The sequence below is a fragment of the Telmatherina bonti genome (assembly GCF_933228915.1).
Source record: "Telmatherina bonti genome assembly, chromosome: 3".
Classification (NCBI taxonomy): Eukaryota; Metazoa; Chordata; class Actinopteri; order Atheriniformes; family Telmatherinidae; genus Telmatherina; species Telmatherina bonti.
The window spans coordinates 35,148,220-35,292,398 of NC_136621.1; the positions used below are offsets into that span (position 1 = coordinate 35,148,220).

Here is a 144,179-nt window from a genome sequence, read left to right on the forward strand (position 1 = left end):
GCAGAGCGGCCGCGGGAGCAGAAGACCGTAGTCTACACACACAGAGACACACACATACACTCATACACAGAGAGAGGGAGAGACGGAGAGAGAGAAAGAGAGAGGGAAAGAGAGGGAGGTCAGAAATGACAAACCAATTTAGAGCCGCGGTGAATGCTCGGTTGATCAGAGCGCAGCCCGGCGTTACGTCGCGGGCGGGCGGGGTTAGGAGGCTGTGGGGGTGGAGGGATGGAGAGAGAGACTGCGAGAGAGAAAAGGGGGGATGATTCCTGTCTGGGGGGGATGTAGGATGAGAAAGAGGGAGAGATGAAGTGGGGTGTTTGGTGGAAAACAAGGAACTGGACCTCACTCCTGGATATCTGGACCTAGGGCTCCACCTGCCGTGTGGAAACACAGAGGTTGCCAAACTTCTTAAGGTGGAACACTGTTCCACTTCACACGACCTGATATGAGAGTGACTCATGACTTGATTCACGACAGCATATCTGCAATAGTTGGAGAATTAGCCCAAATAAAACAATTCTGTTCATTTTCACAGACAGGAAAAGAAAATTGGTCCAAACATGGCAACCCACTAGTACAGTTTTCTCGGCACCACATTTGGCCCTGATTGGCTGTAGACTCAGAGTGTGTGCGGGTGGTTAAACTCATCCACACATTCACTAGACATGACCAAAATCAGGATTTTCTTTGCGCCTCTGGGACACGTCTGACCTTCAGAACATTTGCTGTTAAAGACTGCGCGTGACATTTAGTCCACATCTGGCCCTGATAACGCAGCCCAGTGGCTTATTGAGCCACGCGAGTCAAAAGTAGCCAAGATAAGACCAAAATTTACCCTTTCTTGGTTAAATTCCAACCTTCCATGAAATTGACTGCAGTCTGGAAAGCATTAAATGACTCCATATTAAATTAACATCTGCTGGCCAAAAGGGGGGAAAGTGGAATAAATAAGTCACATCTAAGCCTGTTAGTGGCCAAATCCACGAGGGAAAATACAAATGTGTGGAAGCAATAAGACACAAATGTTAAATGAATAAAAGATAATGACGATCATTTCTAAAAATGAAAATTTATTTAGAAAGTAATTTTGTACTGATTGAATAAGTATAATGTGTTTAAAAAGGGCGCATGCGCAAAGTTTACATCAAGAAGTAGACTTATAATAAAAACAAATTAAATTAATTAAAACGCTTTCAAAACACACTGGCTACGAAGTTAATGTCTTTATATTAGAAAATGGTACATTGGATTACAAAAAGAAAACCTTAATGTGATATTAAACGTTTGCAGGGACAAAAGCACTTTGTTTATTAGTAAACTTCAGCATCCAAATGGGATTCATGAGCATTATTTACTGAGACGTGTTTATTTACATAGATTACTGTGAGACAGCTCCTCTTCATCAGCCCAAAGGGATGAGCTCTTTGTGTTGGGAGCTCAGAGGGGGGCATGCGCAGTGCACGGTGCGCTGGGAAAATAAAGTACTCATGTCCCTTCTTGGTATCCTACCGGCTCTTCCTTAGCTGGCATGACTTGTCCCGTCTGGAGAGTATTATTCTCTCCATTTGGTAAAAAGTAACTTCATCCTGCGCACTGGAAGAACCGGTTTCTGGTCTGCGTTTGGATCTCTGGGACCTGTTGATCGTCTGCTGGCGCTGCAATGGAGGTGAGACGCAGCTCTGCGCACCTTCTGCTGTCCGTCTGGTCGTCATAGTAATGGACTTGATGCGAGTGAGAATGAAGGGAGAAAAAAAAATACAATGCCAGAATGGCTCTTAGATCGCATGTTTCATGGTTAGATATTCGTAAATGTAACTGTAAAGTGTCAGTAGTCCATTTTTTTTTTTTTTTTTTTTTTTTTTTGTATTTGGAAGCTGCCAGCATTGCTCTAAAATGAACTTATAGATTTCATTAAGCTGCCGTGAAGGGCATATATCCCTGGTGCCCATCAATGGTTCCTAATTAGATTTCAGATGAGATGTTGTCATTTCCAGGCCATCGTTTTTTTGCAAATCAAATCATGTCACTTGTATCATGCTTTGAAGCTCTACAGGCTTCCCCCTTTAGTCAGAATGGTCAGCAGGCCGTGTGTCGCAGTTAATTACCATCAGTGACTGATAAAGCCTTTTGGAGAAGACTTAAATCCTGTTAAAGAGCATTAGGTGACAAGCAAAGCGCTTGCAAACAAGCATGGCACAGGCCCCTGGAGGAGAAAACTGGGGGGGTAAAATGATACATGCTCCTGAGCAGATGTAAAATAATGACTTGTGTATTAGTTTTTATGTTGGGGGGGGGGGGGGGGGGGGGGGTAATAGAAGGTTTGCTTTCTTTGTGACACAATATACTTTAAAAAAAAAAAAAAAAAAAAAAACATATTTTGCCAATATATTGTTGGCAGTTCATCTCTTTCCATCATCTTCATGTTGCAGGAGTTAAACAAAGAAATATAACTCTTAACTGAGGCATCGGGAAGACAAAAATATATTTGAGGATCGTGTCAGGCAGTGATGGAGATCATGGGTAAGTGCCTTCACTGTCTTCAAGATGCAGAAGCAAAACATTCCAGTAACCTCAGTAACACGCTGCCCTCCACCAGCATCCGAGGTTTAGCGTTCAGGTGTCAAACGTGCTTGCTCCACCAGGACAAGATGGTGTAGTTACATGTGCAGGTGGCGACGGACTCACACTCTTGTCAAAACTTTGTGGTGAGGAGTTTAGAGGGGTTTAGCCTTCTGCCACATGCAATTACTGCAGTTGTGGCTTGGGCTCATTAGCCGCTACTCTGCTAAATGAGTGAGGACAACAGCACCAGATGCCGCTTTTGCACTGTAGTTTATAACAGAAAACAGAAATGTTTCTTCAGTTGCTCTAATTGGGTCAAATGTTAGACAAAATGCTAAAGAAATTAAAAATAATAACACAGATCTATTTAAATAAAAAATAATTTACATTGGAGCAACTTTGGTTTACTTGTCTTTAGCTTGCCAGGCAATTAAAAGCGTACTGCTTGTAGCATGGTCATGTTTAATACTTACTAGTTTAACTTTCCCACTTCTAAAGTGTTGACATTGCATAGCTTAGCATCAAGGTTCTGGCTTCGTGTCAGGGTCACCCCAGCAGCAGCAGCAACTTGTGAAAATGAATGCAAAGCCAAAGCGGAGAGAATCCGGCTGCTGAATGTCACAGATCACATACAATTTCTCTGCAGATGCACAGTGTGCTTTGGAGGCTGTGGAGAGGCTTCAAGCCAAACTGAAGGAGAGGGGGGAGGCCCCCACTCAGGAGAAACTAACCCTGCTAAAGACTGTCCTGCAGAGCCCCCTGTTCCTTCATATACTCAGCTTGCAGCAAACCCAGCGGAAGCCCTCGGCGAAGGTATAGCACAAGCGTTGGTGTGTGGGTGTTTGCAAGATATTGACTGATGGTGAAGGAGCTGGAATCATTCCTAAAATACTGAATGTAGGAACCAAACTGGATGAGTAATCAGCTTACCTAAGCTTACCACTAAAGCTCTATGATAGAGTGGGAGTGACTGGGGGGGGTTGCTTTATACCACGATAAGGAGTCAGCAAAAATCATCAGTTGTATTGTCACAAGTTATGATCCGATGTGCAGTTTAAGTGCAGCATGTGCTTCTTTTTAGAGCCCTGACGCAAAGATCAGCCATAATGTTTCAAACTCCTGTCCATCACTGTGTTGGACGCCATCGCGCCACCACAGACCATGAAGCAAGGACCTGTGATGGTGGATTGTTGATCCTTTTTTGTCCTTTAGGTTACATAGTGGGGACTTAATGGATCAGCTTTGGTCTGATGATTCCCAAAGATTGGGGGGGGGTGGGGATTATTGGGAGGCTTTTAGCACTCAAAGTTTCAACCTAATCACAATACGCACAACCACGATACCAACAACTCCCAACTAGGGAGTGTAAAAGTCACCTGAAGAGGTTGTGGTGCATTTTATCTACCTTCTGACATCATATGAAACCCTGACTATACTGAACATTTTGTAATTTAACTATAAAAGTAAAAACAAATCAGTTAATAAACTTTTTTCCTTACTATGTTCCCAGTCCAGCTACAGTTTTTGTTCCAACATCCCAGTACATAAAGATCATAGATGTTCCCATACAATGTCAACTTGTGAGGACTTTCTTTACCAGAGAAAGGAAGGGATATTGTGATGTGCTCATTTGAAGATATTTACGATGCTGGGAGCACATTTGTTAAAGAGATTAGTGGTAATTTTTTTTGCTGTCCTGGACCTCAAATATGGTCAGCACTGCTTCAGTTCAAGTCTCTTCATTTATACGGGACCGGTTTACAATAAATCAAGTCAAGTTCATTACTATAGCACCTATCAATACAATCAAGTTGCTCAAAGTGCTTAAAACCTAATAAAAAATGACAAAAAGCAATGATTGAAATTAATAACATAGTAAATATCAAATCAAGGAAAATAGCAACTATAAGTAATAACGATGAACAATGAAACAAATTCTGCAATTTAGTCATACTCCACCTGAAATCAGAGACAAAGAGAAAAGGTGAAACTTCACAAGTGGAATTGTAAAACAGATGTGGAGCAGCAATAGAAAAAGCTCAATCGCCGCTCAGTTCTCATCTAGATCTGCAAACGTTTAGGAGAAGTTGGATGGTTGACCACAGTGATCTTGCAGGGGTGTGAATGTTCAGATCTGTTAAACAAGGTGGAGCTTATCCGTGTAGAACTTTATAAGTCAGCAACCCTAAAATCAGTAAACAAATGAACAAGAAGCAATCGAATGGATGGCGAGACAGAGTCATGTGTTCTTGCTTTTTTTTATTCCACTTAAAAAGACGAGCTGTAGAGATCCAAACATTCTGGCCCACCTGAAACAAACTGTCCAAACCAGTTTACAAGGACGAGATGTCAAAGTCATTGAGATGGAGGTATGGCTGCACTTTGACAATCACCCTAACCTGCATAAAAGTGGCTTTTGCAACTGCAATGCCAGTTTAGGTGGCTTAATGGTTATAAAGATCTACAGCTTACATGTTTATTATCGTCACATTTCCCATCATGTCATGTGAACACTGCCTGACAATATGCCACCAACTCACAATTTATTGCCATAGCAACCAAGGATTGTAATAACCCTCCTATTGTGTACAAAGGGGCAAACATGCATATGGCATGTTTTTTGGTGAGACTTAGCAGAAGGCTTTTCTGTGATGAGGGTGCATTATCCAGGCCTGAAGAACTGGTACTGACACAAGTCCTTGGTCTGCAGCCATTTGGATATGAAGGGGGTGGGGGGGTGGGGGGGTGTTCATGCTAAACCAATGATCCACATATTAAAGCTGGGGTAGGCAATGTTGGGGAGCTAGCAAGATGTGAAAGTGGTGCCCTGTCTTGGCTCCTCCCCCTCTGGTTTTGCTCCTTGAGTGATCCGAAGTTTTTTTCTTACCTCCGCCAATGAGGTTATGTTTTTACGCCGTTTAACTGTTTGTGTTCAAGATAACTCAAAAAGTTATGAACAGATTTTCATTAAATTTTCAGGAGTTGTTGGAAATGTGAAAAGGAAGAACTGATTTAATGTTGGTAGTGATCCGGATCACCGTTTGGATCCAGGATGTTTTTAAAGGCCGTTTCAGAGGTTTTTGCTCTCTGAGTGCTTTTCTAGTTTTCAGATTTTTCCACCAACGATTTTCTCTTTCCCAGCTGTGTAGTGGGAGGAGACGAATAAATGGAGCCAACTCAGGGAAATCCTTCCTGCATTTTCTCAGCCATGAAGAAGCTTACGAAATATCAGAAATAAGCAACTTCAATTCGGCCCGAACGTTCAATTGGTCAGAATTTTTACAGATTTATAGTAAACTGAGGGGTCTAACTATATTTCTTATTTTCATTATTACAAAATTTGTAGACTGTTATCAGGACAAGGAACCAGTTCACACAGAGTAAAGAAAAATGTCTCTGAACAACATTGCCTACCTCAGCTTTAAGTCACAAGATCTTTAACGTTATTAACTTCACCTGTGTGTGTGGTTTTAGGTGGTTTTAATTCTTTACTTGATCATTAGGTCATTCCATTAAAAAATATACACTATACACACATATCAACATCCTACACAGAGCTACAGCAAGAGGTAGAACCATCAGGATCTCTCTATTTGTGTTTGTGATTGTTGACAGTGTTGTGTTGCAAAACTGTAACGCAGCAGAACGTCTGACAATGACTGTTGCTTTTATAAGTTCATAAATTCATTCATTCAAAGGTTCACAGTCTGCACTTTGAATAGTTTTACAGAATGAAAAGCTACTGTAGTTACCCATTTTGCTCAGTGAAGTCATTATCAGTTTTTTCTATAATTATCAACGATCCCAACTTGTTTTATGAGAAATCTGTGCAGAAATACTAATAACTGCAAAGGGTTTGAAAACACGTTTGTTCAGCTGCATGTGTGGGACATTTATGGAACCATTTAGTATTTTAATGCACCTGTTAGTGTTAAGTATCATATCTTGGTAACTGCCCTATGTAGTGCACAGCAATAAGATAACCCACAGCCTCCACACTCAAGCATTATTAGATTAGCAATGTTGCATGAGCCTGCAGCCATTAAGCATCTTTGCATTCCTGTAAACATGGCGCTGGACAATGCCTAAGGGTCTGGATTTTTCAAAACACTTTGACATAGGTTTTATTTATTAGAAATTTGGTTTCATTTTAAAGTACCACATTGTCTTGATTTATAAAGCACATTAAAAACAACAACTACGCTGCTGTACAATAAAATTTAGATCAAGTAGAATAGAGTAACAAAAAAGAATAAATTAAAGCTGTAGACCAAAATTAAAACCAAATTTATAAAAGGGAAACTGACATGGGCTTGTTTTATTTTTATTTTCACAACATGGATGATGTAAAGGCAAATCAAACTCATGTGAGGTTGCTTGTTAGATTTCCGGGAAGCAACATTTATGCAGTTCTGCTGATTGTGCAGAAGAAGTCTCAGACTTCTCCATGTTCTCCATCTTTTACATTTCTCTCAATTACTCCATCACCTTCGCCCCATTCACAACAGACTGCACGTCTCCATTTTTCACTTCTCATTTGGTCTCTTTCCTCGTCTCTTCATCTCCTCCTCCCACGTCCTTTCAACCTGTTTCTCTTCTCTTGTATCCATCAACCCCTCCCCCCATCTGTGTCTGTCCTTCTCACCCTGTCCAGCTCCCTGCAACACTCCATTTTTATTATCTTCTTCCAGTTTCCCAGTGCATTCAATTTATTATTTATTCTGCTCCCTTTATCTGAGCAGGGGAAGGGCATTTCCAAGTCTCTATCCATGAACTGCGGCCCATGCCAGGACTTGCCTCTTGGTGTGAAGATGCTGAGCCATAGTGACTCGTATACATGGGCCATGGAGAACCGAAGACCCAGCAAGACCATCCAGAGGGATGGCAGCATCACCTCTCTAAGCTCACAGGAGCTGTCCCTCACAGACTTCTACCCAGACCAGCCCACTCACATTGAGTCTCAAGTATGTGAAAAAGAAAGTTATGTACTTTTGACAGCTTTTGTCTTGAACCCACTAAATATTTTGTCTTTAAGTCATGTAATGGTGCCCATTAACAATTGAAATGTCACAATTCCCATGCATGTTTAATGCAGTTAAAATCAAGCCTGGCTGGCTATTATCGAAGAAGTTCTTCATTAGAGTTTATCAAGCTGGCATTCTACATGTGATTTGATGATTTATTTGTTGTAGTACTGCACCCCTCCTCGAATCTCCCGCACCATGTCTATGGGGAGAAACCTTTCTGCTATTGCACATGAGGTACAGTAAACTTACCATCTCATGGATTAATTAATAAAAGTGTTTTTATGGATAGAATTTGGATCTAACTTCAGGATTTGTTCTCTTTTGTCTCAAACTATTTTGATATTCTATCTCCTGCCTTTTTTCCGTTTCCCTTCCATTTGCCACGTTAGAAGCGTCATGTGGAGATAATAGAGCTGATCAATGATGGGAAAGGACTTGGCTTTGGTATCGTTGGAGGAAGGAGTACAGGCGTCATGGTCAAGACCATTCTTCCTGGAGGAGCAGCCGGCAGGGTAATTCTGGGAATTAGTCAGAGGCAACCACCTTCTAAAAAGTATCAAGAAATGTTGGATGTCTTAGAACATGCCATTGGCACAAATGGCTAGGATTAAGTAATACATCTTGAATTATGCTGTCAAAATGGCTTTTCACAGGATAATCGCCTATGCAGCGGAGATCAGATCCTGCGCATTGGAGACACAGATTTAGCAGGCATGAACAGCGAACAGGTGGCTCAGGTGAGACATCACTTTTACAACAAAAGTAGAGGAGGAGATATCAGTCCATCCATCCATCCTTCCGTCCTTCCATCCATCCATCCATCCATCCTTCCATCCATCCATCCATCCATCCATCCATCCATTCATCCAATCATCCATCCATCCTTCCGTCCTTCCATCCATCCATCCATCCATCCTTCCATCCATCCATCCATCCATCCATCCATTCATCCAATCATCCATCCATCCATCCATCCATCCATCCATCCATCCATTCATTTATTCATTCACTCATTCATCATCCATCCATCCATTCTTTATACCTGCTTATGTCAATCCAGGGTTACAGGAGCAACTGGAGCATTTCCCAGCATTTACTAAGCCGATATTTCTCCATCCAAGTCTCTGAGACCCCACATACTTAAATTTTTTTAGATGTTTCTGTACGTTAACACACCTGACAGACATTAGCAGGCTTGCAAACAACTAGAAGACGTAATATGAATCAGGTGTGCTGGAGTTGGAAAGATCTCAAACACCCAGGACAGGGTATTCCCGAGGACCAGGATTGAGAAAAACGGTATTAAGCGAGAAGGTGGAGGACATGTAAACTAGGCTAATGCTTTTTTTTTCTCCACTAGTCTCTGTGATGAATTATGCGTTAAGAAACTCGTGAATAAACAACAGCTTACTCTCACATAAAGTAGTTGTCATTTCCCGTCTCTGTGTAACTACATCTCAATAGAACTTGTGAAGAATACTTCAATGATTGTAACTTTCCTGTGTTTCAACCAAAACAAAAGAACAAAAGGACAACTTGAGTTTTTTTTTTTTTTTACCTTTTTAGTGTAGTTACTTCAAATTAAATACTGAAGGCTATGTTCAGAACTCTTCTTCCTAATCTTTAGGAAAACAGACTCTTAAAACTGTGCTGCTAACAAGCTAGGCTAATCTTGTCTTGCCTAGCTTAGCTGTGGAACTTAGGTTAGATTTGGATACTTAAATTTCTATAACAACAAAACAAATTTTAGGCAAACTCTGTAAAGCATAAAGACAGAGTTATGTGGCATTATCCTGCTCTAAATAGAAGAATTTTGTTGCGGAAGGTTTCCTGACATTCCTTAGGGAGGGATTCAACTGTTTATTCACAGAGTAGAATACAACACAGCTCATGTCTTTTCTGGAAAGGTGGCTACCAACAGGTTTTAAATGCATCTACACTCCCACACAAATGTGTTTCATCTGTTCTGACCACCTGGCCCAGGTGCTGCGAAATGCTGGTACCAAGGTGAAGTTGCTAATTGCAAGGGATGTTACCAAGGAAAATCACTTTTCCTCTCCTGTCCTCAACCAGTACAGCTCGGATGGCAAGGTCTGTGCATTTGTGTGTGTGCATTCATTCTATAAATCATATCAAATGTGTATTAGAACATTCTCTGATTCCTAAGATATATATATATATTTTCCCCCCGTCCAGCTCAACGACTCAAACAATGACTATGAGTTCAGTATGCAGTTTACCAAAAACAGCCGAGGTTTGGGATTTACCATCTCTAGCTATGTGGGAGACCTAAACTCAGGTATGCAACTGACTAGTTCCAGTTTGTTGAAAATAAACTATCAGAAGATATTTTTAACGATGGGGCCACGTTGGGTTTTGTTGGACTCTGCTCAGTCTACAGTGCTGGTGTGATGGTAAAAAGCATAGTGGACGGCAGCACTGTTAGTCAAGATGGACGCATGCACGTCGGCGACATAATCCTGTCTGTAAGTCATGCTGAAAGCACAACAAATTGCTTTTTTATTTCATTATGCTTGCCAAAAATTTTGTATCTTAAAATCTCAAAAAAAAAGTATTAACTAAATTATTTTTATTTCAATTTTACCACCAATAGACTTATTATCTCTTGTTTTTGTTTATACTTTCCTTCCTGATCGGTATTTACAACTTATCTTTTTTTTCTTGCGTATTGTAAGGAACATGAATCTCCATGAAACACTCCACACACCGCCTCCACCCTTCTCTGACATTTGCCTCTTCCCACAGGTAGATGGAGTGAGTCTTCAGGGCTGCAGTGAACAGCGTGCCTTGGAAGTGCTCAGGAGGACAGGTCCCCTGGTCAGACTGAGGCTGCTGAGAAAAGCTGTTTGTCTGAGTCACATCCTGCCTGCGGTTCCTCCTCTGCAGCCCCTACGACACTCCCACAGTTTCCACGCAGGAAATCCATACAAAGTTGGCCTCACCAAGATTCAAGAGACAGGTGCTTTACATTTAAAGGCAAAAGAAGTTTGAAAAAAAAAAAAGCTAAACGAATAGGAAGCATGTTGGTGGTTTGAAGTGCTGCATCCTTCATCCTTCATTCTTCGTGATAAGTCTGGACAGATGAAATTTTCTGGTATCAGTTCATAAAAGTAAAACAGATTTATTTTTTTTCTGCTTGTTTGTTTCTTTGAACCAGTTATGAACTTTTCTACTTCTTGCATGCTGACTTTTCCCCAGTTCTTGCTGGGAAAAATATTTTCTTTTGTCGAATAGTGTGTATGTGCGTACATCCATGTGGATCCGTGCATGTGTGTTCAAACGTGTTCTTCCGTCTCCCAGGAATTTGTTCTCTGCGTGAAATCTCCCGGCGAGCGGCATATGCCAGCAGACGACCCCGACACGATTCCAGAGACGGTAAGCTCCTCTTCCCATGGTGCACAGCAGTGTAGAACTGGATCATGGGCCTTAGTCTGATATGCTGATTGGGATCACGGAACAGCGATGTGCCAGTGAACCATGCTCTTTGATGGGACTCTATTTATAGTTTTGTGCAATCATGTGTTTATGCAACTCATTCAGCTCATTCCAGATGATTTGTCTCTAACCCTGCCTGCATATATGGCTTTATTTAGACAAGAATTTCTGGGTGTGATTAGAGAGCACAGCCAAATAAGCCCTGATTGCTGTGAGGCTTTAATAGATGAATGAGAAAACATCACTTTGCCAAGAAATCACAAGATGTTGGAAGTGAATTTGCAAGCCTGTTTACTTGTGGTGTGTGTGTGCATGGGTGTTTATGCCTGCTAAGTGGTTGTGTTTTGATGCTCTGCTTTGCCACAAGGAAAAATGTTGTGATTTTCTATATAATAAAATCAAGGGATTTTTCTGTTTTTTCATCCTTTCCTTGTTTTATTCTTTATTACGGGATTTCTGTCTGTGCTTATTTTAACATCTGGGGATTCAAACAATTTGAATTGCAATGCATGTGTCTGTTTCTATAATTGCATACATGTTGTGTGAGGATAATTTTCTACATGTTTTTTTTAAATTTTTTTTTATTTTAAAAGGTGTAAAACTGAATGCAGCTGAGGAGGAAAACCTGAGGAAGAGGTGGCAGCTTGCAGTTGGACCCAGATATGAAGTGACTGTATGTGTCTGTAATGAAGATAGATGCTCAGTTTAGCACAGAATTAATGAATTTACTTTTAATTCTGTGTAATATTGCATGTGATTTTTAGGAAAAGTACTTATTTTAGAGACTAATGCCTTCCTAGTATGAATCTTGTACCAGTTAAACTTCCTTCTTTTCCTCATTTCCTAAGATTTGCTTCATTCTGCTTCATCTGTATTAAGGTGTGTCAGCTGGAGCGATTCAGTGAGACAAGCGGTCTGGGCATCAGCCTGGAGGCTCGGGCAGGACATCATTATCTGTGTTCCATCTTACCCGAGGGGCCCGTTGGCCAAAGCGGCAAGATCTTTATCGGAGATCAGATATTAGAGGTAAATCCTGATACTTTCCCCTCTTGTAGCCAATGGATCTATTCCATAATAGATTAAAAAAGATGAGTTAAACCTCTTGAAGGTGGGAAATTTCAATATAATTTGCATGAAAAATGCCCCATATTATATATGATTCAAAAGTTTAAACATTTAATCCAATCCCAAACTAAACTAGCTTTGTTTAAAAGCACTTTACAACAATCACACTAGATAAAAATGCTGCGAGAAATTTCAAATGAAAGCTACAATTAAGTCAAAACAGTTAAATTTAACACTGTAATTCAACAGAAAAACATTCATGACCTTAGTTCAGTGAGTTAAAAGATCATACTGCATCATGTTTACGTTGGTTCAGAAGAAATACATGGAACATACATTTATTCATTCATTTATTTTATTCATTTATTCATTATTCATCTATTTATTCAATTATTTCATTTATGGTTGGCAAAGGACAGTCAAGAAAACTGTCAATGCAACTTTTTGAAAAGTTCTCTGAGAAGTAATAAGAAAAGAAAAGTAAAAACTTGGTAAAATGATTACCAGAAAAAATAAAAACCGAGGCTTGGATTTATTTATTTATTTTTTATTATTATTAATTAGGATAAAATGAATGAATTAGAAAATATATATAAATATGAAACAGTATGTGAATATTGAGAATTACAAATATGCATGATAGCTTTGATTTATGTTGTTTCTCAGTCTGTCGTTTGTCCATTTCATATTAAATTCAATATAAAAAAATAAGTAAATAAAAAAATAGATAATCAACTTGTCTTTCATTATTCATTTAGAAATCTGAAACTCTAAACTTTAGTTTTTTTCAGATTTAAAAAAAGAATTACAAACAAGCTGATTTTTTCGTTCATAAATTCACATTTTGAATTAGATATCCAAGTAACAAATAATACATGGGCTTGTTTCTTTCTCTTTTCTCCTTTTTCAAGTGCATAAAATTGTGAATAAGTAAATAAATAGTCTTTTTATGTCTGTATATTAATACTCACCAAGGCAGTTTTACATAAAATGTGTGGGTTTCGGTTAACCATAACATCTTGTGAACTACGTTCTTTATCAAAAAGTTTCCTAACCTTTGTTATGACCCTTTTCTGTGGGTGGAGATGCATAGTTGTTAAAGTTTTGAAATTAAACTGAATTGTCTCCAAAATGTTTTTATTTATTATCTTAATTTAACCAAGTACCTCAATGAGATCAAGGATGTTTTCTACATCCTTGCTAAGCTAGCCGCAGCGGATGTTTGACAAGAACATAAACACAATTCAGGAAACTTTATTTAAGGATTCAAGGAACTTTATTGTCATATCAGCTCACATTCACATGTCAGAGATACGAAACTGGAACGGAGTAGCTGAGAGAAGGAAATACAAATATATACTAAAAACTATATAAAAGTATAAATAGAAATAGTAGATAAATAAGTAGAAATATTAGCTAAATAAAAATAGAAATATAAAATAAACACAATTAAAAATGTACACTGAATACAAATGTAGGCTACATGTGCATGAGGTAGTATACATATATAACTAAGAAATATATGAAAAACCTTAATAAAAGATAAAATTACAAAATTAAAATCTCAAGTTACATGCATACTGTACATAGGTTAGATAATAAGGGAAAAAATCATTTAATGTCTGTTTTATAAGTACAGTAGATATGCAGAATGATGTGTCATGTATGCCCTCGGCAGGTGAACGGGGTCCCCCTTATTGGAGTGACTCATAAGGAGGTGGTCAGCATCCTGAAGGGGCTCCCGCTGTGTGTGTGCCTTGTGTGCTCTCGCATCGTGCCCCCGTCGGTTCTTGACAGTGATGAGGAAGATGATGACGGTGTCCATCTCAGCATGAAAGAGCTGCTGGCTGAATTCAATGACAAGGTGAAAACATAACCTGAAAGACAGATGAACGGGGGAGGGGGGGCTGAAGCATTAGTTCATAACTCTTTTACACTTAATCAGCATTTTAAGTGACATTAAAAATTGCACTGATGTGCTCTTTTGTCTGCTTCCTCCTATCTCATCTGTCTGCTTGTCCCAGCTGGACCAGGGCTGCGTTATCCCCTGTCCTACGGCTGAGGACATAACCAAGCGTGGCGTGCCCCCCATGTCACCTCCTCTGGCCATGTGGGAGAAGGAGGCTCAAGTGGTGGAGCTGGAGAAAGGCGAGTCGGGACTGGGCTTCAGCATCCTGGATTACCAGGTCAGAGACTACAAACAGAACAGATTGGTAAAGGGTGCAGCCTCAGTAGACAAAGTAAAAATAAGGAAAATTGAGAATGTGTTTTGCAGGAAGAACGATTGAATTCGAGTATATTTTTGCACAAAACTGCTGACAATAGAAAATGTCAATGTATGCTCAATAATTCAAATTCAATCACCTTTTTGTCTGTTTTGGAACAAAAATCAGCATTAATGATTTTCATCTACAGCATAATAATTGCAGGGGGTTTCCCTTTTAGGAAACAGACCCATCTTATTTCTATGTGTTTGTAATCCTTTATATTGTCTTGTTTACCATCCATGTAAAGTTTAAGCAACCCATTCTCTGTAACATTATTTTAGGATCCAGAAGATGCATCTAAAACAGTCCTGATAATCAGGTCCTTGGTACCCGGGGGTGTGGCAGATCAAGATGGTCGCCTGTTACCTGGCGACCGACTGATGTTTGTTAATGAAACTGACCTAGAAGGCTCCAGCCTGGATTACGCTGTGCATGTACTAAAATCCACTGGCTACGGTCTTGTCCGCATTGGTGTTGCCAAACCGCTTCCAGTAAGTAAGAAGAAACAGATGCAAAGTTTTAAAATGTAATCATTGTATTAGCTCTGTGTTTAGCAAAAAGATTAAGTTTATCATCTTTTGGGATTCCCTTAACTGCCTATCAAGCTTAAACTTCATTGGCACAAATGGATATTTATAAAGAGTTCCGGCTCTTTCCATTTGAAGGATTTACTATATCAGGAAATAGTAATAATGGAATCACCTCATAAGTTTTGTGCACACAACTCCAGATAAACACAACATGCTGTATCCTTATTTGATGAAAATGAAACCCAAATATAAGTCTAGTGTGTGATAAACTGAACACATCCCATGACTGTAAAGCTTGTAGAACCACAGCATTAAAATCATTGAACAGTTTTCTGCATGTTTAATCTCACAGAGCTGTGGGAATTTTTTTTCATTCTGGTGTTTTGATGGTTCCACCGCATCATCACACTCACTTAGAAGACCTTGATTCTTTTACTTTTTCATTACTTTGTTGCAGATTTGCTGCTCTGCTTGGGATTATTGTTCAGTTATATTATTATATCACAACATTTGTATCTGACTACAAGTTTCCCATTTTCTGTGGCTGCAAAAGAAGCCCAAACCATGACCCCTACCTCCACTGTGCTTAACACCTGAGGTGTTTGTGCGGATGTTTCCCTCTTGGTTTTTAGCAAACATGCTGTGTATTATGGCCAAACATCTCTTTTTATTTTCATTTGTCCAAATGACATTATTCTAGAAATCTTGTGGTTATTTTCAGTGCAACCTTGCAAACCCTAGCCATGCTGCCATGTTGTTTATACGGTTGGCGACTCTTCCACATAAGACAAAACTTGCTTGATGTTTTGTTTTTCTGATCGTACTGTCAGATATACTTACAAATACTGAAGATCAATGAAGTGAATTTGTTCATCAGCACCTGGCGACTTTTTTCCCTTTTTAATTTGCATAGCAGCAGTAACAGTTTGTCACACATCACTTCTACGTTTTGGTTTAGTTGTTGCATTATCAACAAGAAACATAATTATATTCCCAAATGATGTGCTATATAATTACTTAAATATATATTTTCCCTGAGAAAGTATTGTATTTCTCCTCCTTTTTGTTGTGGATTGTGGCTTAGTAACAAGGAACAGACTCCAGTTACAGGCCTTCTGCATTTTTAATGCAGCTGAGAGATGAACACAATCCTGGACCACACTACAGATGGAGAGAGGACAGAGGAGTGCAGGGTGTCTAATTTACAGTCACCTTCTGTAGCCAGTTTGCTTCAGTACGAATTTTACTCACGTTTGAAGTTTTGCTCTTTTAAAGTTTTTCCTGTTTTTTTTTTTGGTTATTTTTTTTGTGTGTTTTTATGTCCAACACTCTTCAACTTTGGAATATTGTAATCCTCAGCTAGAACTGTGCGGCGGCTTGACGCCCATCTCAGAGAGGAGCACCCGGGCTTCATGCGATGACACTGACAGCCACACTCAGATTAGCCTGCTAGCTGAACCAGCGGAGGCTAATATCAACACAACTTGGAACTCTGAAGATAAGAGCGTCAACCCGCTGTGTTACATGGTACGTCATAGAATTAGCACAAATATTTACACAGTTGGAAATATCGTATTTTCACCTCACTAGTTTCCTTATTTTGGATTGAAATTCACATAATCCTGGCTCAAAGTAGAGTACTCTTTGTTAATACATATACATATCTACATACATACATACACACACACACACACACACACACACACACACATATATATATATGTATACACACACACATACATGTACATATATATATATATATATATATATATATATATATATATATATATATATACATGTATGTGTGTGCATACATATACATATGTGTGTGTGTGTGTGTGTGTGTGTGTATGTATATGTATGTAACAAAGAGTACTCTACTTTGAGCCTCTAAGCTTTACTGAGCTCTACTTTTTTCTGCTTCTGCATTTATTTTATTTTATTTTATTTTATTTCTTTTAGACAGCTTCTCCAGAGGATATATCAGGAAGGAATTAAATTGTCCTAATTTACATGTATAAAGGGTTCTTGAAATGTAGAAGAATCTCTACTTTATTTTGCTCAATCATCATTGAAAATTGTTATTACTTTTATTTGCATTGTTTTTGTCTCAGCGGGAGATGTCTGTTCTGTAACAGTTGCACTAACACTGCAGTAGTCTGGACCGTGCTGCCTGTCACGGAGGAAGCTTTCCTCATTATCATGCAAACCTGAGATTCTCTGGGTAGCCATTTTAGCTGCTCCAAAGAAGATTACTGTGTCAAGGCCTGTTCATGTTCTATAGTGGACACTTAAGAGCTGGTTGTATCACTATCACACGGTCAGGTATAGCGAAAGTGCTTGGTGTCAAAGACTGGCGTGGTTGCTTTAACTCACTCCTATCGCGGCAACCTTGTGAACTTGCTTTTAATAATTTGCCAGTGATTTCCTAGCAGTGGAAATAGCTGCTGCTTGGACATATAAAACACTCAATTTCTCATAAATTCTTCTCATCAAAGACATACTTGTTGCAAAGAAAGCTTCAGAACATCAGTCCTTTTTTATTTCCAGGAAAAGTTGAAAGATCTCGTTTTTGCCCTTTTTCTTTGTAAAGTGCCTGAGGGGATATAGGAAGTCTACTTTTGTCCATGTTTTACATTTTAGTGTTATTCCAAAGGCTTTCACCGTAGTAGTGTTTCTCAACCTTAAGGGAGGGCCCTCCTTGGGGGACATAAAGCCACAGATGACCAGGCGAAAAATGTGAAGAGACCTTTTATTGGATTCTGAAAGGTGGCATCCCAGACAAAGGTTTGAGAGCAAATATCCTAGAGAATTTCTAGTTTTCTCATCTTATTTGTAGCCACACAAGAATAATTTCTGCAATGACAGCTTTGGGAACTGCCAGACTGTCTCAAAGCTGCATTGTGCTGATAAGTATTTTTATTTTCTCTTTTTCACAGTTACACGTTTTTTGTTTTTTTTTATTTGTTGTGTCTCTTGATTGCTGAGATCGCCTCTTTGATACAGTGTGAATCATCAGCAATAGTTATATCATGTGCTGATTGAATAGCCTTTATCATTTCTACAGTTCTCGTAGGATGATTTATTTTAGATATTTATTTTAGTAACTTGTTAATTTTACACACGCTTCAGCTTGGCAGCGGCTCAGGGTGATATTTTATTATTTTAAAACTGTTGCTTAGATTTCCATGAAAGTTGTTGCAAGTTTGTCCATAGAAGATACATTATCACATTTTCGATGATAGTCATAATATTCCTACAGCAACTCTTGCATCAGCTTCAACTGTACCTTGAAGTTAATCTGCAGTTTGTTATCGTGGAAACTTAATATGATGAACAGTGTGAAACATTTTCCAAAACAAAGAATGAAATGCTAACGTGACTCTCAAAAATTTGCTTAAACTTTAGATTCGAAAGAAGTACAAATAAAAAATATTAAACATCAAAACAAGTTATTTTTTCAAAAAGTGTGCTTTTTTGGTTTACATTAAAGCTGCCATACAAATAAAGTCAGCCTTAATTGTATAGCTCCAAATCAATTCAAGTCAATGTGTTTTGGTTCTTTTTAAAATTATGCAGACAACAGCTGTAAAAAACATCACTGAAGACACATGTTGTATCACGTCTTGTTTTAACAGCTTCCTTTACAAGTTGAGGAGACTTTTAGTTTTGTTTGTTTGGGCTGAAATTTAGTCTGCATCAGTTTCCTTTGTTTTATGTTGTTTCTTAATGTAATGTCAGTGAGTGGCAGGACATTTTTCACCCAGTCGTTTGCCTTTCTGAGGCGTGCTGCATGCTGTAATTTTAGGAGAATGTGGTTTGGCATCATATTGCTGAGTTTATAAGTTCCTCTGAAAAACATCCTTTAAATTGCAGCATATTGCTTTCAAATCTATATTTAATGTCCAGAATTAATGGCGCCTTCACATATGTCACTGTTATGTGTCATATTTGCACTAATATGTCCTCACATGTCAACTTTTGAACCATGCTCTGATAACAAGATGAACGGTCCTTTTCATGTTTAGCCCTGAAGACATAGTGTCCACGAATTTTAAAAAAATGACAAGTCATTTTTGATTTGATCAGACGGTTTTCTGCTAATCTTCAGTTCAGTTTTGAATTGTTTCTAAAGCAGCGTTGCAAAAGGACCATAAGGCTACTGCTTTTCGGTATTGATTTGCAACTTTTTTGCTCTCTAAATTCTAAAATAATTGTTAGAGTCATATAAAAGTTGTGCTTATTTTGTATGTTTTTGTACATAACATTATAAAGGAACCATATTTTGTTGTAATAAGTAATGTGCTATTTATCCTGCTATGGAAAATTTTGCTAGGTTTTGTATAGTTTTAATAATATTTTTGCCTTTATATGTTATAGTTAAATTGACTATTTTAGGCTCCTATTAACGTCCTGCATTCGGACCATGAAGAGAGAGTGCGCTGCGGAGTGCACATGTTCAGTGGTTTTGTAAATGGAGCAGGACGAGGAGCTACAGTTTTTCTGACCGTAAAAAGAACAAAATAATTTTGATATCTTTTTTTGTTAAAGTAGTTGCTGTAGTTTTGTGGACGCAACACATACGTTTTTGTTTTTGTTTTGTTTTTTTATTATTGCTTGTTTAACAAACAGAGATCATTTTTGTATCAGTTTGCTTTGTTTTGTCAAGAGTCAGAAACTTCACGTCCTTCAAGAGTGGCCAGAACAGGTTCTATTATGTTTAAGTTACGTTGCCACGACAACAATATTCACCTGAAGATGTCGAACTGTTTCCCCAGTCATGCTGCTGTCATGTTGCTGGTAAACAGCTGTATAAACCTATATCTTGTCAGTAAATTTAGTATAATTGCAAGTTTTAAACAAGTTGAAATTTGACTTTCATTACCTTTTTTTTTCTTTAATAAATTAGACACTGATTTTGGGACAAGAGCATGGTCCTGCTCAACGCACTAATGTGCTACACACCATCACTCTAACTGTCTCATGCATTGTTGTCTCATTCTCAGGAAAACCAGCTGCGTCATCGCTTTGTCATCATGGAGGATGACAGTAAGCAGCAAGCCCCACCCCTGCCCCCTCGCACAAGCTTTGAGAGGACAATCACTGTTGTCCGGGGCAACCGTAGCCTTGGTATGTTCTCCGTCTTTCTCATGGCGATGGTGTCTTGGTGTGTGTACGTTGCAGGCATGGCGATAATAACACTAATAGGAGGCGGTGATGACGACTGCCCTGAAGAGGAGTGGTGACATGATGTGTTCCTCATACCTGAGGAAGGAGATTATCACAGTGTGAATGTGCATGCGTGCATGTGCACTGTATGTGTCTGTTTTCTGGATGAGAAACTAATGAATGCACGAGTGGTTAAAGTTATATAAAAGTATATCTGTAAGTCAGATTTAAACCCAAGGGTATATTATATGTTAAGTTTTATGTTGATTCATTTATTTATTTATTTTTTGTACTCCAGTGATGAGACTGCTTTGTCTTAACTGCAAGTCAAATGTTTGGCTGCTGAAACATGGCAGGATAACAACAGGGTGCCGGGAGATCCTGCACTTTTATCTGAAGGCACTATGCAAAGCATAAAGAAACAAACTCATTTGTATGCTGGAAACAGGCTATAAGGCAGCACACCACTTGCGTGCGTGTGTGTGTGTGTCTGTGAGAAAGACAGCGAAGGACCGAAAGAGAGTTTGAAATTATGTAAATGTTTGTGGTAGAGAAAATCAAGGTCACAGTATCACTGCATTCTTTGCGTCTTATCTGTTTGAAACTGTTTCTGTCCCCTTGCTGTGGTGTAAAATGAAGCAAGGTCTTCTGGAAATTTCTGTGTGGAGGATGTGCAGATTTGGATTGTTTCTGATTTCTTTTTCAAGTTTTAAGATATTAGGCGTGCAAAAGTTTGGGCACCCTAGATAAAAAAAAAATTGTCACTTTGACTAACACTTCAGTAAATCATTTGTTTGCTTGACAATTTTTTGGAAGAGAATAACAGAAGCGTATTGCATTCACTTGAAAAAAAAAAAAGCTCTGTTTTTTCTGAATTAAGGACAAAGGCCGAAATTCTTTTTAAAAAATAGTGATTTTTTTTCTGAATTAACGCTGTTGTAGCTATTTTCGAAGCCCATTCAACATGCCCCATATTGTTTAGTTTAATTCACTTTTACTTTGTTTTGGGATTGAGACATTTGGGAATCACTTTAAAAATTGTATGTTGATAGGATCATTGTTAGTTTGTCCGCTTTGCGAAAACACCTGTGGACTTTGCGCTTGTTCAGATGTAAAACCCCTTCTGATATTCTGGACATGGCCACATATCATCAATATCAGTCAGTTAGATCCAGAATGCTCCATGGATATAAGCTGATGCATATGAAATTACGTACATTAATTCAGAAAAACAAAGCTTCTTCTTTTTTTTTTTTTTTTTTAAATGAATGCAATAGGCTTCCGTAGAGAATTTTATCAAATTGAGCTAAAAAAAAAAAAAAAAAAAAAAACCTAAACAATGAACAGCAGCTAATAATCTTTTAAGTCTTGGGTGATTTTTATTCAGCTCTTTCTGTGGAAACATCTGGTTTTGTGAGGTTTTCCAGCAGTCATGAATACCTTGCCCTTTTGAGTATCCACAGATTTTCAATGAAGTTAATGTTGAGGGACTAAAGAAGCTGCAGCAGAAGCTCCAGCTTTCGCCTGTGGACTCTGAAGGATCTGTATCTTAAACCTCACATTTTATCTTTAGCTTTTAAACAGATGCTTGTGTTCAGAATTCCCCTAGTTTGCCTGAATCTCTTCTTCCCACGAGTGGGAAAATGTTCCCTATGACATGTAATATACCAAGTCTTCAGCTTGATCTACGTATATGCAGCCCTTCATTTAGTCATTCCATGCATTTAGTTGCAATCTGTTGTTTATACCACTAGGTGTCAGTATATATCTTATTTTGTCGGAGCTGTCACTAGGCGCACAAATATTTTTAAAGTGCACCTCTAATTTTTTTTACAGTTTGATAATAATAATGCATTTTAGTTACATAGCTCTTTCGTAGTGCTCCTTTACACAATAAAAGACAAGTTAAAATCAGGCTAAAAATACAGCCAGAACATAGAGAAAAACAGAGAAAAAAAAGAAATAATTATAAGAATATTGTTGGTCCTGAGGATGAGCATTAAAGGAGCAGATGACACATGAATAGATGTAGGGGTGCCGCATGTCTTTTCAGTATAGGAGGGAGGCTGGATGCTTTATCTGTTGAAGAAACCTTTTTCTATAACTTTCAGCCCCTTCGAAGAACAGCTCTTTTAAATATTCATAGTGACAGAAATTTTGAATTGGATGCCCAAACTTTTGTTAATCATTCTAGCAGAATCCCACTGTGTATACATAGTGCTTAAATAACAACAAAGTAGACTTCCATTTCTGATAAAGTTCCCTATGTAACAAGCTATTAACATTAGTGTACGTTTCTGCTCAGTTTTGTCAATGGGACACGTTTACTGTTGGTTTGTACAAGAGACTGTGGACGACTTCAGAGTAGCTTCATGGAAAAAGGACTGAAGGATAAATATATGGTATTTTTTTCTTGCCTTGCTCATCTAAAACATGACAGCAATAAGCCTACATTGTCCTGATTTATTCTTGAATTGTGTTGTCATTTTCTTATTCAAAAACTGAAATATTATTTTTAGCAGAATTTGTAATAGTATCTGAATTTGACTAAGTGTTGTAGTTCTTCAGCACCTTCTGGATTTTGAACAAAAAAATCTGCGTATTTTTTTCAAAGTGTTGTCTTTGAAATGTGTCTCCTGTTAGTCCTGTAAGTGGCAGTGGTTTTGTCTCCAGCTGATTGTATTCCAGGCACTATGATTGTATTGTAATTTGAATGTTAAAATCAACAAACAATAAACTATTTATTTGACCAAAAATAAGCACAAAGTCATTTCTTTGACCAGCTTCAAATTCTATACGACCATAGTGTTGTGGATGTGCGTTGGTAGATAGCAGTGTTGTTTGCCAGCACCATAGATCAGACTATCCTAATTTGTCATAGCGTTCCCTCTTTGCAGTGTGTAGGTGCGTGCACGTGGCGTGTATGTACATGGGATGCCCGATTTACATCCTTCTGCCTGTTTGAATTAACGAAGTGTCGTAATCCACCTAGTGTCCAAATTGATCTAGCTAAAGTCAGTGTTTGTGCAACTGGCATGTGTTTCCCTTCAAGTCACCTGTGTCCTCTGCCCTGTATGGGTGAGAGTGTGTGTAATTCGGTCAATGCACCGTATGTGAGTGTGACCACAGAGGTTGATGGCGTGCAAATGTCAAGCATGTGCGGCCATGTCTGTGTGATAATCCGCCTTGTGTCTGTCTCGATTATGCTGATTATTGCCACCGTCAGGTGTTTGTTTGGGCGACCGTCTCCCTGCTTGGCATGCAATCAAAGCAGTCTTAGCCAGTCCTTGATTCACCTGTGCTTGTGTGTGTTTGTGTGTGTGTGTTTCTTTGTGTGTTTGTGCATGTTGGCAGGCATGTCGGTGAGTGCTATCAAGGATGGCTCAGGCATACTGGTGCGGAGCGTGGTCCAGGGGGGTTCTGTTTGCCAGGATGGCAGGCTGGGGGTGGGGGACATCATCCTGGCCATCAACGGAGAAGCAACCTCCAACCTGACCAGCGCCCAGGCCAGGGCTATGCTCCGCAGACACTCTGTTTCAGGGCCAGAGATGAGGTGAGGAGACATAACAATATGTGGAGAGCTCTGTTCAAAAAGGACAATCTAAAGCAAAAAAAAAAAAAAAAAAAAAAAAAAAAGGGGAAGTCACTTTCTCTCTAACTTATGCAGTCATTAAAGACAACAATGTTTTCCTATTTTAGCTGAAATTCTTAAATAACAGGAACAATACAAACATCTGGGTTGATAAAGGGTTAAAAAAAAAAAAAAGAGTATAAATGAAACCTGTTTCATAAAATTTCAGACATAATTACGTTATTCATAACTACTTCTGTTCTCGTACCTACATATCAGCTGGTTGCAATACTGCTCCATGAATCTACAACTCACCTGTGACTTCCAAAACCATCTTCAAATGTCCTACTTTCCAGGTACGCAGTGCCAATGTTTTTACACAAGAGTTTTGGTGGTGAAAACAATGAGCTCCTCGATGACTACAGTACTAAAACTCATATGAAGATAGATGAGCGTGATGAGAAGATACTGGCAGCTGAGAGAACTTGATAACAAAAATGGCTCTTAAAGCCTGTGTAAACTTTGCAAAGACAAATGCATTGATGGCATTGAAATTTTTGGCCAGCATCATTCTGAAGGCAGGCGTCTAGTAATCTGCCTGCAGAAGGGACTAACACAGCAAAGGCATTCAGCAGAAACCTTCCACATAGTGACTGAAGAAATGTCGTTTATTAAAATTATTCAACATTGAAGTAATCCCAATGAATCCCACATATAACACATGGCATGTGCAGTCACACTTATTGTATTTTGATGCATCTTTTTAAGTTATGCCTGATTGAGTTGCTAATAATTAGGACAGATAGAAACATTTGAAATAAGTTGGTTTAATAAGGAAATAAGTTATAATGACGGGCTGCACGGTGGCGCAGTGGTTAGCACTGTGGCCTCACAGCAAGGTTCGCTGGTTCGATCCTTGGCTGGTTTGGTCAGTGGCCTTTCTGTGTGGAGTTTGCATGTTCTCCCCGTGTATACGTGGGTTCTCTCTGGGTACTCCGGCTTCCTCCCACCATCAAAAGACATGCATGTTAGGTTAATTGGTCACTCTGAATTGCCCCTAGGAGTGAGTGTGAGCATGAGTGTGGTTGTTCGTCTCTCTGTGTGTGGCCCTGCGATGGACTGGCGAGCTGTCCAGGGTGTACCCTGCCTGTCGCCCAAAGCCAGCTGGGATAGGCTCCAGCTTCCCCGCGACCCTGAATTGGAATAAGCGGTTCGGAAAATGAATGAATGAATGAAGTTATAATGACTTGAACGAATGGATAACAACATGGTTGGCTGGTTTCGTTTCAGACTATCAAACATCTTTTTCCTTGTTTTAGTCATGCACCGCATACAATGTGTACAGCCACCTGCTAGACTGGTTCATTTGCTCCAAGTTAACATGCAAATTTTCTTTGTAGCCTCAAAGATCACTGCAAATTTGCTTTACAATAATGAAAATAGATCCCCCTGCATGCCACCAACTAACTTTAATCACCATTTAAAACTATAATTACATATTTCTCTGCCATTTAATAATGAATAAATCTTTTACATCAATTAAAAGCTGCTATATTATTTAAAATGAAAGAAGTTAAAGTCAGACAATTAGTTTATTTCCGTGTATGGCAGAAAAACAAATACACTAACAAATAAAGTTGTCACATTTTGGCTTGTGGACCATTGTTATGTTACAGGAACACAGCTTGCTCGGAGATTTCAGCAGAGCAGAGCCTTCATTAGTACTTCTGTTCATCTTTTACTGTGACAAGACTAATTATCTGCTATGAAATCAAGGCCTCTGATGTTGGACTTTAAGACCTCGCACACTCCGACAGATGTTTTCACTTATTCCAGCTAATTAGAGCTCTGCTCAAGTTGAAGTTAAGCAGAGCCGCCACAAATGAACCATTAAAAGGAAGGTGTAACCAGCCAACCATAACACAGGGATACTCTTGGATCAAATATCTGTCAAGCTGCATGTGCACACTGTTCTCAGAACAGGTCATACTAAAAGCACCTGTGAGTGTCAACGGTATTGGCTTCCAATGGCGCAGAGAAGTCAGTCAACCAAATAGAAACCAAATAGTAATGGACCAATTCATTTAGAGATATTCTTATTCCCAGTTTTTAAAACTGCACAGACCTGGCACAAAAAGTAAGGAAATTTTGTGTTTGGTGGATTATTTCTTCATTAAAACAATACTTCTTGGCAGTAACACCTATACCTTTGGAAAGCCTTTTTCTTCCCATAATACATTGTCGAAAAATCTTTATTTAATCTTTCGTTTTTGTTAACAAGTTTTGTTTTTATTTTTTATTTTTTCATATTCTTGCCATCCTGCTGCAGTACTTTAATGTTCTGTCTAAAGCACTTTTAATTACCTTGTACATGAAATAAACTTGGGGCTGCACAGTGACATAGTGGTTAGCACTGTGGCCTCACAGCAAGAAGGTCGCTGGTTTGACCCTCAGCCGGGGCAGGGTTTGGACAGTGGCCTTTTCTTTGTGGAGTTTGCTTGGGTTCTCCGTCTTCCTCTCACCGTCCAAAGACATGAATTTTAGGTTGATTGGTTACTCTAAATTGCTCCTTGGAGTGAGTGTGAGCGTGAGTGGTTGTTTGTCTCTGTGTGGCCGTGCGATGGACTGGCAAGCTGTCCAGGGTGTACCCCGCCTTTCGTCCAAAGACTGCTGGGATAGGCTCCAGCTTCCCCGTGACCCTTCATCGGACAAGGCGAATAGGATAATGAATGAATGAATGAGATAAACTTGCCTTACAAATTAAATTTGAGGAACGAGTTACATAGTTGAGTGTGTCGGATAAAGCAAAATGGTTTGCTGTTGAGCTTCCTGTAGACCACAGCAAAGTGTGACAGGAGCTACTTTCCTCTGCCTCTTACCTCCACTCTCCTCATCAACAACAGAAACTGTGTAAAATTATGTTATACTTTCTATACTACTTATTGCCCCTTTAAAATTGCCAGTGTGTTGTGTTTCTTCAGACTTTAAACAAAACTCAGTTGCAAAATCTTCTTTGAAGAAAAAATCAGTAGAGAAGATGTGGCAGGTTTTGCATCCTTCAACAAATACATTTTGCTAAAAGAAATTAGCAAGTTTTCCATCGATAAGAATAATTGGTAAGACTGATTGTTTCAAAAGAAAAAACAAAAAAACACCAAACACAAATATCATCACTCTTTGTGAAACATTTATAATAAAAACATTGTAGGTTAAAAAACCATCACCTTTTGTTTTTGGTAATATTAATAAGTGTCCCGACTGAATTCAAACTGGTCTATCGGCTGAAAGCAGGTCCATTAAATCATCCACCATTCTGACCTGTTTATTTGTTGATAATGCAGAGTTTTGTGTGTCATCCCATGTGTCTCAAAAGAAAATGTGGTTTAGCTAAAGGAAGGGATTTAACATCAAGCAGACAGAAAACATTAATAATATCAGCTCCTGCCATTAAAAAAGAAAGAAGGAAATCATTTAACACAGTTAACTTGCTAGCTAGCGAGCATCTGTGCTAGTAAAAGCTGCTTACCCCATTTGGAAACTTTAAACCAACTCAGCCTCACAATAAAGTTCTTTAATCTGTTGACTTTTATGCTAAAAGCAAAACTTTTCTCTTATTTTTTTTCCTATATGTGAAGAAAAGGCTACAGTCTGACATTTTGTTAACAACCGCTCCATTGTTTATTTGTTACTGTGAATTATTTCCCTGCATCGATATTGACTAGACAGCCTGTGGTTGTTTCCAACGAGGCTGTTTATGGCACCAATGCCAAAAAACACAGTGATACTGAGTGATTCACTGGTGTGAGGCTTAAGAAGGTGCACGGAAATGAATGCAAACTCAAAATACTAAGTCTATAGAAGATACTCAGGCTGACATCCTGCATTACTGGTGTGGTCAGCAGAGCCTCAGCACATGAATACATACGAAGAGGTTGATTAGAAATTCCTTGCAGGTGTCCTAATCAATCTGGCGTCGCACTGCTGAATGAACAAGTTGGCCCAGCAACAGGATAAGAATTCAAAACTGATTAGACTTTGAAAAACATCATAGCTTTCTATAAAAAGAAGAACCATACAGTGTCTGTGAAAAAGCTCCTTTTTTCTGTGCTTTAATCTTAAAAAGCTAACCATTTCATTGCAATGTCTGAAGGTATATGGAGCCGTAGGCTACTAACACTATGTAGTGTACACTGTCAATAGTCCACAGCTGAAAGCGAGTGAGTGCTCAAACACCAGGCTGCGAGCCGGAAGGCAGATGGGTGAACAAAATGAAGACTATTATAAGACTAACAAAAAGTGCTGCCAGTGCAGAGTAAACAAAGATCTAAACTCAAAACCAACAAAAAAATAAAATAAGGAGCAACACACAAATGACTGGGAGGGAGCTCAGGCAAGACTGACAGAAAATAGAAACTAGCATTGACTGAAAACAGTGATCAGGCCGACAACAAAGGAAAAGAATCAGAAAATCATTATTTTCTGAGGTTGTAATGAAAAATCAAGGAGCAGGTGTGACAAGTGGCACCGAGGGGTATCAGAAGAGCAGTAACGGAAACCATAAGAAGATCAGTTGTATACAATGAAACAGGAAGCAAGGCTAGCTTGCACTTAAAGACAGAGCAGGTTAAACTGAAAACAAACGACTGACAAAGAACATAATGCAACACAGAAATCCACAAAGAACTAAATCTAACAAAAACTCACAGAGGATGACACACAATGCATTATTACTATGCAATAACCTAGCAACGACATGCAATAATACATCCCATTACACAAGCACCATTAAAACATGTCACATTGCTGTAACTTTATGTTCATTTTAAGATCATGTCCAGTTTTTTTTTTTTTTTTTTTAGCAATACTTTCACATATTAATTGCCACATATTAATATGTTTTGAGTTCTGCCCTGTGATGAACTGGCGACCTGTCCATGGTGTACCCCACCTCTCACCTGATGATTGCTGGGAGGCTTCAGCTTCTCCACAACCCTTAACTGGATTAAGTGTTATAGAAAATGAATAAATTAATAATTTTTTCCATTGTTTCAACATATGATCAGAGAATGAAGGATCCTGTATAAGTTCATACAGTTTGTTTTCTCTTTTAACTGCAGGCGTTGGAAAAGTGCATAAAGTGTGGCATGAAAGAAATTGATATGAACAAAGCAGAAAATCACTAAACAAGCAGCTATGGTGTATTTATTTGACAGAAAACGGCAAACTCTGAGAGCATCAGAGAAATTCATATGCGTTAAAGTTTTGCAACAGCATCCATGTTGTTCGGGGCACAAAGAATATGAGTAGTCTTTGAAAGTGTTCTTTTATTTTGACGAGTCCACTTTTCTGGTCCTGTTCATGCAACACCCTCTCCAGTCAGTAGGGATTCGTAAATGAGACACAGCCTTGCTTTCCAGGTGGTGAATCCCACCCATCTGAAAGCCAGAAACATGTTGCAAACTCAGAATAAACCTCCCACTGAAGGATATCACTGTGAAAGTGGTGCAATACGCTTCAAAAAAGAGCATGATTTTTGTGCCTCAGTATGAACACGATTTTCATTCTGTACCCATATAGACTGTGTTCTTTAGCCTCAGAATAGCAGGTGAAAAGATGAAAAGGTAGAACGTGGAAATAGCTTCCACACTTGTTTCTTCTCCTTGACATTAAATGACTTAAAGTTGATGAATTTGAATGCAAAGCAACCGGATTGAAATTAAAGTATTATCACTTTTAAATACGTAAATTCATTAATAAATGCGCTGATGCCAAAGATGCCATCTAACAACCAAATTACAGACAGAGTGCTTTTTTTTTTTTACTCATCCCTGTCTGTGGACACTCCGGGGGTTTAAACTAGGACATGAGTGACACATTCAGAATAGATTACAGTCAGTTATTTAGCACAGTTATTTATATTACATTCATGTTCATTGTCATAGTTTAAACACATTTACTCGAGGAAAAAAAGGAAAAAAAAAAACAAAACACAAGCTTGAGTTGTTTGTTTTTAGAGGAAAAAAAAAAAAAAACTCTTTTGGGAATGTGAAGAACAGAAAACTGCTGGAAATGTAATTAAATTCCACTCACATTTCTAGATCCCCCCAAGCAGATTTTTTTTCAGTCTCTTTGACAGGAATGAACAAGTACATGAGTGTAATAAATATAAATATCTGCACTGTGGAGAGTCAGACACACGACTGCATCGCTACAGATAAACCATTTGGTCTCACCGTGGATCTGCATCATCACCTGTTTTTGATGCAGCTGCCACAGCTGACTGAGGCACTCTGGTCATGTTTAAATTAAATGATGAAGTTTTTCTAAAGCTGCCTGAAGGGAAATTTTAGTAAATTGTTTCTTGTCATAACATCAGCAGTTATGGCTCCACATTGAGAATTCTTGTTTGGCTGATTGGGGACGTGCTCCACCTCCACCATCCCTCTGCCCTGCAGAACACCCACTCGCTTTCTCTCGCTCGCTTTTAAAGGCACACACATATACACACATTAACACACACTTGCACAGCCTTTCAATGGTCTAACCTCCAAAAACACCTTTTTCCTGCTCTGGGAAATATCTCTGAATAATTCATCACTCATCTCACCTTGAACAGTGTACTTCTGAAAGAAAAAAAAAAAGAGTGTTTTAAAGAGCCTCTCGTGGATACATTCCACACACATCACACAAAGATGAACACACACACACATCTCTTTTTTTTTTTCTTCCGTATCTCATGCACACTTGCATGCACACATAAACACTCATTTGCACATACACATGCTCTCTCTGGCTTCTTCTGACAGCACTTAAGACAATCTAAGAGCAAGAGGAGGCAGATGAGTTGCCTTGGCAGCCTCAGAGTAAGACTCAGAAGAAGGAGGGCTTGTCACTATCAAACTGCCTCTTTGTAGATGAGACAGGCTGTCCACATGGTTCACTTGCAACAGCTTACTGCAGAAGACCTCCATATTCATTGCACCGCCATGGACCTTACAGAGAAATTGACACTTTAAACATATTCATGAAGCATGTCTTCTCGTTTGTCACACTATGTGCATCATTGCATCCATATATATCCAAGCTTATGCAAAACAAAGCCCACAAATCCATCTTGGATCAGAAATACTTTTTTTTTTTAATGAAGTGTACCTATACAGTGGTGCTTAAACTATGTATATTCATACAAAAATAAAAGAAAAGCATCCTCAGATTTACACACAGATCCTGACAGTAGAGATATAGAAGATAAATTAAGCAATTATGTTGACTTTTTTTGAGACAATCTGAGGAGAAACATCAGAATATTATTGGATATCTTTCACTGACCAAAATGCATCTACCATGTGACTTACATGTAAAAAAAATGTGTTTAAAAAAAAAAAAAAGCAGAAACATCTGCTGTATCTGACTCAGAATGCCACTTAGCTCCTCATAAATGCCGTGGTTATGTCTCTCCTCTCATGGCGTGCACAGTAAAGCCCCTGTGGAGGGTCCAGAACTCAGCAGTGCATGCTGTGTTTGATCAACCAAAAAGGGCACATATCACTCCAGTACTCATTGGCACCTACTGGCAACCCATGGCAACCCAAATCACTTTCAAGTCACTAACATTTGCCTACAGTGACTTCAGGGTCAGCATCCAGCTATTTGAGCTCAGTCATACAAATGTATGCTCTTGCTTCAACAATTTGTTCTTCTGCCTCGTGCACAGCCATGTTCTGCACATGTCAGCATCCATGGAAGCTGTAATTTCATGTTAAAGGCAGAAAGCTTGGCTAGCTAGCTGCTAGTGTAATGCTACATGGTAGGGCTTTTAACTAAATTTACTTTATTAAATGTGATATCATTTTTGTCTGCATCACAAATTCGATATTTTAAATCTACGCGTACATTCCTCAGAAGAAAACTGATGAAACGTTTTTGCTAACAGCTCAAAACTACAATTCCTTAAAACACAGTTCTTACCATTTTGATATGTTTTAAGCAGCAAATGCAGTGATCTTTGCTATTTTAATTTTTCTTTTGTTTGCATTACGTTGCAGATACGGAAGCGTAGAGCTGTCATCCTCATAAAAAAAAAGTTTGGGCCTTATTACGTTATAACGTGATAGTTTATTGTAAAAACATGAATCACGTTATAACGTGATACGTTTTATTGTAAAAACGTATAACCACTTGAACACTGGAGGGATTACATCTCTCAGCTGGTCCGGGAGCGCCTTGGGACCCCCCAGCAGAGTTGGTTGAATGTGGCTGGGGAGAGAGAAGTCTGGGCTTCCCTACTTAGGCTGCTGCCCCCGCGATCAGACCCCCGATAAGCGGTAGAGGAGGGATGGATAGATGGCACTTGGATGCACCGATGATGTTTGCATTCATAGCGATTCACGTGCCGCTCAAGTTTCAATTAGAAATGATGCCACGTCATGGGGATTGGACTCATTTTTCCTTCTGTACACACCCATGTCTTTTAAAACTGTCCTTAAACGTCAAGCCATTATTACAATGGATCGAAAGTGTTCCAAAGCACCATAATTTCACAATGTCTCAACCCAAGTATGAAGAAAAACTCCATCAAGTCCTGTAAATGAGCCATTTGTAATCTCCTACCCACCCCGCACACAATTTTCTCATCTAAAGTCGAAAATTACCAAGTTCACTTTTTCAGATACATGATATGTTTCACGTTTTTACAATAAACTTATTACGTTATAACGTTATACATTTCACATTTTTACAGTAAAACTATCACGTTATAACGTAATAAGGCCCAAACTTTTTCTTTATGAGGATGACAGCTCTACGCTTCCGTAATCAGAAGTACAGATGACAAAAAGAAAAACACTTTTACCACAAAAAACCAAAAGTTGAAAGCAGGATAAACTTCACTAAAGTTCAGATGCATCGTTTTAAATTGTTTAGCATAGTTTTTTAATCATTTCTTTTAAAACATGTTTGTTTGCTAGAATAAGGCATTCATAGATCCATGTTAGAAAAGCATTCATGGCACACAGACAACAGAATTTGTCCTGTTAAAGTTGCCATGTTCATGTTTAGCGTTTCTTTTTCCTCATAAAGGTGCTGTTTTGCTCGTCAGTGTCTGAACAGCTGCCTTCAGTTGCTGCTCAATTTTCCTGCCATTGCAACACTTTTTATCTTTCCATCTGATGTTTTCCTTTATTTAAGTACTGATCAATCCATTTTTTAAGCACTTTTTAAAGAAGAGTAACTGTGAACGCTGTAGTGGCCAAACGCTGCAACTCCGCCATGCAATTAGCAATTCAATAAAAGATCATTTATGTAGAAGCCGAAACATTTTCTGGAGCACACTGCATGGCTCAACTGCAGTGGGCTGTATTAAAACCCTAAATTGTTCTTATTTTATTTTTAAATGTTCCCATATTTTTCCCACACTGATTCTTAATTCACTCGTCAAAACCTAAAATTGCCATTCTGCCCCTTAAATCTGGAAACTTTGAGGTTGTGCCAGTTCTGTGTCACAATTTTACACGTCACACATTAAACCTCGACTAGAGACAAGAGCTTCAGGTGAAGTAAAGTTGAACATGTGTCCATGAAAGTGTCTGAATTCACTTTACTCTGACTCTGTAATATGCCATTATCATCATACTCACTTCAGATTGATTGATATTTGAATGTTTTAATGTTTTCCCTCCACCCCTGCTTCTCAGTGTGACCTACGTCCCGGCTAACCAGGTGGACGACCACCGAACTCGCCTGGGTTTGCCTCCTCTGGCATCCATCTCAACAGACAGTGCCTCCTCCTCACCCATCTTACCAGCTCCTTCTCCTGAGCCTGCATCCGCCCCACCCAGATCCTCCAGCCCCCTGTCTTCATCCAAGCTCAGATCATCTGCCTCAGTCAAATTCAAAGCTGCAACTCCAGATCCAGCCGCAGACAGACCTTCTGCTTCGTTTAAAGCTCCGTTTAAAGGCCCAGCCATTGTTGCGACCATCACCCCAGCCTCAGACTTAAGGTAATCTAAGAACCAATGGCCTCAGCCTGTTATTCGTGGAAACCTAATACCTGCATGGGCCCCAGAGTGCAATATAAACCTGTCTGAGGGTTTATTGGACTTTGAGGCACCTGGTTTATTACAAATTGACATGTTAGGTGCAGTGAATCAGACTGTGCTATCCATTTAGACTCTTTTGGGTTTGCAGTTTTTTTCACTGTATCACATCAATCATTTAACCAAGCAGTGCAGTGATCTAATCTCTTATCTGCCTTTGTAATTAACCATTTCTGTGAGAAAAAGATTATATTTCATTAGACGCCGACTCAGTGCGAGCTCCTCGCAGCCCATATTTTTTTTGCTCTCCATTCTTTGCTGCTGTAAAGTCAAAAGCTTCTCTTAATGTTGAATCTCTGAGTTATATTTAGCTGTTCGCTTATAGATCTCAGTGCTGACTGTCAGCGAAAATTAATCGTTTCGCTTCTGTCTGTCCCTACTTTCACTCCATCTTCATGCCTCTGCCTTTCTCTCCGCAGCCTTTTCTTCCCTCTTATCGCTCAATCACGGCTCTATCTCTTTGTCTGTGTGTGCTGCTTACATCTGTCTTTCATCTCACCCTCTGTCATCTTGCCCAATTCTCTTGCTCTTCCCCTCATTTTGCTTCTTTCTCCCTCCCTCCTGGTTTCCTATGCCTTCCCCCCCTCCTCCTGGCTGCCCCCTTTCAGCCCTGGTAGAACCATTTGTTCTGCCCTCTTCTGAACATTAACTGGCTGCTAGCTCCTGCTGTGCAGATAACACTACTATCACTCACATCCTTGGGCTTATTACAGCACTCCACCGTTAAACATATTCATGAAAAAAATTCTCCTTCTCTACAGCATTTTTTCACGCTTACACTGTGTAGAAAGTATAAACAGAGAGACTGTATTTGTTAACACACCTACACAGATACGTAAACCTAAAGACACCTCCTCTCTGTGACCCCAAAAGCAGAAAATTGATCAATTTGGGGTTATTTTAAGTAAGCAAAGCTGCTTTAGGTATACCAGTAATGTACCAGTAATAATCATTTAGACTTTCCATCACTTATATCTCCAATATCTTGGAAATAAAGCAAAATACACCAGTATACCTTGTTATTTACTCCAGTTCAGCTGAAGGATGTTGCTCTTTGACTCAGATTAGAACTTCCATTAATAATTAATCATAAAAAATTATAATTATAATTATAATAATTTCCAGAAACTTAGAGCATGAAGCCAGCATTATACTAAACAGCAAATTCTCACATCTAAGACAGTGCAACAAAAGAATGGTCGCTATTTTGTGATGAATCACATGGATTCATGCTCACAATCAATTGAAACCAACTTATTTCTTTGTTAATGTTTTTTTTTTTTTTTTTTTTTTTTTTGTCACCATCAGTTGGCAGATTCCAAAAGCTTTTCCTCAAAAGAATAAGGAAGAGGAAAAATGTGGAAGCATTATGCAGGAGAAAAAGGATAAGATGAATGCGGAGGCAGATGAAGACACGAAGCCAGAAGTTCAGATAAAGGTGGATGGTAAAGAAGAGGGAAGTGAAGAGCTTCATTGGGGTGCCACGGTGTCTTGGGATGAACCTAAAAGGTTAGTAAAGCAGTTGATTTTGGTAATATTTGTAATTAGATTTCATTCGGAATTGAATTTTTCTGCTGTTTTCCAAACTTTATCTATGATTTTCAATTCAATTCAACTTTATTTATATAGCGTCAAATCACGGCAATGCCATCTCAAGACGCTTTACAGACAGAGGGGAAAACATAATGAAGGCCAATTCATAACAGCCTATATAAGGAAACCAACAGATTGAGTTGAGTCCAACTCAATCTCCCATCCTGAGCAAGCACACTGGCAACAGTGGGAAGGAAAAAACTCCCTTTTAACAGGAAGGAAACCTCCGGCAGAACCCGGCTCAGGACAGGCAGCCATCTGCCTCTGCTGTGTGGGGGGGAAGAGGACAGAAAGACAACAGACAACAGGAACTGCTACTCCCGGCCAGGGAGACCTGCTGAGACAGGAGACATACATGTTAATGATGCAACACTGTTATTGGAGGGGGGGGGTAAAATAGAGAGATAAAGAGAAAAAGAAAGAAGCTCAGTGTATCAGGAAATGTCCCTCAGCAGTCTAAACCTATAGCAGCATAACTAAGGGATGCTAACCATCCCTAGCTATAGGACTTATCAAAAAGATAAGTCTTCAGCCTAGTCTTAAAGGTGGGGAGGGTGTCTGCTTCCCTAACACTAACTGGGAGCTTATTCCATAAGAGAGGGGCCTGATAACCAAAGGCTCTGCCTCCTGCTCGGCTCTTTGAGACTCTAGGAACCACAAGTAAGCCTGCAGTCTGCGAACGAAGTACTCTACTTGGTATATAAGGAACAATGAGGTCTTTGATATATAGTGGTGCCTGGTTGTGGAGGGCTTTATATGTAAGGAGAAGGATTTTAAATTCTATTCTAGATTCAATAGGCAGCCAATGAAGAGAGGCTAAAACTGGAGAAATATGATCTCTCCTGCTGGTTCTGGTCAGGACTCTGGCTGCAGAATTCTGGATCAGCTGAAGGCTTTTCAGGGCATATTTAGGACAGCCCAGTAATAGAGAGTTACAGTAATCTAGTCTCGAAGTAACAAAAGCGTGAACCAGTTTTTCTGCATCACTCCGAGACAGAATGTCCCTAATTTTGGCTATATTACGTAAATGAAAGAAGGCTGTTTTAGTAACCTGCTTAATATGTGGGCCAAAGGACAGGTCAGGGTCAAATATTACTCCAAGGTTTCTCACTGTAGCACTGGAAGCTAAAGTAATGCCATCCAGGTTCATTACAAAACCGGAAAATTTAGCTCTGAGTTTTTCAGATCCAACGAGAATTACTTCAGTCTTATCTGAGTTTAAGAGGAGAAAATTTCTAGACATCCAAGTCTTTATGTCTATGAGACAATTTTGTAGCCTATTGGGCTGATTTGTTTCATCTGGTTTAAAGGATAAGTATAGTTGAGTATCATCTGCATAACAATGAAAGTTTATTCCATGCTGTCTAATAATTTTGCCTAAAGGGAGCATATATAGTGTGAAGAGTATTGGTCCAAGTACAGAACCTTGAGGAACTCCATGACTTACTGTAGTTTGGGAGGAGGACTTGTCATTTACATGAACAAACTGAAGTCTATCAGATAAATATGATTTAAACCAGCTTAACGCTGTACCTGTAATTCCAATCACCTGTTCTAGTCTTTGTAACAGAATGTTATGATCGACTGTATCAAATGCAGCACTAAGATCAAGCAAGATAAGTACGGACACAAGTCCTTTGTCTGAGGCCATAAGAAGGTCATTAGTAACTTTCACCAATGCTGTCTCAGTACTATGATGAGCTCTAAATCCTGACTGAAACTCCTCGCATAAATTATTTCTGCTCAGGTGGGCATGTAGCTGAGCTGAAACTATTTTCTCCAGAATTTTGGACATAAACGGGAGGTTAGATATAGGTCTATAATTTGCTATCACCTCTGGATCCAGAGATTGCTTTTTAAGTAAAGGCTTGATTACAGCAGTTTTAAATGATTGTGGTACATATCCTGTCACTAAAGACATATTGATAAGATTTAGTAGTGATGTATTAATTAAAGGGAAAATGTCTTTAAAGAGGCTCGTTGGGAGAGGGTCTAAGATACAGGTGGATGGTTTAGATGAAGCTATTATTTTAGTTAATTCAGAGGGTTGGACAGGACAGAAACTATTTAGACACAAGTCAGATCCTGGTTCTAAGGATGCTTCGGAGACCACAACAGGCTCAACATTATAGGTAGAAGGAAGAGTATTGTCAATTTGATCTCTAATAGTGTCAATTTTATTCCTGAAAAAATACATGAAATCATCACAGCTAAGTGAGAAAGGAATACATGGCTCCACAGCGCTCCGGCTCCTAGTAAGCCTAGCTACAGTGCTGAAAAGAAACCGAGGGTTGTTTTTGTTTTCCTCTATCAATGATGAATAATAAGCTGTTCTTGCCATACGTAAGGCTTTTTTGTATACGCTTAAACTTTCTTTCCAGGTTAAGTGAGACTCCTCTAGTCCTGATGAACGCCATCTGTTTTCCAAACGCCTTGATGCCTGTTTTAGAGCTCGAAGCTGGGAATTAAACCAGGGAGCCTTCATAATCTTACCTAATTTCTTCTTCTGTAGGGGAGCAACATTATCCAAGGTTGTACGCATTGAAGCTGTTATAGTATCAGCATGTTGATCAATCTGAGCAGGAGTAAGGCTTAAAGGGGGACTCTCGGTCATGCTAACACATGGTAGATGTGAAAAAATTGATTCAATTGATTGTTTAAATTTTGTAATATTATTGTCTGATAAACATCTACTATAGTAGAATTTATTTTTGGTCAGTGAGTAATCAAATAAAGTGAATTCAAAGGTTAATAAGAAGTGATCGGACAAGACAGGGTTTTGAGGAAATACTTTGAGCTTATCAGTCTCAATACCATATGTTAGAACAAGATCAAGAGTGTGACCATGAGAGTGAGTGGCTCCATTGACATTTTGTGAAAACCCAATTGAGTTTAGAATAGAGCTAAAGGAAATGTTTAAACTATCATTTTCAACGTCAACATGAATATTAAAATCACCTAGTACAATGACCTTATCAGTAGTCAGCACTAACTCAGACAAGAGATCAGAGAATTCGGTCAGAAACTCGGAGTAAGGTCCAGGTGGGCGATACACTAATGCTAAAAGGAGCGGTTTCTCTGAATTCCATTTTGGATGAGATAAATTTAATGTCAGGAATTCAAAGGATTTATAGTTAGTTTTGTGCTTAGGATTAATTAAAAATTCTGACTTAAAAATAGCTGCAACACCTCCTCCTCTGCCTGTAGTTCTAGGAATGTGAAAGTTTAAATAGTTAGCTGGCGTAGCTTCATTAATACTAACATAATCCTCTTGCTGTAACCAGGTTTCCATAAGACAGAATAAATCAATGTGGTGATCACCTATCAAGTCATTGACTAATAAAGACTTATTTGGGAGGGATCTAATATTCAGTAGGCCACACTTTATTGTCTTATTTTCAGATTTTATTAGATCCATTGTTTTTATTTTTATGAGGTTTTCACGATTAACCCCAGAAGTGTTTTTGTGTTGTTTAATTCTTACTGCTGGGAAGTTGTATAAGGTCGGAATGGGGTTTTGGGTGGGCGGCGGCAGGTGGGAAGCTGCAGAAAAGTGTGTAGGACTACAATTCTGCCTCCTGGTCCCAACCCTGAGTTGTCAATTTAGCTGACTAATAAAAGAGTCCATATTGCTAGATAAGAGAGCGGCTCCATCCAACGTGGGATGGATGCCATCTCTCCTAATAAGACCAGGCTTTCCCCAAAAAGCACTCCAATTATCTATAAAACCCACGTTGTTATCGGGACACCACCTAGACAACCAGCGGTTGAAGGATGACATGCGGCTAAACATGTCATCGCTGATTAAATTTGGCAAGGGACCAGAGAAAACTACGGAGTCCGACATGCTCTTGGCAAAGTTACACACCGAAGCAACATTAATTTTAGTGACCTCCGATTGGCGTAACCGGGTGTCGTTACCGCCGACATGAATTACAATCTTACGGTATTTACGTTTAGCCTTAGCCAGCAGTTTCAAATACGATTCGACGTCGCCCGCTCTGGCCCCAGGAATGCATTTGACTATGGTCCCCGGTGTCTCTAGAGCCACGTTTCTGACTATGGAACTACCTATAATCAGGGTTTCTGCCTCAGCTGACCTCAGCTATGATGTCAACAAAAGAACCCCTGCATCTAACCCAGTCTAATACGGAAAAAAAGGTGCATTCAATCTGCCTTTGTTAATTTGTTCACTGTCCACATGTTTACAACATCTAAGGCTGAAAAATTGTGAGATTGTATGTTGTTCTGTGTCGATAAGCATTCATTACGATTCAACTCTGTAACCTTTATTTATATTGATAAGTTGATGAACACCGTATACAGTGATCCTAAAGCTACGAGATGACAAACACAGAAGGAGTAATAAGGGGCAACATCGCCCACAGAGAGGAAGGTCAGAGGATAAGACCGAAGCAACACGTTAGCCATCTGTCAGAATAGCTGAAACATGCGATGACAAAAGACCTCTTTTGAAGGTATAACAAGATGGCCATATCTGAGGCACTGTAAACTACCAAACAAAGGTAGACAAAGGTGTCTGTAGGCAAAGTAGAAGATGAAACGGGACTCAAATTTGCGACTTCTTATGGTGGCGTTACACTACAGACCTCCATCAACTCCATTTTGAATAAACATACTTCAACAATAAAACAGTTGTTTGAAATATAAGCCTGTTCATATTTTTTTGCAAAAGCAATTATCAGCATAGTTCTGTCTGGGAACCTAGAAAGTTTAGTTATTTCACCTTTTTAAGCTGATTGTAAAACTGCTACATTTTGCAGAGTAAGGCTCTTACACTTTCTGGTATGAAACTGCTTTGCAGCACCAGAGAAAGCTTTGCAGAATTTGAGAGTGCTCACTTATGTTCACAGCAGGAGTACAGCAGCAGAGCCGACTTCCTCGTGCTCAGGGTTTTAAGACTTTGAGAAAGAGGTTCTGTTTAGCGCTTCATGTTTATTGCATTTGCGACTCCATCCCTCTAGGGTAAATCAAATAAGATGCCCCGTACACAAAAATGAAGTTTTGTGTGTCTCCCTGGCAGTTATAACCATGCATTGCTTTGCCTTGATCTCAGAAAATCAATAAGTAGTCCAAAGCAAACAGAAATGGAAGACAGAGTAAAAAAGTATTACACATTGCTTTAATTGTCCATCTTGTTCATGTGCATCACTGTAGCTGACTTGTAGATGGATCACATCTACAATAAATGAGAATTCATCCTTCTGTGTGTGTGTGTAGTGTGCGACTGAGACGAGCACCAGGCCAGTCCCTGGGTATCAGCATAATGGGAGGCAGAGGAATGGGCCGAAGACTGAGCAGCGGAGAGATGATGAGGGGTGTCTTCATCAAACACATTAACCCAGACAGCCCAGCCGCACATGATGGCACCCTCAGGACCGGAGACAGGATCCTCGAGGTGTGTGTGTGTGTGTTTGGACTTGACACGTGTAATGGTGTGATGCAGAGACACAGAAGGAGACACATGCATCAGTTATCAGAGGAAATGAGTGTGTGTTTTTATTAGCATGTACATCAGAGTGTTTGAGACAAAGATTGAAAAGTGAAAAAAATGATGAGTATGTTGCTAATTTAGCATGTAAGATACTTTCCATACGCCAGCCTCTCTGTTAGGTGCATACGGTTGCCACCTTTGATAAATTAAAATAAGGGACGCACACCACAGCAATGAATGACATGTTAGCAATGAATACATTCTTTGTTGTGCAACATTGTTGGATATAAAGTTTTGCTAATTAGGCAAGATAGAGCTATGATTACATGGATCTCTACTAACATGAGGAAAATACTGCATATAATAAAATGCCTTATATTTAGCTATTGTGTAATTAATTAACCTTAAATAATATTTCTGTGTGCAGAGTGTGCAACAATAAACTTCACAAAAATAACACCTGTGTCACTTCACCTGCATACAGTCAGAGGGGAGGAGTGGGATGACACATTCATATAATCTATACCGTGGTCACTAATAGATGGGCAAGTTAACTTACTGTCTTATCATTCCGTTACGGGCGTTACTATAGCAACACGTTAATCGGCTGGCTCAAATCAGCTGATTTCTGACAGGTGAATGGGAGAAAGCTGCTACTTGACAACAGTTGTTTGGCATAAAAACTATAGAGGCCAACATAAAATGGTTCCTATAGGCTACTTTAGCATATTTAGCAAGTTTTCTAATGAAAAAGTAAAGAAAAGAAACAGAAATAAACATTTGTTATAAAATGTTTACAGTGTGAGACCATGGTGATGATGACGCCTGGGCTCCTCGTTGTTTAATCCTACATATTGGACTTTTTTTTTTTTCTTTTAGTTTTTTACCACCTGTCTCATGACTTGAAGGGAAGTCATGTCATAACAGTTTAACAACACCAATAAAAAGGCAGCGTTATCGAATGATCACTTACTACAGATTACTTAAAAACATAAAGCTCTAAACATTTTCATGTTTGAAATAAATGTCTCTCTTTAGCTAGGCTATATATATATTTTGCGTGTATTTTTTAACTTTTCATCCATTGAAAATGTATTTTTAATGGGTATATATGGTATTTATATTGGCTAATACAGTATAATGCTCTCCTGATGCTGTTAGATGTCGGACAGTCCACCGTGCGGGACTGAACAGTCACTGTTGTACAATCGTACTTATGAACATCTTCGCTGACGCTGTAGCCTCGTCACGTCTGTTTTACATGCGCTTTTATTTTGAGCAGGTAGAGTACCAGGTAGGCTACAGTAGACATTATTAAAAGGTCGCGGGTCTTCTGAGGAGCGTGCAGGATTCATGTCTGTCTCTAGGCAACCGTGACTGTCCAACACAAGGCACAGAGGGGAGGAGGCTGCACCTGCGCAGATTCTGCACAAAAAGAACGTTTTTGCTGACTGTTGTGTTTTCTGTGTTTTATTTAGTTAATTATTCTTAGATTGAGTGTTGATGTGTGTGCCCGACATGTGTAGGCTGCTGGAAACTTGTGAAAATACAGAACAAAGCACGTCCTGTATTGGTTCAATCCGGACGCAGCGTTTTTCTGTCAATTAAAGGACGATTCCGTATTTTACGAGACGGGTGACAACCCTATAGGTGCACCATGCTAGTACCATATTGGCGCCTTTTGCCTTCAGAACTTCCTTAATTCCTCAGGGCATAGATTCAACAAGGTTGGAAAACTTCCTTAGAGACTTTTCTCCATGTTGACATGATAGCATCCCACAGTTGCCTCAGATTTATTGGTTGCAAATCCATGATGAGAATCTCAAGTTCCACCAAGTTCCAAAGATGTTGCATTTGATTGGGATCTGGTGACTGTGGAGGCCGTTGGAGTACAGTGAAGAGAAATGGTCTTGTTTTTATGACTTATTCTGACCCGTTGGAACTGAAAACAAGAGGCATCAGACCAGGCAGTGTTTTTACAATCTTCCAGTGGCATCCAGTCTGGTCTTCTGCTGCTGTAGCACATCTGCTTCAGTATTAAATGGGTTGTACCTTGGTTGTATGGTTATTTGAGTTCCTGTTGCCTTTTTATCATCTCCAATCCAATCTACCCATTCCCCTCTGACTTCTCGTGAATCTTTTAGACCAGGGGTGGGCAACTCCGGTCCTCGAGTGCCACAGTCCTGCAAATGTTAGGAGTTTCTCTGCTGCAACACACCTGGCATATATCAGACCTCATTAGCAAACTGGTGCGGAGTTTGATGTCAAACTCTGCACCAGTTTGCTAATTAGCCATTGATTTAAATCAGCTGTATTGCAGCAGGGACACTCCTAACATTTGCAGGACTGTGGCACTCGAGGACCGGAGTTGCCTACCCCTGTTTTAGACCATTCTCTGTGAATCCCAGTTCAGTTCAACTCAGCCTTGTTTGTAGTCGGCTACTTAACAACAATGTCATCTCAGGCCATTTTACAGACACATCAATTCAAGCCAATGTGTAATAAATAGCCTAGTTAAGGGAGAAACCAACAGATTGCATTGAATCTTGACTCCGATCAAGTTGGGGAAGCTGGATCTAGGTCTCCATCCTGAGCATGCACGCAGCGACAGTGGGAAGGAAAACTCCCTTTTAACAGGAAGGCAAAACCTCCAGCAGAACCTGACCCAGGGAGGGCAGCCATCTAGCTCCTCTAGTCGGGGTGGAGAGGAGGGAAAGGCAGCTATGGTTGTGTGAAAATCTCAGACCAGATCAGCAATTTTTAATACTCAGATCAGGCCATCTGACACCAACTACATTCAACATTTAAAGTGACTTAGATTCCATGCCTTCCTCATCTTCATGCTTATTTAAAACTTTTATAAGTTGCCTTAACTTTGTCTACATGCCTTAATGCATTGAGTTGCTGTCATGTGATTGGCTGATGAGCTGCTTGTGTCAAGCGGCGGTTGAACAGGTGGATCTAACAGAGTCTGTAATCTTAAATACTAACTAATTATTTCATAAGAAATATCTGAAAATGTATGGACAATTATTTATTTCAGCTTATTGTCTATCAAAGGACAAAGGTTGGAGATTTATCCTAATTTTAACTTAATTTTATATTTAACTTAAATTCTACACACATTGTTGCATAATTCACACATTTAGCCATATATGCATTCATGTTGCACGATTACAAAGAGAAAAATGATTGCTTAATATATACATCAATTGTCATAGAGTAAAATATGACATTTTTATGTAAATTGTCTTTGTTGCTGCAAAAGCTGCTGAGCTCAGAAAAAGCAGAGAATGGTCTGACTGGTTTGAGCTGACAGAAGAGCTACTGTATATCAGATAACCTTTCTTTTTTTGCAAGTAAGATGAGCAGACTGGCATCAGAATGCACAGCATGTCAAACCTTGAGGCAAATAGGCTACAACAGCAAAGGCCCATGTCAGATTCCACTCCCATCAGACAGGAAGAGAAAAGTAAAAAAATAAAAAATAAATCTGAGGCTGCAGTGAGCAAAGAAATACCAACACAGGCGAGATAAAGGCTGGAAAACATGCCATTCTGTTGTATTATTGTTGAGCTGTTTGTATTAAAACAGACCCACAAGGGGGTCAGCTGTCATAAATTTTGCCGTATCATTTCTCTGTTGCTGGCTTTCCGTTGACTTCATCAGCAGCAGCATTTCAAATTAATGAGTTTTAATGCAACTGGGATTGAAGAGTTAAGTTTAGTCATGAAAAATAAATTCATTTTACACACTTCATCCAAAGAGTTTCTCAGCTAATCTTTTACAAGAGAAAAAAAAAGGACTTATGAGTGTTCCTAATTGCCTGTCTTATGTTTTGTGACATATTTTTTCTTGACCAAGGTGAGTGGTGTGGACGTAAGAGATGCCAGCCATGAGCAGGCAGTGGAGGCCATCCGCAGGGCTGGAGACACTGTGGTTCTCGTCGTCCAGTCTGGACAAGTAAGATTACCGGTGAGGCATCCCAGAAACAGCACAACTAACAGAACATCTCGACACAGAAGGATTTCCTGTATTCATGGTTACGTGAAAAAAAAAAGAAGTGTTTTAAGGTTGTTTTAAGGTTTTAACATTAGTGTCAGTTTAGGTAAATAGAACCAGAACCTCAGGCGATGCATCAAACTATTTACTTATTTATTAAGTCAAATTAAAGTAAAGATGCAGAAAAGTGTGTGAAAAACTAAGTACACTTACTGCATCCACAGGAAAGAGGTCAGAAACAGAAGCTGCTATTTAGATACACCTGTTTAACTGATCAGCCGCAGCTCTGATCACCTCTACAAAGCAAAAGATTTGGCATGTTGCTGGTGTGGAGCAGCCAGGTGTGTGTTAACACCATGCAGTGGAAGAAAGACATTAGCAATGATCTTAAAGCAGAAACTGTTACTTCAGATCAGTCTGGGAAGGGTCAGAAGGTCATTTCTAAGCAGTTTAATGCCAATTACTGAATTTCTTATGCAAATTTGCATCCTAACAAACCACTGGGTATCTGGAGAAAACTTCTATGAGGATAGTATTTTAAAATGGAAATGTTTGGCCATAATTCACAGCTAACAAAAATAAAGTAATAATAATAACAGAGGCTGCACGGTGGCGCAGTGGTTAGCACTGTGGCCTCACAGCAAGGTTCGCTGGTTCGATCCTTGGCTGGTTTGGTCAGTGGCCTTTCTGTGTGGAGTTTGCATGTTCTCCCCGTGTATACGTGGGTTCTCTCTGGGTACTCCGGCTTCCTCCCACCATCCAAAGACATGCATGATAGGTTAATTGGTCACTCTAAATTGCCCCTAGGAGTGAGTGTGAGCGTGAGTGTGGTTGTTCGTCTCTCTGTGTGGCCCTGCGATGGACAGGCGAGCTGTCCAGGGTGTACCCTGCCTGTCGCCCAAAGCCGGCTGGGATAGGCTCCAGCTTCCCCGCGACCCTGAATTGGCATAAGCGGTTCGGAAAATGAATGAATGAATGAATAATAACAGACCATATCAGTACAAACACTTCCCAACTGTCCAGCACAGTGGTGGTGGGCTGATGATTTGGATTTGTTCTGCAGCTGCTGCACCTGGGCGCCAGGTGGCTCTACAACGTAATGAATCTGATGCATTTAATTTTTCACACTATGATGAAGTATTTTCAAGCTTACTTTTTGTGAAACCAACAATGAGATGTTACAATATTCCATTTGCTGCTTTTCATCTTATTCTTTTACTTAATTTACATTTCTTGAGGCTCAAATGAGTGTTAGTTATTAATTATCTAATACTTCAGTATTTAAAAATGATGCACCTTGTTTTTCTGTGACTGCATGTTCACAAACGAATTTTCCATTACTGACAAGGTGTGTTTCTTGAGTCTGCAGATATTCTCACATTTAACCTGAACTTAAATACCTATAGCAGGTACATGACACTGTGCAGTGTGTTAAACCTTTCATAAATTAATTTAAAAAAATTTTTTAAAAAAGCAACATTTTTTTAAAGAAATTTACCTCTACAGACAAATGCAATGATACTTTTATTTTGTTTATTAGTGATATTTAGAATTTATCATGATTTATGATTTATTTTAATGTTTTCAGTAAAATATTTATAAAATAATATATAATCATAACTATATTATGTCAGTCTTCTATAAAATATAGATGTATCATTTTCTTTTCCTATATATCACAAAGGCAAACTTGCATGATTGCATTATGTTCAAGTATATCATGTATTTATTTATTCTGCAGTGAGTGGAAACATATTGGATGACTCACTAACATCCACTGAAGTGGTTTATTTGCAAAAATACCATCCTTATTCATGAATATGCAAGAACAAAGCTTGTAAATAGGTGTCCACCATATGGCCACTATGCATGAAAGGGTTAAGCAGCATTGGAAGAAGGTTCTTGCCTTCAGCTGAGCAGGATCCACAAGATCTCGGCTCATTACGGCCTCAATGTTATAACCACGTTTAAACTTCATGTATAGCTGGTTTTAATCTGCATCTTTGATTAACCCACAGACTCCTTCTGTCATCAATCATGAAAGATTAAGTCCAACATCATTGTCCAACTCACACAACAGCAAGGTAATGCAGCTTTTCTCTGAGTTTCATGTCCTGTTTTCCTTTTCTGATCTGAGGAAAAAAGTTTTTTTCTGATGAATTTCCTGCACTGCTTTTCACGTGCAAAGACTTAATATGCATCAAAACATGAACTGAGACCTCAGTGGCAACTTTTTATCCTTTCTTTTACTCAGTTTTCTACTTTTTTTTCATACTGCTTTTCTATTTGTGTCTGTAAATGTATGGAGTGTTATATTTGTAATATAATATATATAGAGTGATGATTCAGTAACACCCACGGAGTAATCCAAAAGGACTGAAGGAAATGTTTTTTTTGTTGTTGTTTTTTTTGTTTTTTTTGCCATTTTTGGTTTTCCAGTGGTAGATTTCTGTTTGGGTAGCAGTGTGTGCAGAACTACATCTATGTTTCCCTGCATGATTTTAGGAAGCAGAGACTCTCAGCAGTCTTTTCCGTAGTCTCTCCCCTGCAAACCCCTTCACTCCCACCCCCTTTAAGGTTGGTACGGTGTTATGTGTGTGTCTGCGTGTGTTTTACCACGGGTATACACCATCTTAAAAGCAGCCTTGTGTTTGCATCCAACCGACTTGCAAAAAAAGTAATTAACTTGCATATTTGTAAATAGAACCCCTGCAGTTCAAAGTCCCTCGCAGCTACCTTGTTTGTTATAGCCTTTGTTTTTTCTCTTTGATGGAGATGCATAACTCGAAATAGACAGTAGATTCTTTTGAAGTTATTTTCCCATGTTCTTGTAAGTTTGCTACAAAATAATGCATGATTCTGGTCATCTTTCATGTTATTTTTAGCTGATTTTAAGACTACATTCATTAATTCATCTTGTTCTTTAGCTTCTTTGCTTCATCAAGCGCAGTGAAAAAGCCTCAGGGGTCGTCCAACTCATGCCTAAAGGACCCCTGAGGCTTCTCAAACTCAGCCCTTTAATAATGCAACACTTCTCCCAAGGCATCCTCCCCAACATCCAATAAGATGGATGGGAAAAGCCCAGCAAATGTCCCAGCGGTCAAAATGGCAGCTGAAGATGGCGACGACTCCAGCAGGAGTAAGTGGGCATCATAAGCACGACATACGCAAGAGACAGAAGACTTTAAATGCACGCATTTATTACAAGCTGTTGCTATTTTTCTACACATTTCAGAGCATTTCATGCAGTTTTCAAACTGAATTGAAAATTATTTTTGATCCCATTTACAAAGACGTTTCCCAAAAAAAGCCGGGACACTGTGTGAAATATAGATAAAGACAGAAAGCAATGATTTGCAAATCTTCATGAACCCATATTTTATTCACGAAAATAAACATATCCGAAGCTGGAACTGAGAGATTTAACTAACTCTAGGAAAAATCCTTTCCTCATCTTGATCTTAATGGCACCAAAAAGCCTGAAAATGCTGGAAAGTTGGCAGCAAAAGATTTAGAAAGTATGTGATACGATTCAGCAACATTTTGCAACTAAGATGTTGCGATATGTACAGTGTGTAAAACGGTTTGCGCCTTTTAGTGTTTTATTATTTACAGTCTCTATCACAGTATGACTCTGAAGAGGTCTTATCACACCAGCAGCACTTCAACAACTTTAACATAAAACTTTTCTGCATGCATCTGTATGTCAGACATTCCATCCGGCACCAAACTTTCTAGTTGACCCATCTTTTTCTCCTCCTGCCAACCTCCTAACTGGCTCTCTCCTAGAAAAGATGCTTCAGCGCTATGGCAGTCTGTCAGGAAAGCTCCACATGATTGAGCTGGAGAAGGACCCCGCAGCTCAGGGTCTGGGAATAAGTCTCACAGGCAACAAGGACGGCTCTAGGGCCCGCATGAGCGTCTACGTGGCAGACGTAGACCCTCGAGGCCCCGCTGGTTTGGACGGGAGGATACAGGTTGGGGATGAGCTACTGGAGGTAAGAAGAGGGAGTAAGAAGAATAAGGGATCATGTGTTTAGGTTGGGATTAAAATAAGCAATGACATCTAAGAAAGAGAATAAATATCAAAGCCAAAAAAGAAAAAAATTGTTAACCATGTTGGAGGCACTAATAAGCTGAAAAGCATCTCGTCTTTGCAGTGTATTTTAAAAAGGAAAATATAAATAAATACTATTCAGAGTATGATTGATGCTTATTTGTTTTTGTTTTTTAAAGAGCAACCCTTAAAATAGAGGTGAGGAAAGCGGAGAAGGGAAAGACAAGTAGAGGATGACTAAAAGGAAGATTAATGTGGAGGCAGATTGTTTAAGCAAAAGAACTGCTGATGAGGAAGTATTCCTAAGTGCATGAATCAAGGGCAGCTGGATTGCTTTTCTTCAAGGAGAAAGCAAAAAGCTCATGACATTTCGCTTCTTTCAGATCAACGGTCAGATTTTATACGGCCGGAGTTACCAAAACGCCTCCACCATCATCAACAACGCGCCACCTAAAGTCAAAATCATACTGATCAGGTAACAGTCATGTGTCGTTCAGATGCTCTCTAACTTTAACTGGGAGGAACAGAGGTTGATTGTGTTGTTTTAACAGAAATAAAGCAGGTCAGATGGTTACTGTTAGAAGGCAGTGTGAGGACTTAGTGGACTCCCATCCAGACGCTGCAGAGGGTGGAGGATCATCCGGAGAGATGGAGCACATTATCCTTCCTCAGGTACAATAACTTCACCCCTCTTTTAGCACCTGGCTTCAGCCAGTCTTGGCTTGAAGCACATGTCTGAGTGAAGTCTCCGTACGAAAGGGAGAGAATGATTTATAGTTTCTGTCTGCATTGTTTATCTCGTTTCTCTCCAGGATCATGTAGGTCTGGGCCTTTGTGTCGCAGAGGGTGCTTCCAAACGAGGAGTGGTGGTCAGGTCCGTGATCCAGCACGGTACTGCCAGTAAGGTGGGCATCGTCAAAAGCATTGCAGTCACATTCCTTCAGGATTGTTCCTTCTTTCAACAAAATACAGATCCAGTCAAAAGTTTACATGCAGTCTTATTCATTACCTGTCTCATGGCAATATTAGGTCTTCACTCACAGTATTTCTTTTAGCATTTCTCTGTCTAGGGAGAAATTATTACACAAGAAACTTTTTTTTTTTTTTTTTTTTTTTTAAACACACAAATTTGTGCCAAAGTGATCATATAAGAGTTTCCTGAAATGAGAAGATATTGTGAATTATCCTATAATCAGAAGGTTCTGATTATACATAGGGTAGTTGGTGTAATTGATTAAATCTGCCCTGGCGCGCTTCTCCACCCGCAGCTGCCATCAACTCTTCTTGGCAGAATTTCTGCTCTTTTGGCTGACTTGACTTATAAGCACAGTCCATGAATTTTAACAAGCATTGAGGTCAGATATTTGGGGAGACTGTACCAAAAATGTAATATAAGCCGTTGTTATTGATTCAAAAAGCGGCATTGATGTACATTTGAGGTTACTGTCCTCATGGAATAGAAAAATGTATTTCAGCAGTCCAAGCGACGGTTTGAGGTCATGTCTGAGATACTCGTCTCCATCTATTTTGTACAAAGGACCAGCTCCACTGGAAGTATGTTGCACCACCACCACTGTGACAAAACTCATGGCAACATCTCCAAACAGACCTCATTATACCTAAATCGATTTTTTCTTCTCTCATCCGACCATCAAAATTTCCAGACAGCTTCCTCTTTGTCCTTGCAGTCATCTGTAAACACAAGTCAAGCTTGGAGGTGTTGATTTTGGAACATGACCAAATGAAGACACCCAAGCAACGGAAAGCAGATAAAGAATGAGTCAGCTGTAGAAAAGGCACTGAAAAGCTGACATTCATCCAAACAAAGGGCTTGAAAAACAAGATGTGATTCAGTAACCTAAAACTAACTTCCTGTTTTTAAAGCTAAACAGAACAAATACATATACATATACATATATATATATATATATATATATATACATATATATATATATATACATATACATATATATATATATATATATATATATATATATATATATATATATATATATATATATATATATATATATATATATATGTATATATATATATAAATATATGTATATATATATATATATATATATATGTATATATATATATAAATATATGTATATATATATATTTTTTTATATATATATATATATATATATATATATATATATATATATATATATATATATATATATATATATATATATATATATATATGTGTGTGTATATGTATTTGTTCTGTTTAGCTTTAAAAACAGGAAGTTAGTTTTATCATTATTAAATGATTTCTTAAAAGACTTGATCAGCTGATGAACAACATCTTGACAAATGAGTTTATTTCAAACTGTAGTTACCCTGAATCTGATGAGCAACCTGAACAGGTAAGACACTTTGGAGGATGACTTACCTGTACTGTATAAATAAATAAATAAATGGGTTTGTTTTACGCCATGGTCAGTGATAATTCTAATAATAATAATATCAGTCTGTTATGGGCGTCACCATAGCAACGTGTTGATCAAGTAGTTCAGATCAGCTGCTTTTGACAGGTGAATGAAAAACATGCTGCAGCTTAACAACAGTTGTTTAGGATAAAAAGTATATCGAGGACAACATAAAATATTCATTAATTCATTCATTATCCTAACCGCTCAATCCGATGAAGGGTTGCGGGGAAGCTGGAGCCTATCCCAGCAGTCTGTGGGTGAAAGGTGGGGTACACCCTGGACAGCTCGCCAGTCCATCGCAGGCCAATATAAAATAGTTTAAAAAAGAAATTCTCAAAAAGAAATAAACATTTGTTATAAAACATTGGGACCATGAGTGAATTAAACAACTCAGATCTGTATGACGCGGTTAATGTGGTGTTCTAGACTCCACGTTGTGCATTAAAACAGCATAATGCAGGGTTCCTCGTTTAGTCCTTACCTACAGCTCTCTGTCCTGTGATGTTAATTATTGAGCTTTATTATAGCAGAACTCTGGAATTACACGATCACTTACTGGAAATATTTCAATATATTTTGCAGATGATTTCCTATTTTTTCAAACTTCTGATTGTACGATCCCATCAAAGTTAACAAAGAGCACTATAGATGTGCAGCATCACATCCTAGCTCATGATTCTTACTAAACTATCCATTTACAGTTTAAAGAACGATGAACTCTAATGGGATGATTCCAGTTTATTTGCATCAGGGAAAAAGACTCAAACCAGATTAACTTTCAGTTAAATTCTTTTTTTTAGCCGATGTCATGTACTTATGAGCTTTTATGTGTGGCCCCAGGCTGCATTCATGCAGATCTTTGTCCAGAGGGTGTGTTGGAATTTTAATCCTGCTCCCAGTCCATCTGTCTTTCATATTTTCTGCTTATATTCCTTTTTTTTGTCCTGTCCCTGTTTGCAGGACGGCAGGATAAAGGTTGGGGACAGAATCATAGCGGTGGGCGATGAACCTGTGGCCGGACTCTCAGTGGAAAAGGTTTAAACGCAAACACACACACACACACACACACACACACAGACACACACAAATGCTCTACAATATCTTCTCCAAGGTCAGGCTGATTTAATGATTTATGACTCACCTGTCCTTTTTGTATTCAGGTGTCCAGTTTGATTCTCAAGCACCGGGTCACTGTCAAGCTCTCCATCAGCCGTCCCAAGAGTCCTTCCCTCTCTTCTCCTCTACCTCCCTCTTCATCACTCTCCTCATCTTCCCGCTCTCTCCCCTCTGCATCCTCCCAACTCCTTCAAGTCTCCTTTCCCTCTTCTTCATCTCCCAGCACCAGCCAGGCCTCTTCTGTGGGGCATTCTGATTGGCTAGGCACCACCCCGGCAACCTCTGACCCCCTGAGCTGCCCAGTTGTTGCTGGAAGAGAAACAACCGTAGAGATTTGTAAAGGAAATTTAGGCCTCGGCCTCAGCATCGTTGGAGGATGCGACACTCTGCTGGTGAGACAATTTCTCTTCACACTCTGGCGACGATGCCAGGGACCATGTTGTTTAATCGAGCATAGCTTTCGAACCATAAAAGATAGAAACTTTTTTTCCCTTCTTAATCGGGAGACTCCGGGCTTTCAGACGGTAGTTCCAGCATCACTGTAGCCCATTCATAGGTGATACAGTGTTGTGTCAAAATAGGTGTTCCAATCAGAGCCTTTGTCTTTGGCACATGACACGTGTTTGTCCAATCAGAGCCGATGATGCCTCAGGAAACGCCTCAAAACAGTGTCAATTACTATGCATCGGTGTCATTAGCAGTCGGATAGCTGCCTTCTGTATTTACAAGGTTGATAAATTATGAAAACAACAGCTTTTACGCACGCATACCATGCGTAATTGCGCAAACAAACATTTGCATTACTCAAGCATTTTATTTCAACATAAACGACACGACGGCATCGTAACAGATGTATAGCTTGGTAACAGATACAGTGTGTGCAGCTGACAGTGATTTCGGAAAGCTGCAGTGCTTCAGTTCCCTTCAGTACCTTTAGTCATGCTTCGAAATTATACTATTTATTTCAAGCAAAGGAACCTCATTTACATAGCAGTTTATGATATTTCAATTCAAAATAATAATAAAAAAAAAACAAGGTATAGGACATTATGGGGCATTGAAAGGTGGTGTTTATTAGCATTTAAACAAAAAAAAAAAAAAAGTCAGGCGAGGTTTATTTCTCTAAAATACCCTTGGTCCCCAGAGGGTTAATGCCAGTAATGAAAATGAACGTGTGTGTGCATATGTGTCCCATCTTTATGACTCAACATAATCAGCCTTATAGAATCAGATTATGCTGGAGATGTGCAGGCATTTTCTCATCATCCTTTAAGATCTGAAATAACAAGCGGTTTGTCATTTGTACACTAGGGGGCAGTAATAATCCATGAAGTGAATGACGGAGGAGCGGCGCAGAGAGATGGACGACTTCAGGCTGGAGACCAGATTTTAGAAGTACTGTCTGCCACACACACACACACACACACACACACACACACACACACACACACCCTAATATGCAAATATTTCTTGTTGGCATCATTTCTTTGTATCTGTGCCTTTTTTCATGTTACTATTTAGTCATTCAAATTGTTCTGTTTTGATACAAAAATAGTACATGAATTAAATAAAAAAATGTGTGTTATAATAATGCATATCTATATGTTCAAGCCCCCAGTCATACACACTCACATGCATCTCTTCTTACATAAAATTAACTGTGTAAAGAATCCATTTTCTTTGGGATTGATAAGAAAAGGATCATTTTAAAATGTTCCTCTTCAAAAATAACTGCAGCAGAAGGAAACGGCTTTGCTTTTCATCACGGAGAGCTGCTTGGAGCTGATGAGTTTTCTGTCTTGGTTCACAGCTTTGGTTGATTTGTTCTGGTGTTTATGTCTGTGTAGTGACAGCTGTGCACCTGTATGATCAGACTGTCAGAAGACGCTAAAGATGAAATATTTCCAGTTTTCCCAGCTTCATGCTGTTTGTCTTCCTACTCTCCAGGTAAATGGCATAGACCTGCGGCAGGCCACGCATGACGAAGCCATCGCTGTGCTGCGCCTCACCACTCAGCGTGTTCAGCTGTGCATCTTCAGGCACCAGGAGGCCTACAGGGAAGAAGACCTCTGGGATGTCTTCAGTCTGGAGCTCAGGACTCATCCTGGAGAGGGGCTGGGGTTCGTGACTGTAGGGAAGAGGTAAAGTCATGTTGCTCTGACAAATTAAAACCATCCAGCTACTATGGGTCTTGTTAGAAAAACCTAATTATAACGAGCTAATATCTCTTGCCTTAAACCCTAATCCAAATCAGTTTTCTGACTGGAAGGTTTTTCATATGATGTTAACATTATATACCAAGTAGCAGTGGTGTAGTCCAGGGTATACACAGGTATACTGAGTATACCCACTTATTTTTCAGTTAGTATTGAGTAAACCTACTTCTAAAGTCCCTGTGATGCTGATTTTACAGTTACAAACGTCCCCACGAACATACATCAACCAGCAGCTAAGCTAATGTTACCAATGCCACACTGGTGTAGTTAGTCAGCAGCTCTGTTAACTTTTGCCTGTATATAGACTGAATAAAGATGTTAACTTTAGCCTGTATATAGTGTTACGACCCTCAATGGAGTTTGTCCAGGGGTACAAAGGGGTGGCAACATTAACAAAAGAAAACCATGAAAATGCACAAATGAAGGCTTTATTTAGGACCCACTAGTCCTTAAAAAATATCAAAGGTCAGAAATCAAAAGCCAAAACAAACCCAACAACACAAGTATATACCGAAGCTGGCACCAACCCAGCTGTAATCACAAATGCGTCAAATCACAAACACCAAACAGTCAATCTCATTCACAGTCAGTGAATGAGTGGCAAGCTGTGGCACCAAGGCTCAACCAAAACACAGCTGCCCGGAACGAAGTTTGGTGACAGCCTTTATTCCGGTGCTCTTCCGGCGACCAATCAGCATCCAGCACACATCAGCCTGAGGGCAGCTCCAGGAAGAAAGCCAGGTGTATCAAATCCCTCAGGTGATGCTTGTTGAAATGATGAGCTAGATGACAGGCCATGGGACGTAACAATAGAATGAATAAAGATGTTATCTTTAGCGTGCATGTAGACATAATAAATATGTTAACTTTAGCCTACATATAGACATAATAAAGATGTTAATATTAGCCTGCATATAGACATAATAAAGATACTAACTTTAGCCTGCATGTAGACATAATAAAGATGCTAACTTTAGCCTGCATATAGACTGAATAAAGATGTTAACTTTAGCCTACATATAGACCTAATAAAGATGTTAACTTTAGCCTGCATATAGACATAATAAAGATGTTAGCTTTAGCCTGCATATAGACATAATAAATATGTTAATGTTAGCCTGCATATAGACATAATGAAGATGTTAACTTTAGCCTGCATATAGACATAATAAAGATGCTAACTTTAGCCTGCATATAGACATAATAAATATGTTAACTTTAGCCTGCATATAGACATAATGAAGATGTTAACTTTAGCCTGCATATAGACATAATAAAGATACTAACTTTAGCCTGCATATAGACATAATAAAGATGTTAATATTAGCCTGCATATAGACATAATAAATATGTTAACTTTAGCCTGCATGTAGACATAATAAAGATGTTAACTTTAGCCTGCATATAGACATAATAAATATGTTAACTTTAGCCTGCATGTAGACATAATAAAGATGCTAACTTTAGCCTGCATATAGACTGAATAAAGATGTTAACTTTAGCCTACATATAGACCTAATAAAGATGTTAACTTTAGCCTGCATATAGACATAATAAAGATGTTAGCTTTAGCCTGCATATAGACATAATAAATATGTTAATGTTAGCCTGCATATAGACATAATGAAGATGTTAACTTTAGCCTGCATATAGACATAATAAAGATGCTAACTTTAGCCTGCATATAGACATAATAAATATGTTAACTTTAGCCTACATATAGACCTAATAAAGATGTTAATATTAGCCTGCATATAGACATAATAAAGATACTAACTTTAGCCTGCATATAGACATAATAAATATGTTAACTTTAGCCTGCATATAGACATAATAAAGATGTTAATATTAGCCTGCATATAGACATAATAAAGATACTAACTTTAGCCTGCATATAGACATAATAAATATGTTAACTTTAGCCTGCATGTAGACATAATAAAGATGCTAACTTTAGCCTGCATATAGACATAATAAAGATGCTAACTTTAGCCTGCATATAGACATAATAAAGATGCTAACTTTAGCCTGCATATAGACTGAATAAAGATGTTAACTTTAGCCTACATATAGACCTAATAAAGATGTTAACTTTAGCCTGCATATAGACATAATGAAGATGTTAACTTTAGCCTGCATATAGACATAATAAAGATGCTAACTTTAGCCTGCATATAGACATAAAAAATATGGTAACTTTAGCCTGCATGTAGACATAATGAAGATGTTAACTTTAGCCTGCATATAGACATAATAAAGATGCTAACTTTAGCCTGCATATAGACATAATAAATATGGTAACTTTAGCCTGCATGTAGACATAATAAATATGTTAACTTTAGCCTACATATAGACATAATAAAGATGTTAATATTAGCCTGCATATAGACATAATAAAGATACTAACTTTAGCCTGCATATAGACATAATAAAGATGTTAATATTAGCCTGCATATAGACATAATAAATATGTTAACTTTAGCCTGCATGTAGACATAATAAAGATGCTAACTTTAGCCTGCATATAGACTGAATAAAGATGTTAACTTTAGCCTACATATAGACCTAATAAAGATGTTAACTTTAGCCTGCATATAGACATAATAAAGATGTTAGCTTTAGCCTGCATATAGACATAATAAATATGTTAATGTTAGCCTGCATATAGACATAATGAAGATGTTAACTTTAGCCTGCATATAGACATAATAAAGATGCTAACTTTAGCCTGCATATAGACATAATAAATATGTTAACTTTAGCCTGCATATAGACATAATGAAGATGTTAACTTTAGCCTGCATATAGACATAATAAAGATACTAACTTTAGCCTGCATATAGACATAATAAAGATGTTAATATTAGCCTGCATATAGACATAATAAATATGTTAACTTTAGCCTGCATGTAGACATAATAAAGATGTTAACTTTAGCCTGCATATAGACATAATAAATATGTTAACTTTAGCCTGCATGTAGACATAATAAAGATGCTAACTTTAGCCTGCATATAGACTGAATAAAGATGTTAACTTTAGCCTACATATAGACCTAATAAAGATGTTAACTTTAGCCTGCATATAGACATAATAAAGATGTTAGCTTTAGCCTGCATATAGACATAATAAATATGTTAATGTTAGCCTGCATATAGACATAATGAAGATGTTAACTTTAGCCTGCATATAGACATAATAAAGATGCTAACTTTAGCCTGCATATAGACATAATAAATATGTTAACTTTAGCCTACATATAGACATAATAAAGATGTTAATATTAGCCTGCATATAGACATAATAAAGATACTAACTTTAGCCTGCATATAGACATAATAAATATGTTAACTTTAGCCTGCATATAGACATAATAAAGATGTTAATATTAGCCTGCATATAGACATAATAAAGATACTAACTTTAGCCTGCATATAGACATAATAAATATGTTAACTTTAGCCTGCATGTAGACATAATAAAGATGCTAACTTTAGCCTGCATATAGACATAATAAAGATGCTAACTTTAGCCTGCATATAGACATAATAAAGATGCTAACTTTAGCCTGCATATAGACTGAATAAAGATGTTAACTTTAGCCTACATATAGACCTAATAAAGATGTTAACTTTAGCCTGCATATAGACATAATGAAGATGTTAACTTTAGCCTGCATATAGACATAATAAAGATGCTAACTTTAGCCTGCATATAGACATAATAAATATGGTAACTTTAGCCTGCATGTAGACATAATGAAGATGTTAACTTTAGCCTGCATATAGACATAATAAAGATGCTAACTTTAGCCTGCATATAGACATAATAAATATGGTAACTTTAGCCTGCATGTAGATATAATAAATATGTTAATGTTAGCCTACATATAGACTTAATAAAAATGTTAACTTTAGCTTGCATATAGACTTTATAAATATGGTAACTTTAGCCTGCAAATAGACATAATAAATATGTTAATGTTAGCCTGCATATAGACATAATGAATATGGTAACTTTAGCCTGCATATAGACATAATAAAGATGTTAATATGTCTAGTAGCCTGACGGCCATGCCCACTTTTTAAAAAAAGTGCGAAAATTTAGAGTATACCCACTCCTGCATGGACCACTACAACACTGCCAACTTGGATGGATAAAGATAGATGCATGAATTCTTTTAGTTTCCTAGATCAACAATAACCAAACAAACAATAACAAAATAAATAACAATAACAATAACAATAACAAAAAAAAATCAAACATGCTGCAAGTGATGAACATTTTAACTGGGGCTCCACAGACCAGAGACAAAGAAAGCTGTAAATACACAACATTTTGTTTGGAATGAAGATTCTTTCTATCTAACTACTGACTGTAGTGGAGAAGCATGTCTCATGTGTTGTTTTTTCATACAGTATCCTTAGCAAATTACTAGTAATTACTAGTGTGGGAGCTCCAATAATAAGCTGATTTTCTAATCACAAAGAATTTCTGAATTGGGTCATTTTGGGTAACCTTGTAGGACCTGACCTGCATTTTATTCATTTAAGAAGAAGCCAGCTCCAGGAATAAACCTAAAACCTTTATTTTTTTTTATTATTATTTATTTAATAAATGTTACTCTGCATTCTTAATGCCTTAGCATCTTTTTAGTGAACTAAAGCTGCTAATGAACATTTGTTGTTAAAAGGAAAGAAACAAACAAAATAAATTTTATCCACCTTGTATATCACAGACGGTGTTATATCGATTTTCAGTTCTTGCAATGCAGCACGAGATCCTGCCTGGCAGACTGAACTATTGTTAGGCCTAAGACGAGCCTCGGCATTTAATATCACAACAATGTTTAATGCATATTACATTACTGGAGTTGAAATAACTTGTAGTAGTCAAACTGGTTAGAATGAATTGTTGGCAGAGGGATTATCTCCTCATCACAGAGATCAAATCTGTATGAGGATGAAATATTGTTGTCATTAGCTGCAATATGTGTTTTATTGAACTGTAGAAAATGATTGTATCCTTGAATGAGTGTATATACAAACAGCTGATATATGCAAATAAAACGCCCAGATCATTACCTCTATAATGAGACCAACAAGCAGATGTAGGGTTCAGAGTTATCACTGTCTAATGCAAAGATGGCCTCAATGTGCAAAATGAAATGCAGAGTTGGAAAACATAGTTGCACCAGGACTGGCAAAACTCGCCATTTAATGTTATCAGGTTCTTTATAAGGTTCTCTGTTACGAACCTGTAGAAACCACCAAGAAAGAAAAAAACTGACCTGGCCAAACTTCTTCTTCCTGGTCATGAATGTGAAGCTCAAGGCAGCCATGTGTTGGTGAAAGTATCATTGTGGATGATTGTCCTGAACATGGTGTTAAAAATAGTTTTAAGGGGATATAATCTGTGTGTATACTCTTTCACAGACTGCACATTCAGCAGGGAGGGATTGCAGCGTTCTGTAGACACATATGGAAAGACACTTCCAGAAAAAAGGGTTGGAACAGATTTCATGTTAATATTTCTGTCAAAAATAACTTTTATTTCAAGTTCTCATTCAGTTAATCAATGATTATTCAAACAAGCACATATATTATTATTCTTAGAGCTTAACAATCAGATTCACCACAGACCTAGACAAAGTTTTTGACTGTCATTCACAGTTCCGGCAGAGCTTCGGTCAAACTTTTCCCACTAATTGGTCTACTGATACTCAGAAGCAATACGACAATGGCATACCGTAGATTTGTAATGAACCTAGAGGGGCATTTACACCACGTTTAACCAAACCCTTCAGCTGCAAGGCAAAAATGCTAATTTGTTGTTGCAGCATTTTATGCTTGTATCTGACGTGACTTACAAGTAATGAACACTAAAGTTTAAAGGCTGGAAGAAATTCAACTGCAGAATTAACTGCAGAATCTGTTTAAATCTATATTATGACAGAGTGCAAGTCGAAGAGGTGCAGAGGTGCAAAGCAGGTGTAGGGTACAGGTGTTAGAGGTGGAGGTTTGCTCAGGTGAGAAGAATCGTTAAGGCAGAAGGAAACTCCTGCTCTGCTTTGCATTTAACCCGTTAGAATTAAATACCATGAATCCTTCTTTTCTAACAAATTCTTTGGCTGATTAATGAATGAAATTGTTACTGACAAATAGTTTTAATAAAGGCCCTGTGAAGGACTGGCGAGCTGACCAAGGTGTACCTTGCCTTTCGCCCAAAGCCTGCTGGGATAGGCTCCAGCTTCCCTGCAAACCTTCATCTGACTAAGCGCTTAGGCAAATGAATGAATAAGTGAGTTTTAAAAAACTTCCTGGATGCCAATTTTGGAAAAACATGGCTGTAAATAAAAGTTTCCTAACATAAAATATATGGACAATGTAATTAGATGTTTTAGTTACTATGTCTAAATAATAGAAATGTGTCTTCTTTGTGTAAAAGAAGGCGTTCATTCATCTCATAAATAATAAAGGTACTCCAGTGTTGACCTGCTGGAGGCCCGCTTGGTGCTCAGGGCACATACAAATGTTTAATGGATTATTCCTTTGTTCGTGCTGCACCTCTTGTCGTATTTGCATAATTTTGCTAAAAAGAAATAAAATAAAATTGTGGCATAGTTTTTCACTTTTAATTGGTTTCATGCAAAAAAGGAAAAACAGCAGGCTTACTTGTCACAGAGAGTTTTCTTTAACCTTGGATCCATAGCTTTTTACCTCTGTCTTTTTTCCAGCAGTAATGACACTGGCATCTTTGTGTCAGATATCATCAGAGGAGGCGCAGCAGATTCAGATGGCAGGTTGTTGCTCGGTGACCAGATTCTGTCAATCAATGGGGAGGATGTTCGTGCAGCATCGCAGGAGCATGTACAGAAGCTTCTGCAGGTCTGAATCAATCCACTTGCAAGTACAAGTCCACTCCCTCATAAATACTGCTGTGGTTTTTGTTGCTTGTTTGTTAAATGAGATGTGTGACTTTGCCAGAGTTGCAGTGGAGCGGTCCACCTGGAAGTGGCTCGTTTTAAGGCTGGGGTGCAGTGTCCACAGCGGAGTCAGGTAAACTGTTTCCTGTCTAGGGCTAATAAGGAACAGTAAACATCTATAAATATGTATAAGGTTAGATGATGAACTGATCATTTTTTTTAATGTAGCAGTGATAGAAATGATTAGGATGATCCAGTTGAGTTGCATTATTGTAGTCTGTAGTTCAAGTATTAGTGTCATGCAATATTTTAATACTAATATCTTGTGAACCTAGGAGTATTTTAAGCTTTGTTTTATCCAGAGCGAAGACTCTGACTGCTCTACTCTGACGCCCCAAAGTGGATGTGATGTGTCATTCGGCCAGCAGAGGGAGACAGACACCAAAACAGGAAGCTGTAGTAAGCGCTGATCTTAATTTCCTGTTTTAAATAAAACAACGAGTAAAACAATTTGCCTTGGACAAAAAGCACATATAATTTATTTTTTATCTATTGCAGGACTTCAACACCCCGACTGCAGAAACGTAACAATACAAAGGGTAAGGAAGAGCGTTGGAGAAACTTGTCAGAAATTTGAGATGATTGTTTTTTTTCTGCAATTTTTAACTTTATTTGTGAATTATTATTTTTTTTGTACAACAAATGAAGTTCAGTGGCATCTTACTTATTTGGAAAAACATAGTTAGAATTAAAGATAATTTGCAGAATATGCAGCTTGAAGAAGATTTGTAATGTGTGTGATATGACCACAGGGGCCATGTGACTCCCTGGGCATCAGCGTAGCAGGCGGAGTGGGTAGTCCCCATGGCAACGTTCCTCTTTTTATTGCTACCATGGATACGAACGGACTGGCCGCTAAAACAGGGAAATTACAGGTGACTTTTGCGTATAATTGTATTGTTCATCACATAGAAACAGCTTTTAGAGGTAATGTTAACATAAAAGATGTTTTAATCAAAAATAAAACTTGGTATGGATGCTTATAAATTCAGCTCTAATGCATGTTTATCAAAAGGAAGAATATTGTGACAAAGCTGTCTTTTTTAGGGATGCAGTGCATCTATAGTGGAGATTATACTATATGTCAATGTGTTAAATCAGACTTTCCAAACAGTAACGTAAGAAAAAGTTTGCATGTGTGTGTTGGTGTGTGTGCCATTCAGGCAGGAGACAAGATCCTCAGCATCAATGATGTATCCACTGAAGGAATGACTCATGACCAGGCGGGATCCTTGCTGAGGAACGCCACCGGCCCCATCAGTCTGCAGGTGCTGTCACAGTGAGGCAAACAGCAGTCAATCTGTAACGGCCGTTAGGCAGAAAGTTTCCGAGCGATAACATCAGCAAATTTTTATTCTTCACTGTCAAGGACAGACAGTCACGTCTCACGGCCCACTTCCTGTGGGTCATTATAGCGTTTAGAAAAATCACTGTGAATAGAAACAACTCCGACAGAATTAGATGAATGTAAATGAGTTGTTTGTAATACTTTTTTAAAGTTGTGCTAGATTTGTTCAGACTTGTGTTTGTCATTCCTACCATGCACTTTATGTTGTGTTTGAATGGGATGTTTTACATTTGTATTACACCCTCTATATTTATAGCACGGCGGGCAAATCTGTGTTTTTACAGAAAAATAATACATAAGCTGTGATTTCAGTTGTGTAAAAATCCTAAATAAAGACAGGCAAGAAAAGACAGTTGTGTTTTCATATTTTAGGCATGAAAACTAACGCAAACATTGCCAGGAAGTTCCTGTTTTTTCTATTTTTCATCTGTAATCCTCCTACAGCTTTAAAGCGCAGTAAATAGAACATCACTAAAAAAAAATCCAATTAGCGTTTGCTATTCTTCGCCTTAAGGTATACATGTATACAGATTTTAATGAACCTGGCAGAAAGGCATTTCTTCCGTGGATGTCTGCTGTCTCAGCCGGTCTCCTCATGTACTTCAGACTGACTCATCATGGCTGTTGTCATGCATTGCAGATTTAAGGCACCAATCCTGATGAATGATGGAGAAAATAAACATCCAAAGAGCCCCCAAAAAATTCTCCACAGTACTCTACATTGTGTCAAAAACCAAAAACACTGTGTGTTTTTGTGTATGTGACTAGGTGACAACAGGTTTTGATGCCTGCAACACGCAGGATCACAGAGGTGTACATGCGGCGTCATCAGGCCAACCGTGCAGCCTGACCTGCTTTCCCAGCAGCCTCTGGTGAGAAACTGACTCTAAAAGGCTCCGGCTGTTGTGCTTCATCACCTTATGTTGGGTCTTTCCCGTTTTCATCGCTGAGCAAGAAAAAACGGCAAACACCTGTTTCTTCCCACTCTGAATCCCACAGCCCTCGCATGTATAAGACCATCACTCTGGAGAGAGGCTCGTCGGGACTCGGCTTCAGCATCGTAGGCGGGTTTGGCAGCCCTCACGGAGACCTGCCCATCTATATAAAAACTATCTTTAACAAGGTGAGAAAAGACCTGCCAGGCCTCATTCTGCAGAGGGACAGTCCTCATGCACAACTGCATGTCTTTGCTGTTTACATCTATGTTACAGTCTTTAATCAATATCGATGCACACTATTTATGCTGTTTTGATTGTTTAAAGGGGTGCTATTATGGTATTTGGAGTTTTCTGAGCTTTCTACAGTGTTACAGTGTTGAATCCTCATCAGACATGTTAACGGTACTGTTTTTTATCACCTAAACGCATGGTCGAGTTTGAGTTTGAGTTCCAGCACTCTCTCCGTTCGGTTTTCAAGGCGACGAAAAACGCGTCGTTTTAGAGAGTTTTTTCTACTTGGAAATCCTTGTGACGTCCCGGGGGATAAGGTTCGGTGATTGGTTACCTTCTACTGGTTAACAAGGGCATGTACAAATACATCAGGCGGGTGGAAAACGTGGGATAAAGTTATTTCCAACAATGGCTGGTGAGTTTACCAAAGAGAGACATCCTGCTGCATTCGTTGCTGTGGTTTGCTGTTTTCCACTTCGTTTTCAGGGTCTGATTCAGGTTCCAACATGTAGAGCTGTACGCTATGTGTTGACATTGTATTTTGTGTTTTTATTGAGTTCATATGAGCCTAATCCTTCTGTTTATGAGACGTTACAATGACGGCGAAAGCAGGTGCGGTGCGCGCTCCCGATGTAGTGCAGTGGCGGGAGGCGGGGCTTAATGCGGAAGAGTCTCAATCCACTCGTTTTGCCCGCAGGCTGATCTGACAGCCTACGGAGAGGGTCGGTCTGAAGTAAATAAAGCGATTTGTGACAATAACTCCATCAGTCCCAGCCCTTTTGGTCTCAGAAATAAAAATAAATTAGCCTGAAATGCACATAATAGTTCCACTTTAAGTGTTTTTTTTTTTTTTTTTTTGAAGTTCTATTATTTCTTTGCAACAAAGTAATCCTAGATTAGATTAATGTGTACAATAGTAGATTAACAGGTTTCACTCTTTTATTCTATGTTTACTTATGTAATTTATGTCAAACTCAGACTCCTTTAGCCCCGCTTCAATTTATGCTCATAAAGGTAAAATTATTTGATTAGTTTGCGACCAGCTGATTCATTACTTGCCAGTTTTTTTTTTCTCCTGCGTAAATTCCTCCACATCATAATGTGTGATCAGACTGATGAGTGCAGTTTGTGTTTTCTTGTCTGTATTTAATGGGGGACTCTTTTCACCTCGCAGGGGGCGGCCGTGGAAGACGGCAGACTGAAACGAGGCGACCAGATCATCGCTGTGAATGGACACTGCCTGGAGGGTGTGACTCACGCTGAAGCTGTGGACATCCTGAAAAAGACCAAAGGAACTGTAGTCCTCACTGTACTCTCTTGAGACACACCCCACAGTGTTCTATTTTGATTCCGTTTTACTAAAATAGCTCCACGGGGGAGACCGGCATCATGCACATGCGAGCAGGTACACACAGATGGTTTACATGAGGTTTCTGAAAACCTAAATGCATCTGTGTTGAATTTCAGGGAAGCTAAATGCAAACGCAGCTCGGGTGTGTTTACATGCAAGTCTCCTGTGAAGTCATCTGCTCGTACGACACGAATCTTCAAACCTCTGTCATGAATAAGCAAACCGTTCTCCTAAAAATAACCTGCGCAGGTGATGCTGACATAAATCACACAAGTAAAATGGGTTGTTTCTAATAGTTCTGTATGATTGTGCATAATCACTCATATGGAATATTTAACATACTTTCCTCAGATCTTATGAATATGATACTGAATACTGAAATGAACGTGACAGAAACACCACTGTGGAACTTCTGTTCATTCAGTTTAATGAACATAAGAACCTCTTAAGACCAAAAAGATGCCAAGTGCTTCTGCCAATCCTTTACGTGGCTAAAAGCTTTTAGGATGTTTTCCTAACTCATCATATGTTAATCATTAAAGGTGTGTACTTTTTTTCTTCAGTAATAAATGTGTAACATGTTAATGATGAACAATAATATCCACCTGCAGGAGCAGATAAAGCAGTAAATGTGCATTTTCTGTTGGAAGCAGCTGCTTTTGGCTGCTTTTGGCTTCATTGCTAAGCGTCTTTAACCTAAGCAGTTGTTTTCATGACACTTTAAGAATTTGTTGTCAAACTGTAAGGTACGATCTTTAGTTACAGAACCTCTAAAACACCTTTTACGTTCTTTTATTACAGCTGTTTGTTTTTTCATAGTGATTCATTTGATTAGATTCCAGGCTGTAGTTTTTGGAGTTGAGTACGAACACGTTTCTGTGTCATTGTGCAGGACTTTGCAGATGTATAGGTTAGCATTTTGTATTCAAACAAGTACCAGAAAAAAAAAAGAAAAACAGAGAAAGAAGAAGTTTTTTCAAGACTAATTTTTTATGTTCATCCAGTTTCTGAATACCACGATATTTATTGTCATAGTGAAATGCATGTTGTACTCCACAAAGATCTCCAGCCAAACATCACTGGTGTAGATTTTGCCTGCAAGGTACCAAGGTAATGGATTTTTTCCCCTGGATATGTGAAGCTATTTTTCCATCCCTTTCCTGTTTTATGAGTCATTCATTCATTCATTCATTCATTCATTCTCTATACCACTTAATCCAGTTAAGGGTGGTGGGGAAGCTGGAGCCTATCCCAGCAATCATCAGGCGAAAGTCGGGCTACACCCTGGACACGTCGCAAGTCCATTACAGAGTTTTATGAGTCATTTAAATAAGTTAAATGTTTCTAATTAAAGGGATTTCCAAGTGTTTTATCTACCCATTAAAAACAACATTGCAAAAAGAAATTAAAAAAAGAACCTCTCAGTACTTAATTACTGGCAGAATTTATTCATATTTCTTTCAACGCATCGACAAAAAATGCAAAAGATTACTTAGTTAAAAGATAATTTACCGGACTTAAAGTAATAAGGCGATTGCCAAAGAGCCATTAGTTGAAAACGTTTATTTATCATCATGGTGTTCAGAAGCTGGATTGTGGAGGAAACTGGACAAGTGAAGGATGAAGGAAGAAGTGGCAGGAATGAAAAACCATCCACACTGTGACAAGAATCTGAAAGTGATTTTCTTTAAACAACAAAAAAAAAAGACAAGAAAATCCAGCAAAGACCTGACACAGAACCTGAAAAATGCATCTGGATCTTCAGTTGATCCATCTACTGTTGGCTGCAGACTCACCAGAGTCTCCACAGAGTGCTGGCTGTCAAGAAGCCTTTCTTAAGGAAGGAGGATGAGAAAATAGGCCAACAAAATACCAAATGACACAAGAACTGGACTGAAAATCAACAGTATAAGTCTTATGGAGTGATGAATCCGCCTCAGAGTCTGGACTTCAACAGTACTGAAGCAAATTTAGGCTTTCAAGCTGAAATGCAAAAACTTTGTTTTTCCCTTTTAGAACGAATTTCTACGCGTATCTTTGCAGACACGCGTAGTCTTTACCAAATCACTTCTCTCATTTTCCATTTTCATGTCAATACACTGAAAACTAAGGGATGGTTCGAGACATTTGCATATTATAGAAGCTTAAATATTCTCTAATAATGTTTGGAAACAATTCTATTTTATTAATTTTGTTTTCTAATGTCCACAGCCAACAGTATAGTGAAAGGATAGAAAAAAGAAAAATTACAGGAAAACTACACCTTTCACTTTCATTATTTTATTTTATTTTATCTTTTTGTTTTGTTTTTGAGCAATTCACCTTGAATATGGCTTATTTAAGAAGGTTCTACTTTCTGTACTTACTGCTCTGTCTTTCTTTGTGAAACATGAATACATATTCAGTTTCCCTCAGGTTTAATGTGATAAAACCTGAGGGAAGTGTCACATTGACAGCCAGACAGCTTCCAAATTGTAGAATTGTAAATAAGGAGTGGAAAGGAAAGGGATTAGTTGGAGAAAAAGCTTTGTAAAGAAAGATTAAGAAATAATAAACCCCGGGTAAGGACAAAGAAATTTCAAAAACAGAAACAAAAAGTAGAAAAAAAATCTGGATTGTTTTTCTTCAAATGCACAAAACTTTCACTTAAATCACCAATGAAACTGGTGACAACCTGACAAATAATACATTTGCACACAAATGTCTCATTTAGGAAATAAGAAGCATCTTGGGAGATCCTGTCTGGAGCGTCTGCATTCATCAAAGCCATCTGTTCACATTGCAAGCTTTACTGAAACCCAGCCATCACAGGCTGCTTCATCCTGCTCCAGATGAACAATCGCTTGCTTGCCTGCATGAGGAGAGTTTTAAAATGGAGAAATGGCAAATGTCTTCTACAAATATAGACAGGTACTACAGCACTGTAGCTTTTGATTCATGAATAATAAAGCCTTATATGAGTTCATTGAAACCTGAAATGTTGATTTTAGAATAAATCCTGCAAGCAGCAGATCCACCCAACAGCTCTGCTTTTCTTCTTTTTTTCATTAATCAAGAAAACTCCTCTGTTTGTTCCCACATCCAAGCTCAAACTCCTTTCCAACCAAACTTTTATGATAAACATTCCAGCTGACTAAATGAAGCAATGTCCTTTTCACCCCACAGCTCTTCTTACTTGTTTTTTCCACCTTGTGGAAATCCCGCAGTGGGCAGTGCAGGATTGTCGGAATCTGTAAAAGCTGCAGTGAAGTTTTTCCTGCAGCTTAAAATAAGATAACTTCCATGAGAGCACATTTGAAAGACACTAATGATCGTCTCTTTCAGGAAGGCGGTGGTGGCCAAATGACTGTTGTGTGTGACTTTCGCATCTATCTATACTCATAAACCCACAGGATTGTGTCTTTTTTAGTGTAACCTGGTGGTTTGGGGAAGAACAGCCAACTGATGATGGATCCAAAAAAATATCCCTCTTTATCACCACCCCTTCCCTCGAGGCTCTTTTTCAAGATATCACCTTGCGCTGCAAAAATGCCAATCCTAGCTAATTAAGTCCAGTGCTGACTCTTAAAATCCTGCTACTCTTTAAGCAAGACAGAAATAACCCAACAGGAAGACTCACGGCAACTACTGTACACAGTGAAGGCTTACAGTTAATTTTGGCTAAGCCGAAGTGAAACTATCTCCATGTCATTCCTCAACACGGAGCCGAGGTTGTCACTGGCAAATGAGCTGGACTGATTGGAAGCTTGGCACAGAGAGGCATGCAAACCTGTCACTCATTTTGCTCAGTGTCATAGCCTAAAGCAAAAAAATAATTACGCTCAGTCATGCAGTTAGAGCAAAGAAGCCCTGCAAATCCTGCAGATTAGGAATTTCAAAACGGCTGTTTTTATTCAACTGTAAAGAGAAAAGAATGTTGTTTTTTTGTTTTTTTTTTCTAATGCAAATTAAAGTCTAAGTGCTGAGTTGTTTTCAAATGTTTTGGCATTTAGAAAGTTTTCTTTCTATGACACAGTTTCATGCATCTTTTTTATTGCAATTTGTCTGGTTTTCTTCAAAAACAGGGAAAAAAAAAACAAACTTTCATAGAATTTCTCTTAAAACTGAAATGAAAGACTTATTTATATTTTTTTCCTTCCAATAGTCTAAAATAAAGCCCATCTCTGTCATTAAAAGCCACAATGTGTACTAATGAATTATTTAAATGAAGCTGCTTCTTCACCACCCAGATCCCTGGAGAAACTGCTGGGGACATGATGTTTATGCTCAGGCAAGCTTTAAGCCTCCAAAACTGCAACATGGCATCATAAATATCACATGCTGTGCGCTTCAGTGTGGAAGTAAGCCGGGTCAGGTGACTGTGTTTTCAGACAGAAAATGAAGCAAAAGCTGGTTTTTATCTGAAAGATTACAAAAGGACGCAGCAGATGTTTTCACTGTGAGGCTTCCATAACAAGAAGAACCCTTCTTTCTTATTTACAATACTGTACAAAAGTCAACCCCCCCCCCCGCTTCTTAGTGCGTTGCAAGGAAAATAGAGGTCAAAGGAAGTCACTTATAAAACATGTGGGTAAACACACATTTATGTCCTTTTTTTTTGTCTTCTAGTCCTCCATGCTTCTCTATGTTATTATAACACACATTTCATACCATGCGAAAGGCAAAAGTATGTCAACATTTTCACTTGCAGATAATAAAAAGACAATTTCTTTGCCATTTTGTAGATACATTGAAAAAAATTGAAACCTTTTTCTTGCCTCAGTGGCAAAGTGCTTAATTAATTGCTTAAACATACTATTTGTTTTGTGTAAAATTGTTTTCTATGTGAAGCTGCAGTGTTCAATGTTTCTAGAGAACTATATAAAAGGTTAAAAGAAAGCAAATTATAAAACTAGAAAGTGGTTTTGGCAGGGCAAACAAGTGTACATAGTGTGTCAGAAAACTCTGTTCAGCAGCTTTATAGATGCATTGTAATGATTTCTGTAAGACTGATATTGCTGTGTTGGAGCCAGATTATGAGCTAAGCTGACAGTTTTCTTTGTATAGGACTTTAGCTGTCGTGAAACAAAAAGCTAAAGATAGCCTTTGTTTTGCCAACCCGGTAATCAGTCCTAATTTTTAACAGGTTCAAAATAACTGTGAATAAGAAACGACGTGAAAGGCTTTGCTCCACTTGCAGTACTGCAGTACAACCACATGAGGGTGGTGTGTGTGCTGCTATGAACACATGGAGACTTGCACTGATTTAATCAGACTCGCTGGTTAGCAGATTAACATTAAGTGTTGTGTTTTGCCAGATGGCCTCAGGCTTGAGACAAACAAATTTACACCTGCAGCAAAAAGGCCTGCATTAAGACCAGTCTGTGGTCTGTTTACACAGGCCTGCTTGTTGTTTATGTAATGACGGGCCCAGTTAACGAACAGAACCAAAGGAATGGGAACACAAACATCAAACTGTAAGGTATTATCCATTCATCTTTCAGATGGATTAGGATATTCTGCATGCACAGAGTAGCAAAATGTTGTTGGCAGCTAAGGAAGGGATACGAAAGAGGCTAAACTATTTCTTCCAATGATGTCGAACCAGAAAGGACACTAAATTGTATCTGTACCCAAATTTATTAATCCTTTCATTTACACTTTCAGTCTGATACTATTTGTAATCCCGTATGCTCCAGGAGACCTCAAGACCCTCCTAGCAATGAAGTCAAAAGTAGATACATACACAGACACATTTTCTAGGTTTCAAACCAGCTCGGCTTTAATAGGAGAATAAAAAAAAGGGCAAAACAAACGAAACTGTTGAGGCCTCTCAGAATTTGATGGAATCAGACGACAGACTGTGATTTATCCAGCCTCCTGTCGTCCTCTGAGTAACGGCGGAAAGTCTCTCCCAGCAGGGGCTCCAGGGCTTCAGCTGGGCGGTAAGAACGAACTCGCAGGAAGCAGCCAACAACACCCCCCAGCACCGCCACGACTACCACCGCCACGGCGACGGCCACAGTGATGATCTCAGACAGGGTGAAGGGACGAACTGTGAAAGGAGTGGGAGGAGAGATGGGAGTCATGAGAGGCTCACTGGGTTTTTGTGGGATTGCGTACATCTATGTGTATGTTGCTGCTTACCTGGCCACTGGACCTCATATGAGTATCCCAGGTTTTCTGGGGCTGAGACAAACATTTCAGCATTGGTGACAGGAGGCCAGAAAGGAACCATGTTGAATCTGCGGTTGTGTCCAATCGGAGCGTTCTCCTCGGGGTAAACGATTTCACCTGCATGAAGGGAAAAGTTATCGTTACCCCTCTGTTCGTTTTTTGGAACGAAACCTCTTGCCGTGTTTGTATGTGGGTTAAACTGTTTGCCTGGTTGGTGCCTTCGGAGCCACTCGTCAAAGACTGCATCAGTGAAGGTGTGCAAAAGCACAAAGATGGGATCATTGGGCGACAGATGAGTCTGTCCACCTGTCCCATTCAGAAAGAGGTGGGCCAGGTTGTGGAGACTGCGGATGACAGGGTCATACATCCCCTGGGGGGCACTGTAGCCTAGAAAACAAAGCATGAAAAAAAGAAGCTTTGAAACAAAGAAAAAAAAAAGGAAAATGGAATGCAATCTCAAATTTACCAAAATTAGGAACAGCAAATGTTGTGTTGGAGCTAACCATATGTGCATGTGGGTAGAGGAATGAGTGAAGTGAGTTTCTGGCTTGAGTTTGTGTCTATACTGTCACACAGAATACTTCATTTTCTGAACAACTCAGCTTCAGTTTTCTTCCTCTGATTGATGGAAGGATGTCAACCTGCAACCACATCGTATAGCTGCACACCTTCAATGGTGTTCCTGAAGCTCTCAGAAGAAGTGGAGTAATAAGGAGGGGTGTCAAAGGTGTTGAGCTCCAGACAGTCCAACACATCCTGGGGCTCTGGCAGCCTCTGCACCATGGGCCGCGCCACGTTGCCCGCTGGGTTCCTCCTGATGGGACTGCTCTCTGTACCTTGTTGATGAAGAGGACACAAGGTCAGCAGTAAACTCATCTAACTTGAGTGAAACACACACACCACTGGTTTGTATAGCACTCAGACTGTAGGCTGAACTCAAGCCTGTAGTTTCTGTCGAGAAGGAAAGAAAAAAACTGATTATAAAAGTTGTATATCATTTAACCACTTTCTAATTCTGTCTGCAAGATTTGACTAGTTTGATCAGTCTTAAACATGACAGTGTTGCAGTTAAATTGTTTAATTTTTCACTAAGAGTCATCTGTAGCGAGTATGAGCTTTGTGACTGAAGTTTCTCGTTTCTCTTGCATTTGTGATCCATGTCGTTCCTTTATGTGTGTGTGTGTGTGTGTGTGTGTGTGTGGTTTCGCTCCTACACACAATCGGAGGGCTACATAACTGAGTTGTCTCTGTGTTTGAAGATTATTCCTGCAGATCAAAGGAAGCAGTAGACTGCTAGATTCTTGTCTTCAACAAGCAGATGCACAAATGAGGCAACCCCACCGCCCCCCCCTCACCATATCTCTAACCCATTTAAGGAATTGTTGCTTGTTAGCGCAGGAAACACCAGACCTGTTATGGCCTCCAAAGACCAGGAGAGACTAATCAGTCAAACAGTGGTCACTTGCATATTCTGCTGGTTATTAATTATGATTTTCTTAATTATATACAATTAGAAAGCATCTCTCTCGAGGGACTTCTGGTCTTGAACAGCAAAAGCAAAAAAAAAGTCCTAATTTCAGAATTCAATCAACAAGAGAAAGTGCTTTATGAACTTGGTTTGTTTGAACTCAAAGGAAGAAGTTGTGACTAATCTGGTGCCAGTGTGGAATGAGATCCAATCCTCACAAATCTAATCACCTTGCCTAGCTTACACAGTATTAACATATTATGGCACAGAAGTCCCCTTATTCTATGCTAAAACCTCATGACGCATTACCAATCTACTTTGGAAACCACTGTTGGAAGGTCTAATGATCTCCAATGGGGAACTCAGATCGAAGGTAGGTACTTAAAGTGACCCACAAGGCTAAGTCTGGCGACTGAAGTGTCGGCAGTTTCAAACAAACTGCACTAATAGCGAGCAGTGTTGAATTTAGCACAACAGCTGCGAGGTATTATTTATAGCAGCTTATGTTCTGCATGTTCTCTTTACGAGTTCTTTGCCCTCCTTTTTAATGCAGCTGAGACGATGTTGTATATCAGCGGCACCGCTCGGCGTAACGCTGAGGTAAATTGGGTGTTTGTGCGACTGTCTTTACTGTTGCATATTGTGCCCAAGGTGTCGTAGTCCTCCACGCTCTCGCAGATGACCCTCCATTGTGAGAACACAGAGTTGGAGCTGATGGAGCTGATGTCGAATGAGCTTCTCGCTCCCAGCAGGTCATCAGTGCAGATGTCGCACTCGCTGCCTCCGATGGCAAAGTTCCAGTAGGGCAGGGCAAAACTGGGGTCACCGAGCATGTCCTGCTCAGACACGAGATGGATCGGTTCATTAACACAAAGGCTCTGTTGAAGCGAAGCACTTTAAGCTGCTTAGTTCTCTTTTATATTCAAATATTTTTGAACTTCTACCATCCTCTGCTAATTCCTTCTGTTTTATGTATTTCCTCCTTGTTCCCCATTTCTCCCCCCCCCCCCCTACACCTCCAATAGTTAAAGATATTCATGCACACCCTCCCTCTTTCTTTCTCTCGACTCACCTGCATGTCCCTCTCCAGTTGCAGCAGGTGGAAGCGATGCCAGGTGACAAAACCTGGGCCTTCGTGGGAGAAGTCCACTCCTCCAAAGCTGGCCTCGCCCGGCCCCAGGTAAGTCTTACTGACAGAGTAGTAGTGGCTCCAAACAAAGTAGTTGTAAATGGTGATGTTCTCAAACTGCGGAGTGTTGCCGTCAGGCCCAAACACCTCCTGGTACCTACAGATAAGGAGAGGATGACACTCATGCAATCTCTTCCTCCAAGGCCTCATGACTGATTTTAGGTGAATGAACACATTGCTAAGTAGATATTGTACTGTATACACACCTTATCCCACAATGTAACTGCCAAAGGAAACTTGGCTACAAATCAATGCCTTATAGCCAAAAAAAAGCAGGGCATAAGGAATGGAGTTCATTTTTTGATTAGGAGGTTAAATGGGTTTCTTTACCTGCAGGTAATACTCGCCTCAAAATGAATCTACTACTATCCTCAGCTGACTTTTAAGGAGGTTATTCACAGGTTTATGTAGACCTAGTTCTACGTACATTTTGCTACTTGACTTGGGCTTCCACCTTTAGCTTATGAAGAATACTTTCCCAAGAAATGTTATGTTACTGGTAAAAAGAAAAAAAAAAAGAGCAGAATAGTTTTACCCCTATATATAAAATGCAGATCGTTCTGTTGCCAACGTTGGCTAAGCCTGTTTATGCTTCGCCAAAGGTTCTGGTCTGAAAACTAAAACTGGCTGTTTGAGAATCATTTCTCCTTTGAAATAAAGAACAAATTGTGTTACAAATTCATTATGTTCATGTACCGTCTTGTGCAGATGACCAGGTCAGGGTGGACGGTCCTCTTGGCTTGGTCCAAAGCATTGACAAATGCCTGCTTCTCAGCTGTGCTCATTTGCATGATATTCCGCCTTACTACAGGGAGGGTAATGATGTGGCAGAAGATAAAGAGGGAGTAAGTGGTTTTGAGTGTAGAGGAAAGAAAATGTTATTAAAATTTAACATAGACATTCCCTTTTCTCTAGCAGAAAATGCTGCCCTAAAATCCCCTGGCTGATGTAGACCTGTGAAATCTTAAAGAGCACAGCAGGAGAAAGACATTAGACGTTGTCTTCAATTTTCAGGTCGTTCTCTTACCCACAGAGATTCTCTGATCACAGTTTGGTCCCGTCAGCCCGTGTCTGCATCGCCCACAGTTGTAGCCGCTGAAATTCCCATTACACTGACAGGTGCGGCTGAAAAATCTCAACGGCCATCTCTCTCTGTCATCACGCCCGGAGTAGGGGTATTGGGGTCCATGGCGCCGGGTGTCGGCTGCAATGCTTACACACTGCCCTCTTCCTGTGCTGGCGCCGCACTCGTCCCCCGCCACCCCGGTTGGAGAAGGGCAGCACTGGCCACTCTGTAGTGCTTCAACTGTGGTGCACTCCCGGGGGAACTGGGCGACTGCGAGGCTGCCGCAAAAGGTCACCACCAGAAGACCCACTCTCCACATGCTAATGCAAGCGAGGAAGGAATTTTAAAAAGGAGTATTTTAGGTCATTTAAACAGAATAATAAGGGAAGAATATCTGTATTGATACTGCAGAGAATTAAGGACATCGTTTTAAATCCTTCCATCTATTTTTATTGCTTTTCACATTAAATTTCAGCGTCCACAGTCGTCCCAGAACACATCTGGTAAGCCAGAGACAAGACACTTTCATACATAACCAACATACCCTCGATTCAGCTTAAGAAAGCAAACTGCTTTTGCATTCTTTTGTTAAAGCCAGTTGCTTCAGCGTTACCCTCAAACTTTGCTACGTAGACGGCCCTGCAGGCACTGCAAGGCATCACTAATAATTCACAAAGCCATTAGTTTACAACTCCTGCAAGTTCAAAGATGTTTTTAACAATCTCTTGTGAATGATCATTTCTTTTAACAGTTTTGTTGCTAGATTTGCTTGTCCTTTTAAATGCTTAGAAGGAATGTTTGGACTGACCAATATTTTAACAGCAGAAGCCATTATTTTACAACCAAACTTAAAAAATAACAGCTCAAAGAAAATACTGGAAATGTCAAATATATTTGCACATTGGCAGAAAGACCTGACAGCAGCATAGCAACATTCATGCTTTTGATTAAGCTGTAAAACCCTTTGGAAGTCAGTCACGAGAGTGACTGTAACATGGTCCCCTACCTCTGACGGTGCATGCTGCTCCTCTGTTTGCAAAACTGCAGTCCCCCCAAGAGTCGGCTCATTTCTCTCTTCTGTCTTAAATAGCTACGGAGCACATGACCGGGCCTTTTGTGGAGCTTTTGCAAGCACATTCACACAAATATGCTGCAACACACGGTAGGCTACACAACACTTGAGGGTACTTGAACGCTTTCTCAAACATTCATTCATATGCCTTGTGATCATAGCCCAAATGACACCGGTCTGTGTGATCTCTTGCAGAAAAGTCTGCGAGATAGTATTCACGCTGAAGTCACACTCAAGAAAATCCTCTTCCAGTCGAGTAACTACAATGGGTTGTTATGTGAGGAGGCAGGCAGGTGACTGGGGGAAAGAAATTTATGATAACAAGTGCATGCAAACTGCAAAAGAGCACACTGGGAGGCATGATAGGAAAGAACACATTGAAGATTATCATTTTAATTTGTTTTTGCTCAGATATTAAGCGACAACACAGAGATGGAGTTACAATGAGTACAAATGAAATCAAGTTTTAAACTTTATCCCGGTCATAAGAAAAAAAAGAAAAGAAGATGTTTTTGTCTTTATAATGGTGCCGTGGAGATTAATGAAACACTTTAGATCATTCACTTCCCTCATGCTATTACATTGTTTTCAGCAGCTTAGTGTTGCATCACTGATGTAGTCAGGATGAAAAACACTTTTCAGCAATTCCTCTGCAGCTTGAAGACTTTACAGACATCAGCCTGGATGCATAACTAAGTCACATCAGCAAACACCTGCACATGTACAGAATATAGCTTTTTAATTGTGTTCTCGCTCACTCACACATTCATACATGCAGAAAGCGTTACCGAACTCGTTCAGTCAGTTAACATGTACACACAGACAGACATACAGCTAAATGCACCAAACCATACAGTTAGTGTTGGAGAATCTAGAGTAGCTTACTGAGTGTCTATGGAAGGCAAAGTGAGATGGAGTGCACAATTTGAAAGTGGCATTTCGGGTTTTATTTAGATACAGTAGGAACAGACATGATTTAGGTCCCCCTATATGGAAGTCCTGAGGTCTTGTGAGGGGTCTGGTTCTGGGCCAGCGTTGGTTCCTGTGTGGAACCGGGCGAGAGGTCTGACATGCTTATCGCATGCTCATCTTGTTGCAGCTCCTTTTGTTTGGCCAGAGTTGAAGCCACATCCGAGGCCTCAAGCATAGATATCCTAGCAGAAATGAGAGTACTAGTTGGCAACGACTGAACAGTTGTAACAGAGAAATATAAATTGAAAAAACAGGAGAAGTTATAGTTGGAAGAAAAAAATAAGAAAAACTAGAACAGCGGGAGCACTTGACGCAAATTAGGACAGTATTCGTGTTGTTTCAGAGGCAAACAGAGGCTTTGACCCTTTTGGGAAATTGAAATGATGGTGAAATTCAAACAGTTCAATTCTCCATGTTTATAATGTCTGTCAAAGTGCTGCTGAATATCCTGCTGTGAGCAAATGCTAATATTTTCTCTGGAAGGCTGTTTATTTAACGGCTTTCCTGACAGATGGAGAAGCTTTTACACTGCCTTGAAGTGAAATGCACTGGGAGGTGATAACATATGGAAAAATATGGTATTTATATGTCTTATTGGTTCAGTAAAGTGATCATATGTGACATGGTACAGGTTTAAGTTGATGACTGTTAAGTACAGTAGAATATATCTCGATGTTTCTCTCAGACTCTTTCACAGTATTGTGCATCCATGTTTTGCAAGGAAATACTCAATATTTACTGTTTGCTGTAATAATGAAAGGGGCGGGTTGCCAGGTAAGCAGTGTAAGCTAATGCTCAGTAAGTCAAGAAATGAAGTAGAAATAAACTTCACTTTCATTCTCAAAATCAGTTCAGACTGGGTATTTATTTAAGTTACACATATGAGCTCCATTTGCATCATTGTTTTTAGTTTTTTTTTTTTAACTGTTAAGATGTAATATGCATCTCTGCATATTTTCCATCGCTGTATATTGTTAATGTAGCTGCATTGCAGGTGTCTACAAGCACAATGTAAGCCGCCACTTCTTGCCTGTTCTGCAGCGATGAGATTACAAGTTGAGCTAACCTGCCTGAGGGCTGCGCATCAGTCTACGTCAAATGCAGCTTGTAAGCCCAAAACTGACATTACACATAATGAAAAACAAAGACAGTGGAATATAGTGTACTCAAAAAAGATCAAAAGTCTGAATACTTGTGCCATTGTTTTACTGTGTTTTGAAAGGCTTAATTTGCAGTAATGGGCAAGTTAAGTACATTACTAATATTACTACTACCTTGTATTTATTGTATTTTCCTGCTTCTCTGTTTTGCAGTTTAGTTTACAGTAAATTCACCGGTGTCATAATCTGCTAAATAATACAAAGATGGAATGAGTTATTGTGTAATATTTCAGATTCATTTAACATCAGTGGACTGCCTGTTGAGAGAATCAGGTTTCCTGATGACTGAGCTAAGCTAACAGCCGAAGGGAAACACTGGAAAATCACATTTTTTACTGTCTAAAACAACTCAAACCTCAAAGATTTCAGACTAAGCAAACATTTTCTGAAGCTGCTGGAAGATTTTATGAGATGAAAGTTTTAGATGGCAAAGGATTCGCTCCTCTTGTGGGATCCTGCAGAGCAGCTGTTAGCTTGGCTTGCCCAATCAGATTGCTGATTCTCCAATCTGAGAGCGCTTTGCTTTAAACACAGATCACTCGTAGGTATTTAACAAAGTTTCACACACACACACAGAGCTTTATAGTTACAATGTATAAATAAAAATATTCTTAAATAAATGAGCAAAAATTTGCGGGTTCTTCTTTGACTTTTAATGCTAAAATTAGATTTTTTTCTTTCTGTTTGTGAGAAATAAAAAAAAAAAAAATGTGTTGCTAAGTTTGTTTGCTGGCATCCTGGCTTATTTCACCAGAGTGTGCATAAAATGTTCTTTCACTGCTGAAACTGAAAAGCTAACACATATTAAACACATTAAAACTGCTCCTAATAATTCTCCTAACAAGAACACGTTCCAAGATGACCTTGTTGATTGTTTTATAATTCAGTGTTGTCTTATTATTGCCTTTGCAGTTTTTTTTTTTTTCTGTCACATATATTCATATCCACATGCAACACAAACACATTTAGCTTATGTTTATATATTCAGTTTATATTTGGGTCTAAAATAAACATTTACACATAAACTTTATATCACTTTGACTTCTGCTTTTTGTATTTCTGCATATTATTTCCACATTCTTTAACATGGTCACTGTGCACACACACACACACTTTTAGCTTATTACAAATCCAAGCCTACAAGTCTGATTAGAAAAAAAAAAAAAAAATGGTATTACCCAGTAATGCTCAGAGTTCACAATTTCTCTCTTTCATGTGATGCAGTGAGCAGAATCCTAAGCACATAGGCTACAAACAGCCTAGAGGTAATCAGCTGAGAAGCACACAAGTGGCAGTTTCTATGAACCACAAGTCTGCAGGTCAGTGCTGAGATTTTTGGTCAGCTGACTGGCTTTTAACAAGGAGGCTGATGCAGTAGAACCATATTGATGGTGGCAGAAAATCATACTGTGGAAGGAGAGAGAAGCTTAGGAGAGAAAAGCTAAGAAATCCTGGGATGATCTCTGGTTAAATCTGCTGAATGCAGATTGTCACATGGTAATACTTGATTGATCAAAGTATTTTGATTTTTTTTTTTTTTTTTTTTTTTTTTATTTAGTCGGGGGTGGATCTAGAAAAAATAAATAGTGTTTGGATTCAGTTTCTGTTCAATGATTCAGTAAAAACCTATATTTATACACTTTATTTCTCTGCCATCATTGGAGTCATTTGAAGATGTGAACATACTGTTGAGCGTCTCCGTTGCCTGCCGGCAATGTGTCATCACTGCAGTCACCTCCTGTAGCTGCCTCTGGTTCAACACACCCTTCCTCACATGCCCGCTGCAGGGCTGGGTCACTGCGCACACGCAAACACACGAACGATGTCCCTTTAACACGGATTACTGTAGCCCTTTTCCCGCTGAACTACCAGTTGCAGTGAGTCACTTACAAACGAGCAGTAAAGCAGCTTGCTAACACAGAGGGGGGAAAAAACAGACCCAATAAGGAGCACATCCTCTTCATTTCATCATCTGTCAGTGTTGAAATGGTAACTGCAGCTTGGGTAACATCAGACGTAATCATGTACCAGCAACACTGTGAGTCCCATCTGTTATCAGAGTCCTATTGGTGCTTCAGCTAGCAATCAGATGGCTTATTTCAGCTATTAGAAAAATAAGCACTTGGATGTGCTAGATTATATTATGAATGCAGAACACATATTATTTCTATTCATATTCATGGAAGTAAACATAAAAGACTGCTTTACAAATAATGAGTCAGAGCATCAAATCGTGGCACACTGTAGTTCAGTTTGGATCGTAAGGGAAATATTTATTTCAGGCTGTTGGATGTAAAATATAGCCAGGCTTTCCAAAACTACCAAGATGCTAGGCTACAAGTAATATTATTGGCAAGAAGTTAGAATTACTCAAGCAGATTTGGATTTCATGAAAAACATTGGGCGCATAAAGACAACTTCTTTGGATATGTCTTGTTGACAGTCAATAAAAGGAAAGAGCAGAGGCTGCAGATGAAGGCAAAGTTTAATGTTGGACCCTGAATCCCGCAAATCCTGATTTTACTCAAATTATTTTTTTGTCAGAGAAAGAAGTAGCTCAGTTTGATGTGCTGCTTCATACTGCTGAAAATATTTACTAAAAGAATTCACTTAAATATTCTTTGAAAGACTCTAACTAAGCTATTAACTACATCGGTGTAGTAAGTCACAGCACAGCAGTATTAATCTAGCATTGCATATTTTCTATTTCTTTCATACTAACTTCACTCTAAGACAACCACCCATTATTAAGGTTTGGTACACAGAAAAAAATGCACACTGACCTTTTTTGGTTCCGACATTTGAGAACATAAATAGTAATGACAATCGTCTCCAAAACCAGAAAGACTGCAGCGAATATTGCCCCAATCTTCCATGGCTCCAGATCTGGCTCCTTTGTCTCTATCAAGGCACAGAGAGGACAGAAATCAGGAGCAAGTTACAGAAAAACAGTGCTGATGCGTTTGATTTATAACATTTCCCATCAAGCACACAATAAACCTCATGCAATTATTATTTGCAGCAGAAGTAAATCCTGCAAACACACAAAAGGCAAAACCTCTCTGAAACTGCTGAAACATCTTATACATTAAACTGTCCCGAAAAAGATTTGAAATGCCAGCTTTTTAGTTGTTTTATATTGTGTATTGTATTGCTTTCCACATCCATAACAAAGTTGTTGAATAAGCCTGTGTGTGATGCATCAAGGTGTTTAAAGTAAATGCATGTCTTGCGTTTGATGAGGAAGAAAATAAATCAGGATAAATAAAACATGATGGTCTGTGTCCAACATTTGTCTTTTCTTCCACCGTCTACATTGTACAGATCTTAAACCACTTTGTCAAATGGAAGATAAATCCTCATTTTCTGTTCCTTATTTTTTACCTGCATATTTGTAAAAGAAGATTTTATTTTATTTTTCTTCAATAGATATGTCTTTTCTTTTATATTTTTGACATATTTATTAAGTGACTCATGTTCAGAACAATTTGGTTTTAATCATATAGTTTAATTTTACACTCATACTAATTTTACTGAATTGGACTTTTTCTGTATTGATACTGTAACGCTGCAATTTCCCAGTCGGGTCAAACATTTCTCAAAGAACCAATAGTGTGAGCTGTGGTTCTACAGCTGCTTCAGAAATGTAAAAATAAATATCTTTCTTGATCACTCTTTGAATTCCTAATGAATAAATCCACCTTCTATTTTACCTTTGATCCCAGGTACATCGTCCACCAGTCCATCAGCCTCCCCTTGTTTATCTCCTTCTGCCTGAGTGTGTTCCTCTAGAACATCATTCCCAAAGTCATCGGATGTAGACTGATGAGGGAAGAGGAGTTTGTTGTAATGGTCGGATTTCTCATGACCAAGGATGTTTTCTTGACTCTCCATCTCCTCAACGGATGGCTCAGAGGTGGTGGGCTTGTTTTCGGGGCTGTGTTCTACGTGGGCTTCCCTACCATCCTCAGGCTGTGGACCAGAGATCACCAGTATCTCTAGGAGAGAGGTTTGATATGTGACACACACATGAAAATGAAGCCAAGAGGCCAAGGTATAGGGTTTTTCCAGCAGACCTATGGAATGTAGAATAATGCATAGATATGATGCTGAGAACATAATGTGAGTTCATAATATGTAAGCAGCGGAAAACCAGTAAACTACTCACACAGTGAGTGGATATTTTCTGCTTTCTACCAAAAAGGTTTTGTTTTTAATGTTTCAAACTGATTGGTCATGCAGACTGCATCGCTACTCTATTATCATATTCATTATCATACTATTTAGATTTAAAAAAATATGCTGACATCTTCTTTAAAACTGCAATGTCTTCCCATCCCAATTTAGAAGCTTTTCGTAGTGAAAGTAATCAAAGACGCTGACAGTCATTACTAATCATAAAGCTGCTGACTCTCATGCCACTAAATATATAAAGACAAATACCATCAGTTCTTGTTTTGGCCCATATTTTGATCATTTTTTAGAAACCAACCATCTAATATATAAGATATATTATGATCTGTCGGGAAGCTTAAGATTTCAGTCATCAATTTAGATGTAACATAAACTTTAGATTTAAATTCAGCCTTGTGATGGACAGCAGGGTTCCTCCATCATGGTCCTTAGGGACCGGTTTCCTGCAGGTTTTCCAGGTGTCCCCGCTGCAACACACCTGACTCTGACAAGTTCATAACAAGTCTGCTAAATACACTTTTTTTAATCAAGTGGGTCTCAGCAGGGGCAATTGGAAAGCCTGCAAGATGCCAGCCCCAGGACCAGGATTGAGGATCTCTGGTCAAGAGTGTACCCTGCCTCTCTCCTCCTAGCAGCTGATATAGGCTCCAACATCCCCGGTGACTTTACGCAGGAATAGAAAATGGATGGATGGGTATAGACCAGGGGTTCCCTGCTCTGGACCTTAAGGGACACTGCCTTGTATTGGTTCATTTGAGTCAGGTGTCCTGCAGCAGGTAAACTTGTAAATCTTGCTGGGCAGTGGGGCTCGAGGTCCAGCACGTGATCTTACTGCCTGAATACAACTGGGACGTGGAAAAAAGTTTGTCATGAAATATTGATGGCTTGTTGTGTCAGCATGACCACTAGTAATGCCTATTAAAGTAATGGTGACAATGGATTTTAGCCCCCACCATTATCATGCTCATAACCTAACAGTTTTTCACTATAGATCTGACTAAACTGTGTTTTTGCCTAAACCTAACCATATAATAACAAAACTGTACCGTTGATAATCTGGTTGTCAATCTGGCATCCAGTGGTTGAAAGCACTTTGTTATTACACCATCTAGCCCTTTTGTGGCCCATAACATCTAACAATGGCAGAAGCTCATAGACATGTTTTATTACTTTTGCTTGAAGATGGAGTTACAGTATTCAGAAGATGCCGTCCATGGATGATACCTTTTTAGCAAACTAGTCATTTTAACTGGAAGACTTGTTGCATCTTTTGTTTCAGGTCTTTGTTGCATCGGCCATCTCTGTATTAACACATTTAAAACTATGTTAGACTCGCACATATCTCACCTTGAGTCTTTTCATCACTCTCATGTGACTCCTCCAAAGCATCTCCTTCTGTTTCGTCTTCATTTTTCTCACCAACTAATGTCTCTGATTCTTCCTGGATTTCATCATCTCCTTCTGGTTCATCTGTTGCTGCTCTTCCTAAATCTGCTCCTTCTTCTTCAGTTCCTCCCTCTACTAAGTAGCCTTGTTCTTCTGCTGGTCCCTTAGTATCTTCTCCTTCCTCTACGGTTTCTCCTACAACAGATTGTGTTGTCTTTATCTCCAAATCATCAGAAGGCAGTACTGTTGTCTCACCCTCTATTCCATCTATGTGAGTTTCTCCTCTAGCTACTTCTTTATTCCAGTCATTAGATGTTTGCTGTTCATCAGCCACTTCCAGGCTAGGTGCAGACTCATTTAATGTTTCCTGATCGGGCTGTCCACCTACTACCTCCTCCACAGCAGCCCGAGTTTCCGCTTCATTTTCTATTTCTGTTTCAGCAGGAATTTTTTCTACTGACAACACAACCTGTTCCCTGCTGTCCTCATCTCCTGCTTCCTCTGCTTCTAAATCCTCATCTGTCTCTTCTGAAGCCTCCACAACATCTTTCTGACTGAATTTAACTCCTAATGACTCATTGACAACCTCCAAACCTTCTGCTTTGCCAACTCCAGTCTCCAAACTTTCCGTGGACTTCTCCAAAGACGCTGCTGTTTCACTCAGTCCCTGGACAACGTCTTTCCCCTCTGCAGCTATATCTTCTGCGACATCTACCTCTGCGACCTCTTGCTCCTCTACAGAACCTGCATATCCTTCCTCAGGATCAACATTCTCATGCACAGCTGGCTGCTCCAAAATGTCGTCCTCTGCTACAGCATCGCTACCTTCTGCTTGAAGCCCCAGTGTATCCTCATCAACAACATCCTGCACCGCCACCACATCTTTTGCTTCACTCCCTCCTTCTTCTTGGCCCAAAGCGGCCTCCACCACCCTCTCCAGCAGCTCCTTCAACACCTCCTCCGCCCCACGACCCTCCACCTGCTCTGAAGCTTCCTGCACAGCCTGCTGCACATCCTTCAGGCTCGGAGGGGACACTACCGGCACCGTCTCTGCAGCAGGTAGCTCTGGCTCCTGGGGGAATGCTTGGCCGTCTTGGTAGCTGACCTCCGTGGAGGTCTGGATGGAGGTAGACACACCTATGGAGATAGCATCAAGCAGTTTGGGTGCGTTGGATTCATGATGTGTGTGTTTTTGTTACTCCAGACTAACAATAAAAAGATGATGATGCTTAACCATCTTTATTGTAGTTTTTTTGCCTGATGCAGCATCAGAACCACAAATGAAGACACACAAAAGGTCCTACCAAAGACTGAGCCAACTTTCCATTCTGTCATTCCCACATGTTACCTCATTTACTCCCAACCTAAAACACTCATCCATTAACTTGAAGCTTTTGTTCATATTTTCACAGAATTTAAGAGCAAAGCTGTTGGATGTGATTAAAACAAAAGTCAAGTTCTTTGCGTTTGACGACCAGCTGTTTTCCTGAAAATCCCCCAAAAATGATTGTGATGAACCACATTTCTGTAACACCTCCTTACCTTCCGATGTGCAGTGTTGTATTACCAAAACCATCAAGAATCCATTCAAAGTCCAGTATCTCATGTTGCCAAAGGACACAAAAAAAAGATATAATCCCAAACAATCCAAGTCTGTCCAAGGAGACCACTGTGTTGTCCCCAGTGTGCCCAAAAGTTGGACTTCAATGTCAAGATGGAGCTGCGCACCACGACAGAATTTACACTGAGTACGTAGGCTGCGTGGTGGGACAGTAAGTTGGGCCTGTTCGAGGGAGTGGGATGTTATGGGGTAGCGAAGAAGTGAGGGAGGGTAAAAAAACGAACGTTGCCATGTTAGATATCACCACCCCAAGGTTTCTTTGTACCACCAGGTGTCTCTACACAAAGTTGCACTCCAATGTTAAACGCTTTGGAGACTTTTACAAGGACTGTGGTGAAGTATCGGCGGCATGTCACACACACGGTGAACCCTGCAGGAGTAATTATAGAGGGGGTGTGACATTGAGGCATGAGTGATGCTACTGGTGGGTCTTGACATAGAACTAGAGAAGGCAGAGATCTAAGAATAGCAGTTCAAAATAATGCTGCAATGAAGGTGAAGAAAGTGATATTTTCTTTGTTTGTTCACACAGGAAAAAAAGCACTGGCTCTTTTGTGTGTGTGTGTGTGTGTGTGTGTGTGTGTGTGATGCAGGTGATTTTATTCACATAAGGCTTTTCCTTCTCACACTACACCCACTTCTGTGTCAGCAGTTGTGTCCAAAGCTAAGATCAGAGTACTTCAGTGACACAACAGTTCATCTGGTATCTATATATTTCTTATTACATAATACAGTGTATATTTATGGGACGCTACATATTCTTAGTCTATAAAATAAGAAAGGGAATGTGAAGCAGACGTAGAATTAATTGGGGTTTGTGTTGTTTCAACTATGGTCTATGGTTAAAAGCAGTAAAAAAAAAATGTGGGTGGATTCTTTTGCAATGGTTCATTTATATTTAATCGAGAATGTGTGTATCATCATCATCTTTATTATCAGACTCAAAGGCCCATTATCAAAAACACAAAAGCCACACATATAAAATAATAAAAGACAGTTGTACCAGTGCTTCCACAGAGCTGACTAGTAACATACTGCGCTAACAGAGGGGTTAAAGTCTGGATAAGACACGTTCTGACAGTCATTTAAGTAACATATGAATTTGTACATTAGGTGCCTCATCAGAGCGTGGAAAGACTTCAACTGATCCTGACAGAAGAGAAAGGTGGCAGCTTTTTGAAAAAAAATCTAAGAGCATGATTATAGGCAACCGTAGGCTGTTGCAGTGAACCCTTCTTGTATTTACACTACAGTGGGAATGTATACAGAAGTATACAAAATGTCCGGAATAGCTTCATTTTCATACTGTGCACATGTGAAATTTCCACACTGATATCCACATTGGACTGGGAGAGAATGGACTGGAGTGACCAAATAAAGTTTTTCTTTTTTCTTTTTGTTTTTTTTTTTTGTCTTGTCCAGCGTTTAAGCAGGCAGAATGATTTTCTGGATGCTGTGTTCTGCTGGGCAAATGTACTTTGCCAAGGGAAGCATTATAAATATAATGCTCCCCTTGATATTCAGGATTTTTATTTTATATTTCTATTTATTTTACATAATTGTTTGTATTACAAAGTTTGTAGTGCTGGACCGGACTGGAGAAGATAGAAGAGGGACAGAAAGAGAATCGAGAAGAGAAAGCAGAAAAACATCTCATACAGAGAAAAAGAGAAAGAAAGAGAAAAAGAAAGAATGAGACAGAGAACAACCTACATACATATGCATATAAATAAGCGAACATTCACACCCACTTATATATACACATATACATACACCTATACACATTGGAGTCATGTTCCCCTGGTGGTAAGATGAAGCCATCACCTATCAGGAGAACCTAGAAACCCTATAAACCTGCAGACGACTCTGACTGAGTCACATACAGAACATAGAGTGGGTGACCTTTAACCCACCTGATGGTTGTGGGTGGGTTAGCATTGTCTCAGAATGCCATAAAACATGTTGAAAAAAAATATTTAATTGATTAAAATCAGTTGGTTTTTTTTTTATCCGGCTTCAAAGACAAGAATTGGCATCTATTCAACATGTTCTCCTGATGACATTCAAATGCATTTTCTAACTAGATGTTAGAAAATATGTAATATAACCTGGAAATGATCAGGACAGGATTTAGTGATATGTAGGTTATTTATGTCTTCATCTGGAAAAACATTTTGTATTTCCATTGTTCCCGGTGTCCAGAAGGTGAAATAAACTTAACAGGAAATTTTGTGACCTTGGGTTCTCATGACACATTTCTTATTCCATCTATGGATGGAAGGAAGATCGATCCACAGATGGGAGCAACTTTTTTTTTAAAAAAGGCAAAAAATTTGAGGGAATACCATTCTTGTTGAGGGATCACCACTGACTAAGTGGTGCAGAGTTGTAATAACTGCTTCTATTACAGAGACATAAGAAATTAAATCAAGATCAAAACTAGTAAAACTTTATTTATAGACAAGACAAAGACGATTTTTTTCTTTTTGTACAGCAGATTTCATGTGCAAAGTTCAAACATAAAACATTAAAAGTAGGATGCAGCTTATATTTAGTTCGGGCTCTGGTCTGACCTAGCTGACCTTAGACCTTGGTTCTAAGAACCCTGCTTGGTTTGTATCAGTGTTCAGTGTCGGTCCTCGAAGGCTGATGTCCACCAGGTTTTCAATATATCGCTGTTCCATCACACCTGGCTTACATTAAATGGATCCAACAGCCAATGAAGTTCTGCACAGTGACTATTTATATGAGTCAGGTGTGTTAGAAGAGTAATGAATGGAAAACCTGCAGGATGTGGCCTTCAAGGATCAGTGCTGGACACCGCTGGTTTACATTCTCTCAACATATCGATGGTTTCTGGACCTAAACTGCTCTGGGATTTGCAGACTATCAGTCGGGCTTTAAAGTCTATTCTGCGACTGACTGGAGTTCAGTTTAAATATTTTAAAACTGCTGTGATGTGTCCAGATCTCATAGTCCTACTTTAAGCTCTAGCAGCTGCATTGTGGATGAGCTGCAGCTGTTTAATGCTCTTTTTCGGAAGTCCCGTTGAAAAACCATTACAGTAATCCTGTCTACTGGAGATTAACACATGGATCAGTTTCTCCTGTTTTTTTTCACAGACAAAACTTTTAATTCTGTTGAAGTTCAAGAAATGGTGAAAAGCTGCCTTGGCAACAGCCTTCATGTGACTTTTGAACGTCAGACTTATATTAACAAATGAGGGTTGTTTTTTTTTTTTTCAGGAATAAAATTGACACTATTAGAGATCAAATTCACAATACTCTTCCTTCTACCTATAATGTTGAGCCTGTTGTGGTCTCTGAAGCATCCTTACAACCAGGATCTGACTTGTGTCTAAATAGTTTCTGTCCTGTCCAACCCTCTGAATTAACTAAAATAATAGCTTCATCTAAACCATCCACCTGTATCTTAGACCCTCTCCCAACGAGCCACTTTAAGGACATTTTCCCTTTAATTAATACATCACTACTAAATCTTATCAATATGTCTTTAGTGACAGGATATGTACCACAATCATTTAAAACTGCTGTAATCAAGCCTTTACTTAAAAAGCAATCTCTGGATCCAGAGGTGATAGCAAATTATAGACCCATATCTAAACGGGAGGTTATGTCCAAAATTCTGGAGAAAATAGTTTCAGCTCAGCTACATGCCCACTTGAGCAGAAATAATTTATGCGAAGAGTTTCAGTCAGGATTTAGAGCTCATCAAAGCACTGAGACGGCATTGGTGAAAGTTACTAATGACCTTTTTATGGCCTCAGACAAAGGACTTGTGTCCGTACTTATCTTGCTTGATCTTAGTGCTGCATTTGATACAGTCGATCATAACATTCTGTTACAAAGACTAGAACAGGTAATTGGAATTACAGGTACAGCGTTAAGCTGGTTTAAATCATATTTATCTGATAGACTTCAGTTCGTTCATGTAAATGACAAGTCCTCCTCCCAAACTACAGTAAGTCATGGAGTTCCTCAAGGTTCTGTACTTGGACCAATACTCTTCACGCTATATATGCTCCCCTTAGGCAAAATTATTAGACAGCATGGAATAAACTTTCTTTGTTATGCAGATGATACTCAACTATACTTATCCTTTAAACCGGATGAAACAAATCAGTCCAATAGGCTACAAAATTGTCTCATAGACATAAAGACTTGGATGTCTAGAAATTTTCTCCTCTTAAACTCAGATAAGACTGAAGTCATTTTCGTTGGATCTGAAAAACTCAGAGCTAAATTTTCCGGTTTTGTAATGAACCTGGATGGCATTACTTTAGTTTCCAGTGCTACAGTGAGAAACCTTGGAGTAATATTTGACCCTGACCTGTCCTTTGGCCCACATGTTAAGCAGGTTACTAAAACAGCCTTCTTTCATTTACGTAATATAGCCAAAATTAGGGACATTCTGTCTCGGAGTGATGCAGAAAAACTGGTTCACGCTTTTGTTACTTCGAGACTAGATTACTGTAACTCTCTATTACTGGGCTGTCCTAAATATGCCCTGAAAACCCTTCATCTGATCCAGAATTCTGCAGCCAGAGTCCTGACCAGAACCAGCAGGAGAGATCATATTTCTCCAGTTTTAGCCTCTCTTCATTGGCTGCCTGTTGAATCTAGAATAGAATTTAAAATCCTTCTCCTTACATATAAAGCCCTCCACAACCAGGCACCACTATATATCAAAGACCTCATTGTTCCTTATATACCAAGCAGAGTACTTCGTTCACAGACTGCAGGCTTACTTGTGGTTCCTAGAGTCTCAAAGAGCCGAGCAGGAGGCAGAGCCTTTGGTTATCAGGCCCCTCTCTTATGGAATAAGCTCCCAGTTAGTGTTAGGGAAGCAGACACCCTCCTCACCTTTAAGACTAGGCTGAAGACTTATCTTTTTGATAAGTCCTATAGCTAGGGATGGTCACATCCCTTAGTTATGCTGCTTTAGGTTTAGACTGCTGAGGGACATTTCCTGATACACTGAGCTTCTTTCTTTTTCTCTTTATCTCTCTCTTTTACCCCCCCCCTCCAATAACAGTGTTGCATCATTAACATGTATGTCTCCTGTCTCAGCAGGTCTCCCTGGCCGGGAGTAGCAGTTCCTGTTGTCTGTTGTCTTTCTGTCCTCTTCCCCCCACACAGCAGAGGCAGATGGCTGCCTGTCCTGAGCCGGGTTCTGCCGGAGGTTTCCTTCCTGTTAAAAGGGAGTTTTTTCCTTCCCACTGTCGCCAGTGTGATTGCTCAGGATGGGAGATTGAGTTGGACTCAACTCAATCTGTTGGTTTCCTTATATAGGCTATTATGAATTGGCCTTCATTATGTTTTCCCCTCTGTCTGTAAAGTGTCTTGAGATGGCATTGCCGGGATTTGACGCTATATAAATAAAGTTGAATTGAATTTAATTGAATTGAGGTTGCCAACTTAGCCAATGATGTTAGGAGTCTGAGTGTCAAAGTGTCACTGATACTCACCATTTATCTTTCCTACCAAACAGAACAATCCCAGTTTTCCAGTTTTCCAGCTGTTTCTTTTTTGCTCTAGACTCTGGCACAATAAGTCTGGCATAGTAAGACACGTGAAACTGTGTATCATCCACAAAACTGTGATAATTGATGTTAAAGTTCTGTAATACTTGACCCAAAGTGGACATGTACAGGTTGAACAGAGGAAGTCCAATATCCAATCACATCAAAAGCCCTTTGCAGATAACAGTAACTGCAAACCTATACACATGAAGAATAACAGTTTGAATAAAAATCAGTGCATTACATTGTACATAAAAACAAAACATAATTCTACATCAATAATCAATTACAAAGTGGAAATATTTGCAACAAGTTCAAAATGATCCATAAAGAGGAAAGCTGGTTGTTTTGTGGTACAGAATTTGGACTTGATGTGGTAAAAGGTTAATTAGTTGCATCTCCCCTTTTGGTTCACCATCTGGTGGTAGACTGGATCCTTGCGTTTGATCATAGCAACCTACATGTGCTTTGGTCTGTGTCAGCCTTTTCTATGATTTCCTTCTTTACAAAAAGATGTCAGAAAAATTTCCCTTTTCTTGATAATTTTATCTTCTTCTATTGAATAAGAATAATAATATGCTATATTTGTCCTCATTGTGATGCTGTCACTTACTTTAAAATCAAGTACCAGTTTCTAGCCTCCTGTTTAAACCAGATCATTTAGTGAGCTTGGTCAGCATTAGATAACATAAATGCTAAAGTACTCTTCAAGCATTTTTTGTAGTTTTGTTTCAGCAATGTGAAGTCCCTTAATACGTTCATCGAAACAAAATATGACATGGTTTTTCCTGCATTATCTAAAAACATATCTAGCATTGCCAGATAACCAGATTAGCACTGGAACGTAGCTTCAGGGTAACGTCATGTTATTAGCTTGACTTAACATCAATCATTGTACTTGCAAACAGACAAAACCTCTTTGAGAACAATGTAACCACACTTCAACATTTTAAAGGATGACCAGTTAGGAAACCATCTTAAAATCAACTTTAAATCACACAACACTGGTGAAGATCATGGAGAAAGATGTTTCTCTCTTTTTCTCCTCCAGTGGCCCGTCAACCACCCGAGGTGACATCTGGGATGTTCAGATTTCAGAGGCCATCCCTCTAGTCCACCTCTGTTTCCATGTTTATGATAACTTTATTTACTTCTGATGTTGCACAGGAAAACAAACTTCTTGGATGGCCATGAAATTTCCTTTGAGAAGTTTCACCCCTGTCGGAGTGAATTGTGGACACTTTGATGATCTACTTTCACATTCAACTCTTGGTTAAAGTAACTAATTTACCTCCATCTGTCTATATATTTTTCACTCACTTGCTTAATTCTATAATAACAGTTATTGTCATGCTTAATTCTTTACACCATCAACTGCAGCAAGATCAATGGAGGCGTTTGTACTGAACCTAAAAGGCTCCATTCATTCATGCTAAGGTCAGAGGGAAACAGTTTAAGGCTAGTTCTTAAGCTTAAAATGAGCTGAATTGTTTTTTGTATATAAAAATGGTCCTTTTATTAATGAAATTGTTACCTTTTCCTCCCTGGTACAGATGTAAATTCCATCAATTCTCATATCTGCTTGGCCCGGGAGTTTGCCAAAGAAGAAAGACTAAAAGTTGTATCTCTTTAATATTACATACCCAAAGCTGCTCTGTGATCTCCTCAACAACTTCCGTCTTCCTGAGAGATATTTACTGTATTGTGCTTTTCAATTAAATCAGCTGATCTCAACGACAGGCTCCATTGATTCTCCTGCCAAAAGACCAGCGTGGCACAACTATAAACCCCTCTCACGGTGGAGACTCCTTGACCCCAGCAGCTTATTATGTTTCTTGTTCCTCAGCAGGAACACTCCTCTCAAGTCTATGAAACCATGTACAGAAATAATACCCTTCCCCTGTCTGTGTCTGTATAGGAGCATGTCACTGTTATTCTTTGTGGTCTTTGTGTTGCTTTTGAAGCCAAGCTGGGTGCCTTGCAGTGATCTCTTGCTTCACTATGATTTACTTGACATTTCAGTGCTAAATGTGCATTTCAGCGTATCTTGAGTCTGTGTTCTCCGTGTCAAAACAAACCATGAGATGGAAGTTGAAACACTAGCGCTTCAGAGAAGCAACAAAATATTTTCAGAATTTCTTTTCTCTGTGGCTGCTCTGTTGCATGCCTTCGGAGTTCTCCCTAACTTTTACTTGATGATCTCCCTCCTCTTCTTCGCTTTCGTGTCTGCAGAAGATTAGGCCCGAAAGGTTAATATGGTCACATGAGCTTCACGTGCTTTGTGCTACCAGGCAGCAGCACTTCATGCTTGGCTTGTGACTGGGCTACAGAGGGGGGGATTATCACAAAGATGCATAGTGTTAATTGCCTGCCCACTCATGCATGACTGCTTTTTTTGCACATATTAGTTTAAACATCCCATATTTAACTTACATTAATAGATGTTAAACATATATTCAAAATATTGAGATATTCTGCACCTATACATACAAAACAGTGGTCAGATTTTATTGCTGAGCTATAAAGGTAATAAGTTTCACACAAAACCAAAACAATCTTTGTGAAAGTGTAAATTCTGAACAGTGTGTAATTTCTGGACTAGTCTGTGTGCAAAGGTGTGAGGAGCACCACCTTGCGCTGTGAGGCCATAAGAGTTGATGTCTGTATTTCACATGCAGATGTTAGAATTTCAGACGGGCTTTCCATGAAAAGAAGGTGGCGGAGGTGAGAGACAAACATTAACCTCGACCCCATCTCGTCATGTGTACTCAGCAACACGACCATGTTTTTAAAGCTTGAAGTATATTTGTAGATTTGCAGTTCCAGTCCAACTTTTAAGAAGGAAAGTTAGCAGCAGCACGTGTGTTACGGTGCAGATGGCTCACTAATGAGCGCCATCTACAGGCAAGAACAGTGTCTGTTCAGTTTTTGCTGTTAGCTTGGAAGCACATCTGTCTTATTTTCATATATTTTCTTTTATGTCAGCTGGTTGTCTGGTATTATGCAAGATTTTATTACATTATCACTGTTTTTAATTATGAAGTAGTATCTCTTGTGATGGTGGAGGGAGTCTCTGAATCCTGTAGTTACAGTTCCAGCGTGCAATGTTGAGGGAACCTATTGTTTCAAATCAAATATAACATCCATAAATTTGTATATGTCAGTTTTGAGTCACACAAAATTACTAGGTGTGTTTTTATTACCTTGAAACAATCTTTTTTATGCAGAGATGCTCCCCTCTCTTTTCTGTCATATTGCACTGCCATGTGACTACAATAGCCCAGAGGGACAAACAGAGCAGGTCTTTCATGTTTTTGGTAAGTAGGCTACTGTAGTTTGGAGGATGGTGGAAGATATTCGGTTGGTTGCAATTTCTCTTTGTTCCTCCACTAATACACTGGAGGTTTACATGAAAAAAAAATCAGTAAAGATATTCTAGTACAGGTAAAATGAATCTTGTATTAAATGACTTGGTTACAGTGAGTGAGGGTAGCTACTTGCATCAGCAACAAGCAAGAGTACAATTACTTTTTTTTTTTTTCTCTGACTTATAGCATATCTGTGTAATTATTTTTTTGCATTGCAATGTGAACATGGGAAACTCTGTATCATTGCAGTGACAAACTATAACTTTGCTTTGCAAAAACACAGTAAAAATTAGTTTTGACACCAATGTCACTGCCACCCTGCACATGCTTTCATTTTACTTCCCTCCAGACAATCACATTAACTGTTTTCAGCAATTACATGACAACATGGATCTCCCAACCCATTAAAGGGATTACATTTACATACCAGAATGGTTCTGTTTGGAAGCCTGTCTGAGGTAAGGGTGTCTCTGGATAAATGGCCATTTGTCGGCTACATTTTGTTTTGTATTATCTTCATGGATGATCTAAACAAGATCTAAACAGAGAAACTACGTTTCGGGCCTTTGTAGTACCAGTCATGCTAAACAAGCATGAACTGGTACTAGTAATACTATTTCAGTTCAGTAAGCTTGTCAATCAGAGGGCCTATGGATCACTCAAGAAGAGAGGAGATGAGACTGAGGTCCGGTTTTTAAATACAAGTGGATTTTGTACACGGTGAAAAAAATATATACATATATACACAATTGAGTCCTCAATATTCACATGGCATCAGAATAAAAGATGTTCCAGGCCAAAAGAAGTCCAATCCAATAGCAACCCACACTCCACAGTTCCTGATTAACCCACATCTGGGTTTGATGTCTGATTTTAGCAAGTGGAAAAACAGGTGAAGGAAAAGATAATAATGGAATCTGTGGTATTAAGTGGACAGGGCAACAGGGCATGGGGTGGTAAAATGATGCTTAGTGGCTCTGGGGAAAAAAAAGAAAAAGAGCGAGCAACAGTGAGCCCCTTACCAGCCTGGAAGGAGGAATTAATTCCACAGAAATATCAATCACAAACCCTGTGGCAGATTTCCTGGAGCTCGTCCCAGTGCAGCCTCCCCACCGCTTCTTCCGCAAACGAACTATCGGTGGTTCATATACGCGCACAATTGGCTGCGCCAACCCATGTGACTGCATGATGTTTCAGTAGCGATGTCAATGATTGGCTACTAACAAACAGCTGGACCAGCTGTAATTGACCAGCACCAAGAATCATTAAAAGGTACTTTTCCACACAGGTTACACCTTTTTTTTTCCAAAATTAATTGAAGCAGAAACATTATTTCTTTTAAAGAATATCATAATGTTAATAAAAACGTATTTAAATAGACATGATAAGAAAATGTTCTTAATGTTTAGTATATATTACCCATCTAGAAAATATGTAGATCTTAATACATGTATATGTTTATTCCTACTGTGAAAAAGACTTTGTGACAAATGAGAATTTCCTAAACTTTACGAGCTGTGAACATTTTATCTAACCAGTTATACTGATATGTTAACCCTGACCAGCATGTTTGTTAATCTCTTTCATCTTACCAAAGCTGACATGAAGGTAACATGAAAATCAGTATCATTTATTGGTTTGAATTAGATTAGAATTCATTTTGAACTTATCTTGAACTTAACATGAACTTCTCTTTTATCTGCTGAGTCCAGTCAACCAGTAATAATCTGGAGAAAGTGAAGTGGAAAAAACAGGATACCATGTTAAATATTACCCTCCTATTAAAAGTTTAGAGGTTTGGTTTGTAACAATCTATCCATCCATCCCTTTTCTCCCAGTCATCTGGGGTCAGGTTGCCAACTCTGCAGGGAGGATCCCAAGGCGTATTTCATCACTTGGTTAAAATAGCCAATATGATTTTTGTTCTTATAATTAGTCGTTTATATCAACCTGGGGCCACATATTGCAGCTGTCATTTACATGCCACCATTTTTACAATGGTGTCCCTGAATAGACAAACAACTCTTTACACATGCACAGAATTTTTCAGAATTAATTTGTTGTGCAACCATTGCTGCATTACAGAGGATGGCCAAAGGACTACCAATTTAATTCATCATGCAATTCATAACATTGACACACCTGATGTTCTGGTCTACACTTCTTACCAGTTGGTGCCAGAAACATACCAAACTGCTGATGTGCCCACTGCCAAGGAAACAAGAAGAAGAAGCACCATTTACATAATGTTTGGTTAGATTGAGATGGATAAAAATTTTTTTAAAAAAACCTGTTCGATGAGGAGTTTGAAGATCAAACCTAGAAGCACTCAAAGACGCCCAGCTCCAGGTCACTCACCTGAGAAAAAAACCACAAAAGGCCCAACAGCCCATCCAGTTGTACCCCACACTAACACTCTAGTGTATACTTCAAGATAGTATCACTTTCTTTTTCCATCAGCAGGGTAGATGTCACAACTTATTTAGAATCCTTGACCCTGGAAACATAGAGATGGATATAATCCAAGTGCCATAAAGTAGAAGTCCTGTCCTGCAGCTCTTTCACTAAACCAGCTAAACTAAAGTAGCTCAGCTCTGCTGCAGATAGACGAGCCTGTTAGTGAAAACACCTGTTCTAAGTGCACAGCTAGATCCAAAAACATGGCAGGACTTTTACTTTATGGTACCTGTGTTGGGTTTGAACTCCAACAACCTGGACTATAAACCTCTGGAAACAGACTCTTCAACAACAAGATGAAGCAAATGGTTACAATAGCTTTGAAGTTATTAAAGTAGTTCACATTTTCTCTGATGGACACAATCTGGATCAGCTGTCAGTGTATTTAACATTTACCATGATGTCATCTGGTCATTTTTATTTTCAGTCATTTTTGGCATTATCTGCAGAGTTTGAAGCTTTAAGGACAAAATTACCCCTATCTCCCAATAGTAAAGAAATTTTTTTTTTTTTTATTCCTGGATCCAGACTGTATGACGGTTGCAGCAGCTTATTCCGCCATTCCCTGAGCATGCCATCAACATTCGTGCATAAATTTTTGAGTTTTGTTTTGTTTGTTTTTTTTTTTGCCAACAGACAGATAGACAGAAAAACTTATGACTCAAAAAAACACAACCTCCGCCTTGGTGGATGACATAAAAACAAAGCTGGAACAATCAATAAGAACACTGTCATTTGCAGACAGAGCAGGAAGGAGCTTTTGTTTCACCAACAACCTCGGTCTGAAAGTCAAGCATTTATTTCCTGAAGCTAAAATTTTAGGATCAACACTCACTGTCAGTTCTATCAGATCATGGATAGTTGTGTACCTTCTGAAATATGTGTGTAATTTTGATTAATTAACAGTCATCCTGTGATTAATGAGATTAAAAATTAATTCTTTGACAGCTATAATAATTATACAATCTTTAATGTTCACTTTCTTGTCTCCCCAACTCTGGGGAATTGCTGGGGAATTCACATTGTACAATAAAGACAAGTCAAAAGAAGTAAGATTTCAACCAAACTTAGGTAATGTTGTCTAATTCCAGAGAGTCCACAATGCAAATACCTGTTTTTCTTGTGATCTCATGAGAGAACTACTTCCTTCGCATTTTTGGCTCATCTGCTTCTTGGGTGAAGTTATCTATAAGACTCACAAAAGAAAGAAGCAACAAAACAAACCTGAAGGCATTCAGCATGATGTTTATTTATTTATTTTACAAGCTCTACATCAAGTATGGGGTGCAAAATATGTTTTTAAGGACTGACCCCCAGCCTCTTACTTCTATTGCATTCAGCATTTTTGTGTTGAGAAAGTAAACTGTCGTGATAGTTCGTCCCTATTCTACGTTTTCACATAACCCCGAGCCCTCCTGGACTTAGATAATCAAGTGCTAAGGCTGTGATGTGAGCAAAATATGTTTGGCTTTAGTGATTGAGCCTTTGGGGGGAAAGTTTGAGAGTGTTTCTCTGGAACATTAATAGCAGAAAACACCATGTGAGTTTTCAGGGAGTTGGAACGGTATTAAGAATGGCATCAGGGACTTCCCTGAGAGATGGCGTGCCGCTGGGAAGTCAATAAGATGCTAAACCACCGACAGAACCCACTGAGAGTAAGAGAAATAGTCCTTAAAAGATAGCTCTCAATAAGCATCAACGAGTAGTATCTATAAGATTTTCCACTCGATCCAGATTTAACAGAACCGTCTAAGTGTTTAAACATCTGGGAATAAAGAAAGATTTTGTTGTGTGAACTGAGACATGTTTAAAATTATTTGTCATTCATAATACACAAATTCCATTTCATCAAAGCGTTCCCTATCCTCTTTCTTTCCACCCGCCCTGCCTCTTGTCTGTGTAGTTTCAAGAATTTTTCTAAAGGATGTTCCCCAAATATCTAGGACATCTTTTTGGGTCACCATGGAAATGATCACCCGAACTTATAAAACATGCAGAGAACTTACCTCTTTATTTATTTATTTATTTATTTATTGCATATATGGAGATCTTAGCCTTCCTACTGACATAAACAACAATAAGATCAACCAGTAACAACAACAGAAATAATGTATGCTCTCATTATAATTCTTATTTAGAGTTCTAATTTATTCGGCCTTAGTGGGGAACAGCAGTTTCAAAGGAAAAACCATGAAGAGTGGCTTGTTGATAAGGCACGAAAGTTAAGTCAATTTATTCCGTCTTCCTCTCTGTTTTCTCCCTCTCATTTTCCCTCACACATGAAAACACAAATACACCCTCTGCATGCACACATCACTCAGCATACTAATTTCAAGTGGTGACAATTTACAATTAATTAGAGAGAATCCATATTTCCTTGCTTGTTTGTGCCTTTGCAAAGGCTCCATGATCTGCAGCTCAAAGCAGAGCCGTGGAAACAGAAGCCCAAAACCTCCCCCATCAGCTCCATATGCTTGGGAAAGGTTCCATCACTGAACGATTGACAGCCGTATATGAACTGCCAAATAAAACATCCCAGTCACTCCCACTCATAAATGTACATCCAATACCAGAATAGAGACGCTCCGCTTGTAGTTAAGTCATCACTCATTTCACTTCCATTTTCATTGGTTGTAGTGTCTCTATAGCCTGATTAATGGCATGTTCTAAACATGCCGCGCTGCTTCACAGGGGTTATAGGTGTGTTTGTGCACATGCAATTTCTCCGTGAGCACTTAATGTGCAGGAGCGAGAGGAGGAGCATTTTTATCCGCCTGCTTCCAACTACTGCTCTCATGTGCTCACCACCCCTGTCTCCCAACATACAACACTTTCTTTCTTTTTCTGTGATGTGGAAAAAAAAAAGAAAGAAAAAAAAAACAATACCTCCCTGCACATTTCTGCTTCTCCTTGTAAATGGAACACTTATGTAAGGCACCATTGTGGATTACATAAATATCTCAAAGTTATCAATATTTCATCCTTTGTGCGTTTGATGTGTTTGGTAATTGGATATTTATGTTGTGGGCTTCCTCTCTTAAACCCCCTTGGCACTTGCATGTTTGTATATGTATATATATCTATATGTATATATAGATATATATATCCTCCACAACGCTGGAAAGGGCTACGGGGCAATTGCCAAGCAGCTTGGTGAAAAAAGATCCACTGTTGGAGCAATTATTAAAAAATGGAAGAAGCTAAACATAACTGTCAAGCTCCCTCTGACTGGGCCTCCATGCAAGATCTCACCTTGTGGGGTCGCAATGATCCTAAGAAAGGTGAGGATCAGTCCAGAACTACACGGGAGGAGCTGGTCAATGACCTGAAAAGAGCTGGGACCATCGTTTCCAAGGTTACCGTTGGTAATACACTAAGATGTCATGGTTTAAAATCATGCATGGCACACAAAGTTCCTCTGCTTAAACCAGCACATGTCCAGGCCCGTCTTAAGTTTGCCAGTGACCATTTGGATGATCCAGATGAGTCATGGAAGAAAGTCATGTGGTCAGGTGAGATCATAATAGAATTCTTTGGTCTTAATTCCACTTGTTTGGAGGAAGAAGAATGATGAGTACCATCCCAAGAACACCATCCCTGCTGTGAAGCATGGTGGTGGTAGCATCATGCTTTGGGGGTGTTTTTCTGCACATGGGACAGGAGGGCTGCACAGTATTAAGGAGAGGATAACCGGGGGCCATATTACGAGATTTTGGAGAACAACCTCCTTCCTTCAGTCAGAGCATTGAAGATGGGTCATGGCTGGGTCTTCCAACATGATAATGAGCCGAAGCACACAGCTAGGATAACCATGGAGTTGCTCTGTAAGTAGCATGTCAAGGTTCTGCAGTGGTCTAGCCTACCAGCCAGTCTCCAGACCTAAACCCAACACAAAAATCTTTGGAGGGAGCTCAAACTCCCTGTTTCTCAGCGACAGCCCAAAAATCTGACTGATCTAGAGAAGATCCGTGTGGAGGAGTGGGCTAAAATCCCTCCTGCAGTGCAAACCTCGTGAAAAACTGCAAAAAACATTTGACCTCTGTAATTGCAAACAAAGGCTCCTATACCAAATATTAACATTTATTTTCTCAGGTGTTCAAATACTTTTTCGCAGCAGTAACATACAAATAAAATATTCTAAAAAAAAATCATACAATATTATTTCCAGATTTTTTCTTCAAGTGGTAGAACTTGAAAAAATACACAAAATCATTGTGTGTATATTCGTATATATATATATATATATATATATATATATATATATATATATATATATATATATATATATATATATATATATATATATATATATATATATATATATATATATATATATATATATATATATATATGCAAGTGTCATATCATATCCATTTATGATTGGAGCAGCTGTTACCAAAACAGCTGTTCACTTCGCCAAACTCAGCTTTCTTCCTTTTAAAGTCCTCAAACATGCTTCTTGCATTTGCTTTCCTTTATGTTGTGTTTGCCTCAGATCTTTACATCGGCCATCGCTACCTTCTGCTTCAGTTTGTAGAATGAATCACAATCCCAATCACAATGTGTGGTTGCTTATCAGAGCGCCCCAGTTTCTCGGCGCCACAGCATGTTACGTCTTTCATTTTCCACTACTTCCCACTTTTGCATTTTTACAGAGTTCAAGCTGCTTGGTAATACTTCATGTGTGCTGTACTTGCTTACATTTTACCCTCTGCTACCTACAGCATGTGCTGAACTCCCCAGCTTTGGTCACTTTGCAGAGAAAAGCTGGATTTTTCGTGTGTGGTAGAAGCCTTAGTTCCGTGTCTTCCTGGTGTCTTTCAGGCTACCCAGATTCCGGTATAGCAGCCATTTCTTCAGTCTGTCAGGTGTACACTTTTTAACCCTCGATAATATTTTCTCTCTTTCTCCTTTTCCTGATCTGCATTTCTGCAGCCTGAGGCATTTACTCGGCAGTTCATCACTGTGGGACATCTTCCCTGATGTAATTCTTGACTTTTGTTTTTTTTTTTCACCCTGAAATGTGTGAAATGGGAGAAACTTCATCATTTGTGCTCCTTTGGTCAGATAATTACACCATCAAGGTATTTATTAAGTGGCAGGATATACCTGTTGATGGTTTGGACTTCATTTAATGGACTTAAATAACATTTACATACTTACTTACTTACTTACTTGTAGGTGCTCATTTTGGCCGACTTGCCTGCATAATTTTCATGGTTGCTATTTGTTGGTGCCTTGAACATCTCTTATGTACCCCTCTACCTCAGCCTGTTTAGTTGTGATTATTTCCCTTTTCTTTGGTATTTTGCCACATCTATTCAGGAACAATGACATCCTGATATTGTACCATTGCTGTGTATCTTGGTGAACTGGATCTCTGACTCGCTGTTTCATTCTGCTGGTATTCAGATGAGTATTGCTGCACTCTGGGACCGGTATCAGGAGCTACTTTTTGTGATGATGTGTTTGAGGCAGCTCAGGCATCCACAGAGCATCTCCTTGGTATATGATTCACCTCATGTTATTTTGTCCAGAAGGCTTTGAATTACCCTTCAGAGTTGTTGTCTGCAGTCCTTCTGAGCTGTAAAAAAAAAAAGGCTCTCAGTGTCCTGTTGATGTTGTTAAGAGCCAAATGTTCCAGCATTGTCACATGTGCCAGCTTTCTGGTACTCAGTATGCAAAGATTCATTTGTCTAATATTACAGTCTCATGTGACTGCTGTGTTGACCAGTAGCTGGTGTTTGGCTTATCCGGTGTTAATTCCAGTTCCCTTCTAGGATTTATATATAGAGCCATGTGCTTACTCATCCTGTTTGCTAAGATGCCTGACAAGAGCTTCCATGTTGTGCAGAGGCAGATTATTGGCCAGCAGATGAATGCAAGTGCCACCTCCTTGGGATGGTTGAGAGTGTGTCAATGTGTGCACTGGCATTTGCTTCCTTCCTTCCTTTTGCAGTTTTCTTGGAAAAGAAAGGTAAAAGGATTTGTGTTACTGGCGGATGATTCATGCAGCTGAAGAATCACAAAGTGTCTTTGTGTTTGCTTATTTGTTTTTCTTTTTTTTCATCTCTTTTTTTTTTTAAATATAGGGTTGTCTGGGAGGCCAAACAGGAAAGCAGCTAAACCTTCAAGTGACCATCTTGAGTGCTAACTGTTACGTAATTCATATGTGCAGATTTTCTTTCTCTTTACAGCATGATGGTAAGCTAGAGGAAGGCCAGGAGTTTCATCCGTCTTGTTCCGGGGTCTCCCAGCGACAATCGTAGCTGATGGTTGTTCTTTGAAGAAGACAGAAAAAACAAGGACAGAAGAAAAGAAGAGGAGGAGAGGAGGAGGAGAAGTAATAGTGTTGGAGTCCTGGTGGGGACTTGAGTCTAATAAATGTTTCACGTTTCTGAAAGTCAGCTCGAGAAAAGAACTGCCAGGGTGTAGAAAACATCTAACAAGCCATTCAAAGACGGATCTGGGCGATGTTAGACAGCAACTGGCAACCGAATGGAAAAAAATCTTTGTTTCAAATGGAGGAGAGGAGGAGCAATGTGCAGCTCACTTACGGACAGATGGATGCACGAGGACATGAACGGAGAGAAAAAATGAGTGCAGCTTGCATCTCCTGACGCACTTCCCAGTTTTGACCAAACGAGGGCGCTGTTGGGTTCAATTTCAGTGTTCCCAGAGGAGCAGAAGCAGTAGCTTGCCAAGACAAAAAGGAAAGCGAGAAAAACAAGAGAAACGAACAGAGAGAAAGGGGACTGGTAGGGAGGGAGAAACAGTGAAACCAAGAGGAGGAGGAAGCGCAAAAAGAAGGAGGTTGACTGCATTACATCACTGTTCTCTATGAGAATACTCCTCTCCGGCTTACGTCAGTGGGAAGGACTCCAACCACACTTTTGGTTCAAATACACATTTATTCCGTCTATTGCTTTTTCACAACAACAAACACAGCTTTAAGCAGTTGAAATACCCCTCCTGACACTCCCAAAGATCTATGACACTAGCTTTAGCGTGTCATAGTCGTGCATCACATTCAATATATGTCACGCTTTTAAGTTCAAAATCTTTATAGCTCTTAAAGATGTGGCTGCACACAGTATGTTTCAGAGTGCATTAAGCGGGAATCCGAATGAAGCTCAGCTTGGTAAACATGAGAGGGGATGCATCTCTTCCAAGCTATTTTGGTGTTGACAGCTTTACTGCTCATCAGACTAACAGCACCTCTGCCCCGCTGCTGATGTGCCTGCTTACCTGCCTGCCTCCTCAGCAGTTCAGCACAAACTTCTCTCCGTAGCACCAGAGAGCTAGTGAGAAGCAAAGATGGAGCAGCAGAAGAGTGAAAGAGGGTGAGCAGGTATGGATAGGTGGTTTTGTTTTTGCCAATCTGTGCCCAGGTTTGCTGGCACCTACAGAAATGGGATATAGTTGTTTTTTGTTTTGTTTTTTTATTAATGGCCCTGGGTGTGAGATCTGAGCAGTGTTCCTCTGCCATGTAAAAAATAAAAAAACAGCTCAGTGCCTTGAGGTCCCAGATAACCTGTTTGTGTAATTTTGCTGTGGTTGCGGATATTCCGGTCTCATCATCCATCATTAGGCCTTCTCTTGCTGGCTGTTTAAATCAGGTTTACCCTGCTGCAAACACATTCGGTGTTCCAAGATCTCCGTGGGTGTGTGTGCGTGGGTTTGAGTGAGTGAGCATGTGTGTGTATGTCCTGCTGCGAGTGCAGATACAGTAACACTCAGCAGTGGACATCGCAGTAAGCGGCACCTGAGAGAGATTGAAAGGAAGGGAAGAGCACCAGCGGGCACTAAAGATATGGACGGCAATACTCGAGTTACACAAGCGGACATGCTTTCTCTCTCTCTCTCTCACACACACACACACACACACACACAAAGAGTTTCAGCCCAGGTGTGGTGGTGGTGACTGCTTATGATGAAGCAGCTACTCCCAGGCAGAAATAGGTCAGAGAGCCTCTGGGCCCCTGGAGTCAGGAAGACTGGCCTCTCTGTGTCTCTGTCTGTGTCTCACACACATTAATACACACTCACCACACAAACCACCTTACACTGTCGTCTACTATATATACACATATACAAGTAAAGGCCAATCAACTGGCTGTCATCCACTGGTGTGACGCCGAGTTTAGGTCGCTCTGCCGGCTTTTTGTCAAATTGTTTTCATGCTTGTGAAGGTTCATAACTGAGTGAAATGACCTTGACTTGTCTGAGTTGAAGCCGTAATAAAAATTGAGGGGATTCTTCAGTTACTAAGAAAATGGACCTCAGTGCTTTCTTCTCTCTCTCCTTCAGGAAAGGAAGGATCAGACCATCCTTTATAGAAGGAAAAGAGATCGTTCTGTCCCTTTATGCACCTCTAATGCAACTTTCAAAGCTGCATGTGTTTATTTTTGTACAGTTGTATTAACTTTAATTCTTGTAAATAAATAATGAAGATGGGAAAGTGATGATCTACGGCACAGTTAAACATCTTGCATTATTTAAATGTATGTTTACCAAATATACGCTCACTGGGCTCTTTATCAGGGCCCGTCTTGCACACACTAACATGGACCGCCTTTGCCTTCAGTACTGCCTTCATTTTGCATGACATAACTGCAGATCTGGTGACTGCGGAGGTCATTGGAGTAAAGTGAACTCGTTTTCATGTTGAGTAAAACCAGTTGAAGATTATTGGGTTCAGTCACATGGTGCATTGTCCTGCTGGAAGTGGCCACCAGAAGACGGTACGCTGTGGTCATACAGGGATGGAAATGGTCAGAAACAGTACTCAGACAAATGTCCATGTCACCATTACACCGCCATAACCAGCCTAAAGTTGAAGGACAGGATGGATCCTTGTTTTCATGTTGTTTACACCTAATTCTGACCCCGTCATTGTTGCAGACTCCTCAGAACTAAACATTTTTCCAACCTTTCGTTGAACTAATTCATTTAGCCTGTGTGAATTTAGCCTCAGTTTCCTGTTCTAAGCTGGAAGAAGAGGCTCCTGCCATGTTTTTATTTTGCTGCTGTAGCCCATCATGCTTCAACATCCCATGTCTTGTGCATTCAGAAATCATTTTATGCGTGCTCAGGTTATAACTAGTGGTTTTTGGAGTTGCTTTTGTATTTCTGTAATCTCCTAGTCTGCTTGTTCTCCTGTGGGCCGTGTTCCACTGAACTTTTTCTGTTTTTCAGACTTTTCTTCATCAACCTGATAGATGGTTTTGTTTGAAGATCCCAATAGATCAGCAGGTTCTGAAATACTCAGACCAGCCTGTCCAGTATCAACAAGCTTCCTACATTTAAAGTTTTTTAAATCCTCCTTTTTCTTTCATCCTAATGGTCAGTTTGAACTTCAGCTTGTCATCTTGATCATGTCTTCATGCCTAAATGCATTGAGTTGCTGTCATGTGATTGGCTGATAAGCTATTCAAATGTAGCCTCTATGTTTTATTCTATTCTATTCTACAGTCATTTAGCAGATGCTTTTATCCAAAGCGACTTACATATGAGCAACAACACAAACACGAAATCAAACAGTAGAGGACATTAGTGGACTGTCCAGTTGGACGCAGATCCTTCCTTGAAGTGCTACAGTTTTTTTTTTTTTTTTGTTTGTTTTTTTTTTTTTTTGTTTACTCCCTTCCCACCCCATAATACCGCCTATGTTATAATACAAAGAATTAATACCATAAAGTTTGTTGCAAAGAACTGGGCTGGGTTCTCCAACTTTCCAATAAATATAGCTATACCAAGTGTGGAAGTGCTCCTTGAAGAGCTGAGTCTTCAGCTTGCTCTTATTTTTGTAATACTAATGTCCAATAAGCGTATTCAGGTTTGTGTATGCTGGGCACACCTGTTCCCACTGTAAGACCCCAGCCCATGTACCTTTCTGTGTGTTTACAGAGTTTAAAATAATCTGAGAACATCCATGAGATAAACACTGTCATTTTATGCAGGAATCACCGTTGAGCAGCAGAAGCACCGAGTGAATCGTGCATTTTACTATTATCTATCTCTTTTTGTTTATTTTGTGGCAAAGCATCACATAGGCTGCTGTGATAAAATGTCAACACAGCTAATTTAAGACTATTAACAGATTTGTTCAACTGCAAACTATTATGCAGCATATTTGGCTACTTAAATTTACTAACCGACATCACACTATATTGCAGATGGCATCCTGACCTGCAGAAAGAAATAACGAACAGTTTAAAATCCTGCATTTGGTAAAATGCAACAAATCTGACACAAACACACATCAACAACTAAATCCTCTCTCCCTTTCTCCAGCTGCTCTCTATCAAATCTGGAACTGGGATTACGGCCGTGGTATGGGAACGAGGCTTACCTGGGCTCCTTGTCCTCAGTCCCTTCTGCAGAAGAGAGGAAGATTAGCCGAGTACATAAACACTTTGGGATTACTCGCAAGCAAGGATTAATGGACGCTTGCATACAGTGTTTGGTGTGTTGCGTTGTGCATTCATGGAGCCAGGGCTTTCCCCCCTCCGTGTTCTTGCATTTTAAAGATTACTTTGAGAGATTACCTCCTCGGAGAAGTGGGATGCGTTGAGCTTCCCAGACAGGTAAACTGATAAGGGGGAGGATTTGTCAGCAAATCTAAAACGACACATAAATCATGCTTATAATGCTCCTCCATTTAATATTTGAATCATCCTCTGTGTTTTACATACCAGCGGTGTCCATGTCAGTCAGCTGGTTTCTTGATTGGTTGTTAGAATCAATATAGCTTTTTTTTTTTTTTACTCTGTGTACTTCCAAGTTCTGCCCATTCAGGACGTCAAGCAGCTACTTGTTGGCCCACAATCAATATTTTTGTTTCATCCTCACCTGCCAAGCAAGGCAGCTGCCATTGCACAGAAAAGATCTTGCGTAAATCATGCAGCCCGCCAAAAAGGAGCGGATGAACACTAAAGCCAAGGTTTGCTTTTGTTTTTACTGGAGCCAAATCAGGGAAGGCCAGTGATTCATTGTGTTTCAGCTGAAGTACAGTACAACTTGGAAATGTAATTGGTCTCCTGACAAATGCAACTGTGCACACACACACACACACACACACACACACACACACACACACACACACACACAAGCACATGGTCTCTCACTTGCTCATGTTTTTTTGCTTTTTGGATTTTTTTTTTTTTTTTTTTTTTTTGTCTTTGTACCCAACAGGAAACAGAGGCTGTGTATTTTTGGTGATGTTAATTAGTCAATTACAATGAAAGAACGCAATAAAAAATAAAAAAAATTAAAAAAAGAAAAAAACTCTTGTGGATCTCATTATGTCCTCCATCCTCCATCATATTTTCTGTACAACAGCACAACCCCCTCCTTTTTAATTCAACGTTGCTGTAAGCATTAACCCATGTTGTAACTTTGAGTCGAACATCACACATAACACATTTGCTCCAGGGTGTGTTGCAATGAGCAATAAAGAAAATTTGCAGCCTTCACAAGTACAATGACAAAATTATGGAGCAACAATAAAGAATTCTGAAGTGTCCAGAAATATTTCCAGGAGCTGAAAAATTGTCTTTTCTATCTGAACTTTTTCCTACACAGCGATATGATGTCATCACTACTGATTATGTTCTGGCATTTCCTTTGATTGTGCAAAGAGAAATGAAACGGTTTCCCATAAGGACCAGTGGTTCAGACATAAAATTTGATCTCATCATTCCTGTAAAGAAAAAAAAAAAAGTCCCTGGATACAGATCTCTTGACTATCTGTCAAATATTAGGTCAGGCATTTCAGAGGAACCTTCTTGTTGTTCGTTATTCTCCAGCTTACTGAGGGAGACATGAAGGAGCATCTTTTCCCCGCTGCAGGTTTCAAAGCTACTCTCTGGAAACAAAGCAAATGTTTTCATCTTGATTTTTAAGAGAACCTACTTGCTATATATATATCCTGTCACCAGCAGAGGAAAGATGACAGCTCTCTCTTCTGCTGCTGTCTTTCTCTCTGATGGAAAAAAAAGGGAAAAAAATTAGGCAATCAGTCACTTTCTCTCCACACTACAGCGTTCACTGTTGTGTATCACTAACACCACAGTGTGTATGTGTGTGTGTGTGGCATACTTGTGCACGAATGTGAACCTGGTTTAGGCGCACATTTGGTTGAGGACAGCTTAAGCAAATCAAAGGCCCATTATGTATGGTTTGTTTGTAAAATACACAGTTACACGTGTAAACTTTCATTTCAGACAGAAACATTAAGATAACACAATATCTGGCAAATAAAATCTTACTTTTTCTGAGAGGCTAGGTGTGAGGATAAAAGAGGTAACCGCTGTTCTGCTCAGAAAGGTGGGAAAACACGGAGCAAAAGGGAGAAATCTGTTGTGTGAAAGGTGACACACTTTTCTCCGCAGTGTTCATCTCTGAAGCTGATAATAAGGCTTATCGGAAATTATATAAGTATAAATGTAGCAGACGTGTTTCTGCCGTCTTTTTCTTGAAGAAAAGTCAGCTGCAGCGGGTTCTTTCTATTAGAATAATTGGTTATGGAGGAAGTGCTGTAAGTCAAATGTTTCCAGGGAATCTGTCTGTCAGGACATGCTTCCTTTGCTCTGAGGAATAGGCCAAGTATTAAATATTAATTAAAAACTGCTTTTATTTTTATATTACTAAGTTCATAAATTATTCACTCAGACAGACTAGATAGACAGACAGACAGACAGACAGACAGACAGACAGACAGACAGACAGACAGATAGATAGATAGATAGATAGATAGATAGATAGATAGATAGATAGATAGATAGATAGATAGATAGATAGATAGATAGATAGATAGATAGATAGATAGATATAGTTGGGCTGTGATGATATGCTTTTGTCCCGATTCAATTGAATTCTGATTTTTTTGGGTGCAAATTCAATTCAAATTGCGATTCTCACAATTCCTCAATATTGCTGATTTTTTAGATTAAAAACAAAATAAATGTATAAAACTTTTTTTTTTTTTGCTTGTCATTTTTCTTGATATCAATGAGGAAAAAACAACAACACAACACTATTACGCCCAAGAAGATCAAAAGGACAAAAAGACAAAAAGATCAATAAATACAATAAAAATGACAAAAACTTTATAAGGGATTATTTTTATTTGTTTGAAAAAAAAAAGTTTTTTTAACAAAAAATCGATTTTAAAATTGTGAAGCAAAAAAATCCCAATTTTTGATTTTTTTATTTGATTTTCCCACCCCTAATAGATAGATAGATAGATAGATAGATAGATAGATAGATAGATAGATAGATAGATAGATAGATAGATAGATAGATAGATAGATAGATAGATAGATAGATAGATAGATGAGTAGGTATAATAAGAATAGGTACCCTACCTTTAATGTAGAGTAAGATGGACTGACATTTTGCATCAAGCTTATGTTGACTGTAAAACTGTGGATATTCTGACAAAGGTTCAACCATAATCTGATTTATCCCACGTAGAAAACATCCATCTTGTTCTTTATAGTGTCAAGTTGTTTGATATGGACCCAAACCAGACCAAAGAAAACATCTCACATGGAAAGATCATCTGTGCAGCTATTTTATGCTTCATGCTTCCAACAATTAATTCTAATTTCCGAATATTGGGTGTTACACATCCTTTTATAATGGGATCATCTTAACTACACTGTTTTATGGTTGTTTTTATTTGCCTCTGGGTTCCCTCACAGATGAACTACTTTGCCATAAGGACTTCTGTAAATTTGAAGATCACAGAACCTGAGAATGTTTTAATGGTTGCTGAAATTAGCATTTCTCCAGGCAACAGCTCAACTTTCTCCCACTCAGAAACTTTCCCGGAGCATTACATGTAACCAAAATACTCCTTCAATGTCGCCCACTCGCTTTGCTTCAACATGGGGTCCTCCCACCAGAAAAAAACCTAAGAGAAGCTGCACACATCCAAAAATCCATTGGATTGGGTGCTGGATCAGATGACAGCAGACATGAAAACAGAAGGATGGAGCCGCACACCAAAGAGCTTGAAACGTCACAACAGCAAAATAAAATCCTGTATGGGAGCTCTTTGGTGTGCAGGTCCTCCCACTTGAGCAAACATTTCATCTCATTTGCCCAACTTTTCACAGGCTTTTTATGTGTGTCACACTGCAGCTGGCACCTTTAATGTTCCACTTCTATTACAATATTACTTTCAAAAAGCTACAGCTCACTTCAAACTAACCTGCAAAATGATGTATGTGAGTTCTTCTCCAAATGTAAAGAAATATTGGGAATAAATCTTGTTCTAAAAACAGATAAATACAAACTTCAAGAAAATATTTAAGCACTAAAACCGAAAATACTGATATAATGTCTTCTGCTCATGTGAGTAGCCTCTTTTAGCAGTGTATCTAAAACCCACACCTGTTGTTTAAACTTATTTATTCATTGTCAGGAGGCAAAATTTTAAAATGATCATCTTCAAACTTGCAGTAAAAACATAACATGGAGTCTGATTTCCGAGCCGATACAATAAAGTACAGAGAATTTGCAACAAGTTGGAATAAGTCATAACATGCAATATGATGACACCCAGTCCCAGATAAATCATACAAACATCTTATCTGCTGATTACAAGGCAGTAACTCCTTTTAAAATGCTGAAGATGACTTTCCTGAAGTCCAAACTGAACATCAGAATGGGGAAAGAAAGGCCTTTAGTGTCTGAACAGGGCACAGTTGTTGGTACTGGTTATGTTGCTCTATTTTATTTCAAAATCTGCTTATCTACTGGGATTTTCACACACACACGCGCGCATACACACTACAATCTCTAGGTTTTGTGGAGAATGAAAAAGAGAAAATATCTGTCAGAGGACGGAGTAGGAGATAACAGAAAGGTAACAGGAACTCAAATAAATAAGGACTGGTTACACCCAAAGGTATGCAGAAAACTGTCTCTGAATGCGAAACACATTGACCCTTAAAATAGATGGTCTAAAGCAGCTGAAGACCACACCAGGTGCCAGTCCTGTCTGCTAAGATCAGCTAAACGGAGGCCACAATTCACACAGACTCACCAAATCTTGAGTTTCTTATGAAGAAAAATGAAAAATCTCAGTGTGAAGTTTCTAACAACCTGTTTAACCTGTTTAGCTCTATATATACTATAAAAAAAACTCCTCCCTCACCCACCCCTCCCATCTCCCTAGGATAGAGTGGGTGGCTGTTCATCTCTCAAGCTTGGGTTCTCTACCAGAGTCCTGGGAGCTTGAGGGTCCGACACAGTATCTTAGCTGTTCCTAGGACTGTGCTTTTCTGGACGGAAATGTCTGATGTTTCAACAGGTATCTGTTTGAGCCATGGCCCCCAGTGCTCTGATCACTATGGGTACTACTGTTGCTTTCACCCTCCAGGCCTTCTCCAGTTCTTCTTTGAGGCCTTGGTACTTGTCCAGTTTCTCATGCTCCTTTTTCCTGATATTTCCATCGTTGGGGATTGATACATCGATCACTACGGCTTTCCTTTGCTACTCTTCCATGATCACTATGTCCGGTTGGTTGGCCACCACCATTTTATCTGTCTAGATGTAGTAGTCCCAGAGGATCTTAGCCCTTTCATTCTCCACCACCTTGGAGGCAGTTTCCCACTGGGACTTAAGGGTCTCCAGTTCATATTCTGCACAGATGTTCCTGTACACTATGCCAGCTACTTGGTTATGGCGCTCCATGTATTCTTTGCCTGCTAGTATCTTGCACCCTGCTATGAAGTGCTGTATTGTTTCAGGGGCTCCTTTGCATAGTCTGCACCTGTGATCCTGCCTGGTTTGGGCCTCGATCGCTCTGGTGCTCAGGGCCTGCTTCTGTGCTGCCATGATTAGTGCCTCTATGCTGTCCTTCAGTCCAGCCCTCTCCAGCCATTGATAGAACTTGTTTATGTCGGCCACTTCGGTGATCTGCTGGTGGTATATCCCATGCAGGGGCTTTTCTTCCCATGATGGTTCTTCCATCTCGTGTTCCTCCAGAATCCATTGTCTGAATGTTTTGCTTGGCTGTTTCATCTTGGATAGTGGCCCTGATGCTCACTAGTCCCCAACCCCCTTCTTTGTGCTTAGTGTCTAGTCACTGGACTTGGGTTGGAACCCTCCATGCATGGTGAGCAGCTTCCGTGTTTTGACATCCGTGGTCTGAGCTTCCTTCTTTGGCCAGTTTATTATCCCAGCAGGGTATCTGATCACTGGAAGGGCGTAGCTGTTAATTGGTCGGATCTTGTTCTTGCAATTGAGCTGATTTCTCAGTACTTGCCTCACTCGTTGCAGGTATTTAGCTGTAGTAGCTTTTCTTGTCACTCGACATGAGAGGGATATATACATATATATATATATATACATATATATATATACATATATATATATATATATATATATATATATATATATATATATATATATATATATAAAAATATACACACACATATATATATATATATATATATATGTGTGTGTGTGTATATATATATATATATATATATATATATATATATATATATATATATATATATATATATATACACACACACACACATATATATATATATATATATATATATATATATATATATATATATATATATATATATATATATATATATATATATATATATATATCTAACATCTGATCTGAAAAAACATCTTAATCTTTCCACTAGTCTTGATTTATTTGTCAGACTCCAAACATATATTACAATTTGTACAAGTTTATCCATCACACTGCATTAACATTTTAATGTTACATTTATAATTATTTAATAAAATCTTGGCGTTTGATACGTGTTGGGTGCTTTTAAGGTCATGATAAAAGTTTGCCTACATAAATGTTGCATAATGTTTTAAACTAAATGTTGCTTCGGCTTCATCGCAGTCAGCTTGAAAACCACATTTACTGATCATGCAAATCTTTTTCTTACTTTTTATTGATAAATTATCTAAAAGAATATTTTCTTTCTTCTTAAATATGTCAAACAGCAGAAGTAAAATCTAATCTTTATTTCATTCAATTTCATATTTCATATTTCATTCTGACAAACTACATAATTCTGTTGATCACATTTCTCAGAGCCATGTTATTTATAATAGCTTTGTTTATTGCTTTGAAATCATCATTTTATTACAGTCTTTTTGTTGCCAGTTTGAAAACCAATTAACTAGTCCCAGTAATCCCAGCAACCATACACTTGCATTGATCGAGAGTCATTGTACATCAGACATTTTCAACTATGAATTTAGCAATATTGTTCTTGCAAGAATGATGTTGTCCAAAGTGTGTTGAACTTTCAAATTCCCAGGTAAACTTTAACAGCACTTAATACATCTAAAGCTGTAAATGGTCAGTCAATTTAGAGAATTTGCAATTCAATGTATATGTACATATATATTGTACAAATATATTGTACACATATATATATATATATATATATATATATATATATATATATATATATATATATATATATGTGTGTGTGTGTGTGTGTGTGTGTGTGTGTGTGTGTGTGTGTGTATATATAAATGTGGAAAAGAAACAGTTCGTTGGATTTTGATCTGTTTGGCGTTACAAATCAGTTTTGGTGCTAAGCTTTGAAAATTCGTTTATTTCCAAATATAGATCTGACAGTTTTAGATCACTGGAATGTTGTCATTTGATTAATGAGCATAAATTATAAAATATAGATGCGCTCTTCCACTTACATCTTGTCATGCCCCATTGTGTTTCATTTATTTAGATATTTTGTTTTATTTTCTATTCATAAACTGAATCAAACACTTTTGACCAGAAAATTATAAGCATTTTTCTGGGGTTTTGCCTTTACATTTGTGTACACATTGCGGTACACTTCATGCACTACATTCACCTTCATAATAATGGATGCAATAAAATGCAAAAACACCTCTCATTAAATTTAATTATTTTCATTATTTTTTAAATTTATTAAAATTATATGAGATAACTGGTCAAGTAGAAAACAAAATTAAATATAATTCTACAATAAAAAAATAGACAAAATCTTTCAAAGACAAGAAAAAAGACCAATAGAGTCATCTACTCGTTTAGTATCTGGGTTGACTGAAACCTCATCATGAATGGGTGGCTGTCAAGAAGCCATTTTAGAAACAGGGAAACAGGGAAAAAGTAAAAAATAACACCTGAATCAGATGGAAAATCAGTGGTAACAGGTTTGAACAAAACACCAGTCAAGGAGCATGAATAATTGTATTATTTAAATGTAGAGTTTGTAAGAATTACTGACATATACTTGTAAAAATGGGCACGGAAATTGCTGTAAATGCCATCTATAGGTGTGTACAGACAGTGGATGTCACTGGTTAAAGTTCTTCCAGACTTGTCCATTCAGAGACGCCATAGTAAAATGATGCTACAAATACATACAGCAGGGATGCCCAGCTGCGGTGCTCAATGGCCACAACTCTGCAAGTTTCCCATGTGTCCCTGCTCCAACACAACTGACTCAAACTAATCGCTCATTGTTCAGAACTCCATTAGCTGTTGGATTAATCCAATGGAAGCCAGGTATGTTGGAGCAGGGATACATCAAAAACCTGCTGGACAACTGCCCTTGAGGAGCGACTTTGGGCAACCCTGATATACAGCAAGTAGACATAAATGGTTCATTCTAAGAGAATAAACAAGATAGAGTTAGTTTAATGAAGTGATTAGATAGTTGTAGAAATCCTGTTACACTTTACACCTTTAGAGAAATAATACCAAAACTTGTCATGGTCTCAGGCTGTGTTGAAGAATAAAGGTTGTCTTTCAAGCTTCCTTTTTACTTAATATCCTACATATAAATCTATTTTCAAATATTTTTCTTACGAGTATTTTCCACCACAGTCACTGCTCCTATTTCTGTTCTGCATTAGGTGCCAATGTCTGTCTCACATCTGGGTGTCATCCTCAGTCCAACTGCCAAACGGAAAGGATGAGTCAGGAATTGGAAGTTACCTTCCGCTGTTTTACATCCACTGATCATTCATCCTGGAGTCAACATCTGCTGGAGTCAACATCGAATATGCTCACAACTCGCATGTTTCCTCTGCCACAGGCCTGACCCCTTTTGAGGGTTCCCTTGGTTATCAGCCTCCCCTTTTCCCTGCCGATGAAACAGATATCTCTGTTACCTCGGTTCGACATCACATTTGCCACTGCAGGCACATCTGGATCAACACTGGTTGCCTATCTCCACCGCACCTTGGCTCAGAAAAAAAGATTTGCTGATCGCAAGATGACCCCTGCTCCTCGATATGCTCCTGGCCAGAAGGTGTGGTTGTCGTCCCGTGACATTCCCTTGAAGTCCATGTCCCAAAACCTCTCCCCTAGATTTATTGGTCCCAACAAAATCCTCTCCGTCATCAGTCCCTCTTCTGTCTGTCTTCACCTCCCTGCTCACATGCACATTCATCCAACCTTCCATGTGTCCCAGATTAAGCCCATTCAGGAGAGCCCCCTCTACATCCACCAACAAGTGAAATTCCAAGATTTCTTCTCCATCATACCTCCACTCATTTATCTGTCATTTCAATGAAACAAGCCTCTGGATTTCCCAGAAACCACACTCCTCATTCCTCAATAAAACCTTTTCTAAATCTCCAGGATTTGCTTCTAATGCATGTGGGTCAAACACCTCAACATCATGACACATAGTACTTTGTCCATCTGAATTCAAACTAAGCTGAAGTCTAAACAAAATTAGAAAACTGACAAAAATTAAAATGGATTTGTTAGGTTTAAACCAAAGAAAAGGGTTAATTATGGCAACGGATCTTAAGGGATTCATAGAGTCTGATTTTATATGTTGTTGTTTATAATCTCATTTTACTTGACCGAGTTTTACTTTCTTTGTATTCTTTTTTTTTATTATCTTATAAAATCACTCCATAAACAAGTCTATTTTAATTACAATTTTTACATAAAAATAGTCAAGTGTGACAAACAGAACCAAGGGAGTGAACCCTTTTGCAAGCCACTATATAACCATCTATATTACCAAAATTTAAAGCATGGAACAGAGCAAAGTAAAAACAGTTGAGCATGTTCCTACATTTGAAGTTCCATATCAAAAGGAACTCAATATAGAAGATGAGAGGGATGCAGCACAGCAGTCAGTATTTGCTGAATAAATTTGCAGCAGTATGTGGTCTGCTTGTAGACAGAACATCTCACTCTGTTTGGGTATTTTGGATGGCAGAAACTGCAGCAGGAACATAACTTTGCTAATTTTTTCAGGGGTCATTGAAAAGGCTGTCCATGAAGTGCTTTTTCCATCAGCCTCCATCCTAAATCTCAATATCGCCACCCCTCAAAAAATTACACCTATTTATTTTTGTACCTATACACTGTTGCACTTTGTTTGCTGGATTTTCGGTCTTATGGTGCGTTTTTGTTTTATTCTGGCTTCAGTGAGCATGTAGACCAGCATGGCGAAGTCATGTAGTTCCAATGACTGAAGATAGGAGTGTGTGCAGTCTGAGTCTGTATATGTACATCACTGTGTATACTCATACTCCAACCTCACAAAAAGGGTTCAAGTATTACAAGACCTGATACCCATGTGACAAAACTTAAGCAGTCACAATTAATACATGATGTAAAGATGTTACTCTGAGGAAGTAACATGTTTTAGTTGTTGTTTTTTAACAAATTTAACAGAAACAGTAAAGTTATTGCTTGAGCCATATTAAAATCAGTATTTGGCCTTTTTTCTGAGCGAGAAAATGGTTTCAGGTGCTAAATTCAGCAAAACTACTTTATTTTCCCATTTTATTCAAATCGTTTTCAAGCCTTACAGAAGACGTTCGCATGACGACCCTTCTGACACGTCACACAGTTAACTGCTAAGTCATCACACCTGGCATTCTGGTCCAACCTCCACACCAGTTAACTGTACTGGGATTCATTAGTAGCCTACTTGCTGCTTATCAGCAAGAACTCAATAGGTACGGTTACATGATGTTTTTTTATTCGAAATTAAATAATTTGGAATTAACGTATTCTCCTACGAGTTTACATGAAAATAATAATTCCAAATGAACATGAAACATGTCCTCACTTTATTCCTCTTTAGAGCGGCGGGTTGGTAAGGGTTCTGATTTTACAGAAGTATGACGTATACCGGAAATAAACAAAGTTGGCTCCCTGCTTCTCTTCTTTTCAGTCGTTAACTTGTAAAAACTACATAATAAGTACCAGTGTTGCCTCTAATTTTATTATAAATGTGAAGTAGCAGCTCAACACAAGCATACTACTTCACTTTCTGCAACAACTGAGAAGGAGACGAAAGATAGACCACCGAACACGAGAGACAAAACAAAGTGCGTAATCGGGGCAGGACAAGGTAACGAGCATGCTCAGAACGACTGGAATTAACTTAAGGCGGAATGAAGGTTTACATAATAGAGGAATTAAATATTTCGGAATTAAAATGCGAATAAAAAATTAGAAAATGATTAAGTTTAGGAAAACATCATGGTCTTAGTACCTAAATGTTCTAAAAAAAAAAAATGGAAATAGTATCTATTGTTAGGATTGTTAAAAATGATTTTTTTGATTGAATGATTAGATTTCTTTTTTTTTTTTCGGAAAAATGTCCAGTTTTTCTGATATGCTGGCTCTTAAAAGTCGCTGCTTGTGTTTATTTTCACACTGATGCTTTTTAAAACTAACTTGTGACTTTTTAAGCTGCTTTTTAAGAATGATCTGCCATGTCAATGAGGGTGGGGGGATGATTAACAGTACTTTCTACACTTTCATTATTTCAATTACACGTGTTACAATGATTAATTACACTCCTCAAATTATGATCATTCATTCCAATGCTTATGAAGTCATTAATCTGACGAGACTTTGCATCAACATTTGTTAGATTGTGTGTTCCCTCGGCCTCAAAGTGACTGGAAAACTACCCTCTATCAATGTGATCAGTGAGGCATAAACTGGAAAAGCTGTCTTCTTCAAAGTCCCAAAGGTTTTCTTCATCCATTAAGTCAAACAAGTAAGTGCTTGGTAAATGCTAGTGAATTCTGAGCTACCAGCCTGAAATTTTGTCTTCTGAGCACATCTATCCTGTCTGTCTTTGCATATTTAACTTTGTTTTGTTGCAGATGTGTGCAGAAGCAAATGCAAAACAATGTTAATTAAATGTTTGCTGTTCTAAACCTTTAAAGACCTTGGACATTTGCAAAATTTGAAGCTATAGTTTAATAAAGGTGTGATTTGTTTGTGTTCAATGAGTGCTTCGCCTGTTTTTTTTTAATTTTTTTAATTTTTTTTATTTTTTTTATTTTTTTTTTTTGTCTTGTCCAGCATTTAAGCAAGCAGACTGATGTTCTGGATGCTGTGTTCTGCTGAGCAAATTTATTTTGCCAAGGGGAACTTTTGTAGATGTAATGATCCCCTTGTATTTCTTGATTCTTATTTTATTTTTCAATTTGTTTTGGATAATAGCTTGTATTACAGAGTTTATGCTGCTGGACCCGACCGGAAAGGACAGGAAAGGGGCAGAAAGAGAACAGAAAAGAGAACATAAAAAAACAAAAAAAAAAACAAAAGAAAGAGATCAATGCATACATGTATATGCACATACATACCCACCTACATATATATGTATATACACTCGCACATACATTATATATATACATATATACATACATACATATACACATACATACACATGCATACACACACATGTACACATGCATGCATACATAAAGATAGATATACATACATACATATACACATACATACACATGCATACACACACATGTACACATACATGCATACATAAAGATAGATATACACATACATACACACACATACACATACACTCACACCTATGCGTACATATATACATATCCATACACATACATACATACACATACACATAAGTACACACACATACCCACCCACACACATAAATATATACACCCACACAAGCCAACTCTAGATTCGTGGAGAACAAAACCGTTGACAATCATGAGGACCAGAAACTAGCAAGTTAAGTCAAAAAGACAGAAAGAGAGGTACCTGCTGTTAGTGAATAAACTTGCTGGATGACTCAGTGACTGTGACACATGCAGAACATTCATGCAGAACATTCAGAGTGGAACGTGTTTAGAGAAGAGTGATCATGCCAATGTGACCCCGCCCGCCTACAGCTAGAGGAAGGCCAGGAGAACCCAGAGACCCGGGTAACCGACAGTCACCCCCAGGTACAGATCCCAACCCCCCCACTCCAGAGCCAGCCATGCATCTGCCCAGGAGGTGGCAAAGGAGGTGCCCAACCAGAGTCCCCCGCAGTCAGGGGGAACAGGCCCCAGCAGGCCCAGGCCGGCAAGGGCCGATCCCGCCGGGCACCGGCCACCTAGGGCAGACAGAGCGCAGGCCCCAGGGCCCCAAGAGCCCGTGAGCAGCCCCCCGCCCCCGCAGGCAGAGGGCACAGCCCACACCGACGGAGGACCAAATTTTTTTTTAATCCAGGGACAATCTGAATTCAAGGAAAGCTGCAAATGGTAATATATTAATAGTCCCCTCTTTTGTCTCTTACCTTTCCTTTTGGTAAGCATTTTGTTGAAATTGAGAAGAAAAACAAGTCCAAGATGGAGGAATGAAACCATGTGCAGAACTGCTTTCCCTCCCAACCAATAAGGCTGGTCTAACAAAATCATGACATTAGCGGAGCTTTTTGACACCACACCACTGGCTACTTGAGTTGGCAGCTCAACCAGGCCAGTTGTGCTACAGAAGCTTCTCAACAGAGCTGGCATAGGTTCAAATCCTGCAATGCAGGACTTTGCTGCATGTTATTACTCTCTCATTTACCTTTTTCCTGTCAAAATCTCATCCAGCTAATGTCAGATATAGTTTATAGAACCCAAAGTAAAATAAAATAAAATAAAATACCTCGAGTTACATACGAAATATAATTCATAACATAATGAACTGAGCTGATTTGAGCTACAGTGGATCTAAAATACTTGGATTATTATAATATAAATGTTGTTTTCCTTGCAGCTTTTCCTCCTCAAGGGGTTGCCACAGCAAATCATCAGCTTCCAACTACCAAACTGGTACAGAAGCCCCATTCGCACGGTCCGGGCTTGGGACCGGTACTTCCCCTTGGGGTTGCAGCAGTAGGGGAGCAGGACTCTAACTGCTGAACTTCAAGTCACAGCACAACTTGATGATAATATTAATAATAAAAGGTTATTTAAAGCACCTTCCAAAAAAAAACCCAAGGACAATTTACAGTTGTACTGATTTTGATTCCAAGATACTTGTTGTTTTGTTGTTTGTTATGTTTAACAACAAAACATTATATTTGGACATTTATAATTGTATTAGATTGTAATTAGATCTTTATGTGCTCTGTTTAGGCACATAAGATTACATATACGCATTATTAGTCATAAGGGATTACACTGTCAGGCACTCATGAGCTTTTTGGAACGGACAGTTTTAGAAAATCCAAGAACAACTTTATGAACTTTCTTTAAAAAAAAAAAAAAAAAAAAAAAAAAAAAGGAAATCTTCATCCACTGTTTAAATCCTCATCAGTTTCCGTTGGCCAACAGTGCTGTGATGAGTTATTCTCCATCTGCTGGGAGGTGGAGTTGAGCGGGGAGGGGGAGGCAAGCAGTTGGGATTCTCACAAAGTAAAGAAATCCTTCAGATGCATGCTTGCTTCATATTGGTTGTGTGATAATTGCCAAAACTGAGCCATGTCGGAGGCCCATCATTTCCAAAGCTCAGAAAGAATCAGTTACATGTAAATCTCTTTGTGTGTTTTATCAACGTTGTTGTGAGGACACTTGATTAAGATGAGACACTCTTAGAAAGAGTCAAGATTTTATTTGATGTACCCAAAATAAAACTCAGAATATTCACCATGAAACTTAATGCAAACACTTCTTTTTATCATAATCACCTTTTTGGTTTGACTTTCTTTCTTAGAGACAATCATTTCTATATTATGCTAATATATTGGCAGAAAACACTTCCCTCAATACTGCTGGATCACAGTCATCGCTGACAACCTTAATTTGAGCAGTAAGCAGTCAGACACACATCTGAGCTGTTATGTGTTGATTCAGTTGATTGTGCTCCACTTCACTATTTGGTTATTAGTTAGTATCAGCTCTCGATACGTCAAGTCTCAGAACCTGCAGAAGTCCTGATTTACCAGCTGAGACATAAATGAGCATATAATCAACAGGTCAGCAAGCAGCAGGGTTTGCCCTACAGTAAGGCTGCATGGATCAATACTGATATTAATAGTAATAAAAAGGCTAGTATCAGTGGGATGACATGGATATTTTTCTTGCAGATGGCTTCGGGACCGAAAAGCCAAAGAATGTGCATAAGAGCTAACCAATGGCAGGTTGTGCTTATGTTTAGCTATTTTGCTCTGTTGACAACTTTGTAATGTTGTTGATTATATCAGGGTTGTGTGGCTCCAGTCCTCGAGGGCCGCGGTCCTGCAAGTGTTCAGAGTTTCCCTGCTGCAACGCACCTAAACTGAAATCAAATCAGTCTGCTAATTAAGTCAGATAGGTATCAGGATGTGTTGCAACAGGGAAACTCCCAACACTTGCAGGATTGTGGCCCTCGAGGACTGGAGTCCCACCCCCGTTTTACATTGTTCACAAACAAAAATGCTTTAATTTAAATGTATTATCCAGTTTGTCAATAAATTTTTCTGTTGATTTTCTAAAGTCCTCATATTGTTTTATTATAGGCCTAATCATGATCAATAATTAAGGGTAAAAATTATAAAATGGTTGTGAAATTTAAATTTAAAAAATTATTGATATTTTATTGGTGTCTGTATCAGTATCAATATCGGTATCAGAGATACTTGCCCTGGAATTACTTGGTACTGAACCGATACAAAAATTTGTAGTATTGTCCAGCTCTAGTGGAGAGGTCACCAGTCAATCACAGAGAGACACACAACTATTCACGCTAACACGATTGTCTTTGAAAGGGGAAAGAAGCTGGAGCGCCTGAAGAAAACATGTAAACTCCACAGACAGTTTTAACCCCTCCCCTTAGTCTGAACTGCTCCCTAGCAAAGGCTTGAACCAGGAACAGTGCTAACCACCACATCACCCTGCAGCCCAGATTTCACAAATGTCCTCAAAATTTGATCTTGATTTGTTTGCTGTGAAGAAAATGGTAAATGGTAAATGGACTTGTACTTCTATAGCACTTTTCTAGTCATACAGACCACTCAAAGCGCTTTACACTACTTGTCACATTCACCCATTCACACACACACTCATTCTACACAATCATACCCCGATAGGCACATCGGGGGGCAGTTTGGGGTTCAGTGTCTTGCCCTAGGACACTTCGGCATTTCAGGGGAAGCCTGGAATTGATCCCTCAACTTACCTGTTGAAGGACAACTGCTCTTCCTCCTGCTCTTCCTCCTGAGCTACAGCCGCCCCAAAATCAATGATTACCTAATGAGACAGATGCATCTTGATCCGCTAAAACAAGAATGGAAAAAAAAAAGAAAATTACCATTTTGTTTGGACAAGATTTAAATATTTAACATGAGATCAGGTTGTTTCTGCAGTTGGTATATTAGGTAGGATTGAATGTTTTGTTTACCCTGCCATGGCAACGCCTTTAGTTTCACTAAATAAATCTTAATTCCACCTGGCTCGTTGTTCTTCCTCCTCACCTTCAACCACGAATCATGACAGATTACGCGCTGACAGAACCTTTTAAAAGCATCAAATCTTTAACATTTCTGTAGATACTGATGTGACACAGGAGCTCAGATTTTTTCTGACTAGGACAGCTTTTGGGGGGAAAAAAGCTCCTCACTGCTTTTCTCCATCAAAGCAGCGAGTCTGATCATTACACTCGGTCAAATATCTACATCTCCCAAAGGATAAAATCACACCAGAAGCTCAGAATGAAGTCCCATCTGTTCAAACAGATGTAGGAATTACATACATACTGCATTACCTGCAACTGTTGAACCTTTATAAGGGTCCAAGAGGGAGACAATAAACAAAGGCCTCTCAGTTATTATTGATTAAAACGTACTCGTACTGAAATTATGAGAATTATACTAGATTCTGCAACTTTAGGTGTTCTTTGCAGACACTTAGAGGACAGAGTGTTTGGTTTTAACAGTGTTATTAGCTTGTAGTCTGCTGATCAGACTGCATACATTTCTAAATCTAACATGAAACATTTTTGTTTCTAAAAAGAGCATCATTCTTGAGATGACAGAGGAAAACAGGCAGCTATATGATTGATTTCAACAGTCCGCATACAGCTAGTTTTTGTGTGAAATATAAAATGCTGGTGTGCACACACATTGGCGTCATGATGTCTAAACTGTGGACATATTACTCTAAACCTTTTTATTGCGTAAAGAAAATATTAATCAAGTTTTAATGCAGCTTGTCTGTTAACGTTGGCTTGTGTCCTCTTTCTCCGCGGCTCAGCTGAGTTCAGTTTCTGATGACTAAGACTGAGAGAGACTGTTCACTAGAGACCCTGCTCGCACCCCCCCACCTCCACCACCTCCACCACCACAGCCACCTGCTTGTCATGAACGAAGTCTTTGTGATTGACACAACTATCTCATCTGGCTTCCCCTCACGTCCAGTAAACACACTGGCAAAGAAGCGGCGAACGAATCCGTTACATGGAAGCAGATGATAAACTTGACTGTAAAATGTTCTCAAAGGTGGTATTTTAATTTCTGCTGGAAATCGGCACAATAAAATTTCTTCCTGGTGGCAAATTATGGCTCCTGTCACCAACTCATAGCTCTCCTTCAAATCGTGTGAAACATCATAACGTGATTTACTTGTTGTTCATCTTATTTATTACTCTTCATTTTCTCCAGTTTTTCTTTTTTTCCTCCTCTTCTGTCTTCCTTTTTGTATGTGCTTCAAAAGAAAATGTGTTTTTCTTTTAAATAACAGCTATTGAAGGAATAAATAACAGCAGTCATGTGTCACCAAGCTAAATGGTACAGCAGGCATCGGTGTACATTCTTCTCAGAGACCTCACTTTAAAGAAACAAAAGAAAAGAAAGAAGAAAATAATGTGATAAAGATGCATGAGCACAATTAGGTAAATTTGAACTTTTTTAAAAGTGTCAAAGTATTATCAGTAATGTCATGTTGCATAAAAATACCAGGTATTTCATGTGGAAAAAAGGTTAATAAACTTAATCAATTATTACAAGATTGTTTACCAATTAATGACAGCATACATTTAGCTGTCTGCTTTCTCGATGCTGGAAGGATGTGAGCAAGGTGAACATATATGATTTGGCATATTGAGAAGAAATGGATTAATGTTACACAGAGTACATATTTAAACCTGGTGGACTATTGGACCCACTGAAAAATATCTCAGTTACATCCACAGGGCTGTGCAACTGGGAGCTCACAAGCCAGAACCGGCCCATCAGTCAACTTGTACCGTGACATTGTCCATGTACTATTAAATAGTAAATTATCAGTTTAATAGCAGCGTCTCGACTTTGCAAAATTTTGTGTTACAAAATGCCACTGCTGCTTCGGGATGGGATATGCTTGCTGCTGTTAGCAAAGCGTCAACCTACAGCACGCTATGTATCATGGCTGCCAAGCATTCCTAAGCGCTCGTTTGGCACGTAGGCCGCTTACGCTGATGCAAGGCAACGTGTCGCGTGTAACTTGCAATTATGACCTGAACACAGGAGCTCATGTGAACAATGTGAACAAGAGTATGAACACAACATCAGAAGTAAACACGATAGCAGACACTTTTGAGGAGCAGCTCCCAGATCTTGTCATAGAAATACAATGTGACCAGCAGATAACCTTTTTTACTATTTCAGAGTCCAAGTTGTTTTTACTTTCTGTTTGACATTTAGTTTGGCTGCTTGGCTATAATTTTCATGTTCTTGTTAAGCTGCCTGACCGATGAGACATTTTTAGTTAGATGGCAAGAACATAACAAATTTCTCTTTACACACTTAATAGCATGTTTTAAAGCCAGTTATTGTAAATCAAGGCAAAGCAGTACAGAACACTGTGTAACTGTGAATTATTATTGTGATAAACAAGTTTAAAACAGCCACTTGGTTTTCTGTTGCCAGTGTTAATTTGTTACGTATATACGGGAGCACGGAGCGACCACCCAAGTTTAAAAACATTTGGGAGCACAAGTTTAAGATTATAATGTTATCATTTTTATACGTATTGCCTTGCTGTCTTAATACAAAAGTGAAAATTCTATATGCAACATGCACCACAGGGACATGAATACATCCTCCCAGGTTTACACAGTATCCTCCAAACTTCACTTTTTGTACTTCTTTTTTTTTTTTACATTAAAACTTTTGTTATAATCTGTTAGTCTGAAGCTTTTTTGTTAGAGTGACAGCTCTATGCTTCGGCAGTCTTTATTTAAAAAAGAAAACTAGACGAGAAACTAAAGCTTCAAAGTCCAGCAGCAGGCTAGCTTTTGGCAGCTTCATGCTAATAGCATGCTATGTTTACAGCTTTGAAATTATAAGTTTTTTTCTGGTCAGAGGTTGCCTCAAGTTTATCAACTTGTATATTTTGGGTGGAAAAAAGGCACAAAAAAGATCCATTTACTCTGAAAGGAAAATAGAATGCCTCTGTTAAACTCCTGTCAGCTGTATGCTAACAACTTGTGATAGCTGCAGCATGTCTTGTCAAGAGCGATGACTTTGTTCTTAAATTGAGTAAAAGAAAGACACTTGTTTGACATCATCATGCTAAAATAGATTTTTATGCTGAGATTTCAGCACAAAAGCAAAGATAATCATTACTGCATTTTTCTGTCACACTGCTTTTTGCACCGCACACTTCCCTCAGCTGTCCTCCCCCTGCCCTGATTCTTTACCTTTTTTTTTCTTTGAATCTTTTTTAGTTCCTCCTAAGTTTGTTTTTATCTCTCCGAATCCATTCCCCCTCCTATCTTCCGCTGATTCTCTCTCTACCTTTCCTCACTCTTTCTTTCATGCCTCCCTCCCTTCCTTTCCATGTAGGCTGTGTGATATGTAAATGCACAGACAGCTGCTCTTGTTCTCCGAGTTTTGATTCAGCCATCGGCATAATTAACAGCTCTGCGAACTGTGACTCATCCTAAACTAGGTGAGAGCTGCACTGTTAGCCAATAAGTACACTCTTTTTCTTCTCTACATGCAACACACATATAGCATAGAGTATTAATTCTGGTATTTCAGACACCAGTGTACCCATCCCCTTAACTAATTGTATGAAATTTGGGGTCATCTTGCAGCAACTCACTCCCCCCCACCCTCCTCAGACTACACCTTGCAGTAACTTATCTGCTCCTTGGCTCGCTCTCTCTCTCCCCAAACCTACTTATCTCTTTAATGGGTATATCAATTAACATGTGAAACTGGGACCTGAAGGCCCGTTAGAGAATAAGTGCAACAACATTTTAAGCCACAGAGGAGAGCGCCCAAACACTCCTCTGCTTACGCCGCTGTACTTTTTATCTCCTCATGTTTTCCTTACATGTGACGCTTCTGTTCTGCAGAGAAAAGTGATTCATTTTGTGAATGTTTTCTCAGTTTAAACTTTCATTGTCAGAAATTGTTAAAGGTTGGTAATTCACCTCTGTAAACTTCATTTGGTTTGCTGAAAGCTTACACTATGGTCTGAAAGTGTCACAGGTACAGGAATTTGACAAGAAAGAAAAATGTTTCTTTCGCCTTTAAAATGATCCAGAGGAAAAAGCAATAAAAAGAAAAAAACAAGTACTGTCATCACATCACCATTTATTTTTTTTACATATTTTTGTACCGTGGATCATTTGTTTCACAATAACTTCATGAATCTTTTTACTCATTCCCTTCCTGCTAAATTACATGAAACAGAAAAAGTAACAGAGCCCAGTGACAAATAGGGCTTTTATGACTTTATTGCGTATGTTTTTAAATTATTACTATTATTATTATTTGATGCCAGATAAAGGCTTTCATAAGTCACCAAAAAACTTAAATGGGAGTTCAGAACAAGCTGCCTCCTTTACTCAATAATTATGTGAAAACCTAGAAAGTATGTAAGTCAAATATCCAATCCTGTTATCGATGCCACTGAGCTTAATTAAACCACTGCAGAGCAGGTTTTCAATGTGCACAAGAAGCACAAGAGACTCATAGATGCTCTTTTTGAGCACTTACCAGACAAGATTATTCACAATGATTTAGTATGTTCAATGTCAGGCATTTTAGTACACTTCCAAAAGAAAACTGAGTATTGAATGTGGTTACTTTATACACAGAAAGAGCCAGAATCAAGTCAATATTTGAACAACTGGTACATCACAAAAGATGTACCAGTAGATCAATTGGTGACTGGAAACGGTTGGTTTATTGCTTGACTGGCCATGAAATGAGCAGGCATAATTATCAGCTAGAAGGGCAGTGATCCCTAGCTTTACAATTTACGTGTTAAAGTGCCTCAGGGGACTTATCTATGGGAGGATATGTATTAGAGTTATGATGTAAATTTAAAAAAAAAAATGGGAAGTTAAAATGAGCTAAATGTTGTGGAAGCAAAAGGCACAAATTATGTCTTTCACGAAACAGAGTGGGGAATAATGCCTCATATTTTTTAAGAAACTGTCATCAAAGCTCAGCAGCACTGGCATATTCAAATTTAGGAGAGACAGCAACCTAATTTAAGCAGGGTTTTTTTCTGTGTCTTAAATGTTTTGGAGAAATTTAAACTGAAATCATTTGAGATATTGCATCACCTTCCAATTGTGCTTCTAAAAGAAATCTCAGTAAAAGATATATTTTGAATCTATAGTTGAGTTTTCTATTAGAAAAAAGGAGCACAAAAATGTCTATGTTTGCATTTGAATCTTTACAAGTAGCATCATTGCTTCTCTGAGTGATCAGATCAGAAACTGTGGTCCTTGAGTTCCACTGTCCCGTAGGGAAACGTGTTAAACCTGCAGGACAGAAAGAACCAGAGTTTTAGATTCCTGATTTACATTAGTCTGTCCAATTATATATTAGAGGATGTGCTCTGATATTAGGTTCTTTACTGGGATCCAATTCTATTCTCTTTCTGAGCCAAAAGGATCAGTTATGAATCAGCATAATTAATGTATAAATGGAGCAGCACAGAGACTAAATGATTATAAAAACAAAATACTGACCTCACAGCAAATTCTTACACATGTTCTGAAAAAGGTACACAAGTGTCTTTGCCATTGTCTTTTGCACATGGTGGCATTCCACAAAATGCCTAAATAAAGTCCCATTATTGCTTTTACTATAAATTCCAGCTGGCCAGATCAGAGTTGTTTTTCTAAACCTAACCACAAAGCTTTCTTGCATGAACCACAACATGAGCAATAACTTCCCTAAAACACTTAAAACATTATTGGATTAAGACTTTCAGTAGTTGTGTTTCAATCATACCTTGTCAGACTGTGGTGGCCATACTGTCACTGAATGTGACGATTCAAGTATCCACCATGATAGAGCTCTTAAATGGTTCCTTGTTGGAGAGGTTTCCATGGTATGAGACTATTATTTCAGCACATTGCCCACCATCTCACAATGCTTTGTTTGCATTGGCTCAGACATTGCTTCCGCTTCAAACCCTTTAAAACATACAATTAAAACATTTAGGTACACTGCACTGAACCTCTAATGAAGTCAAAGGTCAGGTTAAAGCACATAGCTGATTACTCTCATGTCTATTATACTCAGGTTGGATCAACACTGACATGTCCTGCAGCCCGTTCGTCAGGTACTAATTCAGAGAACTGGTTGGCCACCATCACAAGCTTAAAAAGAACCACAATAAATGAAATATGGATGTTTACCAAGCAGCATAAGGTTGATTCAGATATGTTTGTGATATAATGTTTGATCTAGCGCTTGGAACATAACATGAGCCAAGGATCTATCAGATTTGAGCTCTGCCTGTCTTTGTGTGCACACATTTCTACTTGCATGCATGAGAAAGTGCACATGTGTTGTCTTTTCCCCCTCCTTTTATGGCGTTGAGACATTTTTTTAAATTATTTAAACCATGTTGCTTTGGTACCCCCTGAGCTTTCAAACCCCTGGGTGGTCGATATGGCCTAGTTTTTGAATTTCCTGCTGCACACAGAGATGCACATAAACAACTTGCACACATACAATGCACCGTCAGCCCTACCGTACTTGCACAGCACACGTACACGGCAATAGCAACCCTGTAAGCAAATCGATGGAACATGTATGACAATGCTGTATTTTTACTTTTTAAAGGGGCAAAAAGAATCATCTGTGGAGGAAAAGGAAGGGTTCATTGAGATGAGTTGGAAAAAAATGAAGAGGAGGGGAATAAAGTATAATAACGTGCCAGTTTATGGAGCTGAGCCAAGACACACACTGAATATTCTGTGGTGGTTCTTTTCTGAGCCGGTTATTGTTGCATTAAAAATATAATGCCAAATATGTCCCAGTGTCTGGCTTGCCTTAATGATGACGGCCCAGGGGGGATGGATAATTAAAACCCAGGGATAAGGAGCCTATACAGCTTTAAATAGTCTTATTCAATGGTATTTTAAAGAAAATTAATGGAAGAATAATTTGGACTGCTTAACGAGGAGCAGGCAGAAAAAATGTTTGGCTTTCTGCAAATGTTCTAACATTTAAAATGAACTACTCAACACACTAATTCAAGTAATCTCAAGCATCCACCTTATTTATTATGTAATTATGTTTATTTGTTTACATACCCCAAAAACCTTTGTGGTCTGACACTGTTTCATACAGATGGTGGACCTCATTCAGATTGTATGGATGCTTATAAGCCAGAACTAAGACAATATGTAAATATAAACAATACCATCCAAGTTGGCTTTGCCCCCCCATCTTTTGTGACCCTTTTTTTAAGCTTTCGGCTTATTAGAAGGTATCCAAACAGTAAATTCTTCTGGTTCAAAGACAGATATCCAGATCAAGACTGGAAATCTGTAACACTTGTGGTTGTCAACTGCTTACAAACTGCAGAGGAAGATGATGGTAACTGATGAAGCGCATGAGCAAAAAGGAGAAGCTTTGAAAGTTAATGCAACTATCCCCAAATTGGGAAAGTGCCTCCAGTAAGTTCCACCGTCCTCTTTGTAGGTCTTTAATACGATAAAGTATTCCATAGAACGATCCGGCTGTGGTAGAGGACCATAGGCAGGAAAAGGTGATTGCCCACATTGGAACTTGTGATATTTTATATAAAGTAGTCTACAAAAGTCTCTTCTTTTTTTTATAATCTTTTCCTCGGGGTCCAGCCTCCTTTGGGATATTTTAAATGAAATCAAATGGATAATGCTTTATTAATCCCCTCAGGGAAGTCATAATATAGTAAAGCAGTCTCAAGCTAAAGTTCTCCAGGTTACTTGAAAGGACATTGGCTGCTTTTTCATTCACTTTCAGTCCTGTCCGTGTACTTCACCAATTTGCATAACGCAGCATAATATGCCACTGTGTGTGGAAAAATCTGAAGAAGCTGGACAAGTGGAGGACAGTATTAGTGCCAGGCCTAAAAAGTGCCTATTGCAGATTAACCATATATATGAAGATGATGTCCTTAAAGACACACAACAGAACTTTTGCCATTTTCCCAATCAAGCGGCCCAACTGCAAATTTTGCATCCATCTTGCACCCTGTCTGACCTGTTAACTCTCTCCAGCCAGACAAAGATGATATTACGATGACGCTTATTTTATCATTTTCTCTCTTTTAATCTTCATGCATTTCTTTCTAGAATCACCAACAGTGCGTGTTAAAAACAGACAGTGTGTTTTCTAGTGTGAAGCTGCTGCAACGTCACACAGTGTCCGAGATGATAAAGTTGTATAGTGCAGTTTCTCAGCCTTGGGACACTGCTGGGAAGCAGCAACGCCAGAAATACACATGATAGATGTCACTGTGTCATCTAACAAGTTCAAGATGCAGAGTTTTAAGGTAATGTGTCTTCAAGAAGTGTGAAAGAGGCTAAAGATGAATGTCACTGTATGCCAAGTTAAATTTTTTTTGTTGTTTTTTATGGTGTTTTATTTGGGTTACGGGGCCTTATTGGCATTATGGTGATGCATTTTGTTATGGTACCGTATTTGTGTCATGGTACCAAATTGTTGTTATGGTACCGTATTTGTGTTATGGTGCCTTATTTGTGTTATGGTACCATATTGGTGTTATGGTACCGTATATGTGTTATGGTGCCTTATTTGTGTTATGGTACCATATTGATGTTATGGTACCATATTGGTGTTATGGTTCCGTATTGATGTTATGGTACCGTATTGATGTTATGGTACCATATTGGTGTTATGGTACCGTATTGATGTTATGGTACCAAATTGTTATTATGGTACCGTATTTGTGTTATGGTGCCGTATTTGTGTTATGGTACCATATTGGTGTTATGGTACCATATTGGTGTTATGGTACCGTATTGATGTTATGGTAACATATTGGTGTTATGGTACCGTATTGATGTTATGGTACCATATTGGTGTTATGGTACCGTATTTGTGTCATGGTACCAAATTGTTGTTATGGTACCATATTGGTGTTACGGTACCGTATTGATGTTATGGTAACATATTGGTGTTATGGTACCGTATTGATGTTATGGTAACATATTGGTGTTATGGTACCGTATTGATGTTATGGTACCATATTGGTGTTATGGTACCGTATTGGTGTCATGGTACCAAATTGTTGTTATGGTACCATATTGGTGTTATGGTACCGTATTGATGTTATGGTAACATATTGGTGTTATGGTACCGTATTGATGTTATGGTACCATATTGGTGTTATGGTACCATATTTGTGTCATGGTACCAAATTGTTGTTATGGTACCGTATTTGTGTTATGGTGCCTTATTTGTGTTATGGTACCATATTCATGTTATGGTACCATATTGGTGTTATGGTACCGTATTGATGTTATGGTACCATATTGATGTTATGGTACCATATTGGTGTTATGGTACCGTATTGATGTTATGGTACCAAATTGTTGTTATGGTACCGTATTTGTGTTATGGTACCAAATTGTTGTTATGGTACCGTATTTGTGTTATGGTGCCTTATTTGTGTTATGGTACCATATTGGTGTTATGGTACCGTATTGATGTTATGGTACCATTTTGGTGTTATGGTACCGTATTTGTGTTATGGTGCCTTATTTGTGTCATGGTACCAAATTGTTGTTATGGTACCATATTGGTGTTACGGTACCGTATTGATGTTATGGTAACATATTGGTGTTATGGTACCGTATTGATGTTATGGTAACATATTGGTGTTATGGTACCGTATTGATGTTATGGTACCATATTGGTTTTATGGTACCGTATTTGTGTTATGGGGCCGTATTTGTGTTATTGTGCCATATTTGTGAGGTATTAACTCCATTATCTCTGTTCTCAGTTGCCTCTCCCTACAGTATCTTCTGTAACTTTGTTAAGACTGATAGCATTCAGTTGTTTGTTTTTCTCCCATGTCCTCTGGCAAACTCAGTTACAACCGGGTGATTCATGAAAGAGAGTTAAGATTGACAGATGGATACAGATACAACCGAGGGTGCATAGCAATAAGATTCATCACCTCAAAATCCAGGTTTAGATCTAAATCTACTGAAGAGTTGAATCCCAGGGTGTCTTAACTAAATGCTCTAAAGCCTACACAGCTTTCAGAAGCAAAAGAAAGAGCCTGAAACTTTAAATCCAGAGAATAAAGGCTTTATAATATGCACTCCTGCCCTTCTTTATGACTTCCTACATGTGGCCTTTCATGAAGAAATGAAAATGATCCTAGGGATTCATAACACAGTGGCACACATATCTTCCATCAGTGTTGCATCTTTCTGGTAACAATCTCATACACACATTTCACAAAAGTACAAAATTAGAGAGCTGAAACCACACATTGTGGAAGCACAGATCAATACTTCAATACACATATCACAAAAGCACCCAAATGAAACCACATACACTAGGCTCCACGAAGTTGCATGAGTACAAAGCTGGCACACACACACATACAATGCACACACTTCATCCCACATGCTCTGCAAATAGAGAGCAGGATGTTGCCGACATTTGGGTGCATGGACAAACAAGAGATGTTCCTTGTGAGAGAGAGGGAGAGTGAGAAAGTGAGCAGGGAAGGGTGAATGAGAGATAGACTCACTCACACACACACACACACGTACAGGAAAAGAGAACTGGGGGTAGGTGGACAGATGAAGTGGTGACTCAGGAATGAGATATGAAAAGAAAAGATTCAGCACTTGGAATGGTTTTCCTCCTCCTTCCCACTGTCTCCTTTCTCCAGAAAGGTAAAGGCAGTCTCAGTCTTTTCCCAACAAACTGCATCCATCCCATCTGATCTCTGTGCCGTACCGTTCCGCTTTCCCTTTTTTCCCCTTGGTTCTTTCCTCTTATCTGCCGCTCTTACCTCGTGAGTAGCAGCTGTCACCAAGCAGTCAGGTTTGCAGTTAATAAAATAAAAATATTCACGAGATGAGACACAATTCCTCTACTGGAAGAATTCTTAATGTGGAAGTATAATGCAGATGTCAGGTACTGAACAGTCAAATAAAATATGATGATGGTTTGCACAGCTGGCTCACAGAAAGAAAGAAAAAAAGACCAGCTTGAAAATTAGATATGGCTCAAGTTAATACTTTTTATCATAGTTCTGAAACTAACTTTTCATAAGAGGACTTTTAGTGTGCTAAAGACTTTTTAATCACTTTTGGTGGAAAGAAGTATTCGTGTATTTAATAGAAACTCAATATGTTGCTCAATATTGGTATAGTTCTCTTTTTTTTAACATTGTAATCTACTCTGAGGATTTCCCAGATAAAAAGCTTCCATCTGAGGTGGGTTTGGCGGTGGTCATGGAGGGGAATGATGTTGAGGTGGTGGAGTCATCCACATACTTGGGCCTACATCTGGACAAGTTAGACTGGACTGACATAAAGGGGTAGAGCAGGGTGTACTGCCTGAAGAAGCGGGCCTTCTTTAAAATCTGCATTAAGCTCCAGTTGATGTTTTCCCATTCATGTTTGTTCCCAGCATACTGCTCTATGCTGTGATGTCCTGGGGAACGGGCACTAAAAAAAGGGACGCAGACACTGAAGAGGCTTCTCCAGAGAGCTGGCTCTGTGGTTGGACGAGGCTCAGGAAGTAATGTTGGATTAAAAGATCATGACCACAGTCAGACAAATCCTGGAGTGCAACAGAAAATCCTTTGACACCTCCTTCACAATGCAGAGGAGTTTCTTCAGCAACTGGCTCCTGTCACTACAGTCTCATTTCCACCAACAGGTGCAGGTCAGGGCAGGTCTGCACAATCTTTTCTAAGTATCTTTCTTTAATCTGGCTTGTTGGTAGGGGTTCTGCACTGGAGCCATATGGCTTGGGTGTGGGCCCTGGCCTGCATCAGCCTGTGACTGTGTCTCTGGTGGTCATTCCTAGGGCAACTCCTGATGGTGGATTGATCCCCAGGTGTCGTTTCATTGTCTTTAAGCCCATCTTTGTTGTATTTAATTCACATTTCAGCAATAGACTTGTTTAAAAGGTAGGTGGAGGACTTCCATCTGCCACCTGCTTGCATGTGGAGGGTGGGGGGTTGGGGGGGCGGGACAAGGAGAATAACAGTTTTCCACCCAAATGTGTCCTGTTGGGCTGTTTGTTCATTCAGGTCATTATAGCCTATAATTACCGTTATGGAATATGCAGCCTCTAGTGTGATGAAAGCTAATAAATTTGAGTTGTAAAAGTTGTCATCAGTGAAGGTAACATTATGATAACATAGGTTTAAAAATTATATATGATCATTCTTTAATACATGAATAAGTGAAGCTATAACGTTATCCTATCCAGGAAGTGATAAAGATTCATGTGACTTTTGTCACAAGGGGGGGACCCAGAAGGCAGAGATGGGAGCCAGAGATGCAGAAACTAGACTTTTAAGGTGAGCGAACTAAAGGCAGCAAAAACAGGCGGCTAACAGAAACCAACACCAGGAGACTCGTGTGATGATCCTGCAACATTGAACTGAAACAGAGCGCTAGAAATACAGACAAAGACAGAACAAAACACAGGTGAAATGAATCAGCTAATTGAGTCCAGGTGAAAACTATGAACAGGAACAAAGGCTACAGAGGAAACTAGACAAAACACTACAAAATAAAAAGAGGAAACTAGAACTAAAGGCCCAAGATAAACACAAACCATGACAACTTCCATGAAATTTAGGGTCAAGTTGTAAAAGTTAGTGGCGCAGCAAAATAAAAACCAAACAATCTTCTTCTTTCCTTTTTTTTTCTAATAACAACCAACTAATGTGATGTTATCCTTGCCAGGAAGTCTTAAAAGTATTTGAAAATTATGATCTTCTTAAGTGAACTGCACTGTAAGTCTTGACCTTGTGTCTGGATAGAATGGATGATCTGAGGTGTTTCACGTTACCAACTTAGCCAGTACTCCTTCTTACCTACTTGGAAGGATGATGTGGTTTCCCAAAGAAGACAGAATCAATCCCATGCATCATATTTCCATCTTATTTAGGAAGCAATACTTAATGGAGTGCATTTACAGGACGAATTCAAATGTAAAACAGATACATATATGATCATGTCATGTCATTACTTGTTAAAAAGTAATGACATCTGGCTGCAGGAAAACAAACTGCATCATTTATGCTTGTGTAGACAGGGGGAATGTTTATTTGGTCATTAAGTTTTAGCAAATATCAGAAACTTTGTGTTTTAATATCATTTCAAAAGATGGATTGTGCCATTCATCTTTAAAATGAACTAATCTTGAACCAGCCTTTATTAACATTGTAAAAAACAGCTTTTGGGTGTAGAAGTACATCACATCTGATTGGTCATGGTAGGGGAGAATCTTGGATTTGAGTTTTTTCCAGTTGGATATGCAGGTGGTAAATAAATGTTAGAAGATACATGAGATACTTCACAGTTCTGTAGCTTTGTGCTGGAAAGTTCCGGGTTTCTTTGATAAGGCAAGTGCACCTTTAGGAGCAGGAAGATACCAAAGGAATATACACTGCTCAAAAAAATAAAGGGAACACTTAAACAACACAATGTAACTCCAAGTCAACCACACTTCTGTGAAATGGAACTGTCCACTTAGGAAGCAACACTGACTGACAACCAATGTCACATGCTGTTGTGCAAATGGAATAGACAACAGGTGGAAATTATAGGCAATTGGCAAGACACACCCAATAAAGGAGTGGTTCTGCAGGTGGTGACCACAGACCACTTCTCAGTTCCAATGCTCTCTGGCTTTCTTGGTCACTTTTGAATGCTGGCGGTGCTTTCAGTCTAGTGGTAGCATGAGACGGAGTCTACAACCCACACAAGTGGCTCAGGTAGTGCAGCTCATCCAGGATGGCACATCAATGCAACCTGTGGCAAGAAGGTTTGCTGTGTTTGTCAGCGTAGTGTCCAGAGCATGGAGGCGCTACCAGGAGACAGGCCAGTACATCAGGAGACGTGGAGGAGGCCGTGGGAGGGCAACAACCCAGCAGCGGGACCGCTACCTCCTTCTTTGTGAAAGGAGGAACAGGAGGAACATTGCCAGAACCCTGCAAAATGAGCTCCAGCAGGCCACAAATGTACATGTGTCTGCTCAAGCACTCAGAAACAGACTCCATGAGGGTGCTATGAGGGCCCGACGTCCACAGGTGAGGGTTGGCTTACAGCCCAAGACTGTGCAGGACGTTTAGCATTTGCCAGAGAACACCAAGATTGGCAAATTTGCCCCTGGCGCCCTGTGCTCTTCACAGATGAAAGCAGGTTCACACTGAGCACATGTGACAAACGTGACAGAGTCTGGAGACGCCGTGAAGAATCTTCTGCTGCCTGCAACATCCTCCAGCATGACCAGTTTGGCAGTGGGTCAGTAATGGTGTGGGGTGGCATTTCTTTGGAGGGCCGTACAGCCCTCCATGTGCTCGTCAGAGGTAGCCTGACTGTCATTAGGTACCGAGATGAGATCCTCAGACCCCTTGTGAGACCATATGCTGGTGCAGTTGGCCCTGGGTTCCTCCTAATGCAAGACAATGCTAGACCTCATGTGGCTGGAGTGTGTCAGCAGTTTCTGCAACGCAAAGGTATGGATGTTATGGACTGGCCTGCCCTTTCCCCAGACCTGAATCCAGTTGAGCACATCTGGGACATCATGTCTCGCTCCATCCACCAACGCCAAGTTGCACCAAAGACTGTCCAGGAGTTGGCGGATGCTTTGGTCCAGGTCTGGGAGGAGATCCCTCAGGAGAATATCCGCCGCCTCATCAGGAGCATGCCCAGGTGTTGTAGGGAGGTCATACAGGCACATGGAGGCCACACACACTACTGAGCCTCATTTTGACTTGTTTAAAGGACATTACATCAAAGTTGGATCAGCCTGTAGTGTTTTTCCACTTTCATTTTGAGTATAACTCCAAATCCAGACCTCCATGGGTTTATACATTTGATTTTCATTAATAATTCTTGTGTGATTTTGCTGTCAGCACATTCAGCTATGGAAAGATTAAAGTATTTAATGAAAATATTTCATTCATTCAGATCTACAACGTGTTACTTTAGTGTTCCCTTTATTTTTTTGAGCACTGTATAATGCAACGATAACTCCAGACTTCTTTAAGCAGTGGAACTGAGTGTCAAGTACAATACCGTAGCTGTATAATCACTGTCTGTTTGTGTGAGTGTCTATGTGCATGAGCCATGGGTACAGATTTAGTTTGGAGGCTACTTTCTCCTTAAGAAGACATGCAAGTATCATGATGCCCGTCAGCATCTCTTCCTTTCCTGCAGCAAAGTGCTCATACAGGTATGTTAATAACCACTGTCCTTCTGCTGAATGCAGTCTGTATATAAAATATGGGCACAGTGATGTGAACTGGAGTATTGGTTTGTATGCTACCTTTTTAAGAATGTTCAAGATTGTGACTTGGCCATCACCATTTGGGTTAATTAGAGCCAGAGGCTAAGTTCAAGTAATGGATCCGGTTGAGAACCCAAGGGGATGATAAACTCCCACTCACCTGTTAATAGAAGAGTGAGCTAGAAAAAATAATAATACAAAACTTTCAGCCTCAGAATAATCTACCTAACATGATTATATCTGCTCTGAAAATAAGCTATTTTAGCAAAGGGGTTCTTTGGGATTAACTCCAATTGTCATAATTGACAATCAAAGGAGATAAGTTTTGTGCATCAACTTCATCTTTCAGCCCCAGAGATGTGTCTTATTAGCTCAATGTTAAAGTTTTTAAAAAGCTGTGAGTCATAGATAATGGTATTTTTTATGTATACATTTTGAGTAGTTGTCTCCTGGTTTACTATCCATCCCCCAAAGACATTGCCTTTACAAAACCAAATTGAGTTCTTCTTGGATGTCAAATTTGTGAAACATCACTCAGGTTTTTGCATTTTTGTTTTGTATGTATTTAAATTCAGATCAGACTGATGCACGTTCACGTCTGACCTGATAAAAATTAAAATGGCATGACTTACCTTTTCCCCTGTCTGAGCCAGCAAACATTATAGTAAGGTGTCTGTCAGCTGTTATTCCTAAAAATCCCCAATATTACTCAAGATTTATGGACTGAAGAATAATCTCTATATTTTCCTGTTGCAGATGTCCAATACAAGTTATGTTTTGTACCCCTGGAAGTTTGTTTCCTTCTCCGGAAGGGGAAAAAAAACACTTCTACTGATTTACAGCAAAGTAACCTATACCCCATGATCTGGTGACGCCCCAGCCAAGGATATCTGCTTCAAACCAGTATAATGAAAAACATTCTTTTTGCAACTTAAATAAAATAAAATAAAATAAATAAATAAATGGGCAAGGTAAGTTTATAGCACAGTTCAATAGCAGGGTGATTCAAAGTGCTTCACAGAAACATTAAAACATTAGAAAAAAGGAGCACAATTTAAAATAAAAAAAAACAGGAGAGAAATAAAAAGGAAAGAACATTAGATAAAAAAAATAATAAAAACATGATCACGTTTAAAAATGCTTAAAAGAAACAGAGCAGTTTTGGACTTTTAAATAGAAACCAGTGAAATGCAACAGAAAACAGGTGTCTCTGTAACCTGGATTTAAATAAACCGAGTGTTTCTGCTGATCTCAGACTTTCTGGGAGTTTGTTTCAGACATGTGTAGAATAGAAGCTGAATGCAGCTTTTCCGTTTGGTTCTGGCTCTGGGAGCTGGTAAAAGACCAGATCCAGAAGACCTGACGTGTCTGGTATAGGTTCACACCGGGTCAAGAGGTCACTGATGTATTTTGGTCCCAACTCATTCAGAGCTTTATAGACAAGCAACAGAACTTTAAAGTTTATCCTCTAAAGGACCGGCAGTCAGTCTAAAGACCTCAGAACTGGACTAGTGTGGTCCACTTTCTTGGTCTTAGTGAGGACTCGGGCAGCAGAGTTCTGAATGAGCTGCAGTTGTCCAACTGATCCTGTAAAGACCCTAATAATGAAGTCAACTAAACATAAATGTATGGACTGTGGATCTTTTACTCTAGGTACTCTTAAGGTGACAGGACACTGAATTTGTTCTGTGTTCTTCCCCAAACATTTCAGGCCCGGTGCTTTCTTGGTGTACAATGTAAAGAAATATATGAAAAAATATAAAAACTTATTTGAAAAAATTATAATTGTTGAGGTTGCAAACACGACACAAAGGCAGGAGGAGTAAATCATGACTATATGTAAGTCAGGGATATTGATTTTAGGACTTGAACGCAGCACAGAGATCAGTGTTCTGCTGAAAACTCAGTGTTTGGTTAACTAGACATTTCAATTCAATACCGATATGGGAACTGCTTTCATTAAAACCTTTAAAGTGAACAAAAATGCAGGAAATTATGCGAAAAAAGCTGAAGATTTCTTGAAATGAGGTTGCTGTACTACTATTTATTTATTTATTCGTTTATTTTGGCAGTTTAATCAATTTAGTCGCAAACTAAAACCATCGGGTTTGGATCGATTCAAAGATACTTCGCTGAGTAACTTTTCAGTATTTGTCTGTCATTCCCTGTTTCTCTCTTCCTAACTGGTTAGAGTGGGTGCTCTCTCTCTCTCTCTCTCCCCCCCCCCCCCTCTCTCTCCCCTCCGACGCTTATCTCGGTCTGCATCATCAGCAGTAGTTTGAAGTGCAACCTGACAGCCGCTGCCTCGCGCGCTCCTCTCCCCGTCTCCATTCTCTCCTCTGGTCATCCCGCCTCCGTTTCCAGGTACAGGCTCGTTTCGGTGACCTAAGCACGAGTTAATGTCGCTGTACTTCCCCCCCCCCCCCCTTTTTCCCAGTTGGTGGGTGGGTGGGAGGGCGACTGACCTCTTTTGGGATGCGCGAGCCTTTTTTGCGGGTCGACGTGCTTTTCCTCTCCAATGTGCTCTCACCTTCTGTGTCCGCAGCTCGCGCGGGACTGTGGGACCGCATCTGCCTTCAACTTGGGGCGAGAAAGAGGAGAAACTCCTCGGGATTCTCCGCACATCGAGCGCTGATCTGGGTTTTGTGGTGAGCACACTTTTCTGTTCTTCTTATTATTATTATTTGGCCTGAAGCTGCTCAGTTGGAGTTTATATGTAAATTTTTCTTTCTTTCATTTTTTAAAAAAATCTAAAAGTGATGCACCGGATTTATTCCACATGCATGCGCGTGCAGGCTATGCCAGCCAGTTTTCTTCTTGTGAGTGTTTCACCAGTTGTTTTCATCATCCTGGAGCAGAAAGCGGAGCTGTTCCTCTTCTCACACTCACCTCTTCTTTACTTTGTTACTTTATTATCTATCATGCATTATGTGAATCAAACGTGGCCATTTGTGACAACTACTAGGATGGGGAATATTCTCATCACTGATAGTGGAAGGAGTACACAACCCTGTCCTGCGCGTGGAGGAGAGGAGAGATTATGTGTGAGGAGTGTGAGAAGAAAGAAAGATTTGAGGGATCCCTCAGGGAAATGCTTCCTTCATTTCATTAGACAGGTTTTATTAGCCTTTTATGTCTGTACAACGATGACATTATCTTAGACTGTTCTCCAACCTCTTCTAAATACGCTGCTATTGTCTTTTTACATTACTACTCGTTACACGTAGAGTTACATCCTACAGTATTCCTGTCTACGATGAAGGAAAAAAGGAATCTATGGGGCCATTTGCTGCTGATATTGTCTTGTTTAGCCTATCAATTAAGCTTGTCTATAATGGAGATATCACACTTCCTCCAACATAAAACATTACACTCCCACACACCATCCGTTAGCATCTCACCTCCCACATAGCCACACTTGCTGTCCACGGCCGATTATGTGGTTATGTGCCACCATTTGAGCTAATAGAGCGTCCTTACTTAATGTAATGACATCTCGATCTCTCAGCCGGTGCACAGCAGAGGGCAGCTGAAAAGGCTCATAAGCGGTGTCATCAGGGCCAGATGGAGTGGCCATAAAGACAAGGAAGACAAGACAAAGTGGCTGTGGAGGCTGCCTGAGTAGTTTGCTGATGTGTTTTATTGTCCAAGTACAGTATGGGTCTATCATTATAAAGCATGTACCCAGGAAAGGTTTGTGCGTGCATGTGTGTGTGTGTGTGTGTGTGTGTGTGTGAGAAAGACAGTCGGCTTTGCTCAGTCATGTGTGTGCAAGTAAAGAATGAGTGAGCAAACAGAAAGAAGAAAGGAGCAGGGAGAGATTATGCTAACTCAAAGTTTTAGAGGGAAAGAAAAACCCATGTAAGCAGTTTTTCTTTGGGCTTATGTATTTATACGTCTGGCTGTCACAGTCCTCGCCCATCACTAAAAGGTTCCTCTGGCATGAGGTTTACATGTAGCTTAGTTATATGGTTGCAAACACAAACGGAAGGAGAGGTAAAGAGGACTGATTAAACAAGACCTACAAAGAAAAAACACTTTTTTTTCCCGGCAGCTCGTGACTCAGGTGACGCGAGAGGAAAGCGCCGGGCAACAGTTGAGGGTCCACTGTGCTGCATCTCCATCAAGCTCCTTCGCTTTGTGGGAAAATGAAGTGAAAACACAGGAAGTAATGATGTATTACTGCTGGCTGTAATAACGTATCAAAGAAAATTCATTTTGTGGGAAAAGCATCCCTTGTCATCCTCCCTCGATTTACCTCCCGCACTGTGTTGAGATGAGTTTCGGCGTGGAATCCACGCAGATGTTTCAGCAGAGAATTTGAGCCTCGCTGCAGACATGGCCAGCAATCATGCAATGAAGCAATCATTTAGCCTCCGCAACCTCCATCAGTTTTGCTTGTCAGGTGAAAATGAGTTATATTCTCTGATGACGAGCTGCGGTGGCATTGATGGCGCTCCCGATGATTATGATGACAGGGTTGTTATCGTTCCTCTTAATGACAGTTGTGATGCTGATCATCGGAATATCACTGATAATGATGATAAATACAAGAGTGAAAAATTACAGGAAGGACACGAATGTTTCTGTCGGCTCTGATTTTAATTTTGTGCCTATATTTTAGCTTCGCTCATGCAGATTTATCATTGATCAATACGACGTTACTCTGAGTGATCGCTTCCCCTTCCAGTGAAACGCTCTTTGCCTGAACAGACTGATCTCTTAGGGAAGATTATGACCTCATCCTGTAAGATAGGAAGGCCCGCTGAATCTTTTAAGCAACATGAACATAACATAAACCATAGATGTAGAGTTTGTTCTCTCAGTGGCAGATTTGGGATCAGTTGATGAAACATTTCCACCATCATGACGACACATAATGGCTGGAATATTCATTGGAGGAATGGTGTTGTGTCTTTACAATCCAGATGTACAGATTTGTAGAATCATACTTTTAAATGAGCACATGGTTCCCCACAGCTTGCCTCTTCTCTACGTCATGCTCTGATGATGAGTGAACATGTTAAGGGCATCATACTTGGC

General features: G+C 39.2%; 2 protein-coding genes across 2 annotated transcripts; one reads left to right on the forward strand and one right to left on the reverse strand.

Moving 5' to 3' along the window:
* Positions 1–2,510: 2,510 nt before the first annotated feature.
* Positions 2,511–65,447, forward strand: LOC306774002 (multiple PDZ domain protein-like; the record flags this gene model as incomplete). Its single annotated transcript, XM_079263969.1, has 43 exons — positions 2,511–2,523; positions 3,212–3,378; positions 7,308–7,529; positions 7,758–7,826; positions 7,982–8,104; positions 8,246–8,329; positions 9,576–9,683; positions 9,789–9,891; positions 9,987–10,078; positions 10,359–10,572; positions 10,914–10,988; positions 11,642–11,721; positions 11,928–12,074; positions 13,792–13,977; positions 14,138–14,299; positions 14,662–14,871; positions 16,270–16,437; positions 19,917–20,040; positions 23,434–23,632; positions 33,343–33,648; positions 35,053–35,253; positions 40,579–40,756; positions 44,657–44,767; positions 46,813–46,878; positions 47,300–47,371; positions 47,837–47,933; positions 48,584–48,792; positions 49,235–49,326; positions 49,403–49,523; positions 52,253–52,327; positions 52,453–52,800; positions 53,720–53,803; positions 54,356–54,549; positions 61,364–61,511; positions 61,611–61,682; positions 61,885–62,008; positions 62,108–62,148; positions 62,362–62,484; positions 62,773–62,888; positions 63,542–63,554; positions 63,759–63,829; positions 63,957–64,080; positions 65,301–65,447. The coding sequence occupies 43 exons, from the start codon at positions 2,511–2,513 to the stop codon at positions 65,445–65,447; spliced, it is 5,679 nt and encodes a 1,892-aa protein (XP_079120095.1).
* Positions 65,448–71,305: 5,858 nt separating this feature from the next.
* tyrp1b (tyrosinase-related protein 1b) lies at positions 71,306–76,404 on the reverse strand (the record flags this gene model as incomplete). The annotated part of the gene is made up of 9 exons (XM_079263980.1): positions 76,363–76,404; positions 75,318–75,676; positions 74,987–75,095; positions 74,174–74,387; positions 73,733–73,937; positions 72,302–72,469; positions 71,805–72,020; positions 71,604–71,750; positions 71,306–71,511 (listed from the first exon to the last, which is right to left on the reverse strand). The coding sequence occupies exons 1-9, from the start codon at positions 76,374–76,376 to the stop codon at positions 71,306–71,308; spliced, it is 1,638 nt and encodes a 545-aa protein (XP_079120106.1). The 5' UTR covers positions 76,377–76,404.
* Between the last annotated feature and the right edge of the window lie 67,775 nt (positions 76,405–144,179).